This window comes from Danio rerio, chromosome 19 (assembly GCF_052040795.2).
Source record: "Danio rerio strain M-AB ecotype USA chromosome 19, GRCz13ab, whole genome shotgun sequence".
NCBI lineage: Eukaryota > Metazoa > Chordata > Actinopteri > Cypriniformes > Danionidae > Danio > Danio rerio.
The window spans coordinates 17,171,475-17,315,653 of NC_141039.2; the positions used below are offsets into that span (position 1 = coordinate 17,171,475).

General features: G+C 35.8%; 4 protein-coding genes, 1 long non-coding RNA gene and 6 other non-coding genes across 19 annotated transcripts; 6 read left to right on the forward strand and 5 right to left on the reverse strand.

The window, feature by feature from the left end:
• Positions 1-8,575: 8,575 nt before the first annotated feature.
• On the forward strand, positions 8,576-19,615 carry ctps1a (CTP synthase 1a). The gene is given in 19 exon segments (NM_199211.2): positions 8,576-8,763; positions 10,388-10,568; positions 11,171-11,341; positions 11,491-11,591; positions 11,669-11,785; positions 11,928-12,011; positions 13,185-13,265; positions 13,647-13,798; positions 15,093-15,225; positions 15,324-15,412; positions 15,890-15,984; positions 16,069-16,131; positions 16,215-16,258; positions 16,349-16,445; positions 16,517-16,572; positions 18,168-18,264; positions 18,899-19,043; positions 19,221-19,317; positions 19,396-19,615. Coding segments are annotated over 17 exon segments (1,788 nt in total). The 5' UTR covers positions 8,576-8,763; positions 10,388-10,390; the 3' UTR covers positions 19,306-19,317; positions 19,396-19,615.
• A 137-nt stretch (positions 19,616-19,752) lies between these two features.
• On the reverse strand, positions 19,753-22,934 carry LOC100535315 (uncharacterized). Of its 5 annotated transcripts, none has more exons than XR_015945323.1 (7): positions 22,903-22,934; positions 22,420-22,494; positions 21,330-21,420; positions 20,764-20,852; positions 20,522-20,571; positions 20,041-20,084; positions 19,753-19,855 (listed from the first exon to the last, which is right to left on the reverse strand). It is a non-coding gene; the product is annotated as an uncharacterized LOC100535315 (long non-coding RNA). The 5 variants fall into 5 exon arrangements; XR_015516599.2 differs by having other exon boundaries at positions 20,045-20,084; positions 20,522-20,575; XR_015516597.2 differs by having other exon boundaries at positions 20,522-20,575.
• Positions 19,926-19,997, reverse strand: LOC137488583 (small nucleolar RNA SNORD99). The gene has a single exon (XR_015517381.1). It is a non-coding gene; the product is annotated as a small nucleolar RNA SNORD99 (small nucleolar RNA).
• LOC137488566 (small nucleolar RNA SNORD103/SNORD85) lies at positions 20,661-20,736 on the reverse strand. The gene has a single exon (XR_015517367.1). It is a non-coding gene; the product is annotated as a small nucleolar RNA SNORD103/SNORD85 (small nucleolar RNA).
• On the reverse strand, positions 20,940-21,074 carry LOC137488567 (small nucleolar RNA SNORA16B/SNORA16A family). Its single transcript, XR_015517364.1, has one exon. It is a non-coding gene; the product is annotated as a small nucleolar RNA SNORA16B/SNORA16A family (small nucleolar RNA).
• LOC137488568 (small nucleolar RNA SNORA16B/SNORA16A family) lies at positions 21,489-21,624 on the reverse strand. The gene has a single exon (XR_015517365.2). It is a non-coding gene; the product is annotated as a small nucleolar RNA SNORA16B/SNORA16A family (small nucleolar RNA).
• A 1,753-nt stretch (positions 22,935-24,687) lies between the features above and the next one.
• On the forward strand, positions 24,688-28,387 carry rab42a (RAB42, member RAS oncogene family a). Its single transcript, NM_213042.1, has 2 exons — positions 24,688-24,923; positions 27,604-28,387. Exons 1-2 carry the CDS (start codon positions 24,709-24,711, stop codon positions 28,028-28,030), a joined length of 642 nt encoding a protein of 213 aa, NP_998207.1. The 5' UTR covers positions 24,688-24,708; the 3' UTR covers positions 28,031-28,387.
• Positions 28,388-45,706: 17,319 nt separating this feature from the next.
• On the forward strand, positions 45,707-45,842 carry snrnau11 (small nuclear RNA u11). Its single transcript, XR_015945528.1, has one exon. It is a non-coding gene; the product is annotated as a U11 spliceosomal RNA (small nuclear RNA).
• Positions 45,843-47,111: 1,269 nt separating this feature from the next.
• Positions 47,112-72,481, forward strand: gmeb1 (glucocorticoid modulatory element binding protein 1). Of its 5 annotated transcripts, none has more exon segments than NM_001201443.1 (11): positions 47,112-47,122; positions 48,305-48,329; positions 54,967-55,118; positions 55,226-55,275; positions 61,394-61,515; positions 61,594-61,697; positions 63,259-63,407; positions 67,070-67,192; positions 67,331-67,468; positions 68,679-68,801; positions 70,555-71,394. In NM_001201443.1, coding segments are annotated over 9 exon segments (1,755 nt in total). In that variant the 5' UTR covers positions 47,112-47,122; positions 48,305-48,329; positions 54,967-54,987; the 3' UTR covers positions 71,370-71,394.
• Positions 53,597-53,732, forward strand: LOC137488581 (U11 spliceosomal RNA). The gene has a single exon (XR_015517380.2). It is a non-coding gene; the product is annotated as a U11 spliceosomal RNA (small nuclear RNA).
• A 28,801-nt stretch (positions 72,482-101,282) lies between the features above and the next one.
• LOC148679772 (uncharacterized) lies at positions 101,283-109,838 on the forward strand. Its single transcript, XM_088651493.1, has 10 exons — positions 101,283-101,339; positions 102,702-102,788; positions 102,885-103,025; positions 104,890-105,023; positions 105,124-105,260; positions 105,345-105,438; positions 105,651-106,004; positions 106,106-106,280; positions 106,363-106,490; positions 106,566-109,838. The coding sequence occupies exons 2-10, from the start codon at positions 102,707-102,709 to the stop codon at positions 106,878-106,880; spliced, it is 1,560 nt and encodes a 519-aa protein (XP_088507619.1). The 5' UTR covers positions 101,283-101,339; positions 102,702-102,706; the 3' UTR covers positions 106,881-109,838.
• The last annotated feature ends 34,341 nt before the right edge of the window (positions 109,839-144,179 follow it).

Consider the following 144,179-nt stretch of genomic DNA (forward strand, 5'->3'; position numbering starts at 1 on the left):
TTAATGCCACAGGTACAAAAACAGCTACAGTATGCTTAGACACCAAAATGAGCAAATTGTGAAGGCTGTAATAAATAATCTGATGCGTATTTTGAGCTGAAACTTTTTGGAAACATTCTGACGATTCCAAAGGCTTAGCATAAATCTTGGTAAATGGATAAAATAGGTGCTCTTTAATGTTTGGAATTCATTCATTCATTCATTCATTTTCCTTCGGCTTAGTCCCTTATTTATCAGGGGTCACCACAGCAGAATAAAACGGGCAACTAATAAATTTTTCTTCGGCTTAGTCCTATTATTAATCAATGGTCGCCACAGCAGAATGAACCGCTAACGTATCCAGCATATGTTTTACACAGAGGACGCCCCTCTAGCCATAACCCAGTACTCGGATACACCCATACACACTCGCATTCACCCTCACATACACACACACACACACACACACACACACACTACAGCCAATTTTTATTCATTCAATTCACTTATAGCACATGTCATTGGACTGTGGGGGAAACCCGAGCACCCAGAGGAAAACCAAGCGAACATGGGAGAACATGCAAACACTACACAGAAATGCCAACTGTCTCAGCCAGGACTCAAACCAGTAATTTTCTTGCTGTGAAGTAATTTTGCTAACCACTGAGCCACCGTGTAACATTTGAGATGTTGATGATTTATTTAAATATATATATTATTTATCTATTTATTTAGTTTATTTTGCAAACTTTTAAAAACTTCAAACTAATATATGAGACACAATTCTGCTGTTGCTTACAAATTCCAGTTTTAATGTTGTACAACAAGGACATTCTCATGTCACACTCAGTGTCCCAATATGTAGTGAACCAAGCTCATCATAGTCCAGTTCCCCAATTTGTACACAACTGAAAATTCTAACATTTTCAGACGTTGAAATCTCAAATTAAACTTTAGTGGAGACAAATAAGAGAGCACCAGGAGAAATATCTGGGAACATTTTAGGATGTTGAGGAGATCTTTAATGAAACTTTAAAGGAGACAAATGTGAAATCAAACATAACTTTCTGTTGACAAAAACATTACTATGTCTTTCAAAACAGCATATTTCTCAAAAAATCCTTTTCCCCTTCTTGTGACAGAGGAAGTGAGGCAAGGACATTCACGGGTTGTCTAGTAGTCTTAATATAGCTACATTTATGCGCTGTATTACAACAACAAAAAATCATATTTTTAGAGTGATGACTTAAATATGATGACAGACACTCAAAGTCATAAGTAAATATGAATGAATGTAATAAAACGTCTTATATGAGAATGAACAGAATGACATAAAAATTCAATTTTACAATTATGGTAGTTCCAGTGTTAATATAGGAAGGAGACAAGTCTGCTGTTGCTTATAAATTCCAGTTTTAATGTTGTACAACAAGGACATTCTCATGTCACACTCAGTGGCCCAATATGTAGTGAACCAAGCTCATCACAGTCCTTACCAGTTCCCCAATGTGTACACAACTGATGCAGGACCCCGGGAGCTAGGGAGCTGAAGGAGACGCACCCTTTTGTCATACAAACGAAGTATAACTTTATATCTTTTAAAGTATACTTTATAACCTTAATATCACTCATCTATTGCAACCATTGTCACTGTAGATGTAGATGTTCCTTTTTATTTATTTGTTTTGTGAATTCGATTGACGTTAACAAGGCATGGTTCCCAACATGTCGGTAACCAGATTACTGCAAAAGGTAAAGTAAAAAAGAAATACACCTATGTGACCTGTATATACACTATTGACCTCTTTCTTAATGAGGGAGTGCAGCCATTGTAATCTTTTTGTCTTGAGACTCCTGGTCTCGTTCACTTCGATTGATTTTTAGACATTAAAAATGGCTTGTTACGCTGCTTGATGTTGCCGACTGATATTTTCTTATTGTGTTGTTCTACTTTTATGTATATCAATGAGCACACTTCCCTGTAGGCACAGGACATCATTATTGTTGTGGCAACATTGGGTTTTGTTTGGAAATGAAAATCGAGTTAACGTCAGAACCCAACGTCAGGCCAACATCAATGTACAACGTCCAACCTAAAATCAACCAAATATAAATGTCTAATCATGTTACACCTTGACGTTGTGTGGACGTTACCACTATGACATCTATCAGATACTGGATTTAGTCACTTTCCAACACAACCAAATATCAACATAATTTGACATCGTTATTGGACGTCAAAAAATTTTGTTCTTAGACGCCTGAAGTCACGACCTAAATCTAACCTAATATTAACGTCTTATGATGTTGTGTGCATGCTGGAATGTTTGTATAGTTTATTATTTATTTATTATTTATTAATACTAGTCATTTCTCTCATATAGGCAACTGAGATGGAAGTTCTAAAACAACTGCATGAATGATCACACTTTCACATTGCAGAATAAGGTCGATACGCATGTTTGCAAAAATCCAGTGGTGTGAGTAAAGAATAAGCATATTGTGATGATAAAATTAGCCTCATGCATACTGGACGCTGAACCTTTACTCATAAAAAGCTAAGCATACTTCAATCATAAGTAAAGTGCCTGTTTAAAAAGGTGTACAGCGATTCTTAAAATGCAGTCAAGGCAGGCATTGTAATAGTTTTTGGAGTGTTACGAATGTGTCCTTGACTGATGTAGTGTGACAGATCTGTCTGACTGTACCTTTCCAAATATGGTTCCTCTGGTTGAGTTTTAATTAGAGGAAATGGCTAGAGAGCTGCTAGTGGAGAGGCTTGAACCACAAGGGGGAGGGGAGGGAGTTAATTAAATCAGCCTTGTTGTCAGAGATGAACTAAAAGTGTCTTATCTCTTTCTGTGACTGTTCAGATCTGAGACGGTTTCCCACACCTACTGTTTAAGACCCCAGTGTTCATGTGTCAGTCTGAAATCAAGCGTTTATTTGAGCACATGAAATGTCTGTTCTCATTCTGGCCCTGTTTTTTCCCTACATTTGACTTCCGCCCTCCATTCGAGTGGCTCTCTACATTGCAAGCGGGAGATCAGAGGCTGTATAAATGAGTGAACCATCTGATGGGGGTTAAAAAGGACGATGTGTCCTCTGGGCTACTGAGAAAATAAGCTCTATAATAGTAGGCGTTCAGTAACACAGTTACATATGACAGAAGATGATACGTCTATCTCCTCCAGGGATCTCACTCCCTGCTGTGTTGGGTTCTTCAAGTTAAAGCACAAATAGGCTGAAGACGACATCATATCAAAGGTGGATATTTACTTTTTAATAATTAATCCTATTGTAAACAATGAAATCAAGTGGCACAGCCTGATCCTATTTAATTAGATATTTCAAGAATTATGTTACATTACGAAAGTAAACATTACTTATGTTTGAAAGTAAAGTTGCAAATGGAATTTTAAGTAGACTTTAAACCATTTTTATTACACCTTTAACAGACCAAACAGGCCCCAGCACTCCAGCCTCAGTATGCTTCAAAGAACCTTCAAAGTTCTTTCATAGTTTTGTTTTTAGCTTTATAAGAGGACATCTGTCTTTAAGTTTTTACGTTTATTGTATGCAGTATAAAAAAAGAACACAAAAGTGTTTTAGATGGACAAAAAGTTAACTTACATGAGTATGAGTAGGCCTACTGTGAAGATAACACGTTTCAAGGTCAGTGGTCTAGTTGTATAATAATGTGGGGAACACTGCCACCTGTCTATATACAGGGGAAAACAGGATTAATTTATCAGTTACATGAAAAGAACTCAACGGGCTAATTATTAAAACCAAATCATAGTTTATGTTGTTAGTTACAGCTAAAGAGAAATTTAGATCTTTTTTTTTTTTTATCATAAAACGCTATACTGAATTGAAATGATCTAAGTCTAACATAATGTTCCATAACGAGGCAAATGTTAGGTTAAGTCGGCCTCTGCTGGTAAAGCCTGAAATTACTGACGTTTAATAGATTTAAATAATGGATGTGGCTTGCATGTATAAACTATAAATAAATAACTGAATAAATAACTGAATAAATAACTGAATAAATAAATAAATAAATAAATAAATTAATTAATTAATTAATTAATTAATTAATTAATTAATTAATTAATTAATTAATTATATGCTATAGTTACTATATTTGTTGTCACATAAACTTAACTTGTTGTGTTTTGATTAAACAAAACAATACAAAACAATATATATATATATATATATATATATATATATATATATATATATATATATATATATATATATATATATATATATATATATATATATATATATATATATATATATATATATATATATATATATATATATATATATATATATATATATATTTATATATATATATATTTTTTTTTTTTTAACTCATGTAAATAACTTAATTAAAATAAAAAAAATAATAATTACAGATTAAAGGCTATCTGTTTTGGCCGAGTTATGTTGGGCAAGGGACATTTTATTGGGCTATCGAAATGTGTGGGAATTTTTTTTTTATTATTTATTTAGTCATATTTACAGATGCCACATGTAACGTTTTCTTATGATAATTATTCAATGTTCTTCAACCCACAACACAGTAAATGAAAAGCTCATGCAAAAAAGAAATAAAAAACTTCTAAATGCCATCTAAAATGTTCTCCTATGTAAAACCAAATAAGTTAGGGTAACAAACCATTTGAGGAAATCCAATTCAACAAACCATTTAAGTTCAAAAACTTTGAGTACTATAAACTTAATCTATTTGAGTAAACGAAGCAATTTGAGCACAGTATAAATGAAGAGAACTCAAACCAACTGTGTACTGTAAAACCCATTAAGTTAAGACAACTCAAACTGTTTGAGGAAACCGATTGCAACAAACCATTTGAGTAAAAAAAACTAATCTATTTGAGTACTGTGAACTTACTCCATCTGAGTTAAAGTAATGAGTTATTTAATTAACTCATTATCTTCAACACTGAGTTCAAAACTCTTTTCAACTGAGTAGAATTAACTGTCAGTACATTCTGAGTTAACACTCATTTCATTTGATAACGTTGACTGTTGGGTTTTACAGTATAGATTAAGCATTCTTCTCACCTTCCATGTTTATGTTCAGCTACACATTTAGGAAATAAGCAAGGAAAGTGGCTGCTCTCTCTAAGGGCCTCCAAATAAATAAGTATAAATTACACCTATAAATTAAATATGACATCATTTTCAATCATATTTTGTATGATGGGGATCTAAAACAAGTTTACTTTTTATTACTTCTGCGCAAATGTGTCCCCCACCCTCAATCATGAAGCAATCCAGCAGTCAAATTAGGTAAAGAATTTGTTTAAAACGTAATAAAAAAATTTAAAATATTTAATTAAAGGATAATTCTTCAACTACAAGCACGTTAAAGTCCTTTGATCATATATCCAAAAATATATAATTTTGTTCAAATTCCTTTTTCTTTGTCAAACTAATAATAAAACCTACTTTTAAAAAAATTACTAGCTTTCTATTATATTTTTTTCATATTATTTAACCTCCTTTCAGGTGTCAAAATCACTGTTTCACCTTGTCGCACACCCTGAGTTTTAAACTTCAACAATGAAAGTAACAATTTAAAATATTATTTATCTGGTAACTATTAATGTATTCTAATGAAACACTAGTGAAATAGGTTAAATATTTTATAGTTATTAATGTGAGATTATTATCAATATTAATATTTATGCAAAATATAGCTGTCGCACAGTATCAGTGTCATTTCCACCACAACACTGATATGTCGCTTTAAAAAGTTAGTGTGAAAGATTTATTTGGTGGTTTCTATGAAAATGAATGGTGACGTCTGAGCACATGTTCAAGATGGAGGAAATTTAAATTATCATCAACAACACACAAAGAAAAATCAAGAGAAATATTGCTTGATAAGGAAATATATTTATTCTGCGTCTTTTCCAAACATGCTGTACCTTCAAAGGTGTTTTTAAAAAACAAACAAAATTAAGGTAAATAAGAGTATTTTGGAAACATGAAATGCTAGTATCAATTAAAAGCTAATCAGTGAAGCAATCTTTATTTTTTTCACAATAAACTGTAAAAATGTCATTCCCACCCCTGTCGTTTCCATCACACTGTCCCTTGTGATGGAAATGACAGTATGTGGTGGAAATGACATTCACAGTTTCAAAACACAATTAATATAGATTGTGAAAGTTTAGGGGTTGGACAATGACACTAAAACACTGGCCAATTTAGTGTTGGAGGTTCCACCGTTACTGTCTTTCCCACATCCAGGAGAGTTACAGTGTGGAGAAGCCCCAAAAAAAGCCTATACCGCCCATACGTTGATACCCAGAGTCAAACATGGGGAAATCAATGATGGTTTGGGCTGCAATATCATTCCCTAGACCCAATAATGGTGCTAGATGGATATGTAACCACTGGTTCAAACATTGCATCCTGAAGGTGGTGGCGTGTATCAGGATAATAATGCGCCAATACACACATCAAGACTGGTGACAGAGTGGTTTGATGAACATGAAAGTGAAGTTGAACATCTCCCATGGCCAACACAGTCACCTGATCCAAATATTATTGATCATTTTGGGGTATTTTGTGGAAATTTCAAGAAATGTATTCCTCCAGCAGCATTTCATAGAGACCTAAACACTATTCAGCAAGAAGAATGGCTCAAAATGTCTCTGGCCACTGTGCAGGATTTGTATCTGTCATTCCCGAGATGAACTGTTTATATATTATCCGCAAAAGGAGGTCTGACACCATACTAATGAATTATTCTTTCATTCAATTTCTTTTTAGCTTAGTCCCTTTATTCATCAGGGGTTGCCACAGGGGAATGATCCGACAAATTATCCAGCTTATGTTTTACGCAGCGGATTCCATTCAAGCTGCAACCCATCACTAGGGAAACACCCATATACTCTCATTCACACACAAACACTAGGGCCAATTTAGTTCATCAATTCCCCTATAGCGCATGTGTTTGGACTGTGGGGGAAATCGAAGCACCCAGAGGAAACCCACGCCAACACGGGGAGAACATGCAAACTCCAAACAGAGACACAAACTGACCCAGCAGAGGGTCGAACCAGCGGCCTTCTTGTTGTGAGCCGACAATGTTAACCAATGAATGAGCCACCGTGCTGCTTCATTAATTAACTATTGTGCTTTAAAACCAGGCCGTTCAGTTTTAATGTCCAACTCCTGTAGATGTGTACTTTTATTTTTTATATTTATATATTGTAATAATAATAGGTTATTCACAGAATGTTCTGCTGCTGTTCATCTGTTAGACAAATCAGTTTTTTTTAGATCAATCTCAGCCTTACACATGCAAAAACATGTGTGGTCATGCTTAGTCATTTTGTAAATTGAGTTTAATAAGAGTGAGCTTAAGAGTTCAATAATTTTCTAATAAATATCCACTGTTTCTCTGCATTAACATTGATTCATTGTCATTTCCACCACCACCCTGTAATTTCCATTACGACACACATTTAAAACATTTTTTTAATTAATTAAAAAGTTCTGATCACACATTAAAAGCATATTTACAATGTTTGAGTTCATGCTCTGTTTAATATACAAATTCAGTTTATTTATTTTCTAAAAAGCTCTTAACCAAATTAAAAATTTAGAGTGTGACAGGTGAACAATTCGGCATTTGGTCCTAACGGACAAATTTATTTAATTGACAAATTTAGAATTATTGTATTCATTGTGGCAAAATTGGTTAAACTAGATTTAAAAAAAATGATCTTGGACAATGTTTGACTGCCATAATTTATTTCATTTTGAAATAAGCTGTATATTGAGATGTGGAGGAAATGACATATCTTCACGATGGGGAAAAAAAAAGTTAAATATGAACAATTTCTCTTCTTATAAGTTTGTCCTCTTACAGATCTTAAAACTAGACAAATTGTAAAAACTTATGAGGCTATGCTATGTTAATTTTGAACAAGTTTTTTTTACTCAACTTCACAAGGTTAAAAGTGCCCATAGTTAAAGAATTGCCCAAAAATGTAATTAAAACTAATAAAAGGTTATATATTATTTTAGTTGCAAATTCATTTTAAGAAACAAATAATGTAAAACGTTTTACAAGATGCTTTATATGTATTTTTTCTTGTTTTGCATCAAGAAAAAATATAGATAAGGAGATTGAGTGATGTAAGAAAAAATACAGCAAAATAAATTAATTAAGACTCAATTAAAGTACAAACTTTTGGGCCATGGCTAGAATTGCTTAGGGCCCCCAAATCACTAAATCTGCTCGTCAGTTATTTTATTTTAAAGGCAGTGATTGATAAGAACTTATTAATCACTAAACAGAAAGTGATCAATAATAAGTGAGAAAAAATGCAACTTTTAGAATAAAATATCAAACGGCATTTATAGGTTTTTGCATCTAAACTTAATATGCTTATCTCCAAGTAATTGTTTGGTTATAACATTTTAGTATGTCTGCTACTCATTGTGTAATATTTTAATGCATGTCCTAGCTAGACTTCCGTACGCAAGAACAGTAGCCCAACGAAATTTCGTTTTCTATTTTCAAAACGCGCATCCGGCTTGCCGTATTTGTTCCGCTACACCGGGTCTAGCGGCACGTGTTGTGGAACAGCAAGCAAGAGAAGCGCGAACACGTTTATTGTAACTTTACACCCACAGTTCTTGTGTTGTGGACATCGGCGTATACCTGTCGCTTCAAGCCAGTCAAATATATTTCAGTAAACATCCAAAAACATATCTTCAAAGCGTAAGGTAAGTAGCTCGTTTCTAAGCGTTGTTGTTGAAATCGTGTTCGTAGCGCATACCTATAGAGACAACACAACACTTGTTTACAGACTGTGTAATAAAATGTAAAAAGAGTTGTAGCCCTTATAACTCTTAGATGTTTAACAAACTCCCGTTCTTTTGTTAGCACATGGTACAAGTTCGATAGCATGAATTATAACGTTAACGTTATATGAACACATTACTCGTATATAGCCTAGCAGTGATGCATTTCAACTTTATTTACAATAGTATTTAGTTACTACCACATCTGTTTTAAGATGAATGAGTTTTTGTGTTAGATTGGTGTAAAAGCTGTCGATAAATAATAAAATAAATAATAAATCCATAACAAAAAAATAAAAAATGAAAGAAACAATTCAGCTTAAACAATTTAAACTTATCGACGTTAGATTTTGTCAGGGATCCACATTTTTTCATTGTCTACAACCTCATCAGTTGACTGTAAATGTGTTTTGCAATGTTCCATGCTAAGAAACTCTGTAAGATTTGTGTATCTGGAATGAACTATTCATCTCTGACTCTATACGATGTTTGATGCTTAATAAAACCTAAAACGTAACTTGTCACGGTTATTGCAGAACAAAGAAACACCGTAGATCATTAATTTTCTGTCTAGTTGAATGATTTCTCAGATCTGCTTGTTTCTTCAGATATTGCTGTTTCATCAGTTACTTTAAAGTGTTTGCTTATTAGATGGAGTTTGGCCATGTACGATTGGACTTAGTTATAGATTTTAGTTAAAAGATTATCAAAATTGCTTTTAAGAAGAAACCAAATAAATCAGTGTTGTGGTTATGCTTTGTGGTCTTACGCAAGAAACTGAACCAACCTTTACCAGTCGATATTTATCTGTCTGTCTATGTTTCTGTCTGTTTGCTGAAACCAATAGACCCTTTAGGTTTTCACATTTTTGAGTTTCTCAGCAGCAGAAGTCATTATAGTTGGGTAAAACTTAGAGTGCAGTGAATTGAAAAGTACAACAAACATTTTTTTACAATCCTATTTGCTAAAATAAAGGAAGAAAAGCTCATGATGGTGTTGTTATGCCTTTCAGAAAAGGGCAAAAATGTGAGGTATTTATAATAAAATATAATAAAAAAAACATCAAATTTACTGTTCTGTTCATAGACGCTGCATTGGAAAACCCTCTCACAACAAGCATTAATTAGTTTTTTTGTAATTTAATGCAAAGATGATACAATACATACATAAATATAAGTTTTTTTTATTTTAAATCTTAATATTTAAAGCCTTCAAGTATACAACGTGCCTATGACCGTTAAACACATCATAACAGTCTTGTGAAAAGGGTCCATTGAAGCACAGTTACATACCACTTTGATGAACATTTACAATTCATCCACTCCCCACTGTCAACAAACAGCATGTTTGTACCCATGTTTGCATCATGCACCAATACGTATACATACATTCTTTGAATATGCTTAGGACCAGTTGATTCTTGTGAAGAAAAAAAATCATTTGACCAGAGGATGGGTAAATTTGAGTTAATTATCACTTTCAATCACAAAGCTTCTGTCTTTTAAATTCTGTCATGCAAACACATTCTGCCTTTTCTCTTTTTCAGCATATGATCAGCAAAATGAAGTATATTCTGGTGACAGGTGGTGTGATCTCAGGTATTGGGAAAGGTATTATAGCCAGCAGCGTGGGCACGATTCTCAAATCCTGCGGCCTTCATGTCACAGCCATCAAGATTGACCCATATATCAACATAGACGCAGGCACCTTCTCGCCGTATGAGCATGGTAATCCCACATAACTCCCATCACCTATCACTTCTTCCGCCTCCAGAATATTTATTACAATAAAACGTTACATGCAAATTAGATTAGGTGAGGACCAATATTGCTGTGACTGTAACTTGCTATGAAATAGCACGTCGTGATATTTGTTGACAAATGGATAAAATGTAGTAGTTTAAAGTGCTGAACTACAAAGATTTGACATTGCTGTTAGTATTTTGGGGCTGAATTGTGATACTGAATAACTATGCTTTAATATGTAGTTAATGATTCTTGTTCTAAAAGTAGCTGAAAAGTTCATAAACCATTGTTAAACTGAAGGGAAGTTTTAGTAGAGGTCTTCTGTAATTCCTGGTCGGCAGCATAGCAACATTAAAAATGCCATTTTAATGTTAGCAGCAACTTAGCATTTGCCTATTTCACAATCATAGCGTAGCATCATGCTAAAAAAGTAAAAATCAAAAAAGCATCCACTTTTTCAGAAAATGTTTAAATATTTATAACTAATGGGTTAGCTATTATAAAGTAGTTTTCTTACTTGTTTGGTTGGACTTACGAGCTCGGTGGTGTGTTTGTAAAATAGATGTGTTTTGCTTTTTGTCCAGGTGAGGTGTTTGTTTTGGATGATGGGGGTGAAGTTGATTTGGATCTGGGAAACTATGAACGTTTTCTGGACATCAGGCTCACCAAAGACAATAACCTGACCACAGGAAAGATCTACCAGTCTGTCATTAACAAAGAGCGCAGGGGAGATTATTTGGGCAAAACCGTGCAGGGTAAGTAGATTGTCTTATGTTAATACTTTTAAAGGCTAAGTCCTTTCAAAACGATAACTTTAGTCCAAATTCATATCTTGTCCAATAGACTTAGACAAAATCTCTTGATGCAAGTAAGTTGGAAGAACTTGTTTATTCATTTGTTCCAGTGGTGCCACACATAACTGATGCTATCCAGGAGTGGGTGATGCGTCAAGCCAAAATTCCTGTAGATGATGATGATGTTGAGCCTCAGGTTTGCGTCATTGAGGTAGGAAAAGTGTGATGAAGTAAATAATTTACTTTTTAAAGGGCTTATGTCTGAATTTTATATATGCCTTTTTGCAGTTGGGTGGGACAGTTGGAGACATAGAGAGCATGCCTTTTGTTGAGGCCTTCAGACAGTTTCAATTTAAAGTCAAGAGAGAGAACTTTTGCAATATTCACGTCAGTCTAGTGCCACAGGTGAGTTCTGTTTATTCAAATTTTCTCACACAGAACATTGCATTATACATGTATGTCTGTATGTGTGTGTGTGTGTGTATATATATATATATATATCTCATCATATCACATGTGCACATTCTGTGTCATTGTTGATGTCCAGCCAAGTGCCACTGGAGAACAGAAGACCAAACCCACCCAGAACAGCGTAAGAGAGCTCAGAGGACTGGGATTGTCACCTGACCTGGTGAGTCAAGTTTTATAGGACATTTCTGTTTGTGGTATGTACAAAATTGTCAATGCAGCTACGCTTTGAGTTAATCTCACAGATGTAGCTTAGATTTGTTCATGGTGACCTGATTTTGATTCCAGCCTTGCAGTCCTTTGCCAATTACTCTCTCTTCTCTCTGCATCAGTTTTTAAATCATATCTCTGCTGTCCTATCTGAGACAAGAAAAGGTCCCATAAAAAGCTTCTGTGAGAGAGATTTGGTCTGTTGTAATAGCAAAATTTTTCAGGACTTGCTTCTATCTCTCATATTATTTTATTAATGTGTCGTGGACCTCTACTTATGTGACAGCTTTTCATATCTTGCTGAGACCCTGTTCTCTTATTTTATCACACTCTGCATCACTTTTTTTGGTAGCGCACCTAAGTATTATTGGCTAAATGAACTGCAAATAAATGAAAATGATGTGCATGGCAGTTATAGGGATATTCCACCCAAAAGTGATCATTTACTTAGTTTATTCTCCCTTATGTGGTCTCAAACCCTTTTTGAAATACTTTGTTCTGTTGAACAATAAGATAACCTGTAACCTTGTGTTCAACACAAAGAAGAAACTTAAAAAGGTTTCAAAAATAAATGTTGACAGAATTTTCCTTTTTTGTCCACTTATCTCTTCATGATTTTGTTCTTTTTTTGGGGACATCACAGTGAAAATGAATGCTTTGTTTTGGTGCGTTGTCTGATAACATGTCCCATAAAGATAACATGCTATGTCAGAATGTTGCTTGACCACATTCAAATCACTTTAGTCTGATCAAATGTGTTTTCTACCGGCCCTGAAAGTGGTTGACAGCTGACTACTCTAAGAATTTTAGATTTCATTTATAGCTGTTTTTAGTGTCCTTCATGAGTAGTGTGTTTGTTCAGATTGACAAATACAGTTGTAATAACAAGTGTAAACAGATCTTGAAACAAAATGTAAGTATGGAAACCAAACCTATTTGATGTTATGAATTCACAACATATTTAAAATGTATTTTTAAATGATTGTGTAGAGTAAACTAGGTTTATGCAATTTTTAAAAATTATTTTTACAGATATTGAGCCTATTAAATATCTGTCAGTTCCTTGTCAAATAGTTTAGCCCAGTCACTCAGAATTTTTAATGTTCATTTATTCTTATTATTTCAGATAATGTGCCGATGCTCTACTCCACTTGATAATTCAGTTAAAGAGAAGATATCCATGTTCTGTCATGTGGAACCTGAACAGGTAAGTCTGGGTAGGCTTGAATGCCACCAGCATAACTGTAATGTAAATTACCTACATAAGTTGGAAATTAAGTGTAAGAATTTTCAAAAATAAAAATATGTAAAGCCTGCCTCCTGCTCAAATTGATTTAGGATGCTGTTTTTTTTCCCTTTTTACTTTTAATAGCTTTAACAACTGCATGTATTTACATTTATATGGTCAGGAAAACTCCTGAAGTTTAAAAAAGTGAGTTTATCCAGAAGTTTAAGTTCTTTCTTATTACATTAGTTGAATTATGGGACTTGATAATTATTAATTGTTGTAATAATAATTTTCTTATGCTAGTCATGTATTCATAGTTTGTTTCCGAATCTCAGTGATGTGATTTGGTATTCTCTACAGGTGATCTGCGTCCATGATGTATCCTCTATCTACAGAGTGCCACTGCTCTTGGAAGACCAGGGTGTTGTGGGATATTTCTGTCGCAGACTGAACCTGCCTATTGAAAACAGACCCAGAAAGATGCTCGCAAAGTGGAAAGAGATGTCAGACAGGTAAAAATATGCATTTAAAATATGGAAACTCAGGATCAGTTCATACATCAATATTAAAAAGATATGCATCATCAAAAAAAACTTTTATCTCATAATACACATGTATTTTTACATGATTTGTTTAGTAATTTGATTTTCCAAACCCCTCCTTTTTGTGACATTAATCTACAGTGATTGGTCTGATGACCCAGTCTTTTGTGATAGGTCTACTTTGTTCTTTGCAATGCCCATAACAGCTAATTTGTATTGAAACAAGCAGGCAACCATGGTTCATTATATGTGTGAGCCCAATGTAGGAGTGAGTTGATAAATCACTACAGTTTATACACCAGCATATTGCTTTATTCTACATTATAACTCCAAGTAATAACAGCATCTAGTATTAATCAACATAGATGCAGAAGTTGGTCTGGTGTGAACTTTGACCACTGTGCATGCACAAGCTCATAAAAAGGACCTACTTTTTGGTGTAGCTCAAGGCATTAAAATGAAAATGAATTGGGGTTTTATATCTCATTGCTTTCTTTGTCTGGTGTGAAAGCTGCTTTAGCCATTTAACCAGAGCCCTACTAACTGCTTGGATCATTTTGCATGCCACAGAACAAGACGGCAGCCTTTTTAATCACACGTACAGATTGTGATTTAAAGGAAGAAGAAGCTGGTCCAAATAATCTGTGTACTGGCATAGTCACCTTCAAGGTGTGACAATGTTCCATGTGCATCTATAGCAGGGGTGTCAAACTCAATTCCTGGAGGGCCGAAGCCCTGGACAGTTTAGTTCCAACCCTGCTTCAACACACTTACCTGTAGGTTTCAAACAAGCCTGAAGGACTCAATTAGTTTTATCAGGTGTGTTAAATTAGGGTTGGAACTAAACTGTGCAAAGCTGCTGCCCTTTTGGAACTGAGTTTGAAACCTGTGATCTATAGTTTATGATAGGGGTGTCAAACTCAGTTCTCAGACATCCATAGCCCTGTAGAGCTTATTTCCAACTCTGCTTTAACACACTTACCTGCAGCTTTCAAACAACTTTAACCATTGATTCAACAGACTCTTCTTCAGAATTTAAAGAAAAAACACAGTGCAGAAGCATAGCACCTTTGTGTCGTAATGCATTTTGATCCCCACAGTTTGCTACAGTGATTGAGGGAGAGGGATTTAAGTGTGAACCTAGAGCTGTTTTTGAATTTTCTAAATTTCATAATAGGGCACTTTAAACGTGTTATGTATTACAAAAATGCTTCCTAGTTCCACCAAAAGTATATACATATTTTTTATATTGTTTGTATGGTAGATCAGACAGGCTGTTGGAGCAATGCTCCATTGCATTGGTGGGGAAGTACACCAAGTTCTCGGACTCGTACGCCTCAGTGATCAAAGCCCTGGAGCACTCTGCTCTCGCCATCAGCCACAAACTAGAGGTTAAGGTGGGTGAAACAGATGGCTCACTGCCTACATAAATTTAAGAAAATATCTCACTAAACACACATCAATAAAAGTTAACCCATTCTACTTTTTTTCCCAGTATGTTGACTCTGCAGATTTGGAGCCCAGCATGTTACAGGAAGAGCCAGTGAAGTACCATGAGGCATGGCAGAAGCTCTGCAGTTCAGAGTGAGCAATGCAGTAAAATGAGTCAAGCTCTTTTCAGTTAGGCCTACAATGGTTACATTTACATCCATGATTTTACGAATGTGAAATCTACTCTGCTTTTACAAGGTTATGTAAATACCATAATGGTGCTTTCGAATTCAGAAGGCCTAAATGTGCTTATTTATAATGATATGGATTTGGACACAATGAATAATATATGATTTGTGATTGTAGCTGCACAGCATATTGGCAAATTCTCATTACATAACAATAGTAGTATATGCAATATTCATATGGCAGAGGTACACTAAATTGCATTTGTGTGTTGAATAAATAAACCATTAATCTATATTTTACAAATCAGTTTAGGTCTTACAATGTTTATACTTGCCACTTCGTTTGGTACTATTATGCTATTTACTACACTACAAAATACTAAAGGGGTTGAGACAAAGTGTGTTGTTTTTTTTTTTGTTTTTTTTTTTTTTATGTCTTCAGTGGTATTTTAGTACCTGGAGGTTTTGGAGTACGAGGGACAGAGGGCAAGATTCAGGCCATCAACTGGGCCAGGAAACAGAAAAAGCCATTCCTAGGTAGGAAACGATTCAAAATTCAATTTATCCAAAATGTTATGCAGCAGCTGAAATTGTAACGCATCTAAACTATTTGTGTTTCAGGCGTGTGTTTGGGGATGCAGTTAGCCGTGTGTGAATTTGCTAGGAACATGTTAGATTGGACAGGTACTTCACAAACAGAAAAACTAGAAGTTGTAAGGATTGTTTTTACCAAGCAGATTTGAACTGTTTTTTTCTCTTTTACCCAGATGCTAACTCTACAGAATTTGACCCAGAAACAAAACATCCTGTGGTGAGTATTGGATTTAGTTTCAATTTGAGTTTTTTTGTCCAGTTTAGGTCAGAAACTAATAGAGCTGATGTTTAATTGTTCATCCCTCAGGTGATTGACATGCCAGAGCACAATCCAGGGCAGATGGGAGGAACGATGCGGCTGGGAAAAAGGCGAACTATTTTCAAAAATAAAAGCAGCATACTTAGTAAGTGCAGTTCACCAACCGTAACATCATGTATGCAATGAGTTCTTCAACGATTGTTTTATCTTTCACAGGAAAACTTTACGGAGATGTAGATTATGTTGAGGAAAGACACAGGCATCGTTTTGAGGTATGTTATTTATTTATAACATGTATGTAATGACAAACTATAACAGTAAAGTTAGGACTAGGGATAATGTACGCAAAAACATTTTTGATCATTTGAAAAAAAGTGTACATTTTGTCTTAATTTAGTCAACCTCAAGCTGTTTGTTATGATTTATGGGCGGTAGTCTTGCAAACAAGCAATAACCCATATTTTATGTCAGTCTTTTATTTTATCTAGGAATGCACCATATATCAGCAGCCATATCATCATCGGCTGATTAAATGCTATTTTTATGTTATCGTTATCAACCTGATATCAAAATTAGGCAGAAAAAGCCTTTATAGCAGCAGGGGAGAGGTCCGCTAGTGACTAAATCGAGCATAGGGGTTCTCAACTCTCTGCCACATTCTGTCTTTATATAATGCACTGTGTTTGTCATAAAGTTATCTGTGTTCAATGCTTGGGTGTTGTATAAAAATCTGATTTTCGAGGTCAAATCTGACACACCGCCTGCCGTTAGTTTCAAACTCACAGCAGTTTATCATAAACCTCTCATCGCATTTGACAGCAAGAATGACCAAAGAAGCTTTTTCTGATTGACAAGCTGCACCTACATGTTCAAAAGAATCTAAAATGCCAAATAGGATGAATTTATGCTGCATTTTCTGAAATAGATCATCCAACCTGTATTTAGCTTTTCGCTTGTACGGTGACTCTGAACTGTCAAAACGGCTCTCAAAACGCCTTTTCGGACATTATGTATTTTTACTCGTGTACATTACTGTAACTCCTTTTATTCAGGAACATTTGAGCTGGTTTCAGTTCTTAGTTCATTTTCATTTTAATTCAAATATATTTATTTAAACTTGTTTGTTACTTAAGTCCAATTTTGTTTTGTAACCTATTATTTTTATGCAACAGTCAAGTTGCTTGTTAATTTGCTATGCGAAAAAAAGATAAAAAATGATTTTTGGCATGTGGATTTATGTGAAATCATGAATCTGGGTCTATATAATTACCTTGCAATTTTGAAATGATTGCTTTTTCTGCTGAGTAGGCTATTCAGTTCATAAGATCAGTTCAAACTTTTATTAAGTTTTAAAAAGAAAATCAATTGACTGTATAAAAATATAACATTTTGAAATACTTATATTTGTCGGGTATAGTATATCGGCCTCCAAATCCTAAGAGTGATCTCTTATCGATATTGGCCATAAAATCCTTATTGGTGCATTCCTAATTTTGTCAGAATCAGTTTTTTTTTTTATCCAAATCATAACATCTAACAGGCAGGGCCTGTGACGCATCTGTTAACATAGACATACAAGAACAAGATTTGCCAAATATATGCTTAAAACATTAAAAGAAAAAAAAAACATTATTTTTGAAAATGTTGTGAGGACAAAAAGTTATTCTACTGGTAGCTATGGTTAGATTTCAAAGTGGCTTGTCGCTGATACTGAACATGCAGACAAAGCATATGCTCTGAATGTTTGTTTAAATGAATGGCACGTTAACAGTTGTCATTTGATTGCAGTTTTAAGGGTTTTTATGAACATATGTTTTTAAATTTGTGTAGCAGTATACATAAAACCAAAACCCTTCTTTCTGTTCAGGTGAACCCAGAACTGAAGCATCATTTTGAGGAGAAAGGCTTCCGATTTGTGGGTCAAGATGTGGAGGGTGAGAGAATGGAGGTTATAGAGATGGACGGTAAGTGAGAGGAAATCAGGTTAAATTAAAACTGTAAATAATTACCATATTTTCACGTCAACACCAATGTTTATCATAAACAGTCATTTTGGGTGTAGGGATCATAATTTGTTATTAAATACACTATGTAAAACGTCATTAATATTATTATTTTCACACTCTTCAAGCATTTAAGTCAAGTGCATTCTCAAGAGTGTACTTTTTAACAATCTATCATGCTATAATAAAATAAATCAAAAGCTTTGATTTTAAAATGACTGCATCTTAAAATTATGATAGAGCTATCAAATATAAAAGTGGGAGCACTTTGCAGCCATGCAAACAGTATTTATTTAAATATCAGAGGTAAACAATCTACTGTTCTCATAGTAGCCATTGAAGTCATGCAAAATGAGTCAAACTCAGACTTTTACTATTGCTCTAATTTTAACTTTTTAATGTTGTATATAAATATCAGCCTTTTTCCTTTCATTAAATGTTATGAAAATTTAGCTATTTAGTCAGAAAAATTGATAATTGGCAACCTTGGTTGTATATTTTGTTGACTTGTGTATTTTTCAGGTTTAAGGATTATAATGTCATAGTAATATATTACATGTACAATAAATAGCATGATTTTTTGTTGTTTTTGCAGATCACCCTTATTTCGTTGGTGTTCAGTATCACCCAGAATTCACATCAAGACCGATAAAGCCATCGCCACCATACTTGGGCCTGCTTTTGGCTGCTGCAGGGAGGCTTCAAAGTTACCTGCAGAAAGGGTGTCGATTGTCACCACGGTATGGACCCATGTTCCATAAGCAGTCAAAATTCGCTTACCCAATCTCATCTTCAAAAGATGGTTCATAATAAAAAAAGGGGAAATTAAGATCTCAATGTTTTGATTCATTGCAGTGCCATTAGTTTTGACAATTATTTTTATGTAGAATTAAATTAAAGCTGTTTTGTGTTCACAGAGATGCATACAGTGACCGAAGTGGCAGTAGTTCTCCTGATTTGGAGATTGCAGACCTGAAACTACGTTCAATTGCTCAGGAATAAAAGCAGTAAATGGTAAGGCAACACTTGTGTGGCAGTGTTAAATGTTATTTTATCTACAGCAAGAACATTTTTCTTTTCTCCTGTTTTCAGGGCCTGCTGTCTGAAAAGGATGTTGTTTTAAAAGTGGTCGCTTCAATGGTCATCAGAAGATTAGTAGCTTTATTTTATGAAATTTATCGTTTTTGTATGCAATGACAAAAAGGTTTGACATCCCATTGGGGGAAAGTTAATAGATTCTCTTCATTGTGATGGAGTTTGTTAAGTACCAGCTGTACACCTGTCTCCAGTAATAAAATGGTATGGAGTTACACTAAAGTTGTCATGTATCTTTATTTTACAGCATAAAATCAAACATGAAATACATATTGGTGGTAAAGAATAGATTGTTTTAAATTTATGGTCCAATATTACTTTAGTATCATTTGCAAACAAAACAGCAGTCTAGAATAGTTTTAAAATACTTTTATTTAAAAGGGTTTATTGGGGGGCAAAAAAAAAAGTTGCACATGTAAAACCAGTTAAAGTTGAGACAACCGCACCAGTCAAGTTCCTGTAGGAAGAAAAATAAACAGAACTGTGTTAGTCAAAACAAACAAAGCACGTTTAAAATGTTTAACAAAAACTGATCTCAGTCCCATATCCGCAAGTTTCATCCAGCAGTCACCATCAATATACTATCATCCTTGATCAGTCAAAAATAAAAAAAAAATAAAAATTAAGCTTACGGAATCATACCTACTTAAGCAGACTGTACCACCATTCCTACAGTTAACCAGCACCTAAGCACAAAAATATATTCAATTTATGCATTTGTAACATCGTGTTCCAGTCACAAAATTCAAAACAAGCTCACCCTCCACATGTCTGATAAAATAAAAATGGCAGAAAGTATTTTAACGGTTAAGTTATTCTAAAAAAAAAAAGCTTAAGTGAATTTTACAAGTTTAAGTAATGGGAGTGTAAATAACCTTAAAATGAGCTAAAGCTTCAATCTTGGGTACAAATTTAAACTATAGGGGTTAATCTTGGACCCAGATGGAGAGTCATCATGCGCAACCAGTTGGTTTATGTTGGACAGTAGAGTGACCGACACAGACACCAGCAGACAGGCGGTCAAAGGCTCCCCATTAATTTAGCACGTAGTTAGAGAATGAAGCGCAAATTAGGAGCACTGATTCTCGCATACGTGCAACACTAAAATTAATGTTTAACTTACCAGAACAATGGCTCACTGTGGCCACTTGAAAAGCACTGCACTGACTGCATCTGGCTAAATAGAAAAGGATTTTTTTTTTTTTAGTCAAGTACTAAAAGTACAATTAAAAAAAATAAAAACATAAAACCTTAGAGTTACAGTTGGCTCAGCAAAGTTTTTGATTGTCATAATAGAGCTGCTCTCTCAGAGAGGGCAAGTTTGTCATCACAGCCAACAAACACAAAAACCAATAGCAAACAAACCTTTCATGTTTGTTCATTCAGCTCATCCAGAAGCATCGTGACAGGAGGTCTCCATGTCGAAACATTCAGCTTGTTCTGCACAATTTAACCTGCATAAAAAAAGTAACAGTTAGCCAGAGCTACATACAAGTGATATTTAACACACAAAAAAAAAAAAAACTAATGGGGAAGCATTCAATTGTCCTTTTCCTAAATGTTGCTGAAACAGCTACAGGTAACTGCACAGCGACCGTCAGTAAAAGTGTTGCTATCGGCTCCTGTTTGATCTGCACCAGTTACAGACAAACTGGACAGCTTCAATCAGGGCCATGAAAAGCCAATTAAGCTTTAATATACCTTATGGTTCAATTAGAGGTGTAACGATAGACCAATGTCACTGTTGGTTGTCAATTCTGTATCCTTAAGTCGAACTCATCTGGCCATTACACATTTGTTTTAGTTCCATAAAACACTCTGAAGGATGCACCCCAGTATTCTTCTATGAATGTAGTTTTACTGCGAGGGCCCATATTACCCCCCCCCCCTCCTTTGGTTTAATCAAAGAAAAAAAACATTAATAAACAAACCTTCAAGGTTGGTCATTCAGCCCCCATCAAGGAAGATCATAATGGGGTTTCATTCAGGTGCACACATTCAGCTTGCTCTGCATCATCCAACCTGCATGAGAAAAGAAAAAGTTAGAAAAAGGCTACACGCAGTAGAACGTTTACCAAAAAAAATTAGTCAGTTGTCCTTTTCCTAAATGTTGCTGTGACAGCTACAAGCAAACTGTACAGCGACCGTCGGTAAAAGTGTTGCTATTGGCTCCTGTTTGACCAGTACCTGCTATAGATGAACAGGACAGCTTCGATCAGGGCCTTGAAAAATGACTTCAGTCTTACTAAGAGGGACAGTTTACCCATGAACAATTAACTCAACCTTCAAGTCAAGCAGGTCTCTTCTGTTAAGAGGACTTTAAAATTGGAGGCCTGTAATTGATTTACTTTCAAGCGAAAATCAATTGTCAGTTTCAGCTCTCTTCAAAATACTTTATTAAATAAACCTAAAAAGTTTTGGAACTACTATAGTAAATATCTTTAGGTGAGCTCGACACTGGGCGTATACTATACTCTTTAAAGGGTATAGCAAAAGAGTTTTCATTCAGCAAGACACGCTTGCAAAACCCACTTAAATCTTCAACAACTTGAATTGACAAACAGGAGTTTCACATTGTAATTAACATTTAAGTATCATGACTAGGCCTGCACGCAATCTTTTCAGATTTTTATCCCATCATTGATTCTGTTTATTTACTTGTGTGTGTAATTATTCAGATTTATTACAGTAATACAATTGATAAATATGAAAATAGTCATGATTTATTTACAATACAGTTTGTTAGATAAGGCTTACCGTTTACCAAAGTGGATCTAATTGAATTTGCATTAAAACATGAAGTAAAAAGGTATTACTTTTGATTGCATATATTAAGATTTAAAGTTATTATACTATCAAAATAATTTCTCAAATCCGAAGATTAACACAATTGTACGCATATGGCAAAAACAATGCCATAGTCATGACCGAACGTAATATTACGATTTGGCCTAAATGACTTCAATATGCTATACAGTTTAAAACGTTAAGCATCAATACAGTGTAAAGATCTTTTTTTACCTCTGGACAGAAAGTTGTGATTAGCGGTGGAACAACGTGGTTAAACGGAACTCCCATTTCAGGTAACGTTAACATCTGAAAGATACAAAAAAAAAAAAAAAAAAAAGAAAAGAAAAAGTTAGCCTAAAAACGCACAAAAGTTAGCAGCAAGTATTTAGGGCTAATCATGTGTGTAGAGTGTAATGGCGCCTCATCCAAAGTTACTTAGTTGAAACGACAAAAACACGGAATTTTTACTATCTGCAGTTCTTTTACAGTTATAAACGGTAGCTTTTTCCATAAAAATAGAATGCGTTTTGTTGAGAGTTCGCCTCCACCCAACACAATACATCTCAAAGACACAAAGAATTGAAACATCCTGCGACTCAAGCCAACAATACTCAAACTAAATATTGGAGAAACAATCAAACTGACAAAATCTACGACTTAAAAACTTCAAACTCATAAACAGCATTCGATGTTTAAAGATTGACTCGTACCCACCTTCACCCATTTAGAAAGCAGTTGAAAAGGAGGAAGCTGAGACTGTGACGTTATGTTTTATACGGCGGTAACTAACGCTGATTGGTGAACTGGCTCATCGCTGATTGGCTGAATGACATTGTTCAGTCACACAGCTCGATGGGATATGTAGTTTTGTGACTAAATGACGACTGGAATTTCTAATATAGTAATAAGATTATTATTTTTTTATAATGATTGGAATTTTTTATACATAAGAAATGCGTGGCTTCACTCCCTACTTTTCAACATTTTCTGCTGCTTCTGCTGAAATCTTTCCGTATGTGTAATAATAACAAATAATGTGTCCGATTGGTACTATGAAGAACGGTTGTCAATTGACTCTGATTTCAGTTAGATAGGTTTCCTTTAATTCTCTTAATTTATTTATTTTCATACGTTTTTATAAAATTGTAATTAACTTAACCCTTTCTTTGTTTTGTTAGTCTTTTTTTTTTTCTCTGCAGCTAATGTAGCTTGTATTTTTCCTCATTCGTATCTCTCTTATATTGATCTCCTGATTGTGGTTGTATATTTTTGTTCTTGAATAAAAAAAATTAAGAAAAAAAATGAAAGAAAAAAAGATGTTGTTTGAATCTCGCAACACTGTTTTATTTAGGCAACTTAAATAATTATCTTAAAATAAAATAGTAATACTCATATGCACAAAATAAACAAATAAACTATGTTTAAAAAATGGGACAACCGTTCTCAGCTGAAAATGGCCTTGCTCAAACAAATGAATAAATTAACAAACAAAGAAATGAACAAGATTATGGCAATCTATACAATTATGACATTTGGATTAGTAACATCTGGTTGGTTAGATAACAAGCGAATTAACGACTACTACTAATACTATTATTATTATTATTATTATTATTATTATTATTATTATTATTATTATTATATTATTATTATTATTATCATTAAAGTCTATCGGATTTACTGGACAGTACTTGTTTTGACCACACGCCCCCCAGCCGCACATTTATCATTCAGCACCATGGACAGAGTAAGCAGACTCCACTAGGATAGATCCAGGAACACAGGCCTTCAGTAACCACAAATACATAAATACAGAGGATAAATACAGATATTATCATGCCATACGATGCGGTCTTACATTTGGGTTAAGAAATCATGCTCCGGGTGCAGGGTTATAGCCGCGTTTGTGATGCCAAACGTGAGAAGAAACGACTAACGTTAGATTATTTGCTGCTGTCACTTACTGTAAGCAAAAAAAAAAAAAAAAAAACTCAAGTAAAACGCACTGGAGTAGAAAAAGATAAGTGAGAATATATTATCATTGTTAAATAGCCTAGGCCTACATTTTTTACATTTATTACATTTTATTGTACACTAAGGCTGTTAGAGTTTTCTTTTATCACTGATGTTGTAACAGCAATAAACATCGAGGGGCCCTTACACGAACTTTACCCCTGTTTTTATAGGTTAAAATAATCTCAATCCATCTTTGCTCATCGCATTTTAGTGAATCAAACACTTCATATGCTAAACAGATCATAATAATATAGCCTATGAAAATCTTATTTCGCAATACATGTATCGCTTCATCATATGCTTAAATGAAAGTAATTCGGTTACACATTAGTTAAGAAATGAGATGTGAACATTAGCGCATCACATGACTGCAGCACATTCACCTCTCCTCTCGCCCGCCCCCACCTCTTCTCTCCTCTCCGCTCCATACTGCCCAATGTAAACACCGTTAGCGCTCCTGCTTTGTCTTTGAGTCTGTGGCTGGAGCTTTTGACTCGCCATGCCATGGATACTTTATGGCAGTACCAGTTCAGGATCATTTTACTCGGGGACTCGACGGTGGGCAAATCATCTTTGCTCAAGAGGTTCACGGATGGCATATACAGCGATGTAGCGGATCCGACGGTCGGTGTGGATTTCTACGCCCGTTCAATAGACATCGAACCTGGGGTTAAAATCAAACTACAGTTATGGGATACAGCCGGACAGGAGAGATTCAGGTTAGTGGCCATAAAGTGCTCTGCCATCATCATTAGTAGTAGTGGTATTAGTATTATTATCATTATGCACTGACCATCTGCTGGCTATGTCTTCATGCACTGCATGGACTGAATGTGTGTGTGCATGACTTGGCTGTACGGTTTGTAAAATAGAATGACAGCAAGTATGCATGCATTTTGTGGTGTCATTGGTTGTGTAATATTGTGTGCAGAATTGTGTTTCTAGGTTAACCATTTACTGCAATGCTATATTCTAGAATTCTCTTCCTTTATGTCTGTATTATATCTTCTGGGCTGGGTGTAATAAGGATCAGGCCTAGCAGGCTGTTTATGAATGAATAAAAATGTCTCTTATCTCATTGTTTGTTCCAGTGTCATATGCCTCACCTGTTTAGATTCTGCAATGAGCATGTGTTTGGTTAAGTCCTGTCACTGGGCTTAGATCATGATGTCTCTGATCTGTTTGTCCTATATTTTAAAGCACCACTTGCCTTCAGGGAAGCACAAACATCAGCCTCAGAGCTTTAAAGAACCATTCATCAAAACAAAATCAACCGCCGCAAACATTTTTCTTGTTTATATTGTATTCTGAACAGTCGGGTATAAAAAATTGTATAGACTACTGTATGTATGCGTAAAATAGGCAAATCCTTTTAGTTATATGATTTAGTAGGATTAAATGTGTAATTACAGTTAATTTCAGTAAGGGCAGATAATGCCCCAGGTTATTGCCACCAGAGATCAAGAGTCCCTGAGTGTTTATTTAAAATAATATTTTGAAAGAAAAAAAGCTATTACATATAAAAAAAATACAATAATAAATTAAAAGCTTAGTTTGCTCATTTCTGCTTTTAAAGACTTTTACTTAAACTTATATATACAGTGCATACGGAAAGTATTCATAGCACTTCACTTTGTCCACATTTTTTATGTTACAGGCTACAGCCTTATTCCAAAATGGATTAAATAAATTTATTTCCCCAGAATTCTACACAAAATGCCCCAAATGTCCATGTGAAAAAAGAGTTTTTGATATTGTTGCAAATTTATTAAAAATAAAAAAAATAAAAACTGAAAAATCACATATACATAAGTATTCAAAGCCTTTGCTCAATACTTTGTTGATGCATCTTTGGCAGCAATTACAGCCTATTTGAATATGATGCCACAAGCTTACCAAACCTGTCTTTGGGAACTTTTGCCCATTCCTCTTTGCAGTACCTCTCAAGCTCTATCGGGTTGGAGGGGAAGTGACAGTCTAAAGCCATTTTCAGATCTCTCCAGAGATGTTCAATAGGATTTAGATCTGGACTCTGGCTGGGCCACTCAGGTACATACAACAAGTTCTTGTGAAGCCACTCCATTGATATTTCGGTGGTGTGCTTTGAGTCATTGTCCTGCTGGAAGATGAACCGCCACCCTAGTCTGAGGTCAAGAACACTCTGAAACAGGTTTTTATTCAGGATGTCCCTGTACGTTGCTGCATTCATCTTTCTCTCTATTCTGACTAGTCTTCCAGTTCCTGCTGCTCAAAAACATCCCCATAGCATGATGCTGCCACCACTATGCTTCACTGTAGGGATGGTATTATCCTGGTGATGAGTGGTGTTTAGTTTTCTTCAAAAGTAATGCCTAGCACATACTCCAAAGAGTTGAATCTTAGTCTCATCAGACCGGAGAATTTTATTTCTTATGAGTCTGAGAGTCCTTCCGATGCCTTATTGCAAATTCCTGGTGAGGAGTAGCTTTCGTCTGGCCACTCTACCATACAGGCCTGATTGGTGGATTTCTGCACAGATGATCATCCTTCTGTAAGGTTCTCGTCTCTCCGAAGAAGAACGGTGGAGCTCAGACAGAGTGACCTTCGGGTTATTGATCACCTCCTTGACCAAGACCCTTCTCCCCTTATCGCTCAGCTTAGATGGCCGGTCAGCTCTAGGAAGAGTCCTGGTGGTTCTAAACATCTTCACCTCATGGATGATGGTGGCCACTTTGCTCAATGGAACTTTCAGAGAAGCAAAAAAAAAAAAAACTAATTCTGTAACCTTCCCCTGCCTTGTGCCTCGAGTAAGTCCTGTCTTTGTCTACAGACAATTCCTTTGTCTTCATGCTTAGTTTGTGCTTTGACATGCACTGTCAACTCTGGGACCCTATATAGACAGGTGTATGCCTTTTCAAATCATGTCCAATCAACTAAATTTACCACAGGTGAACTCCAATTAAGCTGCTGAAACAACTTAAGAATGATCAGTGGAAACAGAATGTACCTGAGCTCAAGTTAGAGCTTTGTGGCAAAGACAGTGAATACGTATGCACGTGATTTTTCAGGTTTTTTATATTTAATAAATTTGCAACAATTTCAAAAAACCTTTTTTTCACATTGTCATCATGGGGTATTGTGTGTAAAATTTTGAAGAAATATATAAATCACAGTTCTTTAGTCTGCCTATTCTGTTCTGGTTGTTAGGTAGATTTCATGCATAATATGCATGCATATTACAATAGTCTTCAGTCTTTAAAAATAGATTTTTTGTAGTTTCAAGGGGATGTATAATGTCAAGTTCCCATTTCAAGTTTAATCTTATTACCAAAATGCATGAAAACATTCTTTAGCTGAAAACTTATGGACGCATGGATTTGGTTCTTGGAGTCTTAAAAATGTTTTTCTTCACCCCCTTAGGTCTATCACCACTTCCTACTATCGCAACTCTGTGGGCGGTCTCTTAGTTTTTGACCTGACGAACAGGAAGACCTTTGATCATGTGCGGGAATGGCACCGAGAAGTCAGCGAGCACATCCTGCCTCATCACATGGTCTACATCCTGATCGGCCACAAGAGCGACCTGAGCCGCGATCGCAAGGTGACACGAGATGAGGCCGAGCAGCTAGCGGCCGATCTTGGAATCCGCTATGTGGAAACATCAGCCAAATGCAACAGCAATGTGGAACGTGCTTTCGAGCTGCTCACACGGGACATTTATGAGCTGATGAAGATGGGTGAGATCTCCACTCGTGACGGCTGGGATGGGGTCAAGAGTGGCCTCACTGCCAAAGTTCTTTATCCAGCTGAGGAGGAAGCGGAGCGAGAAAAGAGCTGCAACTGCTGACTTCCACAATCCACCTGTAATTGCACCTGTGTTTCAGTTGGTCGTCGCTCACCTTGGCTTTCACCAGTGTGTCGCATCATGGTCACTGCCTCAGGGCCTGGACCGCTGCACGTACCTTCTTGTTGATGTTTGAGGTTGATGGTATAAGCCACTCAAAGGTGTAGTATATGTGGGCTTGAATGGACAGGTCCTCTTTATATTGTTGGAGATCACCCTATGTTTTCAAGTCTTGTGGATAACATGGATAAACATTGTTTAAGCTCTATCCCATTGTACTTCACATCCTCTGGAGTTTAGTCTTCTTTCTTTCCCTTTTAACATTATTACTGTGGTACAGTTAACGTTTAAAAAAAAAAATTACCCTTCCATTTACTTAGAGATTTAAAGATCCCATAAAATAACAAAACATTGGGATTTTTCCCCCTTTTTTGATGACATTTCTTATTGAAACAGGAAATTTAAGCTGGACATGTAGCATAATGTCTCTTAAAATCTAGAATTAAAACATTTTGTTAGTGCAGTGAACCTTGGTTTGCCACTATAAATTAAGTGAAAAGGGGAAATATATATTTTGGTTCCTTTCCCCAAAAGCAAATTACTGTAAAATGTATTTTAATGGTTTTTAATGGTTTTAATGGTTTAATGGAGTGCATATAACATCTATATGCCTTCAAACCTAAGAGACATGGACGTAAACCACAAATCTCTTGATTCTATGTCTCTTTTGGGAGATTAAGATCTGTTGTAGGTTGGTATGGATGTAATTTCTGCATAAAACTCCTTTCTAATTGATTGATCGGTCTTTGTATGTAATTTTGCACAATATACAATAATCCCTTACTGCTTTATGCAGGTTTTTTGTTACAGCCCAAGTTCTAGAGACATTGTTTGTATAGAGTTAGGAAAGAATAATGAATGCAGCCTATTGTAAAATGTCACCTTGCCCGTGGATATGTGAGTAATAACTACTAGTTATCTGTTCTCTAAAAGAATACACAGCATACATCACATTTCATATGCTCTGTTCTAAAACCCAGTGATCTGCTCACCTAGACAAGATTTTAGTGCTTCACAGATGGACACAATGCTGTTTTAAAATGCTAGTCAGCAACATTGTGCTGCTTTCTAAGACATTTTGGCAGCATCAGGTGTATCATCCTAGATTTCATGAAGTCAAAAGAAATGTTACCAATATAAGTATATCTAATCCAATACTTTAAAACAGCAATCTGATTAAACTGTTTTACTCAGCAGATGTGTGTACTATGTGTTTTTGTGCTTGGTAGTGCATCACATCATTAGCCTAGCTACATCCCAATGACCGTCTAACAAATTGCTTCCTATGAATAGTATGAGGGTTCTATTGTTTAGGATGTAACCTTAAATTTATAAACTTGCAGCATCTGCATATTGTCAGTCAAAATATGCTCTATTTGATATTATGCAGAAGACTAAAAAATAATGACAATGTATCTTCAATCTTTTCAATGTACAGTTGAAAAGTGAAGAAAAAATTGGCTGCTACCATCTTGCCATTCTTGCCACAATCATATCAACCTGCAGCCCAAGACTGGTTACTCACTAAGCAGGACTGAGCCTGGTCAGTACCTGGATGGGAGATCACATGGGAAAACTAGGTTGCTGTTGGAACTGGTGTTAGTGAGGCCAGCAGGGGGCACTCAACCTGCGGTCTGTGAAAGTCTTAATGCCCCTGTAAAGTGATTGGGACACTATACTGTCAGTGAGCGCTGTCGTTAAACCGAGGTCCTGACTCGTTGTGGTCAGTAAAATTCCCATGGCACTTCTCGTAATGAGTGTAACCCCGGTGTCTTGCCCAAATTCCCTCCATCGGTGATACCCATAATGGCCTCCCAATAATCCCCTTCGACTGAATTGGCTTTATCACTGTCTCTCCACTGCACCTATAGCCGGTGTGTGGTGAGCACACTGGGGGCCGTTGTCGCATCATCCAAGTGGATGCTGTACAGTGGTGGTTGTGTGGAGAGCCCCTCTCATGTTTGTGTAGCGCTTTGGGGGTATGGCCATAGAAATTTTCAATACATCTTGCGCTGAGGATGTCATTTGGAGCCCAAGTCTGCTCAGTAGCTACTGTGAAGTGAAATCAAGGTCCAGTCCTCACTTAAGTAATATCACATAATTAATAACAATAAAAAACTTAAGCTTTATTTCATTATCTAGCCAGCCAATAACAATTATTTAATTTGTTAAACAAACTGCAATGATATTTTATATCTTTTTTACTTTAAAAATGTGCCCACAACCACACCTTTGTGTTTGCTAAATGCATCCTAGAAGTGGAGACTGAACTATCAAAGTTTTCCATATTGTGTGTTGCAGCTTATAAGTAAACAACAACAACAACAAAAGCACACACTGTATGAATATGCTTATAACGCATAGTATACTTAGACCTTGACCTAAACACTGAGGTAGCTCACTAGGGTTTGGAACAGAGCTGTAAAGAACTAAATGTAGCTCAATACACAGAATACGCCATATATTGAATTATCAATAATTATCAAAACTCTAGATTTATGATCTTCACTAAGCGAAACTAAACAAACTAATCACAGCACCATCTTCTGTATGTGAATTACCAGCCTGAACTCACGTGAAAACACCACTGCATTATATTTTGTCAGTTTAGTGACTAGTTCATAGGAATTTATAAATGTTCAGTCATACGATTGTTAAAAAGTGGCCTAGCACCAAAGCCCACCCCAAAATCCAACTGTCAAATCGTACTAAATAGGGTATATGCACAACTAGTGTTTCTTCATACTTCCGGTAAACGATTAATGTGATTTTTTTTCAATTATATAAGGTTCCATTAACAGCGTTGATGTTGTAATGTAATTAAAATACTATCAGTTAAATAGACTTAGGCATTCATTTAGCAGTTCAATCGTAAAACGAGATGAAAAGCTGTTTACACACGCAGCCGTCACGATCAGCAAGCAAGCACAGAAAGTCCCTTGAATGCACTGAAGTAAAATAAATGTTCATATTATAAAGACATTGAGCTGGAAAATTTAATTTAATGCAGTGCTTCTTGTACAATTTGAGACCCTCTTTATATCGTATATCAATCAGGCAGTTGAGATCGTTGATTTTTTAAAGAATTCCCCCTTAACGTGCTGATTTTGTAACTGCATACAGTTAACCGGAAGTGCCTGACCTAGGTTACTACAAAATTAAAAGTCCTTCTGCATACTTCTGCATATACCCTTTTGTACTAAAGAGATCATGCAAATACATTAAAATTATCTACCAAATTAAAAAGTTTTGAATTGCTGTGAGATAGCGTCGATATTACAATTTCCAACAGCAGCAATTTAACAGGAAATATTACTGTAGGAGGGACCCAAGCATATCTATAAACCTTAATATCATAGAGACCCTTAAGTGGGCTTTTTTGACTTTTGCTAACCACTTAGTCATGCTTTCAAATAACTAAATATAGCAGCAATGCCCCTGCAGCCGCCCACAAGCGCTTTTCAAAATGTACTTTCTTTTATTTTCTGAACTCACCAACATTAAGATTTTGATACCGTCAGCATCGATCATGTTTCAGGCACTGAGTACATAAGAAGCCAAAAGTGTCTCTGAGTAGCCCAGACAATGCACTTCCGATCAGGACAGAGCCTGAACAGATATAAGACACTCCATTTCACCAGCATGTCAGCAAGACTTGAGTTATGCCGGCTGTAAAGAGATTTAGCATCCAGCATAGCTAAGCGTCTTAAGCTCTATCATGTGCTGTTGGCTTTAATGGGTGCGCGTGTCTGTATGCACAACAAAATGTATTGTAAATAGCAGGAGGGCACCATGTACTTAAATGTCAGGTGAGGCTTTGGTGGAAGCTAAAGGTTTATGTGGTTTAGCCTTATATAGTACACATACTTAGTGGGTAATTCAGAGCCATTGTGGGAATAGAATATGTGACCATGGACCACAAAAAGAGTTATTAGTCATAATAAAAAATCAGTTTTTAATGTTTCTATAACATCTGAAAGCTGAATATACAATTTTAAAATTGATGTATACATTTTAATATAGGACAATATTTGGGTGAGATACAACTATTTGCATCTGAAATATTTACATCTAAAGTCTTAAGGCAATCTGAAAAAGAAATTACTGGGAAAATTGCCTTTAAAGTTGTACAAATGAAGTTCTTAGGAATGCAACATTTGGGCTTTGGTATATTTACAGTAGAAAATTTATTAAATATCTTAATGGAAAATGATCTTAAGGTTCTAATAAGTTTTGGCTTGAAAGGAAAGTTGCTCGTTTTGACCCATACAATGTATTTTTAATTTATCAATGCAAAGTAAGACATTTTTTGTGGTCCATGGTCACATACAGGAAACTATTTTCTGTGCCAGCAGAACATTGTAACTGCACATCTTTTGATTTTAAAGATTTTCAGAAAATGCCAAATTAACTTCTATGTAACATATACAGTAGAGAGAGAGTCATACTTTAAGTGTTTAAATGCAAAAAAAAGGCTAAATGCAATCCGAAATGTTCTACTATTTCATTTTAAAGGTAACAAAAAGAACCCATTCATCACCATAAAAATTATATTACTGAACGTACACACAGGAACCTGTGGGAAAAAAAAAAAATCGGGTTTTTTTTTACATGATTTGATATGACATCTGAACTCTTCACCAAGTCCACAGACTTCCCCACAGAATGTGCAAAGAAAACTAAGAGTAAATTCTGTTGAGTTTGATCCAAGTGCTTTAGGACAATCAGGTTTCTGTGCTCTTTTGTTGTGCAGATGAAAAGCCATCAGAAAATTTGTGAATGAAGTTGCAGGAAACAAAAGGCTGTTTACAGTCAAATGACTAAATGACAGTTCATTTGAAGGGATAGTTCAACAAAAACTGAAAACTATTTGATCAATTACTCACCATTCATTTGTTTCAAACCTGTTTGACTTACCTTTTACCATTAAACACAAAAGAAGATATTTTGAAGAAAGCTGGAAACCAGAATTCACTGACTTCAGTATTTCTTGTACACTGTAAAAAAAACATTCTTTCATTTTCTTTTCGGCTTAGTCCCTTTATTAATCCGGGGTCGCCACAGCCGAATGAACAGCCAACTTATCCAGCATATGTTTTATGCAGGGGATGCCCTTCCAACTTCTTGCTTTCTTGCTGTTTGATTGTACTACCCACTGCGTGACCGTGATGCCACTGTAAAAACAAGTCCAATAAAAAAAAAAAAACACAGAAGAAACCAAGTAATTTTTTTGCCAGTATATTTTCTGTTAAGTTATTGCTTGATTTAAATGTTTTAATTTTGTAAATTTGCAGTATATACTGAGTACAATTTACCTCCTCTTAAGTCAATGTTTATACAGAAACATTTTACTGTTCATTCCATAAATTTGTAAAAAAAAATTTACCTAATAGATTTTGCTAAACTGCAATAAAGTATCATTAGCAGACCCATTGTGGTTTTTAAAACAGGGTATTAAAATGAAGCACAATGTACACAAAACAATATTTATTTATTTTTTTTTACATTTGAATTCAGTAACTTTTGTAGTACAATCGTAAACTAAAATCAACACAACTGAAATCGGTAAATTAGAAAATAATCAAAAAAATGTAACAATATGATAAAATATGATATATTATAAAGTAATGAAATTGATTAATGTTATACAAGATAATTAAATAAACAGGGCTGCAGCTTTTAAAGTATTTCAAGGAAGAGTTCACAAAAAAATTTGAATTACACTACTGGTCAATAGTTTGGGGTCAGTGGGATTTTAAAATGTTTTAAAATAAGCTTTTCCTGCTCACCAATTATTGCACTATAAAGTAATAAATAGATTATCATTTATTTTAATAATTTATTCCAGTGATTTTATTGATGAATTTTCAGCTTCTTGAACTCCAGTCTTCAAAGTTACATGATCCTTCAGAAATCACTTGTTTTATTATAATTATTATTATTATTACTATTATTATTATTATTATTAATATTATTAATGGTAATAGAAATACAAGCAGTAATGACTGGAATAATAATTTCATTTGAAAATACACACAATAAGTAATAAATACATGTTTAATAAATAAGTATTTAACCATTTTTGTTTTTACATTTAATAGATGCTGCCTTGATAAACAGGAGAGTTTTCTTTAAAAAGCACCAAATAAAACATATTTTTAAAAAAAAGACCCCAAACTTTCACCGGTGTGTATGTCATCATTTACTCAGTCAATAGATACTGGTCTCAGCTTTCTTCAAAATATCTTCATTTGTGATCAAAAGAATAAAACAGAACAATAAAGGTTAGGATTAGAATCACTTGTGGGTGCGTAAATAGAGTGTAAATGTAGAACTATCTCTTTATCAAATCTGCAACTGCAACTCATTCTCAGGCTTTTCTCCTCATCCGAAATAAACACTTCTAGAACAGGGTTTATTTGTGCAGATTTTTTATTTTATTTTTTTGTTTGTTTTCTATTACATGATGTTTGCTGTAACATAAATGCTTTGGCTGAGACTTGGCAATGACTCTTTGTTTACAATAATGCTTGTGGAAAATTGGGATCTGTAAATAGTTTACAAGGATGAGAAATAGAGGATGAATGCAATCGGATAAAAAAATGTTAATGCAAATCACTCATGTGAAAATAACCAAATGCAGTGTGAAAAGACTTGTGGAATCACATTCTGAACAAGATATTTACAATTATAATATGTTGAGGAAATGATCAAAATCATCAATTTTAAAAGGAGTTTGTTTAAATAGAGTATTGTTTAAAAATGGATTTAAAAAAAAGTGACTGCTTCTGTTGCGTTGTGGTCACTAAATGGTTTTGCACAATTTGACAGCTATAGTTTCTATGGCAACCGCATTCATTAAACACACATGCCATATTAACTGCACAATGTTCCTCGTGTACTAATTCCCAGATGAATTCATTGTGATTTAAAAATAAGAGATGTGTATTTCCCTAAAGCCTTTCAAAATGGTGGTGCCAAAAACATTTTACACTCCCCCTGGTGGTCAGGCCTATGATTTCAATTAATAATAAGAAGGGGCTCCAGGGAAATTTATCACAGTGATCTTAAATAAACAATGTAAATGAAACAAGATGATTATGGATTATAGATAATAGAACATTTCATTATAGCAGCAGGACGTTGATTAGTCATCCACACTCACTGTCCATATAAACACATCTGTACAGGCCTTTATAGGGGCTCACTGACGTGGATCAGCAGAGTAAAATGTATTGCACATTTTAGATGTTAATCAACTGTAATGAATGCTAAAGTCAATAGTAAAGATGTACATCAAGCTCTGGGCATTGTAAACTGTCAATATCTTTGCATTGTGGTTTGGTAAATGTCATATAAATTTCATTATGTTTAAATAAAATTAGGATTTAGATCAGTTTTCTTTTAATCTCTTCATTGAGTTGTGCTTTTATTTTGAGGACAAAGCATGTTATGTGAAATGATTTCCAATACTGTGTAAATTAATCCCCACACTATGTGCATTTCTCTTTTTTGGGATTTTTGTTTGTTTGTTTTTGCAAGTGGTATAAGCGCTGGTAGGTAAACTTGGTGTGTATCAGTTTTGAAGACTATACTGTAAAACCCAAAATGTCAAGGTAACACTAATTAATTGAGGAAAACGATTGCTACAAATCATTTAAGTTAAAAAACCAACTGAGTTAGTAAAACCCAATAAGTTAAGGCAACTTATAACGTTTGAGTTAAACAAATAACTATATGAGGACTGTGAACATTTAAGTTGAGGTATTGTGGTATTTAATAAACTCATTACCTTCAACACAGTTCAAAACTCTTTTCAAATAAATAAAATTAACTGTTTGTAAATTTAATAACCACACTCATTTCATTTAATACAGTTGATAGTTGGGTTTTACAGTTTAGTAATACGAAAATGTCTATATGATTTATAATTTGACAAATTTGTAATATTTTCTGTCTTTCTTTCTGATATATTATATGAGACTTGCTTTGTCCCTAATTAGCGGATCTAATTGGATTCGCATTGTAAACATTAAATAAAAGTTAAAATTTATTATTTTTTATTTAATTTCATATATTAGGTTTTTAGTTAGGAGAGCTCTTAAAATCATTCTGCATAAATACACAGATTTTTAAACAAAATTCTCAGCAGAAATAGCAAAAATGTCTGCAGACTCTGTCTGGCCCTATAGTTATAAGTTTAAGTTAAATTTTTTTGTTGTTGTTGTTGATGATGTTCTGCAGAATTGCTAAATACATTTTTTTTCTATATTTAAATTAAATTAAAATGCCATGTAATATGATAAATAGAATTTAAATATTGTTAAAAAAAACTTAAGGAAGGTTAATAAATATTATTTTGTGCACATCAAATTTTAAAAAATAATTTTAGTATTTTTTTGAATAAATTGTTACAGTAAAATAACTATTAAAATGTTATACCCTGCAATTAAAAAAAAGAGTTAAATTTACAGTAAAATGTATTCACTTTTTATTCTACCGGTGAAAATATGGTGTAAACAACTTATGGTAAACTATTGTATTTCATTAGTTCATGATGTTAATATACCAATGTTTTAAAGTACTAACATCTACACATTTTATCTTTGTTATGCAAACAAAGACCAATGTGGTGAAGTCACACGATGAATCCATTATAATAACAAAAAGCTTACTCAATAGCAGAGAAACATCCGGAAGGCAGGGTTATTAACACAACAACTACTCACCATGATACACATATAAAAACTAAAGTAAACATTATTCATCAATATTAGATATAAAATAAAATATGTACAAAACTTTTAAAAAGTAGAACCAAATTAATGTAAAAAATAAGAATAAGTAAAAAAAAAAAGTTAAATTTGATTTCATGCCAAAAAAAAACAAAAAAACAAAAAAAACAGGCCCATTCTTGAATCAAACTACTCCTGGGTGCTCTAGTTAGATTGACTAATTTTACTGTGATTGGCCATTGTGTTGAAAAACATTGTAAGAAACAGATGTGATTGGCTGTATTGTGCCATGTAAATAAAGAAGCATGCAATGTTCTCCATAGCAAAACAAATTTGCCCTGCATATTTACGAAATCCAAAATGCTACCAAAATCCTCTTATTGTTTTAACCTAATATGTTTTTTTATTTATTTATTTGAGGATGTTGATCTCACCCTCAAGCACACTCTGCACTATGTTGTGCTTTAATGAGTCTTGTAAGACTGGAAATGCAATCTTATAGCAATTTCTATCATTTTGATTTGAATGAAATGTATAATCTCAATCAAACAGTGAAATATGAACAGGCCTTCTTTTGAAGAAGTTAAAACTACGTATTTGTTTGGAATCTTTTTAAATGTCAAATTCCTCTCTAAAAAACATCCCTATTGTCTGTTCACTTTGAAGGACATGTTGCCTTGTATAGGAGTCTGAGGATGTAAAGGCACTCTTATGTCATTGTGAAACTACATTTGGTGAAAGGAGCAATAAAGCATTTCTTTTACAAGCATTGTTTTAGTGACACATTGTACAACAAAACAGTAGATCCTCATACAAAAAAAATTTAGACTCTGTATTTAATTGTCTTTTTTCTATACACTATTATGTCATCAAAATGTTGTATTAACGCAATATCACACTCTTAGAAATGTGTTATGGCTGTATATTGTCACTGGTGAGACACTACACACAACGCACACCTGCCACCAGTACTGATATACAGCCATATCGTACTGCTACTAGTGTAATATTGCGCATAAATATATATTATGTCACCTTGGATTTATAAGGTTCTATCTGCGTTCTGAATGTTATATATGATACACATATATATTCTTTTTTTGATAATTTAAAGTTTGCTCTATGTGAATTAATCACAGGTATGTTTTAAAGGACACTTTTCGAATTAATAATAAAAAAAAATTGGGGTTAAAGTCAGTGCAGTTTATGTTGTAGATAACAAATAAAAGGTACTGTCAGGTTTCCCACAAATCTGATTTATTAATTGAAAAATACATAATCTTGTTGCAGTGATTAACACTGTGGAGAGGGGATCAGGGATTCTCCAGCAGCTCCTGTGTCAGTTGCTTGAGGATCATTTGTTATGACTTTTCTGTTTTTTTGCCAGGCATTAATGCTCAATGTAAGCACGTGGAGATCTGGCATGGGTGGCAAACTACAGGCAGGCATTCCCAAAGCAAAAGCAACCTTTTTTACATGACGCATCAGATGATCATGGATGATAAGACTTCCTCTTAATCAAGACCCAGATGCAGATACCTTGGACATACCTTGGGATAAGGTAGAAGAATAGAAAAGGCAGAGATTCGGTGTGGAGCATTTATGAAAACCGGCTGAAATGCTGAAATGTTGGTAAAATATAAACCAAAGACGTAAACAATAGTCAATGCTAACAAACTGCATGTTGAAGATGATCTAATGAGTGGTTATTTAAGTAACTGTAGCTTTTCTATCAGCTTAAACTGATAGTCATTCTCCTCTGACCACTGACATTAAAAATATATTTTTGCACTCGGAACTGTCATCATTCAATAAATATTTCCTCTTTTTTGGTCCACTATATGTAAACTCAGATTGTCATGAGTGAACATTGCAGTGGATCAGTAGTTTCTGAAGTACTCAGATCTTCAAATATAGCCTTTCTCCCCTTTTTTGATAATCAGTTGGAATTTTAGTTGACTTGACCGTCTTGATTGTAAATAGATTGAGGCTCATGCACATCCTAACATGTTCTTGATAAAGTGGCATTATATTGATACTGGGATTCTAAAGTTTAAACCAATACAGAAAATATGTTCACACTTATAAGGTGGCTTTAATAATATGGCCACTATATAAAAATGGCCACTCATAGTAAATGCCTACACATATTTTAAAGAATTTCAGGCATGGTTAGGTTTAGGAATGAGGCTTATATGTTAGTGTTTTGGGGGAAAGTTCAGATAAAAAAAAAAAACTGATGGAAATGAATGATCTAATGGAAATTAACTTATTATGGAAAGTGCCATCAATTTTTTTCTTCTAAAATGAGCATTTTTAAGGCTCCTGTGTGTAGGTTCAATATTTTCGATTTTATGGCAAAGAATAGGTTCTTTTCATTACGTTTAAAGTGAAATAACTGAACAAAAACATATGAGCCTGATAAAAACATTCATTTAAAAAGAAAATGTCAGGCAACACAGAAGTTTTTGCATCTGATTTCTTCACATGATATGTATAGTAACCATTTAAAATGGTGTGAGACAATAAAAATAATTCTTCTTTTTGCAGTTTTCTAGTATAAAGCAGTTATTTATGTAAATTTGTTAGCATAACAGCTGAGCTGCTTATGTGTAAACTCAAGGATAATGTTGTCCAGTAAGATTTAATAAATATCCAAATAGCATCTTGCGCAGCAGGGGAAGCAAGAACATCTGATCAATGTTGCAAAGTCACAATCGGCCTAGATTTAAAATTTTAATCCTGGTGTGCTGTTGGGGACGTTTTTACCCACTCTGAGGTGATTTTGAGTCTTAATTTGGCCAGAACTTTCAGCAAATGGAATGATTTTTGGTGACAAATCTCATTTTGACATATATTTTAGGAAAATGCTTTGAAACTTAAAAAATATATATATTTATTTGCCATGGCAGGATATAATTATGCATCCTTGATTGTTTGTGATTTTCCCTGGGGGGAGGTAAAATTTGTAATTTTACTGCTGTACATCAGTTACAGCTTATATATGATGTGTGTGTGTGTGTGTGTGTGTGTGTGTGTGTGTGTGTGTGTGTGTGTGTGTGTGTGTGTGTGTGTGTGTGTGTGTGTGTGTGTGTGTGTGTGTGTGTGTGTGTGTGTGAGTGTGTGTGTGAGTGAGAGAGAGAGAGAGAGAGAGAGAGAGAGAGAGAGAGACCTTTGCACACTTACCTCAATCCTCAATATGTTAGAAAATCAAGCAGTTTCAGCTCTCAGAACATAGTAAACAGTGTACTATGTACGCACACTGTAGTTTGCTGTTTTACTCCATAGAACTTCACATAAAAGCCAGACACTTATTTGCCTAAAGTGCAAATGCTGCCAACTGTTGATCAACAGTAAAAATGACATATTTTACCTTTTCACAACAGGGAAAAGCACCAACAATCAACAATGTGTGATTACATAGTATAAAGGCTTTTAAAGCATAAAAAAATTGTCATTATAAAGGAGGTCAGTGAGCCAAAAAACATCCACAAACATAACGAAAGAGTTGTCAATTCGTTATTTATTTATTTTTTTTATTTGGTATATTGTAAACCCGATGGTTCATTCCACTGTGGCGACCCCTGATGAATAAAGGAACTAAGCTGAAGGAAAATGAATGAATGAATTAATGAATAATGTAAATCTAACACAATCTCACGGGAGTCACGGCAATTCATAACATTTTGCTTAAGTGGCTAATTTGTATGAAATCACATGATCTCATTTGTACAATTTAGTACGATTTGCTTATCCCCCAATGATGGTTGGGTTTAGAGGCAGGGTTTGGTGCCATGCCTCCTTTTTAAAATTGTACATTTTTGTATGACTGAACTCGAATTTCACGAATTCATCTGACTTAGCCACTAAACTGAAAAAAATACAAAACTAGTTAGGTTTTCTTGTAAGATCAGGCTAGTGAAATATCTAAGTGTGGTCTCAGATATTTGACCTGAATAAATACAAGGAAATAAAACAGTGCTGCATAGTAAACCATCAACCAGAAAAATGTGCACATACACATAATTGTTGTCAAAAATAAATAAATAAATAAATAAATAAAACTATAATATACATCACAACACGCAAAAACAACACATGATGTATGTTTATTTATAATATAATGACTTGCTTAGCAAAAGATTTATTCAGTAACTTGTTTTTGATATTCTAACAGTTCTTCCCACAAATTAAAAATCAAAAGATGTTATGACTTGATGTCCATTTAATCTAGTATCAACAATTAGGTGCTCTGCTCTTACATTAGGGAAAGTGAAGCAGCTGCAGCTGAAGTAAAGTTGATTCATCACTGATTTTATTCTTATTTTGATTGTGACAATTTAACAAATTGAGTGTGTTGTCACAGCAAATATGCAAAAATAGGGACAAGCTATCTAAGCACAGCTTGAAGGCAATTATCAACAGGCAGGTAGTAATGCAACATGAAACTTGAAAAAATTCTTGTTGAACCAAACATTAATAGCATGTGCTTAACTACAAAATTGTGTCAGTGTTTTAACGTGGCCTAATTTGAGTACTTCTTACAATGTAAGAAGTAAATGTGTGTGTACCAAGACTGAGTTTTTGTTTAGCGTAATTAGCTGAACTTGTCATTTGTAAACCCTCTAAAAGTAGGTATAGCATCTTTAGATGTAATTTCCCAGCCACTTATATTTTTGAAATAGTGAATTTGTTACATCGTTCACATAGTGAACATCCTCAAATAAATAATAAAAAAAAAACATATAAGGTTAAAACAATAAGAGGATTTTGGTAGAATTTTGGATTTCGTAAATATGCAGGGCAAATTTGTTTTGCTATGGAGAACATTGCATATAGTGAACTGCAGAATGAACCGACACTGGAAGCTCATTTCTTTTGAGAATTGTGTTATGTTTGAGGAAAATTCATCACATTTACAGTAATAAATTTGCAGATGGTCACAAAGCTATATTAAGTTTAAATATAATTAAACTACATTTTATCACAATTGATCACATCCATATTTAAAATTTTACTTGCATAACATGTATGGGTATGTCACTTTAAAGCTAGTAATATCTCGTAATATCTAAAGTAATGACAAAACAGGTGATTTTGCTGACATTTTAGGATTATATGGCAGAACGGTATGCAATGCCATCAGTCGACAGAGACATTTCCCAGTATTTTTTTGTTGCAATCATGATATTACAATAATTAACCCCAAAAAAGTGAAAGCAATGCAAACACTTTCCTATAAGGAAAAATTCTAAACACATGCGGACATTTTTTCTTTCTTTTTACTGAACTTTCTTTTTACTGGCTTATTATGTGGTCTCTGTTGCCATCTTGTGGATTGACAACGTCAGCCATTTTTGTTCTGCTTAATGACAGGTAATAGCTGCAGATGGTCTGTATCTCCCAAATATATATATATATATATATATATATATATATATATATATATATATATATATATATATATATATATATATATATATATATATATATATATATATATATATATATATATATTTAAAATAGGCTCTATCCTTATAAATAAACCCAGTAGTTGCAATCTAAACAACTATGTTCTTGCCTAAAAAAAGCCTTAAAGGTACACTATAGTGTCCAACAGCTGCATTATTTGCAGTGTTGTAAAGTAACTAATTACAAATAATCAAGTTACTGTAATTGAGTAGTTTTTCTCAGAAATTGTAATTTACTAAGTAGTTTTAAAAATATGTACTTTTACTTTTCCTTAAGTACATTTTTAGTGCAGTATCTGTACTTTTACTCTCACTACTTTCCTTCAACCTGCAGTCACTACTTTGTTTTTTCTTGTTTATGGGAATTAAAAAAAAATCAGTCCTGTAATTCCTGTCCAAATCACACATAGAAGGTAAATTGCATCATGAAGTACTTCAAGACATTTGCACTTTACATTGCAGCGAACTGTTTGGAAGCATTAAGTGTCCAGGAAGATGCTCATAATCTTTACACGCATTGACCCAGAGACTGTTTAGATCAGGGATGCCCAAACACAGGCTGTTTCTCAATTCCATGAACGCAGAGAAGACGTGGAGACGGGTCTTGCCAGGTGTCCACGGAAGAATGAACTCAGGAGACCACGAGGGCAGAGAATGCATCCTTCAAGAAATGAGATGCTGCATTCTTCCTGATGGTCACATGACCTTCACGCGTTTTAAATGTTAAATTATTTAAACATTACAGCATTCATACAGCCATTTATTGTTTCCCCCCTTTTCAAAATATATACTATGCATTAAAACATTATAAGCACCATTTAAACAAAACTGATTTTAATACGAATTTCAGCAAACAAACACTCTTAATGTGTTTATTCCTTTATTAAGATGTTCATGGTAATGTTTACTTTCACCGTTTCATTTAGGGAAACTCCTGAGGTAAATAAGTTAAATCTCTGAACTTTAATAATAAATATAGATAAAATGCTGTGCCAATGCTGTCGCAATGACTTCTGGGACTTCCAGAGTGAGTTTGATGAATCGTTGCTTAAGTCTGCATTGGTGCACCCTTGATATCAAGATCACATCCGGGAAGTTTCACGCATCCTCTGTTCTTGCAGTCTTGAGTATTGGAACTATACTTTGGCAGCTGATGATGACATTACACGAGAACACGAGGACGCAAGACCGCTGAAGAACACATATTGAGAAACAGCTACAGTCCTTGAGGGCCGATGTCCTGCAGATTTTAGCTCCAATTGGCCTCAACACACCTGCTCGGATGTTTCTAGAAAGCCTAGTATGAGATTGATTAGCTAGCCCAGGAGCGTCTAATTGGGATTGGAACTAAACTTTGAAGGACACCGACCCTCCAGGACCGAGTATGGGCACCCCTGGTTTAGATGCACGTCACTGAAGAGAAGATGATGGAAATTTACTGTATGATGACGGAAATGACCTTAAACACCCAGAAGACACAAGACGTCAACATGCCGTCAGATTGAAATTGTACCCTAACGTCGTGGAGACGCTGCATTATGTTTGGAAATGAAAATCGGGTGGACATCAGAGCTCGACATCAGCCCGATGTCAATGTCCAACGTCCAACCTAAAACCAACCAAATATCAACGTCTAAGGATGTTACAGCTTGACGTTGTGTTGACGTTACCACTATGACATCTATCAGACGTTGAGTTTTGGTTGCCATAACTGATGAATAAATGTCAGTACTTGACGTCAATAAGATGTTGGTTTAAGATGTTGGATTTTGGTCACTTTCTAACAACCTAAAATCAACCAAATATCAACGTCATTTGATGTCATTATTAGACATCAAAATAATGTTGTCCTTAGACACTGGTTTGACATTGAATTTTGGTCACCCGACATCACAACCTAAATCTAACCTAATGTTAACGTCTTATGACATTGTGTGCCTGCTGGGCAATAACTAAATGCACTACAGAATGTTACGTTCATACATCCACAAATTACATGTAAATGCATTAACTTTTAATAGGATAATACTCACTACTCATGAGTAGTTTTAAAATGGCTACTTTTTACTCCTACTTTGAGTATTGTTTACAACAGGTACTTTTACTCTACTCACACTAAATATTTAGGCAAGTAATGGTACTTTTACTTAAGTATGCTTTTTCAGTACTCTTTCCACCACTGATTATTTGTCAAACTGTAGTGATTTATTGATCCACTGTCACTCTATGTGGGCTTCTGATGTTGCAGAATATCACAGCTATCAGTCAATCAGATCCGAGAACCAAACAGAACAGTTATCTATATATAGAAATATATTCTCATTACTGTTCAAATGATCATGAAGGCTGTGATTTCGATTGTTACTAAATACTTTGTTGTCACTGAAAAAAATGGGTGGAATACAATCTAATGGGCTCACCCCTATGCCCTAATTTGTTCGGAGGGTCCCTCTGGAGAAATTAGGGATAAACCCTTCCAAACTGCACACTAAACAGCTTCCCAGCTCAAAAGATAATTTCCCCAATTGTCGATTAGTTTTATTTTTCAAACTTCTCCATTCCAAAGAGCCCTTAGAAGTGGCCAGTGTTGATCACTTCAGTTTATAACACTTGACTTCAATATGATACCCATGTTTTTTCACTCTGAAGTGCCCTTCGGAGAGCAATATATTTCGTTTGGAATACACCCATTGTGTCCAAGTCAAGCACTTAACCTACTACTTCTGTAAAGATTCTGAAGTGTGTAATGTACATACAAGAGACACTACTGCCCATGGGGCAATAGAACCTCTGTGGATAGCATCTGTAAAGTGGAGCAACTGAAAAACATTCAGACTTCTTTCTTTAAATTGTCTTTTAAAAATAATAAGTTGTGCTACACATACATTACATGCACAATGTTATAGGTTGACTTTGTTTGAAGCAATTATCTGTTGCAGACCAAAAAAAATCATTAAATTTTATAATTTAATTAGCTAATTGATATAACAGACAATATTTTACATTTTTTATCAACTAGTGTTTATAATTATGCGTGTAGTGGGAAATACATTCGTTTTTTTGTCATTCTAACGTTGTTTCTAGTTTGCTAACCAATCAGACGACACGATTGAAGCATCCGCGTATTATCATTGCACGAAATGCCTGTCACTCATTAACGTTACCGCCCCCTTCCCATGATGCTTCATTGTAAGTTATCTTTATACCTTTTTTACATGTGTGTTTTGGCCGGATTTAGCATATTATCATAAAATATATACATTTTAGATTTTCAAAATTAATTATACATTGAAGAATTAATGAAGAGCAAGAATTTATTGTTGTTTTTATTTACCCCAGCAATGCTCGAGGTTACCCTCTCTGTGACGCTCAAGTCTCTGAATATGGTCTTCAACTGTGCTTTCATTAAGTTTAAAAAGGGCATCTGCTGTGAGTAGCATAGCTGTGGAAGGGGATCTCTGACACAGTTACGGAATCGCTATCAAGAGATTTCGGATGCATAATTTTTAAGAAACGGGGCTGCTAATGATCGTAGGTCTTGGCGCCCCAAATCAACAACGTTAAAAAGAAAACATAAAGAGATAGAGTTGAATGAAATAAGCCCATCTAGCTTCTTTCAGTTCAGAGATTGGACGAGCTGTCTTTCATCAAACTGATAATATTCTCAAATATATAGATTATTAATATAGACATGCCTATTTATCCTAACCCGTTTAATTAACCTAATTAACCTAGTTAAGCCTTTAAATATCACTTTAAGCTGTACAGAAGTGTTTTGAAAAATATCTAGTAACATATTTTTAACTGTCATCATGGCAAAGATAAAATAAATCAGTTATTAGAAATGAGTTTTTAAAACTTTTATGTTTAGAAAATGTGTTGAAAAAAATCTCCGTTTAACAGAAATTGGAGAAAAAAATAAACAGGGGGGACTAATTCTGACCTCAACTGTATGTTCTCCAGTTAAATTATAATTATTTTATATTTCCCCCTATGTACTGTTTAACATATTGTTCTACACATTTCTAAACTTAATAGTTTTAATTTCTAATAACTGATTTCTTTAATCTTTGCCACGATGAGAGTACATAACATTTTTCAAGATACTATAATTAGGTTGACTAGGTTAGCAATGGTTTCTCTGTATAAACAATGGTTTGTTCTTTTTTTTTTTTTTTTTTGGTCAATGGTTTATGTTGAAAATAAAATAGTGCCCAAGGAGCTAATAATATTGACTGCTTTTATTAAAGTCATTCATTCATTCATTTTCTTGTCGGCTTAGTCCCTTTATTAATCTGGGGTCGCCACAGCCGAACGAACCGCCAATATATCCAGCAAGATTTTAAGCAGCAGATGCCCTTCCAGCCACAACCCATCTCTGGGAAATTATTAAAGTCAAAATAAAACAAATTAAACTCTCTAGAAAAAAAAAAACATACATATATAATCGAAGATACTGAGAAAATTCCCTTGTTCTATTGAAAATCACTTATCAATATTTTAAAGGAGGGCTAATTTTACCCTTAACTGTATATATAGCTAACTCTAACAGATTATATAAAATTTCATCTTTAGGAATTTATTACCGGCGACGCAGTGGCGCACTGCGTAGCCCGTTCGCCTTACAGCAAGAGCCTCGGCTGGGGCAGTTGGCATTTCTATGTGGAGTTTGCATGTTTTCCCCATGTTGGCGTGGGTTTTCTCCCGTTTCCCCCACAGGTATGTTATATATGACCGTAGTGTATGAGTGTGTGTATGGATGTTTAACAGTGATGGAATGTGGCTGAAAGGGCATCCGCTGTTTAAAACATATGTTAGATAAGTTGGCGGTTCATTTCGCTGTAGCGACCCCAAATTAATGAAGGGACTAAGCCGAAAAGAAAATGAATGAATTAATGATATTTATTATAGATTATTCAGGGCCGTAGCCAGGAGGGGTTGGGTGACTCGAAAGATCCACCCCCACTGACAAAGGTCCAGAATTTGTCTTATACAATTGAGCCAATACCATGGAATCATACTTGTGAAAATAATCAATTGCAGAAGGCGTTAAAAACTAGTTAAATACTCTGTTGGCTGTCGCTTTAATATGACTTTAGCTAATTAGTTTTGTCCAATGCAAACAATTATTTTTTAATATCCAATATCCAGCTGTGTAAAAAAACATACAACATACATGTTTTAACAGATTTCTAAAACAACACACAAACGCACGCACACACGCACACACACACACACACACACATATATATATATATATATATATATATATATATATATATATATATATATATATATATATATATATATATATATATATATATAATGTAACCAACTTGTTTTTTTTTTAAATAGAATATAAATATCCTTATTCTAAATCTTTAGGAAAAGTTTTTGTTACATAAAAAGTATGGTTATGATGACAATTTATCAAGCAAAAAAAAAAAGACTTTGTTAAAATGTCACTATAAACGCAGTATTTAAAACTCATAAAAAATGAGGCGAATAACTGCAAGAACAGTCTAAAAAACATCCCTTCCACCAGTCTGGCTACTGGCCTATTGAATAGATATTTATAACTTCTGTCAAGAGTTTAAACAGAGTTTGATTATTCACTTATTTGAACTCCAAAACGTACTCCTAAAACGTATAATTATTGTTTTTACGTCAATTGCTTACCTGGCTATGGAATTAATATATTAAAATGACCATATCTGTCATTAGTGTACTAAAAAATAGCCTAAATAAATACAAATCCAGTAGGACTTGTAGCCTACTCGACAAAATGCAAGGGGCATTTAACAGGTCAATTACGTTAAAGCTGAAACGTAAAGTTTTTTTTTTTTTTTAGATTGCACACATACGTAAGTGATTGTTGTTTATATTATAACGAAAAGTCCTGTGTGCACTGTAAACTCTCTCATGGCTTCAACTGGAACAGGGACGAGCTTGAGCAGGAAGTGTAGCTCAACAAACTGCGCATGTTCACTCAAAGCTTCTCGCTATGTAAGGATGACACCGACCGCGATCTAAACGGTAAGGCCAATCCAGCGCTTTTTAATCTATCAATTGTGATGGTTAAACACAACCACGCAGCGGAGAACTTCGTCCGTACGTCGACTAGAAGTGTTCGCGGCTCAGGTGGCAGCGGCAGCCCCCTCGAATGGCGGAGGAGCGTCTCGTCGTTTGTGTGTGTGCGTCCCGCCGCACGGGAGACGTCATGAGAACAGAACACCGCGGCGCGACGCCAGCGCGTCATTTAGATACAGTCCGCCCGTACGGCCGAGGAACGCATCGTGAATTAGCCGCGCTTGAGGTGTTTGTGAATGTGATGTTTGTTTGTAAACACACATTCAACCACAAACAAATAAACTTATATGAAGCGGAGGGTTAGCATAGCACGTTAGCATCACGAACAGCAGACGACTGAATGAAATGGCGCAACATGAAAAGCTAATATGCTAACTGAATTAGCAACCGAAGGGTACTTGTAAACACTTGTACAAAAGTGCAGTCGCTTAGAAACATTCACCATGGTAACCAGCATAGCTTCAGATTATTGAAACAGTTATTTGTACAGATGATCTATAAGAATAAAACGCATTAAATCTCTTTCAAACTGTTTAACAAAGTTACTTCATTCACAGTGTAATTTGACGAGACGGGTGGTTGACATTTCAGTTTCTGGCATTTTAGCGGAATCTGTTGTAATCGTGGTAAATTTGTTATTACCGTGGCAAATGTCATGGTGTGGTGATGTAATATAACGTTAGAAGTAACGGTACAAGGACACATCATGATGCTGTACTATTTTCATTAACGTGGTATTTACTTAAACGTATTCAAAACATGCAGTATTAACAGTGTTCACGATCACGAGTTCAAAGTCTGTCATTATACGTATTTTTTTTTCTTAACGTTTTGATCTGTGTAATGTAAAGCTGTGATTTAACCTGTGCATTAGCAAGGCAGTTGCTTTTACAATTTAACGTTAAATTAAAACTTACATAGATAAATATTTGATCATCTGACCATATGTTAAATGCCCCTGCTGAAACGGAACAGAAGTTCTACTTTTTTGTTTAATGGTTTCAATTGGAATGAATTTATATTTTTAATGGAAATATTATTTGTCCTTTGCGTCTCTGCTGTTTTGATTTCAATTGGTTGCATGTTAAAACCAATACATTATAATCAAAATTAGAATACATTTACTGGTTAAATGTTATGCTTTACTGGTATTTTTAATGGAAACCATTGGAATGTTTTAAAACCTTTTATTTTTTTATTGATTTTTTTTAACAGCAGCCAAAACCCTTTTGTATGAGGAACTACTTTTTTCCACCATTCATTCACATCTGCAGCTGACGTCAGAACAGCAGAAACCGTTGCTACTTCACCAGCATCACATTAGAGCTAGTGTTTGAATGATTCCCTAGTGTCTAACCTGGTCAGATTACACAATTTATTTTGTCTGTTACGAAAGTCACTATGTCAGATTATATGATTTTTTTTTTTGTTGATATAATAGTGACTTGTCGTGGTTAGCAAATGTGCCAGACTACACGTTCCTTCACGATCAGTCATCCTGTGACGTCTACGACAAGTGTTATTTCATAAAAGCAGTCACATTGCTAAAACAATATTTATTATCTCATTTTCAATCTGTTTGTTTTTTTAAATCTTATTTTAATCTTAATAAACACTGATGCTTGCAAACATCTAATAACTAGGCTACATTATTTAAGGGCGCTGATTAGGATAGGATCACACTTATAATTATTTTTTTACAGGGTCGTAGCCGGTGCCTAAAATAGATGCAGATATACATACATACTAGGGATGCTCATTTCGGTTAATTTTGCTAAGCGACAACCGCCGCTCATTAATCGGTTATTAACGGTTAACTGATCAGATTACTATTAATTTTATATTAAACAAATTGACGTGTCTATTTTGTGTCTGACACATTAAATATTGCATAAAATACTGATTTCTTTTTATATGCTAGCATATTAATAATAGAACAATACAACAGCATTTTCACGCACCTGCAGTGTTTAGCACAGAAGAACAGAATAAGCAAAATAAAATGAATAAAATAAATAGGACTGCCCTAAATTATTTTCCACTTAACTAATTAATTTATATTACAAATCGAAAACACTGACTGATTATTTTTAATAACCGGCATAGGCTGTTTTTTTCCAATCATATTTTTGTCTTCCGTCAAATAAAATAGCAGACTTCTTCAAATTGCTCGCTCCACGGAAAATATGCATTTATTTAATGCCCCGCTTGTATTATTATAATCACAAAACCTTTTTACATTTTTAATAGAAATCATTATTTTAAAGATTATGTCTTGACGTGGTTTCCTTTCTCTCCATCGCGGCTCAAGTGTGCATGCTGCGTGATGAAAAGACAACAACACGCGCGCATATGTTGACTTTTTGTCAACAGTTTTGTTGTTTAAATATGATATTGCATTAATGTGCATACATGCTTTATAAGCTGTAAAATAAAAGGTAAAGCCTATTTGTTGCGTTTATGATGCAGATTCAGGTCAACATTAGCGCTTTTTTTGGCATCAACACGTTTTTTAAACAGCAATATTCTTCTTCCATTTTGCTTCTTTAGCAAATGTGTCTGTAGGCACGGGTTATACGTTATCGTCCCGCAAGTTAAGTATGTCTTGCAGTTGAACAAGTGGCCGACCACAGCTAACGTGCTTTTTTCATTCCAAAAACGCGAGGCACACCTGCCTTTATATGTAGACAAGGAAAAAAGAAGAGAAGAAGCGCGCTCCTCTTATGAAACGACTGAATCAGCTGAGTATCGCTTGTGCAAAAGTGTTGCTGTATATGTTGATAAAATTGTAATATTTAATAATATTATGATATTCAAGATTTGTACATTCATACAGCTCTGAATAACTTAAAACAGCGATTAGACTTTCAGAGCGGCAATAATGCATCCTGAAGTAAAGTGAAACAGCTATAAACTCCAGCATGATAGAGTGATTATATGCAGAGTCATAGTTTATCTATAAATAAAGTATAACTATAGAAACTGTGTTCATCTTAACTGAAAGCTTCTGCGTGTTTGCTGACCTCACGCATCGCATCGCGCACCTGTCAGTCAGTCAGTCAGCACGTAACCCCAAAGAATTAAACAAAAATTCTTTTACAAAAAAGTTTGCGCTGTTATAATCCACTTACCTTTTAATACGTTTTGATGCGATTATAATCCGCTATTAAAAACAACAACAACAATAACTGAATGTTTTGAATGGGTATGTAGCCGTGGCGGGATGCATTTTGTTCCCCGCCATGGAAGAATGAATGTAGCAGAAACCAAGCTCTTTAAAAGTTCTCTGTAGTTGTCTTGACAACACAAACTGCTGCTCTGGGATGAGCCGCGTGCAAAAGATGCCCCTCTTAATGCAAAGGCGCATTCAATCGGCCCCTTATGCAGCCAAACTAAAAATATATAAAATAATAATTTTAATCGTTTAACTGATAGCATTAATCGGTCACAAACGCACCCTTTCGGTTAACGGTTAATCGATTATTTTGAGCATCCCTAATACATACATACATACATACACATATATACATACACATATATATATATATATATATATATATATATATATATATATATATAAATTCCACAAACTGGAATTTGTTCAGTAAAAGTGTTTCCATTGCAGTTTATGCGCATCTTTTGTTTTCGAATTTAAAGATCATCCTTCTCAGTTATGCACATTTTATCATGCATATTTTCAAAAGTTAGGTAAATCATGACGTTTCCATCAATCATTTTCATGCGCATATCCAAAATGAGCATTAAAATAGGTGGGTGGAAAAGCAAGGCTAAGGCGAGAAGTACTGCTTCGTCTTTAAAAAAGGGGAGGAGACCGACAGAAACTCAGAGTCAAGAGAATAAAACCTGCTCTTGACCAGGTTAGGTTCACAGAGCAAGTTACCATGGTAACTGACTCTGGGTCAAACTTACCTCTCATTCAGAAACAGGCTTGACTTAACCTGCTTTCTCGAGTTCGATAAACCTGCCATTTTGAAACGGAAAACCCAGAGTTTTCACTTAACCTCGTTTCTGAATTTGGCCCCATGTTGTCCAACAGCAGCAATATTTGTCAAACAGTAGAGTGTCCTCTGCTTGCCACTGTATGTGGGTGGAGTAATACACAAGAGTGAAGAGGCCCGGTGAGTGCTGTTATTTGCAGAATATCACACGGCTATCAGCCAATTAGATTCAAGAAACAGACAGAACTGTTGTATAAATATATATATATATATATATATATATATATATATATATATATATATATATATATATATATATATATATATATATATGTATATATATGTGTGTGTGTGTGTGTGTATATATATATATATATATATATATATATATATATATATATATATATATATATATATATATATATATAATGTATGTATATATATGTAGATATATATGTGTGTGTATATATATATATATATATATATATATATATATATATATATATATATATATATATATATATATATATATGTGTGTATGTATATATATATATATATATGTGTGTATGTATATATATATATATATATATATATATATATATATATATATATATATATATATATATATATATATATATATGTATATATATATATATATATGTATATATATATATATATATATATATATATATATGTATATATATATATATATATATATATATATGTATATATATATATATATATGTATATATATATATATATATATACATATATATATATATATATATATATATATATATGTATATATATATATATATATATATATATGTATATATATATATATATATATATATATATATATATATATATATATATATATATATATATGTATATATATATATATATATATATATATATATATATATATATATATATATATATATATATATATATATATATATATATATGTATGTGTATATATATATATATATATATATATATATATATATATATATATATATATATATATATATATATATATATTAGGGTATCCATATTAAAAATGCAATCAATGTGCATTTATTTAGTTTTGCAAACTTTTATGTGCTCCTGCAATTGTTCTGACACTGGCCTGATCAACCTGCTATAGTACTACTGTGTTGGATAATCTGTTGTCCATTGTTGTCATTGATATACCATTGTTGAGGTAACTTGACACATTAAGTGGGCCTTAGTTGTACAGTGTGAAAGGTTAAAAAGAGCATCTGCTGTGAATAGCGTAGCTGCGGAAGGGATTCTTTGACACAGTTGCGGAATCGCTATCAAGAGACTTTGGATGCACAATTTTTATAATCTGAGGCTACCAATGATCAGTTATCTTGGTGCCTCAATATATTACTGTTACTAAAGACATAGAATTTATATAAAATAAATGTCAATAACTGAAATGATCTGTTTGTGAAGCTTCAAAGGTATAATCACATTATACAGTTTATATGACTCATATTTTTTAAAAAATCTTCTATGTAGAAAATATTTGCAAAGATTTTATTTAAAATAAATTGTTATTTTAAGTAAATTTTATTGTTGATGTTTAACAAACATTTACATTCTTTTTTTCTTATTATTACTATTATTAAGCATTATTATTAAATTGTTTTAAAAGCGTGGGATAAATAATGTTTTTTTTTTACTGATGATTAATCTATTAAAGGAATAAATATTGTCAATAGGTAATTGTAATATTTCTAAAAAATGTTCATCATTACACAATGTATTCTAATTTGTAATAGACATATAATATATTCTATAATTTAAAATATAATTTAGCATTTATATTCATCATTGATGAAATACTTTGCTGCTTAATATTTGTTATGAAAAAACAGTATACAGTACATTATTACAATCAAGCAACTTGTTACAAGTATTTGTATTAAAAAAAAATAATCAAAGAATCCTCAAAAAAATGCAACAGTATGCAGAACGGTTTTCAATATTGACTTTAGTAAAATCATTATTAATAACTTATTAACAATAATAATCAAGCACCAAATCTAAATATTAGAATGATTTTTGCCAGCAGGTGTCATTGCAGACCAAAGTTATGGCTTTTGAAAAATCATATTTGTGATCACCAACCGAATATAATAGAATAAATCACAAACCTAATATAAAATTCATTTGTTCATTCATTTATTTTCTTTTTGGATTAGTCCTTTTATTAATTAGGGGTTGTCACAGCGGAATAACCCGCCAACTTATCCAGCATATGTTTTACACAGCAGATGTCCTTCCAGCCGCAACCCATCACTGGGGAACATAGATAAAATATGTAACAATATTTCACACTAGTGTATACAGTATATTAGTAAAACACAACATTACGTTTTGAGGTAGAATAAATGTATAATTGGTAAGCATAAGGGTCTTTTTTCAAATACATCATCTTTTTTTTTTGTTACTTTTCTCAGTGTTGGGTTGTGGCTGCGTAAAACCTATGCTGGAAAAGTTGATTGAAACGTTGAAAGATTTATAAAGAGACAAAGCTAAAAAGAAAGTGATTGAATGATATTTTTGTACTTGTGAATACGGCATATTGACCAGGAATGTCATGCATTCAGTGTTGAAGGGGAGTGCAGGCTATGGCTGAGGCAGAAGTCACTGTGACCGTGGAGGACATGGTGGTGATGAAGAGCCCTGAGGAAGAGGATGTGGAGCCTGACAACCAAAGCAAGACTCAAATGATCCTCCAGCTGCAGCCAATGACAGCAGGGTAAGTTTGAACAAAAATGATCCATCCGAAAAGGACTAAAACTGTAATGCCTTCAAAGTGTAATGGGTATAGTTTGATGCTAAAGATGGATCTTTCATTGTTTTTAGGCTTGGAGATGAAAGCAATGAGACGGATGCTGCAGTTGTGGCAGTGGAAGGTAAACTTTCATAGTTTAACTTTAAGACTTAATTACGATTAAGTTATTCTTGCTTTATGACAGCAGCATTGAAGAACTGTATGTTCTCCATAGAAACAACTCACTTTTTCACCAAACGTTTAGGACCATGCAGTGAGTTAATAATAATAATGATAATAATAAATAATAATAATAATAATAATAAGGAGAAGAACAAGAAGAAAAAGAAATAGCAATTGACCCTTTGCTAAGCCTCACCCTCCTTAGTTACTGTTGCTACGCCTCTCAAGCTTGGTGAGGTGAAATCTAAAAATAATGTAATAATAACAAATTAAACTGAAATTCCTCTTTTTTTTTTAACCAAAAAGCCTTATAGATTAATTGTTGTGCAATGAACTAGCGTTACTAACGATGAGGAAATACGCATGGACAGTGATTTTACATAATTCATTTATAGAAAGAACAGCTAGAAAGGTGAAACTGATGGATTTGTGCCAAATATTAGCATCATTGACCCATAACAATGTGCAGTAACTATAACTGACAGTATGCTTGTGTGCTCTTTATACAATTGCTATTCTAATTTGCAGTTAAGTGGAAGAAATAAATAAATAAATTGAAATGCAAATTAAAATATAACTAGCAGAAGTGAAAAAGTAGATTTTCCTTACCAGCAAATATTAATCAGACACCAAACTACTATGGCGAGGGCTTAAATGGAGCAGTGCTCATAATATCGAGTGAAAAAAAAAGACAGCTGGGAAACATAACCTGCTTTTAGGGCTGAACGATATGGGCAAAATATCATATCCCGGTATTTTAGGAGAAATGATGGTATACAATATATATCTGGTATTTTCCCTTAAATGGTTACCTGAGAATTAAAGCCTTCATTAAAACAGTATTAAACAGTTTTTGTGAGCAAAATATAATACAAACACAGAGGTTTCCCTCCCTGTTTACAAATAAGCAACTGCGAAAAAAAAAAAAGACAGCTGCACAAAATCTTTGATAAATAAAACAATACAGGTATAGGTTTTTCTCCTGCTTAAAACTGTTGTGTATAAAAATGAATTGAGCACAATAATAACCAGTGCTCATATCAAAGATATCTAAAGAGAAGTCTTATGCTCCATGTAAAAAATCATACGCTTTTCCTTTTGTTTTGACTAAACTTGTTTTTACTAAATATTAAATAAGGAGATGAAAACTAATAGACTATAGATATGAGAGATAACAAAATAGTTTCAGAGTACTGTGATGAAATGCTGGTTAAGCATATAAATGTAAACAGTCATTATAACAGAGCAGAACACAGAGCTAAATGTGTTATAAAGTAAATGTAAAGAAAAGACCGTCGTGTAATAAATACTGAACTTATAATCAGTCAATGTGAGATGTTTCACTTTCGAAATGTGGTATAAATGCGTTCCATTTGGCTATACATTTTTTTTTTACATATTCAGGTGCTGCTTGTCAGTTTGACAAGGATTCTATGTTTGTATTTGCTGTCAATTGCGGAAGAAATAATCAATAAAATATTTCTAATAAACTGTTGTGAAAGTTGCAGGCACTGTGTGACGTGCGTGCACACAAGGGGGAGTCAGATTTGTCTGAGGAGTCAGATAGATTTCTCACCACACTGGCAATGCATACTCCTCCATGTCGCGTCAGTGATGGGTCATTCATGAACGATTCCTTCATTTTAAACAAATCTTTTCTATGACTCAGGGAGTGAATTATTAATTTGCACATGTGCACATTTGTGCAAGTGGAGCTCGTGTGCTACCTTGGAGTTCCTGCAGAATGCGCACGTGTGGCCTCAGACCATATTGATATGAACGATATTGGATAATACCACATCGCGTTAGGGAATCATGTCAATATATCCCCAGAACTGGATATACCCTCCAGCCCTACCTGCTTTGTATTTTTGTAGGAAACACAGTTTAGATCTTTTTAGGGTAAGAGGTGTGTGAGTTATTGCGGTGTATGACTATGTCAGGAATATCAAAACCAACTCCGCTCCTTTAGCACCCCTCACAGAGCTTGATCTATGCTGGCATTTCTCCTGTTGGGTTTTTGGTTTTGAAAAGGGGAAAAATTCCACCACCCTGTCCAAACATTTAGGATACCAGGTGTCAAATTTGCACAATCCATATGCACAACGCTTTGGCCTGTTTCCTTTGCTTGAAAGCTTGACAGAGCTCCTGCGAGTAGCTACGGTTGCTAAGCTACGATTAGTGGGTGGCGGTTTTTGGGTGTGGCTTAGCGAAGGGTCAATTGAATTGATTAAATCAACACTTCAGTGTTCGTGTATTTAAAGGGCCATGAAACCCCCTCGTTTCAGCAGGGTGTTTTCACACCTATACTTTCGAAAAAGTCAGAAAAGTGGGCGTGTCCAGCTCTGTTTAGGGGGGAGTGTCGGAGGAAGAAAAGAGGCATGGTGTGGGAGTGTCTATTTGGGCGCTCTGAATTTCAGAGTCAAAACACACACCCAACAGGGGACAATGTGACTGTGTTTACATGGACATCTATAGTCGAATTATTTGCCAAATTATTAAATGGTGGACTTTAACTGCAGTTTGGCTCTTTCATTCAGGGAATTCATTCATGTCCCTCGTGACAAACGAGATATTTGATTCGAGGAACTGCTCTAAGCGTGTATTTTTTATGCAATGTTTGATACTGCACGGTGAATGAGAGAAAAAAAAAACTCAGCATTTCCCGGAAACTTAGATGCACTCGGCAGGTAGCGTCAGAAAGTGTGTTATTCTGGTCACAAAATGCGGTAAAAATCCTACACGAGGTTATATTTTGGTTGTAATGGTAAAATGTTTACACTCGGTGCAATAGTTTGTTGGATACGAACAAACTGAATAAACAAAGAGCACTGGTCGCTAACTTACCAAATCTGTAGAGACAGGACAATCCACAGCAACTAGAGCCGCATCTTTATTAAGAGGAGACTACAAGCGAATCCGGATCTTAGCGTTTGCAGATGAGAACAGCTCTCAGGTAAACAATGTACAATGTGCCTCCTTATTAGACACGTAAGTTATTGTTGTTGCGCGTCGCGTACACTGTTAATCCATACGTGACTCCAGCTGAGCTCTCACAGAGAGAAAATGAAAACAAAACTTAACTGCAGCAAACTATAAAAGCAACACTTCACGCTTGTTTTGCCAACACAACGTGGCGTCTCTGTCGTCTAAACACTGTGACAGTAATGAATATTAATGAAGTTGCACAATAGAGCGCACTGATTGGTTTGAACCAAGCTTTACTCATGCATTAATGCATCACACTGTAAGACGTAATAAGACACACTCTGGCACAGACGTCCAGTCTGCACGCTTGAATACAGGCTATTATGTCATGGCCGTGACGCAGCTTCAAAAATTTGTTTCAAACCGGAAGTACGAATTTGCTTAAAATAACGCAACAACAACCAATTTACACTTTTTAGTGAAATATAGGTGTCCTAATAGTGTTTTTAGCAGTGTGGGACACAAATACGACTATCAACAGCTCAAAAAATGTGTTTTGGTGTTTCATGACCCTTTTAGAGCCCCTATTAAGGGTTTTTAAAAATAACCTTTTATGCAGTGTGTAACACAGCTCTAAATTTAGTGAAATATCCAGCTAAGGCTTAAATCTAAAACAGTGCTGTTTAAAACTATTAATTCATCTATAAAAGAGTCAACTCAGAGTGGTTAAAATGAATTGTCTCGGTAACGAGTCTTTAGCCGTGTCGCCGTGACATTGATAGAGAACTCAAGCAGACCCAGGAAAATTGAAACCCCCAGACCTGCTGTGCTCTGAAGTTTGAGGGAAAGTTAGTGTTATTTTCCCAACGATTGGTCTGTGAAGAGTCAGTGGTTACAGTTTAATTTTGGCAAAATACCTCAGCATTATAGCCCCAGCCTTGTGCTGTGTTCCCATCATTGGTTTCTTAGGAATCTACATGCTTACGATGGAGCATTCGTTGGCTGTTTTTAAAGGAAGGATCAGAAAAGACTTTTGATGTATGGGACTTTGTCAGAGCTTGACAGGAACTTTATCAGTAGACAGTTCATGGATCAGTTTTTTCCTCCAGTTCACAAGTGTAAGTAAGTGCGATTTAAAAAATGTTTGCCTCCTTGTTTTTCTTTAACTTGCAAATTATGTATTTAATTGTTTTGTTGTGTTTTGTGCTCTACGCGGCTTGTACTGTATCTGGTTAATGGTTTATACTCTCATATTGTGTCCAAAACCACGTTGAAAATGTGACGCGTGCCGATTTGTTTACACATTTAAATGCGTTTGTGAGCTCGCGTTCCACTGCCGTTTGTCATTGGTATGACCACCATCAGCTTTTCCTACGCACATATTTCCTAGGTGAAATATTGTTAATACTGAATCTGTGTCATGGTTAGGAATAGAGCATATGCTGGTGTTAAACTTACTTCAATGCACTCCTGCATTGGGCTCACAAATACACTAGCATCGCGCTAAAGAGGGGTTTGGGAACAAAAAAAAAATCGCTGAACAAATCAAATGGGAGTCAGGATAATTAGAGTCTTTGAAATAATAATACCTTTTTAATGCATAATAGGGGCTCTTTAAACTCATACATCTATTTAATCTTTTTATGTGCTATATATTAAAGAATACATGCAACTTTTTAAATCATGACCTGATTTTTTAAACCACCACTAGTATAGAGCATGACAACTTTAACCTTAACATAAAGACTTTCCTTATCCATGCAGTGTTCTCACCTTTTTAACCTATTGTTTGCATCCCTGGTTCTAAAAAACATTGTCATTATTCTCATCATAATTAATAGACAGGGCTGCTCGATTTTGGGAAAAATCATAATCACGATTATTTTGGTCATTATTGTAATCACGATTATTCCAAACGATTTTAGTTAAAGTCAAAATTATTAGCAATCCTGAAATTTTTTTTAAATAAATGTTTCCCAAATGATGTTTAACAGAGCAAGGAATTTTAACAGTATTTGCTGTAATGTTTTTCTTCTGGTGAAAGGCTTATTTGTTTCGTTTTGGGTAGAATAAAAGCAAATTTAAATATTTTGAAACCTCTTTTAAGGTCAATATTATTAGCCCCTTTAGGCAATATATATTTTTGATTGTCTGCAAAAAAAACTACTGTTATATAATGACTTGCCTAATTACCCTAATTAAGCTTTTGAATCACACTTTGAATTTGAATGTTTGTATTTAAAAAAATATCTACTTAAATATTATGAGCTGTCATTATAGCAAAGATAAAATAAATCGGTTATTAGAAATGAATGATTAAAGCTATTATGTTTAGAAATCTTCTTTCCATTAAACAGAAATTGGGGGAAAAGGTTGCTAATATTCAGGAGGGCTAATAATTCTGACTTCAACTGCAGATATTATTTTCCTCCCTGCAAAGGAAAGAGAAATAAATACAATAGAATAAAAATATGAAACAAACTGTGCTTTTAGCATCTTCACCGTAAGAAAAACACTTTAGCTACAAAAGTCTTCAGTCAAGAGCAAAGAGGGATTTTCTCGTTGTTTTATTAATCATGATAAAACAGGCGAAAGCTGTGCTCTGTCACTTTAATGGTTTCGCTTTCACGTGTCTTTTGATCCTCAACTCGATTGTTTATTACAAAATGAGGGTTAATATAAATAATCACTAAACACCTCGTTTTGACACCTATTTGAACATTAAAGCGCTCATGTTAATGACTTTAGATGTGTGTGCTCTCTGCTCGTCACAATGTGCGAATGAGACCAAGTGCAGACCTTATGCTTCTGACTGTCTGCGTGCCGCACACACATAAGCATGCGGTCTTTCGCACTTTTAAGAGCAACAAGTGAGGACAACTGGACAGGGGGCGGTAAATAATGAAATAATCGTTTATCTCGATTAATGGTTTTTCATAATCGTTAGAAGCCATAATCGAAATTGGATTTTCGATTAATTGCACAGCCCTAATAAACAGTAATTTTCCTGTAGTTTCCCTGCAAATACACCTGAGCTGTGCAAACGCTCTGTCTGCCTGATGAAATGTATCAGCTCTCTCCATGCAGCGGATTACACTTCAGTATTTCCACAATAAACTCTTGTTGACATGCGTGTGTGTTATGTTCAGATGAGGTTTCTGCTGAAGGAGAGGATTTGGAGCTTGGTTATCCCATTACATGCGGCGAGAGTAAAGCCATCCTTCTGTTCAAGAAGTTTGTCTGCCCAGGAATCAATGTCAGATGTGTGAAGGTTGGTGTCGTGCAGACTTTAATACCAGAGTTAACTGCTGGCAATGTGTTTAATCTGACATTCTCTGTTTTTCTACAGTATGAGGATCAGCTGATAAGTCCAAAGCAGTTTGTGCACATGTCTGGTAAAGCCACCTTGAAAGACTGGAAGCGAGCGATCCGGATGGGTGGAGTGATGCTCAGGTGCGCTTAGCTATTTTATGCCATATTGTACATTTTGTGTTATTTTTTTCTTCCTCAGAAATTCGTGTTTTTTTTTTTTGGTTTGAAATGTAATTTTGATGACCATATCCATGAAAATAGCAGAGTTGGAGATTTGCTCTGTTGGTTTCAATATTCAATCCCATTATTTAATTTAAAAGAAAAAGAAAAGTCTTCGCAAAGTTACACTGTGAAACATAAAACAATTTGCTCAAAAATGTGCCAAGAAAATGCTTCAAATCAAATTGAAAAGCCCATGTTAAATTAAACTTTAGTCCAATCTCCCCTAGCCTGAGCCTTAGGCCCTGTCCACACAAAAAAGGGTTTTTCGTTCATTCATTTCTTTTTCTTCAGCTTAGTCCCTTATTTATGAGGGGTTGCCACAGCGGAGTGAAGCACCAACTGTTCCAGCATATGTTTAACCAGCGGATGCCCTTTCAGCTGCAACCCATCACTGGGAAACACCCATACACTCTCACATTCACAGACGCACTTACACACTAAAGCTAAGTTCACATGGGGCTTTAGCGTCAACGCTTGACAGAGGGTGTGTCTGCAGTTTGGGATCACGCGATCTTCATAGCAGCCTCAGGCAATGAAATTAGTCAGCAATCGACTACTGTCTGAGCTGGTGTATTTGCATATAGCGATCTGATTTGCTGACGCTTTCATCAGCGATTAAAAAGTTGAGAAAGTCCCAACTTCTGCGGCGAGAAATGTCATTGAAACTGCGCTGATGAACCCACAATGCAGTTCGGCAACGCGTGACGTCACCAATTCAAAGTGAATGGGAAGCCTTGAAGCTGAATGGATTGAATTTTAGCAGCTGATGACGCGATGCCCTAAAATAAACATTTTAAGCACAGCACTTTGATTGTAGGCTTTACCGGTGTTATCATATGCATCAAATGATAAAAATTGTATTCATTTTTTTCTTTCATTACTCATCGATTCCTCCGTGTACCACTGGATGTAAGCCCCCTTACCACTAGTGGTACACGTAATACAGTTTGAGAACCACTGCTCTAGGTAGTAAACAAACAGTGCATCAGCTTATGTGTGATTTCGCAGCCGCAAATACGTCATTACATTTAGATAGATAAGACATTTTTGGGTGAATTATACCTTTAAATAGTGTGTGATGTTTAACACCATTTGGAGGTGTTCATGTTGCTGAACAACGTATATAAAACAATGTGAAGACTTGTGTGATTGCCTTTATGCTTCTGCCAAACTTGAAAATATAATTGGTTGATTCGTAGAGATGCTGGATTAAGATTGTGTGGGGGTTGAATTAAGATCCCAATCTCTTTTCGATTATTCGTGCAGCCCTACGCTTTACTGTTATTACAAATTCTCTTAACATCAGCCTGAATCTTTCATATTTTTGGGGTGAAGTTTTGAGTTCAAACTCGTTTGTTACAGTAGATCAAGGAACTCACTGCTTTGACCTTTTTGGGGGTTTTGAGTGGAAAGCAAATGTTTTAAAAATTTGCTGAGTATTGAGTCATAACCTCAAAAGCTGTATTTTTGTGTTATGTAGAAAGATGATGGACTCGGGTCAGCTAGATTTTTATCAGCACAGCACTCTCTGCACCAATACCTGCCGCAGCACCAAGTTTGACCTGCTGATCAACAACACACGCTTCCCACCGGACGGCAGCGGCCTCAACACACCCATTACAGCTGCAGGTTAGAACACAGGCACTAATGTTGGCTTTTCACTTCGTGTGGGAATTGTGTCATAGACATAAATGTTTGCAACAAGTATTTTCTAGGCCTAAACCCAACCGTCACAGAAAGCTTAAATTAAGAACAAAAACAAAAATCAATGTATCAATCAAACATAATTCATGAAAGATTATCCAGGGCACTTTTTAGAAATAGGTCAAATACATTTTGCTTTCTGCATCTAATTAAATGTACAAAAGTGATTTGTATACATAGAAAGCACATACACACAAGTAAAGTGCCTTTAATGTTTATAATAACGTCTGGTAACTAAATAAAATTCAATGTCCATTCAGTTTAACAGATATGTTTTATCTAAAAATCTGTACCATGTTTATCTAAAAATCGAAAACTGTGCTTAAAACATTTAAATAGAGTGCGTAACAATTTATTTAGGAAGTATTTCAAGGGAAATGTTTAAAAGGTTGTTTCTGGAGGAGATTTAGAAAATTCATCATTGATAAAATTGAAACAGCTTTTATATATTTTTATCAGTGTTTTTGTGATTTGTGTGTATATATTTTTTGTACAATGAATGATGAAGAGACATGTATCATTATTGAAAAATATATATTGAATATTTAGTACAAGTGTTGCGATGAATATAGCCAATGCTGCTGAAATGGCATTAAAGCCAATAAGTGATCTAAGAACATTTTATAATCTTTTTAATGATTAATCATATATAAAAGCATCTTATGGACAGTTGGATAAAACCTATGTAAATAAGTATAAATATTCTAAATGACTTAATATTGTGGAGCTTTGTTGTAATGTTTAAATATAATATTTGTGTCTTCTAATGAATCCAGGGGTCCGTTCTTCATACGTGGATTGCTCAATTAGCTTGACTTGGTTTTTGACAACTTGACATGATCCAGGATAGTTTTGTTTATCAAAACTCATTCGAAAGTTGTTGTCATAGCAACAGTTCTGGTTGCTCAAACCTACTCGGGAGCAGGCTTGTAATTCTGACTTGACTTCAACTATATATATATATATATATATATATATATATATATATATATATATATATATATATATATATATATATATATATATATATTAGTGCTGTCAATCGATTAAAAAAATTTACTAATTAATCGCACCTTTTTAAAAAAATTATCATGATTAATCGCGATAAATCACATTTAAAATACTGAAACTTGTAATTTTGGCTATTTAAATGTAAAATTCATGTAAATGCAAGACAAAAATATTTAAATTCAAAATATTATTGTTTAACAAAATTTTTCACAGATTTCTTCATGTAAACAACACACCCACAATAAACCATCAAGATCCTGGCTTGACAGCCATATTTATTACAGAAATTAAAACACAGGCATGTTAATGACATTTAAATTTCAAAACAATCAATGCCAATAAAGAAAACATTGATTTCCATGTTGGATTCTAAGTGGACTGCAAAAAAATTTCAAAATACAGGAATTGCAGATATGGAAAATGAAAAATTATAATAATAAACTATAGAATACAAACTGTTGCACTCATTGTAAAGTTTTATTGCTGTGAGTTGAGAACATTAATTATAGAGTAGAAACAATTTTGCTTAATCCTCCTTTACATTCATCCAGTTGCTAGGAGTATCCCGCAAGTGCACAGAGACTCCCAAATGCCCGCAAATGAATGGAAGTTTCTTGCAAACCGGTCGTTAAATATATTGCCCACCCCTATCGCCCCTACTCAAATACATCGCTCACTCCATCCCTGACACCCCTCAACAGGCCTGACACAGTCACACACACAGACAGACACACACAATGCGCTGCAGACGTTTTGGCCCCAACGGCCTTCCATACTGGAGCGACTCCCCTCAGATTCAACACGCATGATCACGTTCATCAAATTTGCTTAAACTATCACTGCAAATTTGCCTAAAGTATTACTGTATTTCACAAGGATTCTGACACAACAATGCGAAGCATACGCTTTCGTTGCGTTTAATGAGGAAACACGCTAAACTTGGAGGGCGCATGCTGAAAGGCAGAGTAATGCCCTGACTTTGACAGCTCGCGACTTCACCAGACGTTCTGAGTACATTTACATAAGACACCAATACTCCGATTTTAATATGATTGAGATAATACTCTTATTAAAATTCTACCGTGTAGCCTTAAAAGGAACCTTAACTTAAAGGAACACCGAGTCACGAAATGCGGAGGATTTTCTTTCTGTTCGCCATGCGGTATCAACTTACAACAGAAGTCGAAAGTTAAAAATGAAACACCCGAGATTGCATGAAACTCTGGATAACCTGTGATGCAACTAATTGTTTTATACTGGAACTTGCCTTCAAAAAGTGCTTCCTTGGTCTTATCCACATTTATTGCATGCTGAACACATGTCCACCACAACAGAAATTGAAAAAAAACCTGAACTGCGTTAATTGCGTTATTTTTTTTAACGCATTAATTATTTGAAATTAATCGCATGCGTTAACGCGTTAATTTTGACAGCGGTAATATATATATATATATATATATATATATATATATATATATATATATATATATATATATATATATATATATATATATATATATATATATATATATATATATATATATATATATATATATATATATATATATATATATATATATATATATATAAGGTATGCAATCTGCACTCCAAAATAAAAGTACAAAGACTGTCACGAGGTTCTTCTTAAGAGGTTCAAAGAGAAAAATATTAATATGCATCTTTTAGACACAAACGCATATTTTTCATGGTACCAGCTTTAGTACCACCTGTGTATAATACTGGACATGCAAAACATTTTACTGTTTTTTTTAAAGGAATAATAATTTATCCAGTCATGCACATTTTGACAGCTAATATGACAGTGATTTGATGCTTCGCAAAAGTTGCAGACACCATTACCAATATCAAAATGCTTTTTTGGATGCAAAATTTATTTAAACTGCCAGTTATTTCTTACACTGATTAAGAAACTTTAATAGGCCTAGGCAATAATATAGAAAATCCACTCTAAATGTAAAACTAAATAAATCGCTAAATACTCCTGACACATGAAAGTGTAAAGCCTGCAGCCCACAACAAAGGTGGAAAGTTATTGTGTATCATATTTAACAACTTAATTATTACGAATTTTATGTAATTCTGCTCACATGGGTAATTGAATATTTATCAGATGGTGTCATTACGCTGCTGCACTGTCAGCCAATCGTTACATTGTGGATCGTGATTTCGAAGATCGATAGATTTGTCCTTCACAACACACGCAGTGATCTCTGATCAGTTCATCCAGACATTTTAATCTGATTTGCAAACTTGTTTAAAGAACCAAATTAGCCAGAGATCAGTTATCAAGATTAAAAGATCCAAGATCGGTCAAATCATCTTGGCTCATTAGAGCAAGGTACGAAGAATGGATCCCTGTTCTGAATAACCTTGACAACATTTTTTTTTGTTACATAAAGTATTATTACTATGGACATTTTATTGGTTGTCTTCCATCAAACATGGTAAAATGTACAATATTTGTTGTTTTGAAAACAAAATCTAATTAAGCAAAATAAATTCCAAATCTTACATCATTTTAATCCACCAATGCACAGAGTATGTGTTTCCTGCAGGCCATGTCACTGTGGGTAATGGTGGTCAAGCGGCCACAGTAGAGGAAAAGAAAGAAGACGTGATCGGTGCAGTGGAGTGGAGCCCAGATACCTCAGACAAAAGAGACACATCTGAAATCTCAGGTAAATGCAGCAAATAAAATATTCAGAAAGTTCTGTGGTCAGTTCTGTCCATCTAATCTCACTCATGGCTGCCATACATTAATGATGACAGGATTTGTAGATGTGATAAATATAGTACTGTATGTGTGACCCCTATAGAGGAGACGCTGAGTTTCTGGAGGGGTATCGCTGAGGTGGGGCTGATGGGGGAGGTGGTGTCTAATATTCGCTCAGAGCTGTTGGGTCTGCTGAGAGGAGTTCAGCTACGCACAGATCAGAGCTCTCTACAGGATGCAGGTCAGTATGTTAAAGTATGATCCATGCCATGCTGAACTTGACAAATGCTGTGTTCAAATCCTCCTGTAAAGGTCATAGTTGGTAAGTTGTAATAATGATATTGATGAAATTAAATTCACGATTAACTGGTCAATAAACAATGTGCATCAGTACGTTTTTGTTTCTGTTTTTATTCAGTTTGTAATTTATGTTCTGCATTCAGAATAATTTTTTAAATATTTGCTTAAAAATACAATGAAGAAAAAAAATATAACTTTTATATATATAATTATTTGTATTTTTTACAAATTTATATTTTCCGCAATTATTTGTAGTATTGTTTATTTTTATCTTAAAGGGATTGTTCTTCCAAATAATCATGAAATCAAAACTAACCATATGATTTTGTTTGCTCACATTGCTAGTTTTGTGGTAAACAATTCATCTGTGCATGTCATACAGATAAAAAGTGTTTGCCCTTCTTATCTTTAATTGAAATCTGAAAAATCTGACAACAGAAATGGTGTGAAGGTGTCTGTTAGGTTGGCTCTCCCCAAACCCTTTACCTGATCTTTCTGAATGAAAGGCCCACTTTACTAAATTCGTTCAGCTCGCAGTAGAAAAAAAACAATCCATGCTCACTGCATTTAATATTCTTGAACTGATTTTCAAATTTTAAGTAGATAAAATATATTTTGAAGAAAGTGGGAACTGTTGACTTCTGTAGTATTTGTTTTTGAAAGGATGTGTGTTTTACTATAGATGTCAGTGGTTACAGGTTTTCCTCTTTCTTCAAAACATATATTTGAAGTGAAAGGTGAGGAAATAAAGACATTTGTGAACGTTTCCTTTAATAGTATAACCAAAAATTAAAATTCAGTGTTCTGTGGGTTTAAGATAAGGATTAGTGAAAAACAAGTGTAATGTATTATTAAACCAAATTCCTGACCTTGGATGCTTTTTTGCTGTGCATAATTGAGTGTTCATGAAACTATTAACACTGCACTCAAAAAAAGCACGTTATACTATGCATTTAATTCTGTGACAGCAGAGCTAAAAGAATAAAAAAAATGCCATCTAAAAGTTATTGTTGGTGGTCAGTTTATGCGTAAATATATCCTATGAACCTATTTTTCCACATTTCACATGAAGTGGCTGGTCCAAATCCTCTATCCAACTGTATGGGAAGACTCAACTAATGGCAATATATATATATGTGGTCTGTTTTCAGAGATTGCAGTACTGAGCAACTTGGCACAGGTTTTTAACCTGTTGGACTCCATCAAGCAAATTCTAAATGTTCGACGACAAATGACGGACCCAGAGCAGACGCAAGTCCTCAGAACACTGACAAGTGAGTGAAGAGACCAAAGAAAAATATCAGACATTAATCAGGACTTTTGTTGCAGCATGCTAAATTAGCGGACATAAGCTTTGTCCTAAATGGCACACTATACACTATGCACTCGTGCACTATGTACTTATGCACTTACACACTCAACAGCATAGTATATGTATGTAGTTTCATCCCAAATGGAACACAAATGTTCTTTTACCAAGTGGAAATTCAACCTGTTTCCCTGATGACATGTGACGGTTGCCAAATTAGTGAAATAAATGAACAAAGTACCAATAAATATTACCGCATTCTTCACTGGGAGGCGGTATAATCACTCTCATAGGAGATTTTCGCTTTAACAGTCCAAAATAGATAAAGTTATCCATTTGTGCGTGCAATACCCTTCCGCTACGTGAGCAAAACTGCGGTTGTTGAGTGCATGAAGTGTCCATCATTCCACACTTCATTTTACCGGCTGAATGAGTGCATCATCAGGGTAATTAAACTGTACTTTATTATTTTTAGAGTTTTCAGTGTAAACGCACTACTTACACGCTCATACTTTATATTAAGTGGCCTTAACTAATATGTACTTACACAAGAATTAATGTACTTAATTACATTAATGTACTTAATTAATGTAAGGAATTACTGTGTACTTGTGCTTGATTAAATACATGTATGTAATTACATCTGTAATTACCTTTTGTAATTACATTTGTAATACACTGTTGACCATCCCTTACACCTTAACCTACCCTTAAACCTACCCATGCCACCAAACCTGTCCATAACCCAACCTCTAAGTTATTCCAACTCAAAAGCACCACAAGTGTTCTCAAATACATTATAAACACAGTAAGTACATTGTATTTATTTTTTTGATATAAGTACATAGTAGTTAGGGACACTTAATAAAAAGTGTGACCACTTACACTATTTAAACTACAAAATGGCATAGAATAGTGCGTAGGTATGCGATTTAAAACACACCAAATTTGAGGTGAACCATTAATCTGTGATTGGAATAAAAAAATGTCTTCATTACATTTCATCAAAATCTGAAAATGTTTTGCGCTTGAATGACATTCCATTTGTAGCAAGTGATAATGAGGAGTGCTAAAATAAAACTTCAGCCTCTATTCAATATTCAATTACCACTGAAATTGTCGTCGGTAGAAAATTCTGGTTCAGACAGACTTTAATAATAAAAAAAAAAACTTTTTGCAAAAAACATTTTTGATTCCCAGACCCATTAGAAAAACCTGCCTATGGTGACATTTCTACAAAGGATACTATATTAATTCTTGTCCCATTTGAAATGACTAGTAAGTGTAAAGCATGTTCATATATATTCAAACAAGATAAAAATACTCCTACCTGAGCACGCCACATAGCAAGTTCAGTGCAGTACCAGTATAGCCACAGAGTAAATTTACCAAGTCCAAAAATTCATATATGTCAGCACTTGGGCTGCTCGATTATGGGAATTTTTCGATTATTTTGGTCTTAATTATAATAACGATTATTCAATTGTTTTGAGAAGGACGCGAGGAATTTTGTCCACAAACAGAGGAAACCGGTGCATTCGCTCGCTCGTGCACAGCCCTAGACAGCACTGATATTGACAAAAGCCATTGTATATAAAAGTCATATAGTCATTGTGCCTAAAGGAGCACTAGTTAAGTCACTTATACATACTGTCCCTCAGAATGTATTGTTTTTTAATTTTTTAATAACAACAGTGTATGTTGTGTTTTATTTTTAGCATTGGAACAGCAGTTAGAAGAACAAAAGATGCAGCAGTCCCTCAGCTGGTCATCTCAGTCACAGGCCCTCAGCAGTCTGGTTCTCCCCTCCACCCCTCCAGCCAAGCGTGCTCCCAAACGCCCCCGTCTCCAGCGTCCCGCCTCCACCACAGTACTCAGCACATCCATAGCTCAGCCTCTCACCCTCCAGCCACAGCAATTCACTGTATTCTCTCCCATCACCCTTTCTTCCATCGGCCAGTCGTTCGCAGTGGCCAACCTCAGTCCGCCATCCAACACTGTAACCCTACACGCTCTACCCGCAGGCTCTCAGCTCTTCACACGAATCGCCGGAGGCTCTGATGGAAAAACTGAAGCAATCACACTCCATCCCGCGTCTGGGCTTACGCTGCTGGGAGCCACAGCCATGCAGGACCCCTCACAACTCGGGACAGTCGTAAGTCCGGTTGAGCTCGTCCAATTGACGCAGAAAGCGACTAATGCTGGTGTAACCCAAGACGGTCAGGTGGTCACAGGTACGGTAGTCATGCAAGAGGGCGTCGTCAGGGTTGTGCAAGAAGACGAAAATCAGGAAAACGCCACCCTGATCGAGATCGACCCAGCAACCGCTGACCAAAGTGTGAGTGTAATGGAACTGCAGCTTGAGGGCGATGAAGCGGCGGGTGCTGCGACCGTTGTGGAAGGAGGCGAGGAAGTGGTGCAGGGAGAAATGGAGGAGACAGGGGAGATACAGCTGGATGCCAATGGCCAGTTTCACAATTTGCCCATTGTAGTGGTGGAGGAAGATGAACAGGACGTTGGTAAAGCCAAATGAGACGACGGCACGCTCACACAAACCGTCCTCAGAGACTGACAGACCAAATCAGATAGGGACGGCCATTGTGTTGCCCCAGGTGGAGTTTGTGTGTGTGTGTCTCATTTTTTTCATTACTCATTTCCTGCACAGCTACGCTCAGCTCTTCAAGCCTGATGTGTCTCGTATTTGTAAGCGCAAGTTCAGTATTCCTTTTTTAACAAGCGAAAGCAACAATTAGTGATGTTTTGTTGGAACACATTCAGTATTTGCTTTTGTTTTCGAGTGTGGAAGAATAGGCACTTATTTTTTTAATTATCCCTTTGTTTTGGTGCCAAACAGTCACACTGTAGCTATGGCCAAATTTACAGTTCGTGAATGCGTGATCAGAAACCCTCAGAGTTAGACTGATGCTTCAAACACTCCCATAATGTTCTCTATGTATTTTCTGACATCAGGGCACTAATGTTGATGATATTTTTAGCACTGTGGTTTTCAAGTCTGGTTCTGTGGACTCACAGCACCACTTTAACTGACAGACCATGTTCAAATCATGTCGTTTTCTGCTAATGATATGATGATAAAAACGCAGTGTGAGCCCCCAGAATCAGAGTTGAGAATTGAGCTGTTATCACACATAATGAAATGTGTGTTTAGAATATTTGTGAGTGGATCCTTGCGTGTCCTTCACTAAAAATAACACAGATCTTCCTTTCCCTTGGTAGAACGCGGGATTTGTGCATTTCAACGTCTGTTACAGTTTTGTTTTGAACAATTGCAAGAAAACACTTGATTTGGAGGTATATAAATACAATGTTGTTAATTTTAAAAAAGAAGTTAATTTATTACAAGTAGTTATTTTTGATTGTTTACTCAACCTCATGTCATTCTGAACTCACAGAGCTTCTGTGGACCACAAATGGAGATGTTTAGCAGAATTTTCACACTTATGCAGTTTGCTGAAGAAATTATTTTGCTGCTTGTTTGAATTAATTAAAATGAATTAATGCCACAATTCTTGAATATTTTCCACAACTTTAATTTATTATCTTCTTTCAATTTAAACGGCAGGTTATTTTATTGATTTGTATTGTGTAACTTTTAATTAAAATCTAGTTTTAGATAAGATTCGACGAGGGACGATTAAGTGTTGTTTGTTTGTTGTTTGAGATGAGCGTTAGTGTTTTATGTGTTGTTATGTGAAAATGTAGATGACGACATTCCCACCAGTCAGGACCACTGTTGGGTTTAGTTACAGAGTAACTAGTTACTGTAATTCAATTAGTTTCTGCAGAAAAAAAGTTAAGTAAGGGATTATGTTCTTGTTATGATTATGATCATGTTATGTAAATTAATTACTTGCCTTAAATACTGTACATAAATTTGAGAGTTCTGTATAAATCAATTCAGAAAAGAAAATTGTTTTTTTTATGTATATAAATGTTTTGTTATTCAGATATTTATAGCTCCTATAGAAAATATTATTTTAAAAGAGTTTAATCTATATTTCCAACATCAAGTCACATAATTAAATAACTTTCATAATTAAGTAATTCTATTACTTTTCAGACATACACTGCAAAAAATAATATGATCAATTAGCCCCAACCGCAAATGTTTTTAGGCCATTATAACTTATTAAACTAAGTTAATCTTGTTCTAACTTAATTTTATAAGTCAGTTTAGCATAAAAGTTTAATGGACTCATAGGATAAATTGGATTCAGCTTAAAAATTTAAGGCAACCAGGATTTTTTTTAAAGTGTAGTAATTGAGTCATCTTTACACAGCCGATTTAAGTTGGCCCTAAAGCAACATGTGTCTGCTCAGAATTCAGTGTAAGACGCTATATAATTCTGTGGTTTTATGCCATTTAGGGTTGGTTTATGTGCCTCTTTTGTGGTGTAAAGCCTTTAGAAAGGTAATTAAATTAGTAATTTGTAATTATTTATTTTTTAAAGAAACTTACTCAACACTGGTTAAGACTCAGAGTTATACATGACCTTTTAAAAGTTTGGGTCCAGTCAAAAGTGTGACTGTATTGTGTTTTTGTTTATTTTATTACATATCACTATTTTTATTCAGATATAATTTATAAAATGGATCAAGAATCACAATGTTAAAAATGACTTTCAAATATTGGTTCATGATATCTACAAAAATACTGAGCAAAAAAAAGTTTTTAACATTGGTTATAGTTTTTTTATTTTTAATCATAAAAAAATTTGAATTTCTGATGGAACCTGAAAAATTCTTTGTCATTATTGCACATTATGTGTAATTTACAAAGTTATTTCACAATTTAATACTCCATTACTGTTGTTGCTGTCTTTTTCATTAAATGAATGCAGCCTTGGTAATAAAAATAAAATAATTATTTTAAAAACATTATTAAATCCATTTTTGAATAAGATGACTTATTCAGCTGTGATACCTCAAGCATTGCATGTCACCCTTATTTATTTAGCACACTACTGACAAATGTGACCTTTTACCACAAAGCTTGTTATGTTGCTCATATATGTACGTACATATATGTATGTGTTGCTCATATATGTATGTACATATATGTATGTTTGTATGTGTATATAATAATTCTATGGGGCTAATAATTCTGACTTCAACTGTATATATATATATATATATATATATATATATATATATATATATATATATATATATATATATATATATATATATATATATATATTGTAGGGTCCAGCCAGTTGGTCCAATGACGGTATCCAATGGTGGATGAAGGTTTACTGCATGTTCGGTCTTTCCAGTGCACAATGTTGATTTATATTAAACTTAGCTCATATCTGACTCCATTTTTAGTATGAGATGGTTTAGAATATTAATATGTTTATCCTCGTTTTATCTGACTCCAATTATAAAACATTGAGAAGATTATTTTGTTTCCTTTCATTTTATTTTAGATTATGATTGAATATTCTTTTGATTTGTTATTATACCTTATTCTCACTTACTCAGATTCCTATAGCATCTCGAGTCTTGCACCGGCCGGGTATACAATCTCTTAATACAAGCTTGTCAGTCTTGGTCATTAAACAGAGGCGATTAACCACTCTCCTAAAAAGGCAGAACCCTACTTACTCAATTTAGGAGATTTTTATGTGGTCCCCATAGATCTGTTATCTACTTAATCAAGACAAAGTATTTTAATAATAATCACACAGGATTATAAGTTTGTAGATGAAGGCCTAAATATCCACATTAAAAGTAATTTCAACAATATTTTGTTGTTCTAAATTGTTGGCCTTTTACAGTCCAAGTATACTTGAAATAAATGCCAATTTGTTAGTCGGATCTCTAACAACATTGTATAGCGTGCCACACTGCTCCGTCTAACATGTTTTAGTCCGTTACTAACCTGTACAGTGGCTTGTAGTGCTATGGACAACAACATTTATCAGTGATAATAACACGAGGTTTGAATAATTCAAAACATTACAATTTATTAGTCAGGTAAATGTATTATGCCAATTCAATCAGTCAATTCATAAACGATGAATACAAAACATCAAATTATCAAAGATAAATCCAAGATGAAAAGATGCATACCTGACCTTTTACATAACGTGTAAATTTTACATAACGTGGAGCCTAGGCTCCATGTTATGGGCTGATCTGGGTAGGCAGAATCGCGCTGAGACTTTCTCAGACCTTACCTTAAATAATCCAAGAATTCCCTCAAGGAAGGGGGTGTGAATAACAAAGAAGTCACACCCTTCACAGTGGTTCAAAAGATGCCTGAAGTTATTTCAAATGATATCAAAGACATTTCAAATGATATCAAACATGATAGTTAAAGTCAGTTTGGTTAATCTAGAACATTCAAACATTGAAATGACCATATGTGAGATGAGGTGGATGAAGCCGGGTTTCAGCAGACTCAGATGCAAATGCAGCAGGAACTAGTTTTTCCCGCATTCCCACCTGCTGGGTTGCTAAGTCACCAGTCTCTGTTTTCAGCTCATGTTTTGAATTGTCAAAGATATAAAAATATTTGTAATATTTCAACTCTTACAATATATATATATATATATATATATATATATATATATATATATATATATATATATATATATATATATATATATATAAACAGTTGAAGTCAGAATTATTAGCCCCCCTGAATTATTTGCGCCCCTGTTTATTTTTTGCCCCAATTTCTGTTTAATGGAGGGAAGATTGTTTCAGCACATTTCTAAGCATAATAGTTTTTAAAAAGTATTTTTAATAACTAATTTATTTTATCTTTGCCATGATGACAGTAAATAATATTTTACTTGATATTTTTCAAAACACTTCTATACAGCTTAAAGTGACATTTAAAAGCTTAACTAGGTTAATTAGGTGAACTACGCAGGTTAGGGTAATTAGGCTAGCTATTGTAAGAAGATGGTTTGTTCTGTAGACTATCGAAAAAAAAAAAAATTAGCTTAAAAGGGCTAATTTATTCCAGCCGAAGTTAAACAAATAAGACTTTTTCCAGAAGAAAAAAAATTTCTTGCTCTGTTAAAAATCATTTGGGAAATATTTAAAAAAGAAGAAAAAAATCTAAATGGGGCTAATAATTCTGACTTCAACTGTATATATATATATATATATATATATATATATATATATATATATATATATTAGCCCCTTTAAGCTATTTTTTTTTTTCAATAGTCTGCAGAACAAGCTATCGTTATACAATGACATGCCTAATCACCCAAACCTTCTTCCAAAAGCCGAAACTACATTCTGGCTAAAAGATTTGTGATTTATAGTGAATTTGTGATTTATATAATGTAAGGCTTATTTAATATAAAATAATAATAATAATAATAATAGATTAAATCAATTAAATAATTTTTTGTAGTCCCGGGTCAAAAACATTCATGTGTCCATGTTTGATTATCAAACATCCAGTGCTTCATCAGTCTCACAGTTAACTTGTAGAATATGTCTTGTTACTAAGACAACCAGTGTGGACGTGCTAGTGAAAGTGACATGACTACAAATAGACCTGACTACATGTAACTGTCAGTCAGAGGCTCAGAGCAGTTGATTTGAGAAATTATATTTCCTCTGTAGTATAAAAACAACAGTATCTAACGTTTAAAGTAACCAATAAGCGTTTTTTTTTTCTCCATCAAATTTTTATATTTTTTTATTTTAAATATATGTAAGCACAAAAACATGACGAAGACGATCAGCATATAACAGTGAGCATTACAAAAATACATGTAATAAACAAAATACAGGAGGTTGTTAAATAATAAGATTATTAATAATGATGCCAACTTCAACAATAATAGTGAAAATAAAAAGCATAAACTAAAGAATAATTGACAGAGATCTTCTAACAAATGAGAAGTTGGTGTCTGTTAGTTTGTAAAAAAAAAAAAAAAAAAAATCCTAAAAAACACTTTTCCCAATCTTTCTGATTGAAATGCCTACTTTGTGAAGTTCATATATAAACTAATTTCGAGAGCATCACATGCTTATGATTGACCACATCCGGTCCCACATTAGCTAATCATGATCCTCCAATCAGGTTACTATAAATAATCAGTCTTCATTCCACAACCATCTTTGGCAGGAAAAAACCCTCCTTCCTACACTTCTCCTTCCCTCTTTACCTTGATTGGGTGTCACGACGGCCCAGCTGTTAGCACTGCTGCCCCAAAGCAAACTGGCTCTGATTCTCGCTGGGTCCGTCGTTTCTGTGCAGAATTTGCATGTTCTTTCTGTGTCCATGTGGGTTTTCCCCCAGGTTCCCCGGTTTCCTCTCACCATCCAAATCATGTGTCATTCGTAAAACCAACTAAGCCAAATGGACACCATAATCCCAGCATCAGTATTTTTCCTTCTTAAAGCAGTTCACCTTTAGCCACATCAGCGGGAGATTTTTTGAGATCTACCTGAGCTCAGTCTCCCCTCTCGCCCTGCAAATGGGAGAGAGCCCTGGGCTCGAGAGTCCCTTAAGCTCAACACTTTCTCCTAGGACAGCATGCCAAGCTTATTATAAATCATCAGCTAAGTGAACTCTTGAAATTACATTCATTCAGCTCACAGTAGAAAAAACAAGCCACACTCAATGTTTGCTCATTTAATATTCCCTAGGAACTGTCACAATATGAAAAAATAAAAAAATGGTTACAGCTTCCGGTTCATGTGGACTTTATGTAAGGGTAATATTAACCCAACTCAAACTAAATAAAAGATTAATAAGTTACCAATAAGTTAAACCTTGAAGGAAGTGTTTATAACACTGGCATGGAACAATTATAATCATGGCAATGACATGTAATGAAAATGGATATTTTATGCATGCTTATAACAACTGTCATTCACTTAGTTAGGCTATTTAAAATGCAAATATGTCATTGTCTGAGATGACTTGTTATGGCAGCTTGACAATCCATTACATCACACTCTTTGTCATTACAACAAAGACAACATGACTTGTCATAAAATGTCAAATGATTTTTTTTTATCATTTATGTCAAGTTGTCAACATCTCAGATTGTAATATTTGTATTTTAAATGACTTATCTAATGACACTAAAGTTATAATATGTGTCATGTATTGATTGTATGTGTCATGATAGTCTCATGAACACCTCCCTTAAGTAAAGCGTTACCAAATATTAGGTTCATTTGGCAAAAAGTTGGCTCAGATTGGTTTGTTTTAACATAAACGTGGAAATTAGCTAATTATTGGTTCAAATTCTTACCTTCATTGTGTGATAAAAAATTATATATATATATATATATATATATATATATATATATATATATATATATATATATATATATATATATATATATATATATATACAAAGAATGAAATTAAAATCCAGCCCCAGAGTGATTTTATTAGTTTATGATAGTTTCTATATTCTGTATTATCGCTGCATAATTCTCGATCTCCATCTTTGATTTGTGGCGCCTCCAGGAAAATCTGCACCAGGTGGAGGCCAGAAAGTCTACAGACAGCTCAAGGGGTTTACAACTTGCTGCAATTTTCATGAGTCTATGTTCTAGCAATAAACTTCTTTACTTGGCAGTGTTTCACTGACTGCAAACAGTCAACATGGACATATAATTTAACAAATTACAGCTTTCAAAGCTCTATATTTTAAACATGTTAACCAGAAAGATTCAAAATCAACACCAATTCTGCCATGACATGTGTATTTTAAAACTGTCAGAGGATAGGAAAGTGCTCAGGGAATTATTTAAATGACGTTCTGTTCTTCACACAAGGCTGTAATCACATCACATCTGCAAACAAAACTTCTTTTGCTAGTTTTAGTAACTATATTGCTTGTTTTAGTTTTTTTTAGTTTTTTTTCAACATTTGTTGGTTTATCTGTTTTTGAATATTACAGTCTAGTGCTCAGTCTCTTAGACTGACCTCCTCCTGAAACTGAACTTCATAGCATAAGTATGTGTGTCTAAGATTTTTTTCTTATTCATTCATTAATTTTCTTTTCAGCTTAGTCCCTTTATTAATCCTGGGTCGTCACAGCGGAATGAACCGCCAACTTATCCAGCACATGTTTACTCATACACTGCGGACAATTATAGCCAACCCAATTCACCTGTACTGCACAGTCTTTGGACTGTGGGGTAACCTGAGCACCCGGAGAAAACCCACACGAAAGCAGAGAGAACATGCAAACTCCACACAAAAACTTCAACTGACCCAGCTATGGCTTGAACCAGCAACCTTTTTGCTGTGAGGCGACAGCTCTACCTGCTGTGCCACTGCATCACACTTATTATTATTTTTTTTTGCTGTAGGACAATTCTATATATTTTTCTTATTAAAAAAGTTTTAGTTGTCTAAATGATAAATCATAAAGAGACACATAAAGACTGAACAGTATTTTTTGCTCAATATGAATATGTATCTGCTAAAATATGCATGTGTTCACTCAAATGTACAATACTATTCTTTTTCTTTTATTTCTCTCACATTTTATTTTTGTCCTTTTTCTCATGATAGCATTTGCTTTAAAATAAAACTGAAAGCATTTGCTTTTATACACACCACAGTTTATAGTATATTTTGTTTGTTTTTGAAATAAACATTTTATGCCCATGTTTTCTAATAAAGTGTCATTTACCCATGTAGTGAATTATCAGCCTTGACAATCCTATGCTGACTTACTGCTTAAAATATATATATTTATTTATTGTTATCAATGCTGAAATGTCAGTTCGGAACTGTTTAGAAGTCTGCCTGTTTCAGGTTATGGAATTTCTGCAGAAAAATTGTTTTGATTGGAGAGACATACAAAATTTGTTTCTTTAGTCTAGGAACTGGGCTGAGAAACAATGCAAAATCATTGGGCATGTGCTTGCTTATATATATATATATATATATATATATATATATATATATATATATATATATATATATATATATATATATATATATATATATATAAATAATCAAATATTATTTACGGTCATTATGGCATAGATTAAATAAATCAGTTATTAGAAATGAGTTATTAAAATTATTATGTTTAGAAATGTGTTGGAAAAAATCCTCTCTGGTAAACAGAAATTGGGGGAAAAATAAACAGAGCAGCTAATAATTCGGGTGGCCAACAATTCTGACTTCAACTGTAAATATGGACAGTTAATGCTTCAAAACAATTTATATCTCGCAGTTGCAGTGTTTGCTCATAGTAGCACTGAATAAAACACAGTAACGTCTTATAATTTTTAAAAATGTGCTGAAAATGAATTAAATTTAGAAAGCAGCAACATTACAAAAAAGCTATAACAAAAAACATTAACAGCAATATCAAAACTACGTTGTAAAAATGCAATATATTAACGTCCCAACAAATATCAATAAAGTTAATTTAACACATTTAAGTGGACTGAACATAAAACAGTTAAGTTACATTGATTTTACTCCTGGCACTTTTGACAATACTGCACAGAAACCATAGGTTCAGAAAAAATACAACCAAAGCTCATTTGTGCAAAATGAGGCTTGTGTGTTGTTGGTTAAAAAAGAAATATATATCTAGTTTGTCTTACTCCATTACCTTGTTCATTGTTTGGTCAAAACCAAAAAGTGTTACTTTGTGCCCTGCTCTCCTCAATGTTATTTGGCTACTTTTTTGTCTGCTTAATGATTAGCATAACATACTTCTTAAGTCACTTTTTTTTTTCATATACAATATAGTGGGAAAATATGCCAATTCTGATACAGTCAAGATCAAAACAAACAGGAGAAAAAAAAGTCATAAACCTCCATTACTAACAAGATGATGTTTTCAATCAAATGAACACATTGGTCACTAGGGGGCACTTGAGTTCCACTGGGACCACTGAAAAAGGCATTCAGCAAATATGTAGTAATCCGCTGTGTAAGTGGGTATCATCTTCATAGTGAGAGTGATTATGAAAGTCTGAACTATGTGTGGGTGTATCTGCTTTAATAAAGAGCAGAAATAAGTCGAGTAGACTGCAGTAATCGGCATGTCGTCGTCTCTCTCTCAGTGAAACGGCGGCTGCTAAATCAGGCCTGTCAGCTCCAGTATCTCTGATGGGCGGCTGCTGTTTCTGGTGCTGACGGCCTGTTTGAGCCACCCATCATTACCAAGCGCAAAAATCGGAACGCTCTGAGACAGCTGAAGTTGCACTCGGAGGACGCTCAGGACTTGTCAGTCCTCTGGGTGAAATCTTTCTGCTCTTAAATCGTAGTTCTTTGTGAGGCGATTAAGCTAAGTTGGGACAGATTGATGGTATTTATGAGATGAATGCCACCAAAAAGCCATAATTACTGGAGGGAAGCTCTGGACATTTTCTTCAAAGACTTTTCTTTGGTCATAAGTGATAAAAGACAGACAAAGCATTGATTACTCATCTAATGCATATCTTTTGCTTTTCATGTTTGTAGCTTTAAAAGGCTTCCTTTCTTTATTAAGTACTGAATGATAAATCTGAAATTGGTCATGGCGTCCACTTCATTCAGACTAAAAGCACATCACACAATTACACTCATAAGCAGATATGCTTCCCATGGACTTCAAGGCTGTGTTACCTGCTCGGCATAGTAATTGTTATATACCTTTTTCTTTTTTATTTAATGTGGTCATGGCAACCCAACCAGCCGCTATTGTAAATGAAAAATAAACAAGATGTTTTCTGAATATAGAATGTGCCCTTTGGCCTTTTGTTTCAAATGACTAGACATGATGTCATCATATGCCTGTGGCCAAAACAACAGCTGACATTAGTTTTCTTCTCAATACCCGTTTGAATGAGTCGAGTGAGGCTGCAATTCTTCACAACAACACACCTCTATACATAATTATGCTGATTTAAGGATTGAGATTAATAACCTTTCTATAGACTTCTCGAATTAACCCCATTTGATTTCAGAATAATACGAGTTTATGCAGTGATGGTGCTAAAAACAAACACTTACAGCTGCTGATTAAGTCACACAGGTGGGTGAATGTGACTTTTTACTGAGATATTGTGCAGTGGTAATCTGAAGAAATTCATCAAAAATGGATAATGTGCTAGCAGAAAATTACCACTTCATTTTCATTCAAAAAAAGAATGTTGATTAACAGCTAGTCCTATTTAGCAGATGGTGTTCATTGATTGCGTGATTGACTGAAAGTACAAAAATAAAAAAGACATTTTCAAAGCTGCAATCCTGTGAGTTTTATGTATATGCTAATTTTCTGCCACTACATTTTCCTTTTTTTTTAATAATACATTTTTAGACTTTGCTTTAGGGTGAAATATAGCTGTTTATGCAAACAAACCACCAACAACACTTCAAAATGCAAAAGTCATAGTGCAGAAAACAGATTGCACCATTACCATCATTCTGGGATTTATTTATGTCACCATGTTACACATTTGCATACTACCTCCTTACTGTCTGTTTTGGCCCACCCAAAACAGCTGGTTATTTTGCTCTATTAAAGAGACACTCTTTTTAATGTAATTTGTTTAATCACTACAATGGTGTTGTGTGGACAATCAATACCAACAGTATGAAGCTAATTAACCATAGATTTCACCGGCATGGACCACGCCACACTTTGAGCTGGAATTTATTGTAGGGATGTAGGGGTTGGTAAGAGAACAATGCAGGGGAAGGGAAGGGAAGAGAAAAAAATAGTGAACGGGTAGATAGGTTGATTGGGCATCCTACGATGATGCTCAGAGACCTAGAGAGGGAATACCGCCTTTGTAATATGTTGGTAGAGTAATTGGACCCCCTATTCAACCTAGGAGGGAAGAGAGGGTTATAGGATTGTGAATAGGAAGAGAGGAGATACAGGAAAAAAGGGTGGGTTTGAAAGAATGAGAATAACAGTGCTAGAGGGCTGGTCTGCCCTAAATAAGTTGCAGGGAGTAGGTGACAGGTTAAAGTGAGGCTTGGTTCCACCAACAAACCTTTATTAACAAGTTGACTCCATTTAATTGTTACAAAAGTTACAAGAGTGAACCTCCAGTCATTATAAGGAGAATTGCATTTAGTTATGACAAACTTTAAGTAGCTGACCATAAAGTAGCAGACTGGACAAATTGAAGCATCCACAACCCCCCGAATTCCCCACCACCACTCACCACTCAAGGAGCCATGGAACTACAAAGAAATGTTTTGGGTAAAAAAATACAGTATGTATGAACGTTAATGAAATACATTTATTCGTTTTCTTTTCGGCTTATTTCCTTTATTAATCAGGGGTCACCACAGTGGAATGACCTGCCAACTTATCCAGCAAATGTTTTATGCAGCGAATGGCCTTCCAGCTGCAACCCATCACTGGAAAACACCCACACACTCATTTACCCTTATGGACAATTTAGCTTACCTAGTTTACCTATAGCGCACATTTGGACTGTGAGAGAAACCAGAGCACCCGGAGAAAACCCACAAGAACTTGGGGAGAACATGCAAACACACAGAAATGCTAATTGACCCAGCCGAGTCTCAAACCAGCGACCAACTTGCTGTGAGGCCACTGCGGCACCCAACTTTAATTTTATTCATTCATTTTATTTTCGGATTAGTCCCTTTATTAAAATGGGGTCTCCACAACGGTATGAGCCATCAATTTATCCAGCACATGGTTTTTACGTAGCGGATTGCCTTCCAGCTGCAACCCATCACTGGAAAACACCCACACACTCTCATTCACTACGGACAATTTTAGCTTACCCAATTCACCTATACCACGTCTTTGGACTTGTAGGGGAAACCGGAGCACCCGGAGGAAACCCACGCAAACTCGGGTAGAACATGCAAACTCCTCAGAGAAATGCCAACTGACCCAGCCAAGGCTCAAAACAGTAACCTTCTTGCTGTGAGGTGACAGCATCACCCACTGCACCACTGCGGAAACCAACTTTGATGATATCCTAATCTTAATTTGTAGGGCATCGTATCAAGTTGGCCCATCCTTCGCAACTATTACATCTTCAACTCTTCTGGGAAGCTGTCCAGACAGTTTATGTCTTTTTGACCATTCTTCTAGAAGAATGAGCTTTAATCCATCCCAAAGCTTCAATAAGGTAGAGGTCTGGACTCTGTGCAGGCCAGTACAGTTTCCCCACAACAAACTAACTTATGCATGCCTTTATGGACCTTGCTTTGTGCATTGGTCCAGAGTCATGTTGGAACAAGAAGGGGTCATCCCCAACCTGTCCCCACAAGGTTGGGAGCATGAAATTGCAAAAATAAATAAATAAATAAATAAAAGTAAATAGTACAACAATTAATTGATTATTCAATTAATTAATTGTATTTGTATGCTGAAGCATTAGGATTTATTTTCAGCGGAAATAAGAGCCAACCCCAAACCCTGAAAATCAACTCCACACCATTATGCTCCTTCATAGAACTTTATACTTGGCAAAATCAGTCAAACATGTATAGTTTGCATGGCACCCACCAAACTCACAGTTGTCCATCATATGCCAAAAAAGAAGAGCGATTTACCTGGCACTTTGCACTGTACTTGACAATGTTAGGCTTGACTACATCTGCTCGCCCATGGAAACCCATAATATAAAGCTCTATGCACTCTGTTCTTAAGCTAATCTGAAGGTCACAAAGTTTGGGAGTTTTGCTGGATATTTTTCAAGACATTTCTATAAAGTTTAAAGTGACATTTAAAGGCTTAACTCTGTTATTTAGGTTAACTAGGCAGATTAGGGTAATTAGTCAAGTTATTGTATAACAATGGTTTGTTTTGTAGACTATTGAAAAAAATAGATAGCTTAAAGGGGCTAATAATTTTGTCTTTAAAATGGTGTTTAAAAAATTAATAACTGCTTTTATTCTAGCCGAAATAAAACAAATAAGACTTTTTCCAGAAGAAAAAATATTATCAGACATACTGTAAAAAATTCCTTGCCCTGTTAAGCATCATTTGAGAAATATTAAAAACATTTAAAATATATAAAAAAAATTCTGTATATTTTTTTTATTACTTTACGGGGGCAACGCAGTGGCACAGTAGGTAGTGCTGCCGCCTCACAGCAAGAAGGATGCTGGTTCGAGCCTCGGCTGGGTCAATTGGCGTTTCAGTGCGAAGTTTGATTGTTCTCCCTGAGTTTGCATGGGTTTCCTCCACAGTCCCAAGACATAACTTCAAGTGAATTGGGATGGCTAAATTGTCCAAAGTGTATTAGTGTGTGTGTGAATTGGTGTGTGTGGATGTGTGTGGATAGGTTGGCGGTTCATTCCGCTGGTGCAACCCCGAATTAATAAAGGGGCTATGAAAATGAATTAATGAATTACTTTACGGTGTAGGGTTAGGGTTGGGGTTAATGACAATAAATATACACAACAGGTTACTGTAAGAGGTAGGTTTAGGGTTGGGGTTAGGGTTAGTTGTAGTTGTAGATGTTAGGTCATGTTATGATATATTGTACTAATAAAAAATGCATATTAGTAAAAAAAATAAATAATTGAAAAAAATGTGTATTGTAATAAATAATGTACATATATAAATCATGTCAGCGTTGTTGGGGTAGCTTATTTTTAAATTTACATCCAGTACAGTAGGTGGCGAAGGACTCCTATGGAGTTAGTGGGCATTAGAAGCTCTGTCATTAACAATTAATGGTTCATCCTGACCTAGATCTTGAGACCAGGGCTGCATTCGAAACCACATAATGAGTTGGTACTTAATTTCCACATCCAGTGAATCCAGTGAATTCCACATCAGCACAAACACATCACTCACTCGGGTGTCTATTTATTGTTGTTATTGCTGATTTGCAACACTTCTCATATATTAATGTCAGACATTTAATATTCATCTTTTGTATATGTAAATTCACGTTTGACAAGTAGCATTATGTGCTTACTCAAAATCCCACATAATTATGTTTTAGTGCAAAATAAAACAAGCATAACATTACTATAAAGCGTAATAAAGCGTTCAACAACTCTACAGTATACTGTACACTAATGTTAACGTTGGCTCAACACATGCGATTTAACTCAGGGAAGCGTCTCTTTGCTTTTTAATGACTTACATGTCAAAACGTCCCTGTCCCGTTTTTCCTCAATATTATGACTTATCCTGTTTTCCTACTTCTTTCTTTTCCATGCCGATGGCTTTCCCATGGCTTCCTGGGATAGATAAGTAAGAATCTGAGTATACCCGGAATCCGGGCTGAAGCAGTAGGGCATCCAGGGATTTCTCGCCTACCCTTTTATGATTACTGAAGTTTCAAAGGAACTTATTTCTTCACATACTGTTTTCTACTAGTATGTTCTAGGAGAGTATGCACATATCTAGGCATATAGAGTATACGTATGGCCGAATCTCGCGAGGATTGAAGTAATTCTCGCCTACTCTTTTTTTTGAACATTGGGAATTCAAACATACTCAATCGCTCGCCTACTGCTTTTTCCATACCAAATAGTAGGAAAGTATGCTGTTTTGAACGCAGCCCAGGTTTGTGTGTCGTGAAATGTTGGTAACTTTTGAACACTATGTGCCTTAGCATGTACTGAATGTGAATCTGGGATTTTACATGGCCACTTTGTGGCTGACTTGCTGTTATCCAAACTTCCTTTAACATTGTTTTAACACTACTAACAATTGACCATGAAATATTTAGTAATGATAAATTTATATATTTTATATAATTTAGTTTTTTATAGTTAAATTATAAATTAAGTCAAATTTGTCATGTGTGGACTGTTTGTTTTCAGAACCTGGTGTACTTTCTTTGTTCAGTTTGTTTAGCCAAATACTGTGTATGAACATAATGATACACAAACAAAAATATTAGATTATTCACATTGAAATCAAACTCTGAAGTGGTTCAGTTGAGATGAGAAAGCGAACAACCTATAAACCAAGAGGTATCATAACTCAAAGCAGCAAAAATGTTACATGAAAAGCAGCAGTGTCTGATTCTGTGAGTGAGCACATTAGTCTTCACAGATGAAAACCAATGAGCGCCTCTTCATCTTAAATTATTGAGTAATTGCTATTCACTGTGCATTGCAAGAATACATCCTGACAAAATGTTGATTCCTGCTCTGTTATGAATTAGAATCTATAATTAAAATATTTATTCACTTATAAGTTATGCATATACAACTGACACACAGGGGGTATAGTTAAATAAAAATGTGAATAAAACATTTTATTGTGCTTTGATAATTTGTCCTGCACAAACTGAATAAAAAAAAAAAAAAAACATTTTAAAAAAGTTCCTAATTCAAAACAAAGCTGTATTTGCAAAATTGGCATGCATAAATATCCCAACTTCAGTATCTCATGAATTTAGTATATTGCTTAATACCAATACAAAAAGAATTTTTAGAAATCTTTGACAACTGAAATGTACGAACATGAGAAGTTATAGCATGCACAGCACTCAATACTTAGTTGGGGCTCTTTCTGCCTGAATTACTGCAGCAATTCGTCGTGGCGAGTAGATCGATCTCTGGCACTGCTCAGGTGTTATAAGAGCCCAGCTTGTTGTGAGATAGATGTGACAGCTGATAGGCAGGCAACAACTGATAGGAATGCAACAGCTGAAACCCATGTCTTGCATCTGGCTGTGTGTATTGTTTTTTTGAAGCTCTGACTCCAGCTGCAGTCCACTCTTTAAATCTTCCCCACAATTTTAAATGGGTTGGGTCTACAATTCTTTCCAGGGTGTGGCTTTGAAAAAATAACATTTTTTCTTCCCTTTGCTTCTTCATTAATGTGGTTTGACAGAGCTTTGTGAACAGCCAGCCAATGCAATGACCTTTTGTGTCTTGTCCTTCTTGTACAAGGTGTCAATTGTTGTCTTTTGAGCAACTGTCAAATGAAGACGTGTCTTTCGACATTAATGGGAGATCGCTAGATAACCAATCACCCTGAAGAGTAAGAAAACCGGCTCCCAATTAGGTAGCATGGCACAGCAAGCGTTTTTGACAACAAGCTTAGTTTCCTCCTGATTGATCAGGTTTACCTAGCAATCAGGAGAAAACTGGTTTCACTCAAAGATTCTAAAATCTTTTAAATGTGTTAAGTGTCGCCCAGCCCACAGCTTTACAGATATCTGTGACAGAGGTATCGCGTTATAATGCCCAAGAGGAGGTGACAGTGAAGTGCTGTACAGTGAAGTGCTGGAGGACACGGCTCGCCCTGTCACGGATAGGTAAGGACGATGGCATCAACTATCCAGTGGGCCAACCTCTGTTTTGATATGGCATTTCCCTTCTGACAACCACCATAAAGAGCTGCTCAGAATAACTTAGATTTTGTGTACAGTTCATGGAAAGACACAGAGTGATAATGGGACAAAGCAGTGAAAGGGCTAGGTCTACCTCCCTCGTAGGCAGTGGTTGCAGGTTCACCACCTGATCTCTAAATAGGGTAATAGGAAACTTGAGCACATAGCCATAGGCCGGCCCGAATTCTAGGCGTGATTCATTGACCAAAAATGCCTCCAGATGCCCGACCTTCCTGATCTATGCCAATGCGACCAGCAACGCTGTCTTCATGGACAGAATTTTTAAGGATACTGAGTCAAGTGCTTTGTTATCGCCTCGCTATGCACTCCAGCTTTTCCTGAAGAAAGGAAGCACAATGCTAATCTGGCAAGTTTTAGGGCCTTCTCTGCAAATAGACTCCACTTCAGGGCATAAGCATGCCTCATAAAGGGTGCTCTAGCCTGAGTGATGGTGTTAACCACTGACTCTGGTAGGTCACCTAAGTCTTCCAGCCTCTGTCTATGGACCACACGTGGAGGTTCCATAGATCTGGGCATTGGTGTCAGTGTGTGCTCCGCTCAAAGAGAGGAGGTCCTCTTTCAGAGAAATACGCCAGGTAGGGGTCGGCACGAGGAGTTCGAGTTCAGAAACACTGGACACGTTGGGCAAAAAAGGTGCAACTAACAATACACAGGTGCAACTGCTCATCATCCTCACTGACCTAGCACAGGGTCTGTGCGAGTAGGTTTATTGAGGGAAACGCATATTTGTGCATGCCAGGGGGCCAGCTGTGAGCCAGCACAAACAGGCCAAGGGGGGCTTCAATCAGAAAACAAAACAACTGGAAATAGGCATTTTTGGGAGAAGCTTTCTTTGGTCGACCTGGGCTTTCCCAAAGCACTCCAATACCATCTGGACCATGCTGGGGTAAAGTCTCCATTGTCCTTGGGATGCTTGAACTCATCCAGCATGTGAATGGCATGCAGCATTTTCAAGCATGTGTGACATCAGAGGGGCCGACGGCGAGCAAGCTGAGACATGCGATGGAAGCATATATCCCCCATACGATTGATATATGTCACCATTACCATGCTGTTCGTCCTGACCAGCACGTGTTTCTGCTCTAGAACCGGTAAAAATTGGCAGAGTGGGAAACACTGCCAACAGCTCTAGGCAATTGATAAGCCATTGCAGCTACGGTCCAGTCCATGAACCTGCAGCTGCATGCTCATTGCACAAAGACCCCAAGCCCGGGCTGGAGGCATTCGCAATGTAATGTAATGTAATGTAATGTGTATTTATATAGCGCATTTATCATGTATGGCCATACACCCAAAGCGCTTCACAATCATGAGAGGGGGGCTCTCTCGACTCCACCACCAGTGTGCAGCATCCACTTGGATGATGCGATGGCAGCCACAAGACAATGGCATCAGTGCGCTCACCACACACCAGCTATAAGGGGAGTGGAGAGACAGTGATAGAGCCAATTCAGTGGAAGGGGATGATTGGGAGGCCATGATTGTAAGGGCCGATAGAGGGACTGCTCTTTCATGAGAAGTGCCTTGGGATTTTTAATGACCAAAGAGAGTCAGTACCTCGGTTTAACGTCTCATCCAAAATGTCTCGATACTTGTTCTAAGGTCACCCCAGCCTGAAGAAAGGCAAAATCTGTCACAGAACTGAGGGTGCGGTGACACAGTGGAATGATGGTTACCCTGTGCGCCATGCCCGGTTGGAATATTTTCAGTGGGACCACTGTGTTTCTGTCAAGGATAGCACCAGCCTGGCACACTCTTCTGTGAATAGGACAGTAGCATGGAACAATGGAGACATAAAAGTTTGTGCTTCTGCATGAGCATCCTGAATGGCATTTTATAAAGATCTAGGATTGGTCTTAACCTATCACTCTTTTTGGCCACGATGAAGTACATGTTGTAAAACCCACTCTTCATCTTGGTTGGAGGGACTGGCTCAATTGCATCCTTTACCAGGAGAACAACTATCTCCACTTGCAAGACAAAGGCGGACACGGGACTGACCTTTGTGAAATATTTGATTGTGAACTTAGGAGGCTGTGAGGTGAACTAAATCACATAATTGAGTCTGATCATCCGCATGAGCCACCGCAACGGGATGGACAGTGCTAACTGGGCTGGCAGAGCTCGTGCTAATGGCATCATCAGAAAGATCGCTGACATGCCAGCGGAGGAGCAGCTTGGGAAGGGAGTGTTCATTCCGAAAGCGGAGCATCCCAGGGAAAGTGCTGAAGATAACAAAATGTCTCTTATCCTCCTCCCTGGATCCCATGATGAGGTTGAAGGCGTAAGAGACATGAGACCATTCTTTTGCACCCTCAGAGCCTGTTGTGATATAAACCGGTGCTGCGAGCTGGAAGGTGGAGTGTGCCAGACTGGCAAGGCTCAGGTTTGCACACCACAAGAGAGAGGAAACTATTTTCAAAATTTGGTTACCACCACTCTGGAGACCAGCAGTAGTTTTTTTAAAGTAAATTTTGTTGACTGTAGTGCTCAGGCCTTCAATGAGAAAAGAGCAGGTCCCCTCTTCTCCAGGTGGCCTATCTCAGGGTCGCTTCATGGTCCTGTTACTAGATTTAATGGCACCCTGAGACGAGGCATCTCCATTCTGTGGGGGGCTTGGCAGTGCCGCTTGGCTGGTATAGCAGGTATAGCAGAGGTCGAGCAGATCTTGTGACCGAGGTGGATGGCTCAGATGGGAGAGAGTTTTCCTGATGTTAAATGAATGATGATTTCCTGCTCTTTGACTGCAGAAACCTCCTGGGTAAAGTCCTCAATGGTTTTGCAGTATAGGCTGGCCTGGGATGTGAAATCATGCATATCGCACAGGTTCAACCATGGGTAGTGCTTCTGGACCACTATTGTGGTCACCGTCTTTTGCAGGGCACGGGCAGTTGACTTGCTGGTCGTGAAAACATAGCTGGTTGCCGTGTGGAGGCCCCTATATTACGCCTGGGGAAGAACCGCCCTTGTGCAGCTCAGCCAATTTCTGCACCTGGTAGCGCTGATAGGTGGCCATAACATCAAGGTGGAGACAGCTTAGCCTGTGGCAGTATAGGCTACGACCACGAGGGACTCAGACAACCTACACACCTTGGCCAGCAGTCAAGGAGGACTCCTCTCGGTGGGGATAGTGTGCTCCACCTGGGGAATCGCATCCTACCCCCTGGCTGCTCCATCAGCAAGGATGGTGATGATGGGAGTTCATGAAGACCGGGCAAAAAAGGGTGCCCTCCATGCCTGCGTGAGCTCTGTGCACGACTGGAGGAGACGGGGGATGGGGAGCTTGAAAGATTAGACCTTCTTCTTGGCCCCGACATAGCACCCATCGAATCAATCTGGAGGTCAAGCTGAGGGACAAGCCATCTCCAGCCCCACCTCAAAAGCAGCCCAGGTTAGCATAGCTAACATGTCCGATTCCAAGTCCAAGATCTCACTGGCAACCCCGGAGGGCAACAGAGGGTCCGAACTGTCATCAAAACATGTTAGCCCACCCTCCAATGCAGCGATGAAAATCTGGTCCATGAAGTCATTTAATGAGAGAGCAGCCATCCTGGGGGATGCACCGCCACACTCACTTGAAACATGAATGTAGCGCACTATGGAGGAGTGAGGGGTCTGAAGGCGACAGATAAGCCTCCACTGTTTAACCCTTAGGCTTGCCCATGTGCTTACCAATTTGTGGGGAGCAGCAGGGGTGACGCACCCTAAAGCCAGAGCGGGCCCCAACCTCAATTGTGCAGCAGTCATGCCCTTGCAGTGAAAGCACGAATAATCTGCGAACACTTCCTCAAAAAGCTGAACCCCAAGACATGTGATGCAGTACTCGTGGTCATCCGGGGAGAGAAAACCACCACATTTAGAAGTGCATGGTTGAAACAACATCTTTAAAAAAGATGCGTTGTTTGACTGTGTTGCTCTCTTAGGGGGTTCTGCTTTTTTAGTAGAAACTACCCAGGGGACAAGAAAAGAACTCAGTTTGACCGCCACGGAATATGTTGTTGCCTGCACTGGTGGAATTACTGTTTTGTACAGCTCAGTAGAAGATCTTTTCAGGTATGTGTGAGAGGCTCTGAAGCGAAAGTGTTACCACTCGCACTTTTTATTTACTCTACTAATGATTAATCACTAGCACCTGTCGACCTGAGGTTTGCCAACTCATTGGCATTCATTATCCCATTTTCTTACTCTTCAGTGTGATTCAATCTCCCATTAGTGTCGGAAGACACAGGCCAGAGTTCCCACTGAAAAGCAACTAGACTAAGAGAACATTTAAAGGCCTTTGCAGGTGTTTTGAGTTTATTAGCTGATTAGAGTAACACCAGGTGTCTTCAATACTGCACCTTTTCACACTATTCAAATTTTCTGAGATACTAAATTTGGGGTTTTCATTATTTATGAAAATCATTAAAACAACAACAACAAAAAAAATTATAATAATAAACACAAACTATATCAGTCTGGGCGAAGCGGTGAGGTAGTGCTGTCGCCTCACAGCAAGAAGGTCGCTGGTTCGAGCCTCGGCTGGGTCAGTTGGCATTTCTGTGTGGAGGCTCTCCCCATGTTCTCGTGGGTTTCCTCCGGGTGCTGCGGTTTCCCTCACATTCCAAAGACATGCGTTACAGGTGAATTGGGTAGGCTAAATTGTCCGTAGTGTATGAGTGTAAATGAGTGTGTATGGTTGTGTTACGGTTTATTCTACAGTTAGCCTTCTATATTATTATTTTTATATTTATTATTATTATTATTATTATCTTCGTGATTGTGTTGTGGTGGAGTTTGTTTTATTAATTGCTGTTCTCTTTTCTTTGAGGCTGGCTCCGCCTTGCATCTGCAGCTAATTCGGCTTGTCGCCTTTATAAGCCGAAGATGAGCGTGTGTCAGGGTGGCTCTTGTTTTCCAGTGCGTCTGCCTGATCTTCCCGATCTTGTCTCTCTTTTGAGTTCATGACCCGTACTTGTTGAGAATCTCTCTGTACCTTGTCCTGATGAAGGTCCGAGACTTCTGTGCGCGTCTTGTGCAGCCGCTGCTGAGAAGCCATGCTGTTGTTGTGCCGTTTCTTTGATCTATGATTATTTATACTTTCTCTATATTTTCTTTATGGGTTATGTTTTGTGTTTTTTGTTTAAGTAATTGTTTTGATAGAGATATTGTTTAATTTATGATTTTTATTTTTGTTGCTATTTTAATTTCCTTAATTTGATCGGACACTTATATTCTGGTCTCTAAATAAATAGAGAATTGTATTTCTGGTTTCCGTGTCCTTTTATGTTGCTAACCCCTTCCCTAGACGAGCCTTAAAAAACTGGGGTTCGTAGCAGGTTGTTTCCCAGGGATGGGTTGCGACTGGAATGGCATCCGCTGCATAAAAACATGCTAGATAAGTTGGCGGTTCATTCCGCTGTGGCAACCCCGGATTACTAAAGGGACTAGGCCGAAAAGAAATTGAATGAATGAATATATCAGTCTGTGTGGAATAAATGTATACATTATACAAGTTTCAATTCTTTAATGGAAGTGAAATGAATACATTTTTTGAAGATGTTCTAATTATATGTCCAGCACGTGTGTGTGTGTGTTTGTGTGTGTCCGCAACACTGTTACTTATCCTCCAAAGCATCTTATTTTTGACTTTTTTATGTAATATATGGGCAGTGGTGCAGTAGGTAGTGCTGTCGCCTTACAGCAAGAAGGTCGCTGGGTCGCTGGTTTGAACCTTGGCTCAGTTGGCGTTTCTGTGTGGAGTTTGTATGTTCTCCCTGCCTTTGCGTGGGTTTCTTCCAGGTGCTCCAGTTTCCCCCACAGTCCAAAGACATGCCGAACAGGTGAATTGGGTAGGTTAAATTGTCTGTAGTGTATGAGTGTGTGTGTGAATGTGTGTGTGAATGTTTCCCAGAGATGGGTTGCGGCTAGAAGGGCATTCGTTGCGTAAAAAAATTGCCAGATAAGTTGGCGGTTCATTCAGCTGTGGCGACCCCGGATTAATAAAGGGACTAAGCCGACAAGAAAATGAATGAATGAATAAGTAATATATTGGTTGCTCTTGTCCACACAATCAGAATGAACTATAGTTCCAACTTATTTTTTTAGGATTTGACATATCACACAATATGACTTATGTGCCATATTTCAGATCATTAGATATGTGAGAAACAGAATGAACATTTACTTGATCTTGTTTGTAGACGTGTGTACCTTGTATTTTACTTTGTGGGGACCAAATGTTGAAATGTTGTATAAAAATACCAGAAAACGTTGAACTTGAGATTAGTCCTCTTAAAAATATCTGCATAAGTGGGTTGCTGTGTGCGTTTTGTGGATTTTGCTTCTTATCCTTAGTTCCCATTTATTTTTATTATCGGTGAAAAGGTTTAGAACAACATATGAGGCATGTTTTAGTTCTTTTAAGTATTAAGATTAAGACCAAGGACACATTAATGGCATCTCTGAAATTTGTTTAGAGGCCAGAGATCAATAAAATACATCCTAACTCAAACATCAAAGACTAATTGTATATTATGTCCCACCATGTACGTTTGAAGAAAACTGATTAGTGCTGTTTATATGGGAAAAAAGTAATATAGCAAGTAAATTTTATATGAGTTTGTTGCCACTTCATATCATTCCTAACATGAATCATTTCAAACCTGTCTGCGACTTGTGAAGCATGAAATGCCTTGTATGGGCTAAAGTTAACCAACTGTGAAAGTAAAACCATTATCAGACATCACCATTATGTTGTAACAGACTGTGCATCATTTGTGAACCAACAATTTTATATAATTATGATGATTTGCAATAGCTGAGATTGGAAAACCTGCAAGTTTGTTAGTTGTTAGTTTACATGACTGCCGTTTTGCTACTTGAATGGGGAGAAATTAAAAAAATAAACACAGTTGTCGTGCTTTTTAAATAGCAAGGTTAAATTCTCAATAAATCCACAATGCGTCTTAAGCTTAAATCATGATAAAATTATATTAGCTTGGCGAAGCTAATGGGCAGTGATTAACTAGATAATTACAGCCATTATGTCCCTTTTCTATACCACCTGAAAAATCAACCAGAACATCATTAGGGTCAGGTTTCATTCTCTGAAAACAACCAGCAGGATGTACATTTAATAAAACTGTATTTCCATGTTAATTAATGTATGTAAATAATATTAATCCACATTTATAATGTTACAACAATTGCTATCTTAAATAAATTCTGTTTAGTTCATTAAAAAATCCTGGGGAGGGAAAATTACCATACAATGAACTAGAAGAGTTTTACTTTCTCTTTTGGGTGAGAATATAGTTGTTTATGTTTATTTATAAGGATAGTAAGGATATAAGGATATTTGAAAATGTATTTTGACAGCACTTCAGCAGCTGTTCATCACTCCCTTATCATGCCGAGAGACTCTGCTGTATGTCTCTATAATGGTTAAAAATGAAATATTCCTTTAGCAGTGTGTGTCTAATGGTCATATTTGGTCTCAACCATCTATCATTTGCTCCAGAGCAAATGGATTTGACTGAGGACAAAGTATTACAGCCTTGGATATATTAAATGCTTTGTCAAATTAAAGCGCACGTTACATTGTACTACTATCAGATAGAGGAAAGAGACTGTCTTATGAATAAGTCCTAAAGACTCCTAAAAGCAGTGTTGTCAGGAACGGCCCTGGCCAAATTGCTGCCATAGGCAAGATTTTATATGGTGTTCCTTGCCTCGCTGCCCCTTCCAGCAATAATCATTTTGTTTACACAAAAACAACACAGATTTGTCTTGATTCTATTTTACGACACATCCATTCCTTACACCCCCCACCCCCCTACACACACACATGCATGCATGCATGCATACAAGATTATTGCAGTAGAAAACCATTTATATAATAAGGTATTTTGCTGGGCACAATACTAAATATAATATTGAACCCTTTTGTATGACCTCCACAGTTTATTACCTGTAAGTAAACTGCTGAGGATTTTTTGTATTGAAATGTAAAAATTGCTTTTGAAACTCTTCCTATTTCGTCATTTACTCTCTGAACTGAAGAGAACTTGCATTCAAGATTTGAGATTTTCCTCATCTGAACGTCTGAATGAATGTTATGACATGCAGTTTAGTCTTCTGAACGGTAAACTCAATAATTTTGGAGTATTCAATCGGTTATCTTCGATCGTAAACATTTGAGAAATGACTTGTTATTTGTACCTTTCTCAGTGTTCTGCATCAGATAACATCTTATTCATGCTGTCTGTGTTTTTTAATATTGAGCAAACAACAGTCGAGTAAGTCAAGATGGCAATTTGTGTGTAAATTGATGTTTTTAACTCTTGTTGCTATGCTGCTGAGGAGATTCTATTGTAGTAAGCAAATAAATCTGTTGTTATCATACAAGCTCTGTTTTGTTGTACATGATTAAATTGTTTAAACTGTCTGATATTGGTTTTGCAATATTTCTTTGTGCACTAACAAAGCATCCAGAAAGGGTGTGTCACTTTTCTGAGCAGACATTCAAGTCATTTATTAGGATAGAAATAGTTTTGTGAGTTTTTAATTAGTTGGATTTAATAAGAAGAATAAACAGATGAAGGAATCCCGTTCTCTCATCATTTAACTAATATTTAAACCCAATATCACACTTATGTGATAGCATATTTGAAGGGGAGAAAATAAACCTCACTCACTTACTTTCCTTTGCCTCATTCCCTGACCATATCAGGGGTTGCCACAGTGGAATGAACTGCCAATTATTCTGGCATATGTTTTATGCAGTGAAAAAAATGTTATTTTTTTGCTCTCTGTGTTTTTAATAATAATTGAATAAATTTTTGTATTATTTTGCTTGAAGAGTTTTTGTTCTTTTGTTTTTTATTTGACAGTGTCTTTTTAGTGCTTTAAACATAAAATACTGAACCATACTGAAGCCTTGACCTAAAGCTGAAAACCAAACCGAACCATGAGAAGTCTGTGTTGTTTCACCCTTATCACCTTTACTGCATGTCTTTTGACCATGGGGGAAACTGGAGCACCAGGAAAAACATGCAAACCCCACACATAAACACCTTCTGTCTACCCCAGGACCTAGCAACCTTCTTGCTGTGAGGCGACCGTGCTTTTTAATAGCAATTGAGAATATTAGCAATTTTTTTTAATTAGAAGAATTTTAATACATTTTCAGTCCTGCTTATAATGGTTTGGTTACACTTCACACTTCTCAAATTTGATCTTGCTGAAAGCCTCACAGCAGTTTAAACAGTGAATTTATTATATGTCTGATGCTGTTGTGAAACGGGTAATGGCAAGACAGGAGCAAGAGCCTTTGTTATGAAGGTCTCTGGAAGGTCTTTGGCAGAGTAGAGATGAAGGCTTGAAAAAAGACTGTTGGATCAGAACTTGCAAATACATGAGTCGGAGCCAGAGTCAGCGTGACATTACAGCTGATACGCTGTCACAACGGCAACCGCATCAATGCGCTCGCTGCACAGCCAGCCATTGTGGGCAGCTTTCAATGGGCCCTGACAGCAGGTGTGACTTCACATTCGCTGCTTTAGGAGGATGAAAAGAGAAAACGAGCAAAATGGAAAAAGATGGACAAAGGTGTGAACCCCGTCACTCAGGTGGGATGATAGGAGTTCACTTGTTTATAGAACCCAAGTGACATGTTGGAACAGGAAGAAAAAGCAGAAGACGAATGTAAGAGTAGAAAAAAATGCATTGGTGAGACACATTTTCTCACATTAAATTAATTTACATAATGCTGCTATTTCAATGCAATATCACTCTTATATCAATATATCAAATGGAAAGAAATTCTGATTACACCTTTAAAATGTAATTAAAGTATGCAATTGATAATAATTATAGGCCAGATGTCCCCAACAGGACAAATTTGATGTCATGGTCACCAGCCATCCAGCCTGTGCACAAATCTGCCACTTTAATGAACTACAAGTGCCATCATGCATGTTATTTAACCCAAGCTCATTCTGAAAACGTAGTCCCGCGGACGTTTCTGGAGACAACGGAATACATTCCGGCGGGTACGTACGGCCACGTTTATTTTTTTTAAGCAAACGCTAAGGGGTGGTGTGACGCTGTTCCCTATCACGATTGCCTGCCGGCCGACCACTTACCTCCTTGTGGAGGGCTTCCCCGCTGCATCCCGTTTGTCCACTCAGCTCACCGTGTACGTCGGCAGGCTTGAGATGCGGAGAGGAGTCGACCACGGCGATTGGTTTTGAGTCCGGGGAAGAGCGGTTCCAACAATCAGGTAAGACAAAAACAGAATCCCAAAAATTAAGTGAACGAGTTTCATGACAGGGTGAGAACGCGGCGAAATCCAAAAAACGCGGTAGAAAAAAATAATCGGGGCTTTTATGTTTTTGGACGGCTTTTTGTAAACTGTCGCTCGGGTTTAGGGAAGCGAGCGGGCGGGCGGGTCGATCTGTAAAATTGGTTGGGTTCAGGGAAGGATGGTGGGTTGGCCGATTGGCTGGTCGCGCAGTCAATCATCCGGTCAGTCGGACAGCGGCCTCCGGCGGGTTCACGCGAGTACAGCGCGGGCGTGAACCGCACTCGCGAAGGGCGTCTGAGATGCGAAAAAGCGCGCAACAGCGGCCTCTCGCGGATTCGCAAAAACAAAAACTGCAGCCATACGTACCCGTCGGGACGTATTCCTCGGCCTCCAGAAACGTCCGCGAGATTACGTTTTCACAATGAGCCCGGGTTGATGTTACTCATACACCTGGTCCAGATTCCCTTTAATTGCAAACACATAGCTCAAACAGATCAGGACAAATCAGTTCAACAATAAACACAGCACACACATCTGTGCTGAGTCTTGTTTCTGTTTTAGAACATCACATTACTTTTTTTCTTGCCTTGTCTAGCTGTACTTTGATCCTTGTCTTGTTTTACCATTTATATTGATTATTAGCCACCTGGACTAACCTTTTGCCTGTTTTGACTATGATCTTGTATGACCTTTATGTTCCTGTTTGTTACCTGTTTGACTGTTACTTGTTCTTTTTAAACTGCATGTGGATCCTAACCTCTGTTGTCCCAGACCCTTACGTGACAACCGATAGGTGTGACAACGCAGGGAACGCAGGGTCACGCGTCAAATTTCGCAGATTGCTGCGTTGCAAAGTTCAAGCTTGGTGAACTCTTACCTGCAAAATCGCATTACTTGACTGCGTAAGACCAGTCGAGGATCAAAACATGACTTCTCTGGACAGAAATTTAAAACATGAAGCAAACGCTCTCTTTTTAAAATGTCTAATAAGCTTGTTTATTACCGCCCCTTTTAGCGCCACACGACAGAATATCGCATGCTCAAACTCTAATGTGACCGCAGCTTAAGAACAGCACAATTTAGTTGCAAATAAGTAGTTTTAATGCTCATAAGGTGCATGTGATCTACTATGTCCAAGCACAACACAATTTTTGTTGCATGTTTCAGATGTTCAATTCTCAAGTTAGTTACATACTATACATTTTGTTATATGTTTCAGAAACACATCCTCCTTGTACGTGTCTCATTTGTAAGTCGCTTTGGATAAAAGTGTCTGCTAAATGTAAATGTAAATGGCTAAATGTCTATGAGAAGGTGGGGCTTGTCATACAAATCACCAAGCAGACATTTAACCTGAACCCCGCTGTCAAACTCTTTGTTTTTAAAAAATTTACCTTGCCTATAGCTAACCCTAATTAAACACCTAATCAGTCCTTCATGCTTGCTTGAAACCTACAGCTAAAACTGTGGTCACACTAGAGTTTGTGCAGGTGAAAATCTGTAGTGCGACGCTGCAAAAAGGGGCAAAATTAAACAAGATGATTAAATTTTAAAGAAAGCAAGCAATTGCTCCATGTTTTAAATTTCTGTCCAGAGAGGTCATGTTTTGATTTTCGATTGGTCTCATGCAATCATGTGATGCAAGTTCACCAAGTTTGAACTTTTCAACGCATGCATATGAATGTGAGTCTATAGGGAGAAAAGGGTAGTATGATCGCAGCTTTAGTGAGTTGAGCAGGGTTGAAACTAAACTCTGAGTTTGACATGATTGACCTATATTTTCCTAAACCACAAATGTAGAAAAGTGCCAAGTGACCACCTAGTTTTACCTTGACTTTACATTGCTTTCATCTGCCTTGTGGAAATCTGCCTCATCGGACTTAAAGCTGTTTTCTTCATCCCTACACAGCAAAAATTCCAGTGTTAAATATACAGTGTGATTTTTTTTGGTGTTGTTCAGTGTTAAAACTGGAGTACATTTTAATCCACGAGTGTGAAAACGCGTATATTTAAGAGTTTTTTTTTCAGTGTTAAACTTTTAACCCAATATGCAGTGTATTTCTCATTAGTGATGGGAAGTCCATTTTTTTTTACTTGAACCGGTTCTTTAGGACAAACAGTGATCAAACCAGTATGTTTTACGAGTCTTGATGATATAATCAATTATATGATATAATAAATTAATTCTCATCAGAAGCAGTGAACTATATGCACATGCATATTCTATTAATATTAAATTGTTATTAAATGATCTTATTTTAATAAATCAATGTTTCATAAGATGATAATAGCATTAGCACAAAATAGTCCAAAGAATTAGTTTGGTTCAGACAACGGTCATGAGCTTGAATGTGTTCGGCCGCTTCAGGAGTCACAGCACTTCACGCATGCGCACAGTTTTAGCTCTTAGGTTCTTAAATCGGACGGGTCCGAAAGAAACCGCATTTCGTTCACGTAGCTCTCGGTTCAGTGTACTTGTGATCCAAAACAGCTGCAACCGGTTCTTAACTCGAGAACGAGGTTCGAGAACCGTTGCAGCTGTTTTAGAACCATCAGTACACTGAACGAGAACCTGTTTCTTTAGGATTTTTTAAGCCGATGAAGTGAAGCACGTTCATACGCTGTTCGAGTAACTAAATAATTTAACTGATTTATTTTTTAATCAGAGAAAGTGCCAGGCACGGTTAAAAAGCAAGGATTTTGAAGTAATTTGTGATTAGTGATTAATGGAGACTGTGAACAGTTTCAAACGATTCAGTTGGACTTGGTGAACTGATTCACTAGGACGATCCAGGTAAATTGATTGATTCGTTCGCGAATCGGACATCACTATTTCCCACGAGGCTCAGCTCCGCGGCTGTCTTTTCAGTTGGAGATCCCACGGAGGTTGGCTTGGAGGCTCCGAGTTCAGTGGTAAGTTTTAGCCGTTTTTTCTAAAGAAATGTTTGATACAACGATAATAAATACTCTAACGTTATAATTACATTTAGCAAATAGTTTAAATATTTGTAAATGTTTGTGAGAAGTGTCGCACGGCGTCGAAGCTAACGTTAATTCATTTGAGCATGTTGTAAGGCCATTGGCTTATTTCACACGTGGACCCTAAACATATCGAAAAGATAAGTTAAATGGCTATGATTTCAGATTAATACAGTTTTAATCCTCTCGCGACGAAATATTTAACGTTATGTGTTTTAAAAATTAGTTTGTGACTATCACTGCGGGGTTTCCCGCCGTTGACTGCCCCTGAGGCAGCTGCATTTTGTAAATGCGCGTCCTTTAATGTTACACTTTGGTCGCACTTCGTTTTAAACGGCGAATTACAGATTTTTTCCTTTTCTCTAACGATCCGTTTAACTAAATAACCCCTATAACGTTAAGTTAGTGATGTCCGGCGTTGTGATGAAATATGTGACTCGTCGAAAATTGACCAGGTCGCGCTCTTCAGTAACATTTTCACTCGGGAACGTGCTTGTCTCATGCACGTGACTGTGAACGCGCAGACGTCTAAACCAAGCAAATAGCATCGAGCTGTGCTGTAAAGGATATTTTAAATTCTGGGATTCAGAAAACGGGTTTATGGAAAAACTTTAATGTGATATTTTGTTGTTGTCTGCTGGTAGACTGCTATAACTAAACATGAGTCGAAAAAATCCTATAGTTCATTACAAATGCCAATTACTGAGTTCAAATTACATGTGATACAGGTAGGATTAAGATAGAAGTGTTTTCCCTGTATAAACTTACTATAATGTTTAATAAATTGACATTTTGTGTCAAATTTATTTGTTTTCTAAAACATTGATGACCAGATATCTTTATACAGTTGGATGTCAATTGATTAGAATGTCATTAAAAAGGTGATTAATTTTAATAATACAAAATGTGACACTCAGTAATTAGCTTTTGTAATGAACTGTTTTTTTTTTCAACTCAATCTCACAACTAAATGTTTAGTTTTAGCAGTCTACCTGCAGACAACAACAAAATATCACGACTACATTAAAATTCTTCCATGAACCTGTTTTCTGAATCCCAGGATTTGAAACATTCTTTACAGCACCGCTCGACGCTATTTGCTTGATTTTTGTGTCTGCGCTTTCAGTCACATGCATGAACGTCATGCACTTTGCCGAGTGAAAATTTTACTAAACGTCACACACGGGTCACAGTTTTCAACAAGTCACAGATTTCGGCACAACACCGGTTTATCAATGTGTTCTTTTGAATCACACTGTAAGCCTAATCAAACGAAAACTTTTTTTTTTTCTTTAGCTACAATGCTCTTCAAAGTCATTTATGGAGGCAAAAAGAAGTTGATTAAGGTAGATGAAATTGATTACAGCAGTCTAATAAAAGAAGGTAAGTTCTTAAATTATTGACTCCATTTTTGTTTTGACTGTTGCTGCAGGTGGAATGTCTTTTTTCAATTAATGTTATTTCTTTTAATACGTCAAGTCAAGAAGAAATTTTCCATCGAGCAAAAGGATCTGGTTTTGCAAGATGACACCGGTGTGGAGGTAGATGAAGATGTTTTCACTGACGTGCTGGAGGAGAGATCGCGTGATATACTTTGGAGAGTCATTGACCAAGATTCAGGCAAGTTTCTGTATGCAGGGCTTTCTGGTCCCATGCATTCAATGTTTAATAAACCACATCTGTTTGCCTTTTTTTCTAACTTTATAACAGGGCTCGAAATTAACCTTTTTGCTTGGTAGCACCGGTGCTCCTAATTTAGGCGCATCAGCCAAAATTTAGTCGCACCCACCAATTATGAGCACCGTTACTACAAGTTTTATACAAACATATTTATTGCATTTGAAATCAACACTAATCAAACTAACAAGCAAAAAAAAAATTAATAGATATGCAAGCGTAAGGAAAATATGTCTCAACGAAATCCAGTTATCACAAGAAAATACATTTTTATAACATAACTGAGTGACCAAAAGCATACACGGAGCGATCACTGGCCCTGCACGCACTGCTTGAATGAATCTGTTAATGGTATAACTGTGCTGTTCTCACAAGTGCTGTCTGATATTGCACTGATGCTTTTGACACTTACTGTACCTTATTATATGCATACGTCATGTTAATAGCAATACTGGTCTTTTTAGGAGTAGCGATGTTAGTTTACTCAGTGCAAGCCCGTTTGCGATGTTGTACGTGGTGATAAATTTGACATATAGCTGCCCCTTGCATGGCGGACAGCATCTGGCGATTTATATGAAGGATTAAACAGAAGCTGTCGTGCTATATGTGGCAAACAGTTACCTGAAAACTCCATCCCACAGACTTTTCATAGCGGACTTGAAGCCAATGGAAGTCTTCTACTCTTGGAAAATTGTAGATGGTGGATTAACATTCAGCACATAGTCACTAGTAAGATGTGTCATTTATAACTTTAGATGCCATGGTTTCTAAAACAAAATCTGCCAGTGTTATCTTCATTCTCATCTTCAGTGCTTTACAGTTTTTCACGGTAGTAGCTCTCTCATCCGATGCCAGAAGGCAAGGCGCTGACTGAGTGATTGACAGCTGATATTAACCAATCATTCGCATTCAGTGCTAGAGCAGTGGTGGGCCAATAAGAAGAGCGTAAAGGTGGGGCAAGCATTACGGACTTGGCTTTGTTTACTGCAGCAAGTTGACATGACAATTGTTTTAAACCATTTCTGTGTGCTGCGTTTCAAGTGCAGACAAAGAGCTTAGAGATGCATTCTGCGTGAATGTCTCCCGAATCCGTGCATGTGGTGAACATTTTGCAGTAAAAACTGGTCGCACACAACAATTTTAAGCACTCGCAGAATTCCTCCCAAATATATTTTAAGGTTGCATAGATAAAATTTAGGCCGCATATGCGACCAAAATGGTCGCAATTTCGAGCCCTGTTATAATTATTTAAACTGGCCTCATATGTGGCGACAAGCTACAGTTCCATTAAAACGATATGTCAGATAACTTGTGCTTAAATTGTGAAATTGTTTTATCTAAAAATGTGTAAATGCTTAGTTATTCAATCATTCATGACTGAAATGTACTACTAAATTTAATATTTAAAAGTAAATCCTATTACTAAAATCAAATTAATGTATCTTTTTCATATTAATCTTCTGGGTTTTTCCTACATTGTGAAGCCTTATTTCATCAGTTTTGTAAGTGAACTGGCGACTGCACTTGTGACTGAGGGAGCGAGCAGCATCTTAAATACTGTTTTTGCTCTCTCTTGAGTCAAAAACAACTGATAGCCTACTATATTCGCAAGTTTGAAAGACCAATTCCATGTTTTATGTGATGCAAAGTTGTATGCTGAAAATCTCTGACATACCTTTTGGTTTTGTGATGTTAAACATTAAGAAGTTTGGCTTAGGGCAAATCTAATTTTAAAATTGCTTGGCACATCACTAGAATGCAGTACATATAACATGCTTTTTAATATTATTATTACTATTACTTTCAGAATGCACAGTCCTCGATTCTTGTAGCTCCCACTCAGACACACTAGTTCTCACCCCAAACCACACTGAAACTGATGACCGTGCTGGGCCAAGCATGAAGAGACCTCGTTTTGATGAAGCTTTTGAGGCTAAGCAGGTAATTTTTAAATTTCATGATGTACTAGTTGAAGTGTTTGGTAGTTTTTTTTCACATTTTTTTATTATGCGGACATTTTATTACTTTGTTTTTATTGTAGTTTGTCAGTGAAATTTTGAAAGAAAAGGCAGGTGGACTTGCCGTTTTGGCCGAATATAATAAACATGGAAAACTCACAGATTCAACCCGGCGACAGTTAGTCAACATCGTTGTTGCATACATAACTGAAAAAGAAGGGTAGGTTTCAATCTAAAAATCATTGATACAATTTTTGTAATCAAACTGTTTTAGTGTTTTAACTTATTTTTCTTGTTCTTATAGTCGTGTCCCTTCCAAAGAAACAAAAACACGCTGTGCCTTGGGAATTGTAACTCTTTGCCCATCACTGAAGGATCCATACTCAAGAACTGGATATGTAAGAATTTAAAACTTATTATTATTCTACTGTACCTTATAGAAACATATTTTAGATTTTGTGGAACCATGTTACATTTCTAGTTCCCCTAATTGAATTAAATAAATTTTGTTGTATTCATCAGTATTTTTTTAGTCTAGTGTAGTGACATGATCAGAAATTTTAAATGTTTGCATTTGATCTTATCAGCAGTCATTTTGTTTTTATTTAAGGAACATTTCTATGACCCCAAGAGCAATCAAGGATACATATCATGGCGTCTGAAAACAGTTTCACGCCGAAGCAAAAGCCAGAGCACAAGAAATGCCAGGTCAAGTGCAGCATCGGATGATGAAGGCAACGGAGGACCAACAGCTAACAGAGCCAACTGGAACTATTTGGAAAAGCAGCTCGATGGCGACCAATGCAAAGAAGCCATATCATTTATGAGTCATTGTGCTGACAAGGACCAGATTTTTGAGAAGATGAAATTAACATTCAAGCACAGACAGCAGCTTATTCATGATGCAGAGAAGTCCAGCACAGCTCTTTCAGTTTTTCCAAGATTTCTCGACACAAAGGGATTGGTAAGAGAAAGAGACAGATAATAGTATTTGGTTGAGCTAAAATTAGGTAATATGCAAAAAGCATGGTGTGAATTTTTGTTATGTTTGTAATTGTTTTACAGGTTCTTCAAGACTTTGACATCAAATTTGGAACTGAAACCGCTTCCAGACTACTAGAACAATGGGACACTTTAAAGCCAAAGATCATCGCAGAGGCGAAAACGCTAAATTCAAACTTGTACCTAAACAGCCTGCTTGCAGCTGGCACTGGACAGAACCTGGAATGTGAATGGCAAGGTATTAAATGGTTTGTTATTTGTAAGTTTTTGGTTATTGTATTTGTTGTTGATCTACATGCTCTCTTTGTTCTTGCTTGCAGGATGGGACAGTGACATGTCCTGTCTTTTACTACTGGCTTTCCTTTTGCCACCTTCAGCAGGTGGTAGAAACAATTCAACAAAGATCAGCATTAAGGAGGCAATGGATCATGTTGTGCAGTTTCACAAGGTTTGCATGGAAACATTAGTGAGCTGTATTGTAGGTTACTTGTTTGTAAGAAAATCTGTTTTTCACCTGTTTCAGGCTTGTTGCAGTCTAACTGAATATGTTGAGAAGACTGAAGGCATGCAACCACATCTCCTTGCAGTTGGCTCTGCAAAGAATGCCATTCATGAGTTCTACATTGTTCTGGATGGAAAACTTCTACCATGTCAGGCAAAGTCATCCCTTTCTGCTTTTGACGAACTGTTTAAAGCGTATTTTGTTTTTAGTGTGTCATACCCCCACTCCTTAAATGCAATGTTTACATTTGTTCAGACAACAATCTACAAGATTGGTTGTGGCACAGTTCGTGAAACCCTAAGGGTAAAGGACCTACGAGCCAAACTTCTGAATTAGCTCTCTTGACTGACTGAAAATGTTCCGCTGTTTTGCTTGTAAAGCGGTACATTTAACAATTAATGACCTCATTCGTCATCTAAAACTCATTCATGCTTATTATCCTGGGAAAAAATTGAACTTGAAATGTGCACAGAACAATTGCAAGCATAGCTTCATGACTTATGCCGGATTTCGAAAACACTTGAGTAGTGTTCATAGACATGAATTTCTAGACCAAGCAGAGACTGAAAATCAGACTGAAGATACTGAACCGTCACATTTAAATAATCATAATGAACAACAACCTGAGACACCACTTGGTGATAAAAGGAGGGTGATTGACACTCAAGAAATGTGTGCATCTATTGTTGCTAGATTGCAAAATAGTGGAGTAGCAACCAGTGTTGTAACTTCTGTAATATCGGACATGGAGGAACTGGTCCATGAAATACATTCTGATATTAAAAGTAAAGTAATGAATTTACTTCCAGCAAAGGATTTTGCAACACCATCTCAGGTAGATGACTGTTTTAGTAGTCTGAATAATTCATTCACAAATCTAAACACAGAACACAAATGGAAAAAATATTTCAAAGACAACTGGGCTGTTGTCGATCCTACTGAGATAAAGCTAGGTGTACGATTTGACAGTAGATTGAATCGAGTGACGAGGACTTATGATCAAGTTCCTGTAATCGACAAGTTCATTTACATTCCCCTTTTGAACACATTGCAGTTTATATTTAGGAATTCGGATATATGTAAACATATGACAAGTCCAAGTGCGAGTACATCTGTCTATAAAGATTTTTGTGATGGGGGTTATTTTAAAAACCACCCACTTTACAGTAAACATAAAAATGCACTTCAGATACAGTTATACTATGATGATTTTGAATCTGCTAATCCGCTGGGCTCGAAGCAAGGCATTCATAAAATTGGAGTAATTTACTTTATTCTCAGGAACTTTCCACCCAAAATGAATTCAAGCTTAATGAACATACATTTATTGTCATTATTCTATGCACAGGATATTAAAAACTATGGATTTGATGCAATTTTGCGGCCCCTTGTTGAAGATTTAAAAGTCCTTGAAAGTTCTGGCATTCCAGTTCCTTTCTCCAAAGATCCCTTGTTTGGCACTATTGCACAGGTTACTGGCGACAACTTGGGAATGCACACAATTCTTGGTTTTATGGAATCTTTTAGTGCCCTTTACTTTTGTCGGTTCTGTTTAGTAGACAAAAAAACATCTCAGTCTGTTTTCAGTGAAGACGACACTAATATTACATTAAGAAACAAAGCGTTACAAGAACAGCACTATGCAGATTTGGTAGCTGACCCTAGCATTACTTCATCTTTTGGGGTTAAGCGTACATGTCTATTTAATGACTTAAAATACTTTCATATTTGTGACAACTACTCCCCTGATATAATGCACGACATCCTCGAGGGTGTTGGTCAGTATGAAATGAAGTTGTTACTTGAATATCTTTCTGGCATTATACCAAGACAAGACGTATGTAACAGAATCTATTCTTTCAATTATGGCTTTCTTGAAAGAAAAAACCGACCCACTAGATTAAATCTAGAGCAGACAGCTAATTCTATAGGTCTAAATGCCATTCAGACATTCTGTTTAATACGGAACATTCCTCTGATATTTGGAGACCTCATTGAAGAGGAAAATAATTACTGGCGTTTATTACTATTGTTGTTACCGATCGTCAACATAGTGTTTTCTCCTGTGATAACAGAAGGCATGACCTACTATCTGAAACATCTAATTTTAGAACATCTTAGTCTTTTTAAAGAGCTATATCCACAAAAGTCTTTGATTCCCAAGCATCATTTTATGCTACATTATCCACATTGTATACGCAAAATTGGTCCATTAGTACATGTATGGTCGATGCGTTGTGAAGCGAAACACAAGTTTTTTAAAAACAGCATAAAAAATTTTAAAAACCTCACCAAGTCTTTTGCTATAAAACACCAATATGCAATTGCGTATCATTGGGAAAGTTTACCCGTTAAAAATGTTGAATATGGACCTTTAAAAACTCTAGACCTTGATGATTTGCCATATCGTGACATTATTCTTAAAATGTATCCACATTTTTTGGACCGTGAGATCACAGTAACTTCATGGCTGAAATATTCAGGAACGGAATATCGTCATGATCTACTGGTGTTCAGTAAAATGGAGAAGGACTTACCAATTTTCAGTAAAATATGTGAAATTATTTTCATAGAGGACCAAAACCTTTTGGTAACTAAAGACTTTGAAACACTTGGATTTGTTGAGCATCTTCATGCATACCATGTAATAGAAAATAACACTTTTGGTTTGTCAAGAGTTGAGGATCTTCCTTTTTTCAGACCATTTGACTTACAGGCATCATATGGATTTGAAGAACCATATTTGTATATTGTTCCAGTGCATTGTTTTGTGCACGAAAATATTTAATTAGCTTGCACTAATTTCTGATTGTTTAGCACATAAGCTGAATGTATTTACAGATTTTATATTGAAGTCAGAATTGTGAGTTTTTAGCTTGTTCCTTTTTTTGTGGCAGAAATGAGCTTAGTTGCTTCTATGGGCACTTTCATGTTTGCACTTTATGAAATAAGTATATGTTGTTTCAGGTAACCTCAGGTTTATGAGTTTTCTACGAGTTACAAAACAACAAGTTATATGATTTCTATGAGTTACAAAAAACGAGTTATGATATTTCTATGAGTTACAAAATGAGTTATATGATATTTCTATGACTTGCAAAACAAGGAGTTTTTAAACAATGGTCTTTTTTATTGCGCATGTGTTAATTCTATTTTCTTGCACTTGTGGAAACAGATTTTCTAAAGTTTGTTAAAAAAAATTGAAATATGTCGTTGCATTTTTAAATGCAGAGTTGAATGTATTGAAAATATTTCTAAAGTTTAATGAACATTTAATAAACAATTTTCAACATATTTGATCACTGTTATCTGTCACACCCACCAATTGATAATTAGGAAATAAAGGTAATATATTGACACTTTGAAGGGTACCACGCACTCCAGTTTGATGTTAAAATAAACTCTTACAGTGTTAAAATGAACACTGAGTAATGTACACATTTTATATATTAACACTTTGAAGGGTAGCAAACACTCTAGTTTGATGTTAGAATAAACTCTTACGGTGTTAAAATGAACACTGAGTAATGTACAAATTTTATACATTAACACTTAGGAGGGTAACAACCACTCCTGTTTGATGTTAAAATAAACTCTTACAGTGTTAAAATGAACACTGAGTAATGTACAAATTTAGTATATTAACACTTTAAAGGGTAACAAACACTAGTTTGATGTAAGAATAAACTCTTACGGTGTTAAAATGAACAATGAGTAATGTACAAATTTTATATATTAACACTTTGGAGGGTAACAACCACTCCGGTTTGATGTTAGAATAAACTCTTATGGTGTTAAAATAAACTCTTTGAGTAATGTACAAATTTTACACTTTAGAAAGTGTTATTTTAACTCCAAAATGGAGGGAGTCATATGTACACCCAAGGAGTGTTAAATTAAACTCAAATTGAGTTAAATGTACACTCATTTTTTTGCTGTGTAACACAACAGCATACAAAGTGAGATACTAAGAAATCTGGCTTCAACAAAAAGTTCTTCATTAGGTGAGGGAGGCAACTTAGCATGTTTGTTGCAAGCTTTAGCAACTTTTCATACTGTCCTAGCATACTATCCTAATTTTCAAAAAGCACCTAGCAACAAATTTAGCAATTTTTTACTTTCATTTGGTTACTTTAACCTCAGGAGTAACCTCTTCTACACCGCACATGCTGAGCATTAGAGCATAAGGAGTTCGTATTTTTTTTCTGACACTCATGTAAATAGATTAGAGGTTTCATCCCACATGCAAAAATACCGCAGCAGCAGTGCTGCAATCATTTCAGCACCGGGTCTATTTTTACAGCGCTGCTCATGCTCAATTAATGCGACAATGTATTGATAATGAGCAAAAACACATTGGGTAACTGTAAAGTAGCAATTTTGCCCAATAAGTGCATTAACAATATCCACTGATTTTTAAATAGTCAATCAAATGAACGTAAGTTTATAAAAACACACTCTTTGAACCCTAAATTACAAAAACAACCTTCACATAATGACAACAGTGTCGTTTAGCAACTTTTAACAATAAATCGTTCCACCTTTAGCAAATTCCTCTGAAAATTTGTTGCAAAAACAGTGAGCAAATGTAGTCCATTACAGTACAATCAACAGACAGAGTTAAAGTGTTTTGTGGGATTTATTTTCTGTTATGAAAGTAATTGCATGAATAAATCTTTTTTTTTTTTTTTTTTTTTTTTTTGACGAATAGTCCTTTTAAATATCATTAGTGTGAAACGAAACAACATTTTTGCTATCATATTACCCTATAGAATTCATAATATCTAAACTGCAATCAAACGTATCTTCACACACATATGCAGTTTCAGGCTAAAGCATATATTTCATATGAGACAGTGCTGCCAAAAGAATTTTAATAAAGTGTCAGTCCTGTAATATGGTTTGACTAGTTGAAGTTAACTCCATACTTTTTGTCAAATTTGATGTTGCTGAATACCTCATAGGAGTTTAAACAATGAATTCATTATATATGAGAGCATAGATGCTGTACTGAGATGGGTGATGGCAAGAGAGTAAAGTAAAAACAACAAAAGATGGACAAAGTTGTGAATTCATCACTCAGGTGGGATGGTATGAGTTTACTTGTTTATAGAACCAAAGCAAGATGGCAGAACAGAAAGAACAACCAGAGGGAGGTTGCCAGAGTAGAAAGAAAAAAAAGGGGAAAAATAAATAAATAAAGGCAGATCATCACCTTGTCAGTGACAAGCCTTATCTTGCCCACTCATGACAGGACATGCTGTGTGAGCACGCTCAGAACTGTCATCATAATCACCATTTCATACTTCATTAATCTCCATTTCTTGCTCAAGTTTTCTTGGCATAATCCTCAAATATATGACATAAGGTGGGAGTGTTTAGATACATTCCCAATAGTCATTTTTAGAAGCGCCTCTATCAAGCTTCAACCACCTCCATAAAACAGGCGTAATCCACCCAGAATTACCGGCAGCGTCTGCAAACATCAGACAGCTTAAGGCACCAACTAATTAATGAATCAAAAGAGTGTATTTTAAACTTTCTAAAAGAAGAACAGACAAATTCTTGTTGTGACATTTGGGCTTACATGCACATGACAACTTATTATACATGCAAATCTCATGCAGTTTATGAATAACAGAATTATGCAGTCATGTATTTTGCATATTCTTTGTTTTACTGTTGTCTCTTATATGGCTAACACACTGACTTGAATGTTAAATGCTGTAAAATACAAGAATATTACAAGAAAAACTATGTGAACCCTTTGGGATTGCTTGGATTTCTGCAAAAAAATTGACAGAAACAACAAAAAGTCACAATTATAGGAAAACATATTAGCACAAAAAAATAGTACCACAGAAATATTCTATATTTTTTCGTTTTTATCAAATACAACATGTAAACATTCACAGTGCAGGGTGGAAAAAGCATGTGAACCTTTGGGTTTAATAACTAATTGCCCCTTCTTTGGCAGCAATAAAGTGGAGGAACTATGACGTCAATTTGTATGCAAAAACCTGGAAGGGAGTTAGCAATTTTAGATTTCCAGTTCCCTCGTTGAGTTTTTAAATGGTATTACGGTTAAATCACTTACTGTAAATAAGGTTTGTGGCTGACACAAACTCAAGATACTTTCACGTTTTATTCTATGACATAAAACACATAAGTTACATCATGCTTGATTTTTTAAATCAGTTATGCTTCTTTAAAAGACGGTTGCTATCAAGTTGCTTAATGGGACTGCAGGCGGTATCGGAGACATTATACATCATCGAGCTGAACTGGTCTGAAATGCAATGCGCTTGCGTTGGGCATTTGGATTTGCCTGTTGTTTATGTATTTTCATGAATAGTATTTTATAGTTTGTAGTTTTCTAATTGGGAATTGATTTCAAGACAGATTAATTTGTTGATTCTTTATATTAATTAAATCATATTATGTAGATCCTGCTTACCAGTGCAGCCTGTCTATTTTGTGCTCTCAGTAATGCAAACGTAAGAATAAATGTGTAAAAAAAATACATACATATTAACGAGATCAATTGATTTTTCATTGTTTTTTTTGTTTTTTTTTCATCTGAACCTATTTAACTCTGTCGTAAGTGCAATATTTACACTCCTTATTAAGCTTTATATCATATGTGACTGTATGGGCTGCTTTTCGCTGTACTTCATGACAAAAAAAGAATATTGAATGTTGTTCTGTGTTCATGATGGAACATGCAGGTATAGACTTTTCCCTCACGCCTCATTTCTGTCTTCTGCTACTAAGGTAAGCGAAATGTGTGCACACGAGCTATACATTTATTTAATTATGCCTTATGATAATACTATGTAGGGACATTTGTACATACAGTTATAAAACTTTTATAACAATCGTAAAGCAAAACAATTTTTATTTCACATGTAAAAAACTAACCAAAAGGCACATACGTCTATGTGTTTTTGCAAATTTATAGCATGGATTATAATATAATAAACTGAGAGGGTAAATCTTTGTTATGGACCATAAGTTTGAAAAGTTGTCGTTAGCAAGGGTTGCTGACGTCACAGGCGAGCACCCTGAAGGCACTGTAGTCCGTTAATAGCCTAATGTTAGCTTTTCAATTCTTGCATTTGCATTTAAGATGCGAAAGTGCTAAGTTGTATTTTCGTATGAGGATTATCCGGTTGGACAAAACATGTAAGTGTAATGAACAGTGTTTGAACACAGAGCTTATCATTAGCAATCGTCAAAAAGCCTATGGGGAAATCCTACATTGATTTTATTGAGGGAACCAGTTTTATTCTAGCAGCCGATTAGCCACAAGGTGACATCATAGTTCATCCACTCTATAACATCTGCAGTTAGATCAGACCTTCACAGTCAGAAAGGTTTTTGGACCATTCCTCCTTACAAAACAGTTTCAGTACAGCAATATTCTTGGGATATCTGTTGTAAATCACTCTCTTGAGGTCATCCACAGTATCTCAATCGGGTTGAGTTCCGGTGTCAGACTGGGCCACTCAGTTGTTGATTTACTTTAATGCTTTGGGTTGTCCTGTTTGCATTTACCATCCTCTGTTGAGCTTTAGTTGGCAGACAGATGGTCTTAAGTTTTCATGCAATATGTTTTGATAAACTTTGGAAAATATTTTTCCATTGTTAACAGCAATCTGTCTAGGCCCTGGCACAGCAAAGCAACCCTAAACAATGATGGCCCCTCCATCTTATTTTAAAGTTGGGATGAGGTTCTGAAGTTGGTGTGCTTTATCTTTTTTTCTCCACAATAAACGTGTGTGTTCCTTTCAGACAACTCAATTTTGGTTTCATCTGTCCACTAAATATTTAGCCAATAGTGCTGTCCAGGTGCTCTTTTGCAAACTTCAAAAGTGCTGCAATTTATTATTATATTTTTTGGGGATTTCCTCTGTAGTGTCCTCCCATAAATTCTATTCTTGTTAAATGTTTCACTTATTCTGCGTCTGTCAACATTTTTTTTTTTTTTTTTTTTACAATTGCCAGATATTTCTGTAAGTATTTAGCAGACACTCAAGGATAATTCTCCACCTCATTGAACATTCGATGCTCTGCTCTTGCAGTCATTTTTAAAGGACAACCATGCCTAGAGTAGCAACTATGCTGAACTTTCTCCATTTGTAGACAGTCTGTATTACAGTGGACACATGAACATCAGGGCTCTTAGAAATTATTTTGTAACTATTTCCAGCTCCAAGCAAGTGAACAATTCTTGATCGTAGGTCTTCTGAGAGCTTTTTCTGTGTAAGGCATGGTTCACATCAATGCTTCTTAAGAACAGTAAAGTCAAAACTGGTGTGTGTTTTTAGAGTGCAGGCAGGGCAGCTTTAACCAACACATCTAATCTCGTCACATTGATTGGACTTCAGGTTGGGTGACTCCTGGCTCCAATTAGCTCTTGCAAAAGTCATTAGCCTAGGGGTTCACATACTTTTTTCCACACTGCACTGTAAATATTTACAAGCTGTGTTCGATAAAAGCATGAAAACATAACATTCCATTTTTGTTACTTGGATGAAGATCAAAACACATTTTCTGTTCCATTTATTATTCTGCTATGTATTAATCCAAGCAATCCCAATAAGTTCACATGCTTTTTTTCTTGCATTTGTAAGTAATTTATTATGATTGCAAAGACCAATTTCATTATTATAATTTGAACATACACCTGGGAGGTTTATTGAGTATGATGTGAGAGAGCATCGGAAAAGTATTATAAAGTGCATAATCCAATTTGTCCTCAACATGTCATACACACTTTATATTAAGAGCTTTAAAATAGCTAAACTAAAAGATAGTTACCACGGTTATTTTAAAGTGAGTTTCCCTAGATGCTAAGGCAGACACGTGCTGCTGACAGATGTGTTTGAGATGTGATGTTTTCCTCAGTGCATCACATACACTTCACAGGTATATTTTCACACCAAACTATTTTATTTAATAGACATCTAAATATAAACGGCTTTGCTGAAGCAAGACTAAATTTGGGATGTCAGTGAATAGATGTCTAAGAATAGCTTAAAACTGGAGTCAGTAAATAAATAACAGATAAGACAGACTCCATGTGTAAATCATTTGTGTGCATTTGATGATTAGTCTAGATTTGGGATATTCTTAGATGTCTATGAGATTTTCACTGTCACCCCAAATTTAGTCTTGTTGCAGCCAAGCCGTCTATGTTTAAATGTCTATTAGACTTATTTTAAACACACACAAAGCAGGGCCTCCATCTGTAAATTCTAGTAAGCTATGCAAATATTTAGATTTTGATGGCAGGGATGCATGAGCCATCTGCATACACTAAGGAATATTGAGTGAGTGCCATCACACACATGCGGACAATAAAACAATCACAAATGTGGTGTCAATCAAGACATTCATTCCACATTAAATTTCCAAATTTCATTTATTAAACTTTTTTTTCTTTAAATTAATTTATTTTATTTTGTTATTTAGCTTGTTTATATTTATTGCTGCCAATATTTTAGTGTATTTGAAATTTGCTTTAAGCACATTTGAGTTTTTAGACCATAATGTTAACATTAAACATACAGTTTAAATGGGTATATTAATGTTTTTCATATTTTTATCAAAAGGCAGAATTTCTAAAGAAATACATACAATTTTTGTCCATTTATAGTTAATATATTGGTGACACTTTAGATTAGGTCACAATTCCCAGTATTAACAAACTATTAATTAAAACTACTAGCTTAATAAACTACTAATTAGCAGTTAATCAATAGGGTAAGATGGGTTTAGGTTTTAGGGAGGATTATGAATGTAGAAAAACATAATAATTTATAACTACTAATAAACAGTTAATATCCCCTTTCACACAGTGATTCAGGTATTCATTCATTCATTTTCTTGTCGGCTTAGTCCCTTTTATTAATCCAGCGTCACCAAAGCTGAATGAACCGCCAACTTATTCAGCATGTTTTTACGCAGCGGATGCCCTTTCAGCTGCAACCCATCTCTGGGAAACATCCACACACACATTCACACACACACCCATACACTACAGACAATTTAGCCTACCCAATTCACCTGTACCGCATGTCTTTGGACTGTGGGGGAAACCGGAGCACCCGGAGGAAACCCATGCGAATGCAGGGAGAACATGCAAACTCCACACAGAAATGCCAACTGAGCCGAGGCTCGAACCAGCAACCCAGCAACCTTCTTGCTGTGATGCGACAGCACTACCTACTGCGCCACTGCTTCGCCAGTGATTCAGGTAAATATCCGGAAAATTTCTGGAACGACTTTACCGGTAAATAATTAAAAAAAAAATGCTTTTCAGACAGGCAAGGACTTTTTTTTTTTTTTTTTTTATGAAAAAGACCATTCACACATCCATTCCAAAATATTGGTAAATTCTGTCGTCATTAACCATAAATAAGCTCTAAACAGCTGCGTTTATATTTGTAAACATTTGTCTACATTACAAACTCTATGGATGGAGAAATATTGTGAACAACATCGACAAAAACATATGGAGGAACCCTTTTGCATGTTGAGATGGCACTCACCAGCTTCTTCACATGCACACGCTTCAAGTAACTAAAGCAGAGCTTAAAGGTAAACAAATAGTGGTTTATCATAAGCATTTTATTGATAATTATTTACACAGTTAGCATTAATAATGAGCATAGAAATGTTATCTGACTAGTATCTAGCAGCTAAATGTGTTTGGAAAAATATTGAGAGGCTTTTTATTTTTAGAAACAGCGCGGATGTGAATGCGTCTGAATGTTCAGACATGTCTCAGCGAGTTCTAAATATGAACATGCTCTTTCCGGCAATTCCTTCTGTGTTCACACAGTGCAGCATTCTGGAAAATTACCTGTAATATTACAACTTTTGTATCTGGAAAATTGCCGGACATTTTCCAGAAAAGTCTGTATGTGTGAAAGCGGCTAATGTCTTAATAATTGGCAGGTAATAAGCCAGTACTTAATAAAATGAGTTGTGACTTCAACTAAATACATAAATCAAGTATGAACAATCTTGTAAAGCAATTATCATGCTAATGTATAATTAAAGTCCAGATTTGTGTTTGGTAACATTAGTTGATGCACTAGTGAATTGTACTTACAATGACTGGCTTTATTTTCATTAATTCATGTTAACAAAAATGAATAAACACCATAATAAATGTATTGTTTCATTGTTTGGTCCTGTTAGTTACTACATTAACTTACTGCCAGGAATCCTTCCGGACCTTCAGATTAATTCATTGCACCTGCACCGCCCCTATCGCCAGAATTCTAATCACCTTCACCTGTCTCTCATCACCCCGCTCACCCTACATGAAGCTGCCGTCACACTGAACTTTTCTGGCTATAGAATTCCATACATAAGCACGCGTCAGACTGGAAATGCAAGTTTGTGTGATAAGTTTCGCTGTTCACTGCATTGGAAAGTTCAAGCTTGGTGACCCGCATCATATGATTGCATAAGACTAGTATAAGATAAAAAAAAGACCTTTCTGGACCGATTTTTAAAACATGGACCATTCATTCATTTTCTTGTCGGCTTAGTCCCTTTATCAATCCGGGGTTGCCACAGCGGAATAAACCGCCAACCTATACAGCAAGTTTTTACGCAGCGGATGCCCCTCCAGCCACAACCCATCCCTGGGAAACTTTCACACACACACACATTCACACACACACTCAAACACTATGGACAATTTAGCCTACTCAATTCACCTGTAGCGCTTGTCTTTGGACTGTGGGGTAAACAGGAGTACCCGGAGGAAACCCACGCGAACTCAAGGAGAACATGCAAACTTCACACAGAAATGCCAACTGAGTCGAGGCTCGAACCAGCGACCCAGCGAACTTCTTGCTGTGAGGTGACAGCACTACCTACTGCACCACTGCTTCGCCAAAACATAGACCAATCGCTTGCTTTTTTAAATGACTGATCATCTTGTTTAATCCTGCCCCTTTTCAAATCGCTGTTCAACAAAATTTCGCAAGCACAAATTCTAGTGTGACCGCAGAATAGGTCTGGAACATTCATTCATTCACTGTCTGATCTACTTGTTAGAACCCGCACTCATTTCTCTCCAGCTCGATATCCCCTACCAGTTGTCGTATGCTGTTTGCCTGTTATCCTGATTGTGATCTCATCCTTTGATTCCTGAACTGTGTAAATCCAAAATCGCCATCATCTTGTTTCAGTTACCAACCGAAGTTAAGTCCTGTTTGTTTGTTTTTCTTCTGTTAAGTTGGTATTGATGACATTTCTGTTCTGAACAACCTCCTTTACATTGTTTAAGTTAGCATTACATACCCATTCTTTCTGGTTATCTGCCTTTGTCTTCCCACTGATCCGTTACACTAACATCAACTAATGGCCAATTTTTAAAATATCCAAACTTAAAAACTTTTTATGTAACATTTCATTACCCCTATATTGACCATGGTTGAACTTCACCCTATGAGCCAAATTTCCTAAACAGACAAATTACTGTTAAAAAAACATTCTTTAAAATCACTGATGGGAGTTTTGTAAGTGATTTGCTGACAATGCTTAAATTAAAGAACACAGGCTCAGCAGTTCATTTTCATAATGTCCAACAAACCACACAAACCAGTGCAAATTAGGACACAAACAACAACAAGCAGTACCAGAGATAATAAAGTATGTGTTATCTTCTAGCAACACGGCACAGTTACAAAATGGGTTAAGACATGGTATTTTATATTCTACCACAAACATTTAATCACAACGTGTAATTAATTTAGAGCATCATGAAAGAGAGTAAGGTAAAAAACATCAATACAATAGGGTGGCTACATTTAAACAGTTTTATTTCACTTATAAAAGTGCATTGATGTGTTTTGTCCAGAGAAGCGCTGAGGGGACAGAATGTCAAAACCAGAAACTGCTGGTGAATGCACCTTTTCACCACTGAGAAATTTCACAGGAATTCAGGATTTGCAGAGAAATGTGATGCTATTAAGAGAACAACTGATGTGAATTCATGAGTGGTCATTTCATTTCTTTTTCATGCAGTCAAAGTGATTGGTCTTTTAACGGAAACCCATCGGTTTGTTTAGGCATAGCTCAACCAGGGCTGGTATATGATGACGGTATATGATATATATATATGTATATGTTTTTTCCCCCATAAATGGTTACATGTGAGTTAAAGCCTTTATTAAAACTTTAGTATTATTTTTTTGAGCAAAATATAATTAAAACACAGGAGCTTCCCTCCCTGGTTACAAATAAACAGCTGCACAAAAAATAACAGCTGCACAAAATAGTTGATAAATAAAACACAATACATAGTTTTGTCCTGCTTAAAACTATTGGACAACATTTTAAATGATATTAAAAAATCGTTGATAAATAATTACAGTACAGGTTTTTTTCCTGCTTAACACTATACACAGCACTACTGTGCTTTTGTGCAAATAACAAAGTAAACAGAACCATAGAAAACAAAGCTACATTGTCAGAGCAAATAAGAAACACACTTACATAGTAATACAAAAAAAAAAAAAAAGTATTGTAGGATAGAAAAGAACCACAATAAATGTAAATATGAAACACACACAGTTTTTTATGTCACAATTACAGTGTTATAAGTAATCCTGTTTACCACAGTTGTGTAATTTACAAACAAGAATTAAATCAGCTGTATAATTTTTTTAGTTATACATTTACATGTACAGTTGAAGTCCGAATTTTTTGCCCCCTGAATTATTACCCCCTCTGTTTTTCCCCAATTTCTGTTTAATGGAGGGAAGATTGTTTGAACAAATTTCTAAACATAAACGTTTTAATAACTAATTTCTAATAACTGATACATTTTATCTTTGCCATGATGACAGCCTGCGGGGCAAGTTGTAACAGACAGTGGCTTAGTTGTAACACATGCTTTAAAAACATTTTTACACAATTAATTTAATTTCTGTTTACTTTAAATGGTTGCTATATTTCCTCAGTAGTTGGCTCATTTCTTTTTTATTCTGCATAGCACAGTGTTTATGTATTCATTTGTTTATTGGATAAACATCTTTGAATCTATTTGCATTATTAACCATTATTTTGTATCATTATACAATGCATTTATTTGCATTATTTGCAAAAAAAAAAAAAAAAATATATATATAAAAAAAAAAAAAAAATATATATATATATATATATATATATATATATATATATATATATATATATATATATATATATATATATATATAAACAGCATTTTCTATAAAAACCTTTTTATTTAAAAACTTCCCAACATTACACTTAAAATTCAAAAAAACTTTTTTTTGTTTGTTTAATTGGTGTTCAACAGTGTGTGGCTTAATTGTAACACCCTGTTAAAACTAACCCTGCTGTGTCATGTTTTCCTCTAAACTGGCTTGTAGTCACTGTGTGTTTTTTACATCTTTCAAATTGGTTTCATCTTGTAGCCTAGAAGATGGTGATAACAACAATATAAGATTTTACGTTCATACTTTCACAGATCTTTTTTAAATAAAAAAAATATGGAGTATAATAAAAATACTTTTACACCACAAACATTTTTTTTTCCTGTGTTTCTCATTCAAATTTCACCAGAATTTTTCAATAATTGGCAGGAAGACGTCTACTGACACTGTGGTGAAAACCTCGGAAGTCAATTGCGGAAAAATGATTGATAATGATGTGACGTGCGTGCAAGCGAGGGGGAGTCAGATTTGTCCAGGGAGTTAGATACAACACAGGCACTGCATGTTCCTCCATGTCAAGTCAGTGAAGGGTTGTTCTTGAATGAATCATTCATTTTGAACAAATCTTTTGTATCACTCAGGGAGTGAATTGTTCATTTGCGCGTGCGCTCATTTGTGCAAGTGGAACTTGTGTGCTACCTTGGAGTGCTCTGTTTCATGCAGAATGTGCACGTGTGGCCTCGGACCATATCGATAAGAACGATATTGAATAATACTGCATCGGGCTGGGGAATCATATCAATATATCCCCAGAACTCTATATACTGCCCAGCCCTAGGCTCAACATATAACTTACAGGGAATTTGCAACACAATGCAAACACCTCTGTTAAAATTGAGGAAAATGTCATTTATTGTTTCACAAACACTCAACAAACTTTCATATTTTTGCGTCTGAAATGGAAGCTCAAACAAATGCTTATGCAATGAGGTCTGCTGTAAAAAATAACTATGGCAACTGCGTTTTCCATGTTTTATCATGGTGTATGTCTTTAGTAAATCTTGACAGTTTTTTTTTTTTTATGCCAAAGTGAGTTTGTTGACACAAGCTGTAAGCAAACATGACCTTAAGAATAAACCGTTTTCAGTGTGTTTGGGTTTTTTAAAAAATAAATGCTACTTTAAATCATGACACTTGTCAAGAAATGTGTGCTACAGTTACATAGAAGAACCTTCAGGTTGATGGCAGACAAACTGACATCTAAAGTAAGCAATCACAGCTTTATTTGTATGCTTAGGGGCATGAAAAATATAACTACAAAGCAGACTAGTCTACCATCAATAAATCATTCATTCAAGAATATTCTGTTCAGTTGAAATGGGTGTATGGCATGAACTTCACATGCTTTTAAAAATCCAATGTTTGGTTCACCCTGAGAAGATTGTGACAGTTCTGCCATGAGGAAAACTGCTTTTATTATGTTTTTTTTTCCTCTATCGTATTTAGTTTGGAGGAAATCTCTCAAAAGGACTCGGGACCCTTGAATTCACTGAGCTCCTGAGAGTGACCCATTCTTGCAGTCTAGGATATTGACGTTATACATCTGTCACTATGTAAGGTATTGGAATATCTGAATTCAATGTTTTGGAGGGGTGTGCCAAAACATTTGCTAATATAATGGATCTACATGAGATTTTTAGCTTTGCAAAAATAATAATAATAATAATAATAAAGTCCTGTATTGCAATCATTACAACAAAACACACAGGCATTACTAACCATTTCATGATACAAGCATAACAGTGTATAGTGATATGTAAAATGTTATTTGAATGAGCATGCACGAGAGAAAAATTACTTTTCTTGCACACGTCCATATAGCCCACACTTAATGCAATCAAATGGCAAAGGTGATTATGGAAAAGTACTATACAATCAATAACGAAAAGCATGTTGTACAATCCAAGCCAAAGAATGAACAGAGCTGTAAAGAGTGCTGTATCGATCGTATATGTTAGATGTGTTGTAGAGCTTTGTATGTTCAGAACAAAGAGAGTAAAGTGGGACGTATATTGATCCATATGTTGTATGACTTGTTATCAAAGATGTTTCTTGAAACTACAAGCACTCAGACAGTTTTCACTCTGACTTGGTGTGAAAGAACTTAAATGGTTATAAAATTTTAATGGGTAACTCCAACTCTACAACCATTTCACCAAGTTTGGATTATGTGAGAATATTTTTTTCTTATTATTAATGTATTTTTTAATAATCAGTTTAGTTTCTTATTCTTCTTCATCTTCCACTACTTCTTTTCAAATTTACCTTGTATATTTCAATGCAAAGAATATGAACTGAAAATATTTAATGTTTTGTCTAGTCAACTTAATTTCATTGGTAAATATTCATCCTTTCCTGTCATTCAGACCTGCAACACATAAAAGAATTGGGTCTAGATAGCTCTAGTTCTAGCTCTAGGAGCAAAGATGGGCCCAGGATCGCCAGTTTGCCAACAAATATGTGAGAAAATGATTGAAATGATTAAAAACAATTTTCCTAAAAGAAAGAGAGAAAGACATTTGGATATTCCACCTTAAACAGTGCATAACATAATTACAAGATTCAAGGAACTTGGAGGGATTTCAGTGTGTAAAGGACAAGGTCACAATCCTATGCTTTACAGCCATGATCACTCAGGCAGCACTGAATGAAGAATTATCATTCATCTATAAACGATTTCACCACATGAGCTCAGGACTACTTTGGAATACCTGTCAGTGAAAAAACAGTACTGTGACCAAATGAAGCCCTATGCTAACAGTGTCCAGAAGCAATATTGACTTATCTGGGCTCGGAGGCATCTGGGATAGATCCTCACTCAGTGGAAATGTGTACTGTGGTCAGATGAATCAGTATTTCAGGTATCTTTTGGGAGAAATGGACACTGTGTGCTCCGGACCAAAGAAGGAAAGGATCATCCAGACTGTTACCAGCAACAAATCCAAAAGCCAGGGTCTGTCATGTATAGGAGTTGTGTCAGTGCCCTAGGAAAATATATCTAGCACTTGAGTGATGACACCATTAATCCTGAAAAGTACAAAAAGTTGTAGCACAATATTCTGCCTTCTTTACCAGCCCATGCATACTTCAACAAGACAATCCAAAACCACATTCTGCACACAATACAAAGTCCTGGTTGCAAAGACAGAGGATACAGGAACTTGACTAGCCTGCCCATAGGCCACACATTCTCTATTGGAGACTGTACACATTCCCAGCCTGTCTCCAATAGAGTATGTGTAGCATGTTTTAAAGTGCAAAATGTGGCAACGAAGATCCTGTTGTTATCCATCGTGAGACTTGTTTGCAGGAAGAATGGGACAAAATTACACCGGAAACACTTCATCACTTGGTGTTTTTTGAGTCTCTAAATGCCTTTTTAGAGTTGTGACATGGTATGGCAACATTACAAAGTGTTGAAAGCATTACTGTTGCAATTTTATCTAAAATGTGTTGCAAGAAGGGCGACACAGTGGCGAAGTAGGTAGTGCTGTCGCTTCACAGCAAGAAGGTCGCTGGTGCAAGCCTCTGCTGGGTCAGTTGGCGTATTTGTGTGGAGTATGCATGTTCTTCTCACATAATCATGGCATAAACTGGATAAAAACTAAACAATATTTGTTTAAAGTAGAATAAACATATATAAACTGCCATCCATCAGCACACATTAACTTGATCAAATGTGTCTGTAATGATGTCTAAATTGCAATTATGTGCTAAAACAGCTATTGGGATTAGAGAAAATACAGGTAAGTACACTTTGCAAAGCTACATAGCACTTTTCAGCTACTGATAATCTCAGATTGATTTAGCACAATATACCAGAATCAGATTGTTTCTGATGAATTTTGCAAATGCTCCACTCAAATTAACACAGAAAATAAAAAATAAAAATAAAAAACATTTTAGATTTTTCTCATCCTGAAAATATGTCTCTTTTATTATGATGTTAAGGTGAAGTCCTACATAATATCAGTCCTAGAAGCAAATGATTAGCACCCTGTGGTGGAGCACAGAGGACGCATGTGGTTAAGATGGGAAATGTAACTTCCTCAACAAAAAAATCAACAGTGGCACTCCACAGGGTTGCTGTTTCTGTTCTAGATTATAGTCACTACCCACCTATATACACACAACAACAGACAGCCATATAAGTAATAATGGCACATGCAGAAACAGAAAAGATCTGGTAGTTTTTGAGTTAGGACTGTTAAAACTGTCTATATTTTATTAATAATTGTTCACAGGGAAGGAAAAAAATATATTTTTATGTATACATAGCTTAAAAAACAATAATTTTTAATAGGCATCAAAGGAGACAGTATAGAAAAAACTCATAACTTGAGTAAGAACATGAGTATTATTATCAGTAATGATCAGTAACTTTGCATACACGTTGGCATTGTCAACTATTGGAATTGTGAGGAGTTGGGAGAAGGGGAGACTAATTTGAGACAAAGAAAATGGGACAAAATCTTTTAAAATTTCTTGTCCTGGTATATTTGTTTTCTACAGTCGTCATTGATTGTATCTGTTGTTGCATTTACTTTCTGTTTAGCTATGCCTTGTTGGATGCCCCATTGGTCATGTATATGTACAAAAATTTAGCTGCAATTATATCTTAAGCCTTGGTTTTGAGCTCTTTAACATATAATTTTATGACACACAATTGAAATGGTTAGAACTATCTACATCAATAACCACAGTACAGCCGCACAAAGGATCATTTTGATTTGAATCACATTCAGAGGCTAAAATATTAATTATGTCATACAAAACACTGCTCCTTATTAAACTCCTTATTAAAACAAACAAAATACATTTTGTCGAAATAATTTAGTAATGGAGTCACACATAAAATATATACACAGATGAGTGTATGAAGTAGTTCTGCTCAAGGGAACAGAGTAATAAATACATGTTGATAAGAGACTTGAGAGAAGTTGATGTTGAGGAAATGTCATCTACAGCACTTCATTTATTTGACATGTTTATAATTGCAGGGTCTGATTTTACATCAGTAATGATAACTTAAAATGTTTTAAGTTATTAAAAACTCTATGCACGTCACCAAGCAAAGCTGCATTAACAGGTAGGAAAACCAAGCAGTGATGTTGTGTTATTGGTAATGACATATTTCAATCAATAGTGAAAAGCCAATATAAATAGTTAATTTTCTGTATTTTCAAAAACACAGCAGATGTAGGAGCAGTTGTTAATCACTGGGGGTCAGGCCTGGTTCTTGCCAACCACAGAAGGGTGGGCAAAAATCTCAGGTGAGCAAATTTTGGGTTTAGGAGATGGAAAAGCAAAAACATTGATGTAAGGTTCTTGCTTTGAGTTGCATATTATCTTAAGTCAATGTAAGCACAAATATGGTTTCAATTAATTTATTTATAAATCCAGTCAACATTCAGAATAGATGATAACTAGACTAATAAGTCCACAAATTCAAGCATAATTCAAGCATAAGCATAAGAAAAAAAATGTTATGTTTTATAGAATTATCTGTTGCCTTTTAGACCCGACTTATGGAGAACTTTATTTAGTCTTACCTCCCTAACTCATCATGCCTCTTTTCTGCTTCATAGTGATGCTTAGTCGAAATAAGATCATCGTCATATTATTTCAACTTTAGTTTTGTCGTCTTGAAAAACTCTGTGCTGACACCTGTATGAAAGGCTGTTACGCCGGTTTCATAATGTATGAGTGCACCTGTGAGCAGCGCGTATTTGGGCATGCATGTTAACAATAGAAATTCACACGGGGAGCAGTACGTCAGCATCAAGCTGGAGCGGTGCGAGAGGTGGGCGTTATAGTTTTCTGCTTGTATATGTAAGTTTGTTTTTGATTAAACTTCATTGATTTCACCAGCGTTGATTCGATTGTATTTGGAGAATAACATTTATTCTGGGATTATCACTCTTAATGAATACACTGGCTTATAATGTAAATATTATCTCAGATATTTTACGTGTGCACTGTAAAAATTACTTTTTGGGGCATGTGCCCCAATATGGATATAGAGACGCTCCTGAGCCACATCATTATCACTGTTATTGGAACCTATAATAGGCTTTTTAAAGGCACAAAATATTCATGCATTGTACATGGAAGCAAAGAATTTATGAATTGCGCGACTCTATGTAACCTATAGTTGTAACAGACTAAAGCCAAGCAGCCTCGCCTCATGCATGCAGAGCAAGCAATTACTTACTGCCAATCAAACTGTTTGGTGTTTCGTTATGACTGACCAGAGCTTTCAATTCTGCTTTTTCAACACACAGTCCGCTTTACTGCTTTTATCAAATAATAAATCATAAAAAAGGTGTATTCTCACGCTGTATGCTCTGTATAACAGTTTTCTCTCAAGTGAAGCATTCAGTTTTTACTTACAAAGTAAAAAACCACTTACAAAGTCCGCCATGTGATTAGCAAATGCGCCATTCCGTGATGCAACTGACTATTAAAGGGAATGGGAGACTCTGATTGGTTTATTCCTAAAACACACCTATAACTCATTAAGAGAATAAGCTCAATCCTGAGCTGTGGCGCAAAGCGGATATTTCCGTCCTTAAAATAGCAAAAGTGGATTCTGACATGCTCATAATGCTTTTGCGCCCTGCGCTTTGAACTTTAGAGCCCATAGACTCTGAGGTTAAAATTGATTGGCAAAACCTCAGAAAATTAACATATTATGATATAATTTGCTCACATGTTACCACACATGTGAATGTTGTCAGGTTGTAGACCTGACACTTTAATGACAAACACACAAGGGCTCGTGACGCAGTCACCAATCTCTATCAACAAATTGCGTGAGTTGACATCCCATCAGTGCACCCTTCATCATCAAAGCAAATATTTACTTTCTTACACCAATCATTTCGCTTTACAAGGCCTCAGTGTGTCATCAAGAGCCATGGCTATTAAATTGGACTCATTTATATGTGCTTACTTTTAATTTCAAAAGGCTGCCATCATTGACTTACATTATAATAATAATCATCACCAAGGACCACATATTCGGTTAAAAATCTTCTTTAATGTTAAACTGAAGAAAGAAAGGAGTAAATTAATAGGGAATTTTTTAGATAACCCAAGACTCTGAATTTATTTATTTTTTTTTTCACACAAGAGTATTAAATCATTTTCAACATTTTCAACAGTAATCAACACAACAGTATACGTATATTAAAAACAGGTATTACTGAACTCCTGGTGCACTTAATAAATCTTTTGTACTTTGATGTTGTACAAAACAAAATATTTGAAATTATAAATTTTAACTTGTTTTGGTTATGATTAAGTAACTAACCAGCCATTCTTTCTTAACCTCATATAAGAACATTGTAACAACAATAAGATAAGCAATGACTTCTTGAGGCCAAAAAAAGAAATTCAAGAAATCCTTGGGAAGTTTTGTAAAAACAGTGGAACTGGCATGCTGGCCCATGCTGACTTGTTGTGGACACAGTGGGCTACAGCTTGCCCACACCAATTTTAAACAGGCCCAGTGATGGCTCAGGTATAGCCCACAGCTGTTGCCTCACTATGAGCTCACATTACATTAGTCAACACTAACTCACTAGACAGCCCATATTAATCCCATGAAAGTGTTGTCTGAGGCAGCCAGTTCAGGCCCAGAGCAGGCAGGGCCCTTGAGGGTTTGCTCAGTGGCAAAATATTTCCCCATTATGGTTGGCTTTGCATGGACAGCCCTCAGCTAGTCCCAAGGAGCCCTCACTAGGCACACAGTAGCCTGAACAGGCAGGCCACGGTTTGAACTTTGAACATTTGAAAACTATAAAGTTAAACTCTGATTTATAAGAAACACCTGTATACGAGACACACTGTCACTAGACAGACATTTGTTACCACACGGTCAAACCATTTTATTTCTGTTAACATTTGTGTGATAACACGTGTATGTCTTTATAAACAGTACAGTATGGAGGAAGACCAGTCACCTGACATGAAGCAGGTAACAATATACAGAGAACAGCATGGCAAACGCAAGAAGACTACTTACAGCATACAAGCATTTCTGCATTGCAGAGTTTGAACCTGTTTATTGTCACTGTTTTGTATTGTATATACACTGGTAGACTTATAACATTGGGACTTTTACAGCAAATCTTGTTTTTATTTTGGACTGCTTTTAGAGTATGGCACTTTTAATTTGATGTATTCTAGTATTATTGTGTTGTTGTGTTGTTAGTGAATACACCTAGATAGCTCAATTATTTTGGTGTCATTATTTTAACACCTACAAACCTCTTAACCAGCTAAAATCTGACTAATTTTAAACTTTGTTACAACTGGTCCTCACCATTAATAAAGCCACTGAGGTTGTAATGGCATTACGAAAATAAATAAATCCAGATGTATAATGGCTGAACTGAAAAATTATTTATACTGTAACAGATTTATTGCTGTATACTATGCAGTAGTACAGGGTCGATACATATGTAATGTGTGTGTATAAAATGCACAGATACACCCCTCTCCCCCTCCAGAAATTAAAGAGGTTAAATGACTGTATTTTGAATGCATTAACAATAATGTATTGTTGCTAATCCCACAACTGAAGAGTCTTGAGGACCAAGGAATGGCTCGTTTGCTAACCATTCATAATCTTGTTCATGAGTTGACCGCTACAGATCAAGGTTCTGCTTTCAACATTGATTAAAATGAACAGACTGTGGGACTGGTATTACCATCTGCATCAACAACTCTCAGGGGGGCATGTAGTACAAACTACAGGTCTGACATCACATGTACTAGCTGTACAAACTGTTCCACTATCTAGAGTATTTGACAAAAAAAGAAAAAAAAAACAGGTCTAATCAAATTTTCTGACGTTGCTTTTTGTTATGTAGAAAGTTCAAAGTTTTAACAGCATTTGTAGGCAAATAGATGGTAGTGTTGCAGAAAAATTTAGAGTCAGAAATAATTTGAAGTGTTTAAGGTAATCAGATCTTGTAGATTTAAACAGATGCTAATCACAAAATATAGCCTTAAGGTACCAGAGTAAAAATAGTTACTTAGATCTCATCTAAGGGACAAATGTAGCACTGAATTATTTTAGAAGCTAAATAATGGAAAACAACAGGAAAAAAAATCTCCCTAACAGTTTGTATATATGTTGACGGGGCTTAAGCAGAGGGCGTTGTTTGCTTCAGAGTTTCAATAAGATTGTAAATTAGTCCAATGTGTTTTCCTACACTCACTTTATCAGGGTCTAAATGAAAAATGCACATTTGTCCATGGGGACATTAGTAACACAACAGATGATCAGATTCTGGAACTGATTAAACAATCTATTAGTGAGGAAATAGAAAGGCAAAAATAAATAGGTTATACATATAAACCCAAAGATACAGTTACAAATGTCACAAAGCAGGCTGATGTAGAGGGTCAATTGGCATCCCTGAGTCATGCAGAAGTTAAAGCCAATCGTGAGGCCATCTAACTTTCTGCACAAGTACTGTATCTGCACTGACCAAGAGTCTAGAGAAAGTTATGTCCATGTTCCCTGCTGTAACAGCAAGCTGATCTAGCTGCAGCAAATTCACAAACACCCCTAAAATCAGAAAATGCAAGCAATGTATCTCTCAAAAACAGCACCCACTGTTTCTTGTGTGGTTTAGCAGAGCATTGAGCTGTGGTCTCATGAGAAGTTGATTGTCAAAAGAGAGGAGGTCACTGGGAGGAGACCACCGGTGACCAAAAAAAGACCTTGTGTCCCAATCTTTTTCCAGTGAGTTTCTTCTAGATGTGAAAAACATGTAACACTGAACACATCCACAAGAGCTATTGTAGGGAAATGTGTTGCCTTTACTACATTGTAACACCCAACAAATAATTTTATGAAATAGAAAATAGTGTAGTTAACTTGACTTTCAGTTAAATTGACTGAAAGTTAATTCTACTCATTTGAAAAGAGTTTTGAACTCAGTGTTGAATGTAATTAGCTCTATTTTTACAATCTAGGCATTAAGGGCGTATCCAAGTCCACCTTTGCTATTTTAAGGACAGAAAACTTTGGCTGTTTCTCAATATGCGTTCTTCAGCGGTCTTGCGTCCTCGTGTTCTCGTGAAACGTCATCATCAGCTGCCTAAGTTCAGTTCCAATACTCAAGACCGCAAGTACGGAGGACGTGTGAAACTTCCCGGATGTGATCTTGATATCGAGGATGCACCAATGCAGACTTGAGCACCGAACTCGCTCTGGAAGTCCCAGAAGTCATTGCGACTGGAGGTGGGAAGCGCAGCATTTTATCTAGATTTATCATTAAAGTTCAGAGATATCACTTATTTACCTCAAGAGTTTCCCTAAATGAAACAGTGAAAGTAAACATTAACATGAACATCTTAATAAAGGAATAAACACATTACGGGTGTTTGTTTGCTGAAATTCGTATTAAAATCTGTTTTAATTATATTGTGCAACATATATTTAGAATGTTTTTATGCAAAGTATATATTTTGAAAAGGGGAAAAACAATAAGTTGTTGTATGAAGGCTGTAATGTTTAAATAATTTACCATTTAAAACATGTGAAGGTCATGTGACCATCAGAAAGAACTCAGCATCTCAATTTTCAAAGGACGCGTTCTCTGCCCTCGCGGTCTCCTGAGTTCGTTCTTCCGAGGACACCTGGCAAGACCGGTCTCAACAAGAACATAAGTCCATTCTCTGCGTTCTTGGAATTGAGAAACAGCCTGCGACTTTGCATGGTCTAACAGGGATGCTTATCTTAATGAGTTACAGGTGTAGCTTGAGAATAAACCAATCAAAAGTCCCTTTCACACATACAGACCTTTCCAGAAAATTACCGGCAATTTTCCGGAAAGGTTGTATGTGTGAACAGCCTCTTTTTGAAAATACCGGTAAATTCGTTCTGGCTATTTTCCGGAAAGAGAAGTTGTAACATTACCGGTAATTTGCCGGAATGCTGCGCTGTGTGAATGCAGAAGGAAGATTGCTGGAAAGAGCGCATCCACGTCTAGAACGTGCTGACGTGAGACACCTGCTTTAGCCAATCAGAACACTCAGACGCATTCACGTGCGCGCGGTTTATGAGAATAAAAGCCTTTGAATATTTTACCAGACATATTTAGCTATTAGATGTTAGTCAGATAACGTTTCTATGTTCCTTCTTAATGCTAATTGTGTAAATAATTATCGATAAAATGTTTATGATAATCCGTTGTTTGTTTACCTTCAAGCTTTGCGTGTGCCCGTGAGCGCCCATAGCGCCAGCACACACACATATCATGAACATCTCGACATGCGAAAGTGTTCCTCTATATGTTTTCATTGGAGTTGTACTCAATACTGATCCATCCAAAGAGTTTGTAATGTAGTCAAATGTTTACAAACACATGCGCAGCCGTTTAGAGGTCATTTCTGGTTAACGATGTCAGAATTTACCGTCATTTTGCTATAGATGTGTGAATGCTCTTTTCCGGAAAAATTCCGTAACGTCCTCGCCTGTGTGAAAAGCACTTTTTTGAATTTACCGGTAAAGTCGTTCCGGAAATTTTCCGGATATTTACCGGTATCGTTGTGTGAAAGGGATGAATGTCTCATCTCCCATTCCCTTTAAGAGTTAATTGTGTTGAGCCATGGCACATTTGCTATTTACAAGGCGGACTTTGTAAATCAGTGGTGTCCAAACTCAGTCCTGGAGGGTCCTGCAGATTTTAGCTCCAACTTGCTTCAAAACACCTCAAGGATGTTTCTAGAAAGCCTAGTAAGAGCTTGATTAGGTAGCCCAGGTGTGTCTGATTGGGGTTGGAACTAAACTTTGCAGGACACCGGGCCTCCAGGGCTGAGCTTGGACATGCCTGTTGTAACTGGAAAAACTAGCGAGAAAACAGTTAAACAGACCATCTGCAGCGTGAGAATGAGCCTCCTCATTCTTTACTTTCACTTTCACTCTCTTTCGTAGATAAGGAAACATGTTGTATGCAGAGACATCCCTTATAATAGATTTTGTTTGTTAAGCGCAAAGACTTGTTTCAAAACTATTTCTAAATTTAGTTCCAATTTCCAGCAAATTAATAAATGAACAATAGTAAGAAAGTGTGGCCAAAAAAGGCCCATAGTTATAGCCAAATAAACATGCTGTGCCCCATATGGTCAAGTAAATACTGGGAAGCTTTGACTCACCAATCCTGCAGGTCAAATTCTAGAGGTGACGTGTCGAGTAAAAGCACAGCACAAGAGTGGAATCATGATGTTTGAACCGGCATCAGAGAGTTGCATCCCAGAAGGGTTGGACTTGTTTTTAGCTCTTGTAATTGTGTCCCTTATGCCTCAAAGTCAGCGAGAATTTCAGTTCAAAATTATACATATCATGACATTCACCTACCTCAGAGGCTAGGTGGCATAGAATCCATCAATGATATTAAACCAGTGTGCCCTTCCTCAAGCACTGAACTTTAAGATAAGCAGATCAGCAGCACACATTTGTGTTTATCCCAGATTCTTTCAGTAGATGATGTCTGTAGTAAAGGAGAACATCGTGATCGGAGAATGGATGAAATAGCACCCACCTGTTGATCATGGGCAGTTCAATTATCAGGAACAAGATATGGTAAGAAATATGGTGTTTAAGGAATCAGATGTGTTTGCTCTGGAAGAGGGAGATATTGGATGTATTCCTCATATGCAGTTGAAAATCCACCTAAGCGATAATACACCAGTTCAGAGATGTTATAAAGCCATCCCTAAACCCCTTTATAAAGAGGTCAAAGACTGTGTACAAAACCTTTTGAATAAAGCGTGAATCACAAAGTCGTCATCATCATACATATGTACGATATGCGTGTTGTCTTATGTATGAAGATGACATACATCATCTTCAAACATAAGACAACAGCTTGAGGTTGTGTGTCGATTTCGGAGACATTAACTGTAAGACAATGCGTGATTGACATCTTTTTCCCAGGATTTAAGATCTGTTAGATAGCTTAGGGGGAAATTCATGGTTTTCTATTTTGGATCACCGAGCGCCTACCATCAGGGATTTATGATAAGTACTCTCGACATGCCACTGCCTTTAACACCACATGGGGATTATATGAGTGGGTGCGCATTCCCTTTGGGCTAACGAATGCCCCAGCAAGATTTCAACAATTGCATGTAAGGAGTGTTGCAGGGTATTCAAGATTAATGTAGTGCTCCCTACTCAGATATTGTGCATTGTTTTTCAAAGTCCTTTAATGTCCACATTGATGATTTCACCAAATGTGATTCAACCAAATGAGAGAGCATATAATTACACTCTGTCCACAAAAATATGAGCTGTTTAAGAGAGAGGTGAAGATGCTTTGGCTGAACAATCATATCAACCATGGAGTACTGAAGCAAATGCACTTTGATCTACCTAGCAATACATACTACACAAAAATAAAACATTTTACTACCAGAGTATGCCCACTCATCCATGCTGTCATTGGTGTTATAATAGATACTGAGGTTAGAAAAAATAAGACAGATCAAAGCAATATAATAGGTAACGAGGTTATTTAGATGTATGGGACTAAAAAAGGGGAGAGTGAATGAGCAGCTCAAGTTTATTAAATACCCCCAGAGCTCACTGTACTTGTTACTTTGCTTCCTTGCAGAAATCAAGCTGTACATGTCACTTACCCGTTTGGGTCTTTTCAGTCTGAGGTGGGTAACACAGGCATTGTTTGAGCCTTGCAAGGGTTTTCTGGGGCTAGGTAAGGGCTGTCCATGCAGGGCCAACATTTTGGTATTGAGCAAACTCTCAATGCCCACACACCCACAGCCCAATTGGGACCCATATGCTTGCCCTAAATTGGCCCATTAAGGACCAACATCAGCTTGTTTACAAGTGTTGCTCCTCAAATATCTGCTGCCAAAAACAAAGGGGTAGAAAACTTGCACGATGGAAAACAAACAGAGCTTTCTGAGCATGCTAAGCTTACCCTCCAGTATCTATCCATACCTGTTACAAGTTCTCCCTCAGAAAGGATTTGCAGCTCAAGTGGCAACATTATCATTTGCCAGCATTCTTGTCTTAAGCACTAGTGGATAGATTCTGTCCTAAAAACCTTTAAGCTTGACTGGAAAATGTGATGATTTAACCACAGTTTAATCAGGTTAAATACTCATTGCAATACATTATGCAACAGAGAGAGAAATGTTATGATGTATGTGTCAGTCAATTACTAAATCAAGTTTTTTAAAAACTCATTTCATGACCTTCAATAAGGCTTGGGAAACAAAAGGTAAGTTCAGGTGTCAGCTTGCTTCTTTAGGAGCCTTTTTAACCACTTCAGACAAATGATTCCTCCAACCCTGCATATTCTTACAAGATTGTGTTTTCCAGGTTCAAAAGTTCCTCAGACTATTCAATCCACCTCCAGACTGTATCACTAAGTGACACCAAGAGGTAACAGATTGAACTTGCTTTGCTAGTTTTTACCTGCCTCAATTGTCCTTGACTTGCATACAAACAATTATGAACAGCTATTTTATGCCATGTGTGACTAACTTCTGAACGCTATTAAAAGCAGCTTTTACTTAAGATGCCTTTAATGGAGCTTCAACAATGAGCATAACCAATGACTATTACAGATCTTTCATTCCTATTAAATGGGCACCTATTTTACCCCTTTTTTAAGATTTAAGGTAATTTTTTGTGTCTCCAGAATGTGTCTGTAAAGTTGCATCTCAAAATACTCATCTGATTAATCATTATACCTTTGTGTACATTGGAAATTTAAGACGATTTGACTTTGTAGCTGTTTTTGTTGCCTGTGCCTTTAATGAAAATGAGCTGGTTCTCGTGTGCATGTCAGAGCCAAGAAATCAATCACTTTTGCTATGATGTGTGTAGCTTCTCCTGTCTCATCTCACGCATAAGCAGCACAGTGACAGACAAGAATGAAGCAGATCTCTCTTACTGCAGTAAGAACTTACCCAGCGGTTATTTAATGTATTTGTTGTGGAGTTAATTCAAGCCTCTCTGCAATGTGTCACACACAATGTCATCATAAAAGTTTGCACGCTGGCATGTGCTCACACACACGTTTAGCTTTACACTGTTTTTGCACAGCAATGTACACATTAATACACAGCTGTATAGATATCTGTTATGCTAATGTACAAAATAATACTATGATGAATATGATGAAAACATGATGATGGTTTATGCTATTTTCTTGTGAAATAATGTTATTGAAGGTAAAGGCATTTTTTCGTATGGTTGATCATCATGATATATCAAAATGAAAAAAGAGACTGTTGGCGAACAGAGTTGCCGCCTAGATGATCGACACAATATGAAAAAATGTATATTCGTTAATGTTTTGGCATCGAAATTTCATTATACTGATGTAAGAATACTATTTTCCTGTAAAATTATTTTTGAAGGTGAGGGTAAATGTTTCTTGTATGGTTAGTTATGTGGGTTGAGGTGAAGGTAAGATTTGTTTGTTTTTTAATCTTCGAGTAATTGTCAAATGTAAATTCTTTAATGTTAGCTGTCAGATTTTTATTGTATTGATGTACACTTGACAAATGATAATAGTTGATACACTGTTTCTCTGTGGAATGATGTTTGAAGTGTGAAGATAGTTATTGTGTGGTTAATGGATAATGAAATGAGAGTGGCGGTGAAGAATTGCGAAACAATTTTACTGTCTTTATTACAAACATGCACTGTTTTAGATACATTTTAAACTTGTAAAACTCATTTTTTTAGATGTTGCTGATCACAGAGAGCAGAAGAGAATTTTTAATCCTGGTTGCTTTGCACAAGTCTTGTAGATATGGTTATACGCATTACTATGGAGACATGTTAATACTGTCAATCAAATCGGTGGGTGGAGAAACTGCACTCCTACTTCACATTGTGGGTCTCAAAATGGAGGCAATTTGAATCCTATTTTCAACTTCAGAAAATTAAAAAAGAACCTTTTTGTCTTTATACTTCTCCAATATGATTGTGGACACTATATCTACACACAGTTTTGTCAAAACAGAAAGATAGTTTTCATCATAGGTACTTATTAGCATTTAAAAATGAATATATAATATATATGAGCAACGAGTAGCAGTGCGATATGGCTGTATATCGGCACTGGTGGGAGGCGTGCATTGGCACGAGACCAGCATTCGTACAGCCTCTTTACCGTTTGTGTATTACTCCGCCCACATACAGCCAGCAACTAGCGGACACTAAAGTTTGACAAATATTAGTGCTGTTATTAGTGCTGTTAGACAAACAAATATACTTTTGAGGCTTTTTTTAGTCGAGAATGTAGTTGTTTAGATTGAAACTATGCAGTTTATTTGTAAGAATAGTGCCTATTTTAAAATATTTACAATTTCTGAGAGCTCGGCGGCGGCCAAAGATGGTTGACGTTGTCTATTCACAAGATGGCACCAGAACAACTGACCAATCAACATGTGACTACATTATAAAACCCCCAAAGTCCACACACCAGTCTCTGAAGTTATCGGTATCTGCCTTTGGAATCTGTATATACCTTCTTGGTGAAAAAGACATGTTTTGCTATATAAACAATTGCATATGATAATTTTCATTCTTACACATTAAACAACATTTCTGGTAATTATTACATTTTTGTAAAAGTAAGATTAGTAGAGTGTGTATTTGCAAAATGTGCAATATATTGGAATTACAGCCAAACAAACATATAAACACAAACATATAAACTTATGTTTATGTCTCATAAACAAAACAAAACAAAAACTAAACAAAAAATCACAATGGTGTATATATTAATGGAGAAAACTGATGTTGAACACAAGTAACGGTAAAAATACACATTTATTTGATTTTTATTGACAGTTTTTGTCATTCTTTTTGGAAACTACAAGATCTGAAGTTTCATCAAAAACTTTCCCTTTGGATTTCACTACTGTTCAAGTTGTTCAAAAATGATGTCCGTGTGAGAGCAGCAGTACTCGTCTCTAAACTAGTGACAACTGACTGTTTTTGCATCTACTATTAGGTAAACTAGGAAACCTATTTCTAATTCAATTTCATATACACAACTCTGAAAACAAGCTTTAGCAGGTTCAGATCTTTGTTGGGAAGGAAATGACTAGCTTGACCTCAGAACTTTAAATTGAATGCCTCTTGAAGGAAGGATAATAAGGACATAAATACACGCTCTGTTAAGTGAGAGACTGAGTTAGACGTGCTAGAAAGGTGCGCTCTTATTAACATGCCTCAATCAGGTTATTGCACTTCCTTGGAGATGGTGTACACATTTTTAGAACGGATTAAGTGTTCAGTGCTCAGATTGATAGAGACAGCAATTTATGGAAAGAAAAGTGATAATGAGACTTTCATGTACTGTATGTCTGTTAATATAGACTAATTAGTCAGTTTTTTAATTAGAATAGTAAAAAAAGGCAATTAAAAGGCAAATTTATACATCATACAGTGGTGGTAATTTGGTTTTCTCATTATTTTCAATATTTCTGTTCAAAATAAAATTAAATAAATGCATTTTAAAATGAGTTCTTAATTGTGCTGATTTTAGAATAAAATTAAAAACAGCATGATTTAATTATAAAAATCCACTAATGTGTACTTAAAGATTTTTAAAAGAAACATTTTGTAATCAAAAAAGTAAATTACGCATTATTTTTTTCTTGTTATACCTTGCATGTCATGTTTTTAACTAAACTTATTTTGCTTACATCCTAGAGTACATACAGCACATTTAATTATAATTTTAATTACAATGTGCTATTTGATAATTACAATACAAAATAAATGTTTTCAATTTAGTAAATATTATCTAAAATGTGGATTCAAAAAGGACATGCACGTTTCAATTAAAATGTCAAATATGTATATTATAAAGTATAGCTTGCCATAAATGCAAGTACATTGTACCATTTTAACCATATTTCAAAAACAATATAATTATGCAGTTACAGCACATTTTAACACGTATTGCACTTTTTGTACTTTCTTCTTCTTAACAATAATGTTATTTGCCATGGTTCTAGAGAGGACCCAAATGCAGAATGACTTCAAGTGGGTTTATTGACAAATAGGGGAAACAGAGGTCTGGTAAACATTAACAGTCCAACAGGTTAATTTGGTAAGTATAGTGCTAAAGAGCCCCAGGTGGTCACTGACTCCAGCCACAATGATTGGACCAGTTATTGTTTAAATATAAGTTTTGGAAAGAGTATTGAAAATCATACCACATCAAGTAGAAATACCATTACTTGCCAAAAAATACATAGTGCAAGTATAATAAAAATATATGTACATACAACTCAAAGTATGAGTAAAAAGCCCTTCTAAAAGTACTTTATCCCCCTGCAAAATTAAAATGTGGCTTACATCATTGCTATTTTATTTTTAAGGAAATGCAAGTAAAATTAATTGCCATTGAAACTTTCAATGTGAGGTTAATTTAATGTCAAGCTCAAGGAACACTGATAGAATACATGCAAATTGTGCAATGTTCATGCATTTAAAATTGTAACATTCTGTAGTGCATTTAGTTTTTTTTTTTTTTTTTTTTTTTTTTTTTTTGTAATTTCAGTCATTATTCAGTAGACTTTGTAGGGATGATATACAGTTCAACCCAAAGAATGACCAGTCTGTCAGATGAAGAAGAGCCGGAGTCAGAGATTTAAATAAATAAATCAAGTTTACTGAAGATAGTTTCATCAGCATAAGCCAGCTTTAACACTCGCAATGATTTCCTAGGCCGCTCTGCTTACAATCCCAATTAATAACAATTATACTCTCGCATAATGTCATTAACTGCATCATACAAATAGGTGTTCTAACCTGATTGGTTAAAACACAGATAGACTAGAAAATTTTCCACTTGGGATTCGTGCGTATATTCTGAACAATATCTTAAGAATAAACTTCAGACATCCCTTAGACTTATTAGAGCTGACTCCAGACCTGTGAAACGGATCAACAATCAAATAGAACACACACACTTAAAGTATAATCTGTTTCTTATTCAACTGAGTTTACTCTCAGCCGTCTTTATCAAAACTGGTTAAAAACCGGTATAATCTACATTCAGGCTATTATATTCTTACTATACAAATTCTATCTTGAATAAAAGTAGAATCCCTTTAAAAGAATTAAGTGTAAAAATAGCAAAATCACTTTATACATTTTAGATAGTATTACCTACTAGAAATAACAATAGAAACAGTTGTTTCCAGTCCTAAGCCCTCAGGCCCCATTTACACTTCTGCGTTTTAGTTTTAAAACAGCGTTTTATAATGAAAACGATTCACGTCCACACTTGCGTTTTATTCAGCGTTTCTGAACTGCTCTCCGTCCACACCAAAATGCTGAAAACGCACATCACGTGACCACACACTCACTGTGGGGCAAGCGCTGCAGCCTATCTACCCAGATGAGAGCTCTGCTAGTCGGACTGCTCCTCAAGCATCTCCCGCGGGATCTAATCTCACTTTATTTAACGGGATATTTCATTCATCTTGTTATATTTATCTAACGACATATTCCCTGACGTTGGTCATTGTAATCTATTAATTGTTCTCAGGTAACGTGTTCTGGGTATGCGGAAAGATAAGTTAATGATTAATGTAACCACATAGCCTACATTCTTTATATTGACTAATCGCTTGCCTTTATTTCCTATAATGTATAAACTTATTGTATGTTATACTTTTATAACGGCCTTTATCAATTATTAAAACTGATTTTCAGCAAAAGAGAGGGTATGTTTCGTATTTTCAATGAAATTGAAAGGAGGCAGTTGTTATAGGCTCCATTTTGTTATAAATATCCACACAGTGAAGAAGATGCTCATATTATGCAGCACGGCGCCTCAACATTTCTGCTGTCTGTTAAGTTGCTAATATTAAAATGAAAATAGGCAGTTCCTTTTAACATGTTTACATTTTATTGTTGAGAAAGTGAAACAACAGAGCCAGGGTGATTTGAATGAAGTTATAAAGTACACTGTTCCCTTTGAAGATTTACCCGTGTCCTCGATAGTCTGTTTTCCATATCAAACTGAGAAGGGAGACTGCTGCCTTGATCAAACTTGCGAAGTCTGAACTTACAAGGAGAGGATGCAGGACTGAACTGTGTGTGTTAGGCTACTTAATATTGAGGGAATGCCCCAATAAAGTAGGCGAATCTCAGCAGCCCCGCCTCCGTTTTCAGATGTCTCCGTTTTTCCTCATCCACACTGAGACGGAGCAGCAGCGTTTTAGAATGAAAACGGCCTCTTCAGCGTTTCCAAAACGCTCCGTTTTCAGCGTTCGAAAACTTTGGCATAGTGTGGACGGATGGCGTAACCGTAGCAAAACTTTTGCGTTTTAAAACGAAAACGCATTAGTGTAAACGGGGCCCCTGTTCCCCTCAAGGTCTCCGTGACCCCTGACCTAGTTTGGTGGCTTCTGAAAATAGTTATAAAGAGACAGGCAAATGTACTGACATTCTTATATTAAGCAATGTGTTAACCTGATCAAATTGTCAAGTGATGATCAAATAATTATATTTAATAAAAAAATTATGAGAAACAGGATGATGAAAAGGATAAATGTTGGTCCATGATTAGACGGATTGGAAGCAGAAATCCGAATCCTTCAACTTCCTTTGTCTTTTTGGTAGTGACATGCTGTCTAAACAGTCGGTTTTGAGTCTTCTTGGACACTTTTAATGCTTCCGCATGTACATGTTTGTCAAAGTTAGAAAGCATTTGTGTCTTGAGATCGATCTGTCTGCTATAGTAAAATAGAAGTACCAATACAGCACTAAAAATGTAGTAAAAAGACACACTTTACTTTTACAAACTACTTAATTCCTGATAATAACTACTTAACTACAGGATTTAAATATTTGGGTTTGACGGGCTAATAATTTTGACTTCAACTGTATATATTTATCTCTATGATATTCCCACTCAGATTCTGATTGGTGTCGATATGGGGGCAAGATCAGTCCCAGAGAAACACAATAACAGAAGGCCATCTTGGAACTATACGGTTCTATCTGCTTACTGAATTATTTTCAGATATTGAGCTTCAAAGTTTTTGCATTTTATATAGCAAACAGTATGTGTGTATGTATGTGTGTACTTTTAAATAAAAAGACTTAAAATGTAAGCAACTTATAAAAATACATCCCATGATGTAAATAGACTGTCATTTAATATGTATATGTCAATAACTCAATTTTGACAAAAATGTCTGATAGAACCTTATAATTCTAAAGTGACGACAAGTACAACTCACCTGCCTGTAGCTTTCTAGACCTTTAGACCTCCATTAAATTATCTGAGTTTATTTGATTAGGGCTGGAGTGAAACTGCAGGACTGTGGTTTTCCAGGACTGAACTTGTGTTCTAGCTGAATGTAAGAGGATAAAATGAAAAGCAGAGGAGAAACATTGTATTCTCACCAGCAGTGCACTGAAATATTTGCTTAAAAAAGTATTTATCCATCTCTTCAGGCTCCATAGCATGAAATTAGCAAGTTCATTCCCAGCATAATATTTTTTTTCTGTACCCATGAGAGCAGGTTCAATTGTGGCACACTGATGAGAATGCAGTAACTTAAAATACCGTCTCCACGGCAATTACGATGACGTGACAGAGAAAGGGCAATTTCTGTTGCGGAACAAGGGTTGCTTGCCAAGTCTCTGCTTGTAGTGCATCTAACAAGTGACTAAAGTTGCAGAGGCTTTTTTAGTAGTTTATTAAAAGTAGAGGGAGGTTATTTATACATAAATCCATCCGTACACATATACATAGATATGCTTATCCATTAATTATTAAAGATTTATACATTTTAGAACATATCAACCGCTTAAACCTGATAACCACAGGTCTTTTGTCACCAAATCAATGCAAGAATATATTGCAACAAGCATTAGACTTTTGCTTCAGCATTGAATGTTAAGAGCTTTTTTCAGGGCACATACAATATTAGTATTATGTGGACATAAGGCTGAAACAATGCTATACCTTTGCAGACTGACCTATATGTTGTTGCATGACTGCATGGACAGGGCCTTAAAGGGAACCAAGGTTACCACTTTTTTCCAGATTTAAGTCTTTTTTGTCCCCAGAATGAGCCTGTTAAGTTTCAGCTCAAAATAACCCTCAGATTATTTATTATAGCTTTTAGTAGGTGGTATTTTATAGCTCTAAACAGCTTATTGCTGTTTTTGTGTACTGTGTCTTTAATGCTAGTCCTCCCCACCCATCGTTTCCACGTCCCCGTCAGAGTGTGCCTCAATCTTTGCCCTTGGCTGCCTAAAGCCTGGTTTATACTTCTGCGTCAAGTGATCGGCGTGACCCAGTAGCTGTGTGTAGTATAGTTCGTTGTTGTGTGGGAAGAAGAAGACAGGGTCGGCGATATCAGGTAAGCAATATATTTTATTTTGCTTTTGCACACCACTTGCAAACTGTGTCTGTGTGTGTGTGTGTGTGTGTGTGCTCTCTCCTCTCCCGACTGCTCCTCCCGTTCTCCTTAAGAAGGGAGTCTCTCCGGCCCAATCACTAGAAAGACAGGTGTTATTTATCATTTCTGATTGACCCGCTGATTAGCCGCCGGGCTCCTAGCATGCTCTCCCCCCTTATTGGGTGTTCGATCACGCTTACCTCTCCACATACCCCCACCGCCTGCCTCAGGCCGGGGAGCCGTCCATTTGTACACCCGGCCTGTGGATCACCTTGAACTTAAAAGGCTGTAATGCTAGATACCAACGGGTGATCCACGCATTGGTATCCTTCATGCGGTGAAGCCACTGGAGAGGAGCGTGATCTGAACAGAGGGTGAATTCCCTACCCAGGAGGTAATAGCGGAGAGTGAGAACAGCCCACCTGATCGCCAGGCACTCCTTCTTTATGGTGCTGTACTTAGCCTCACTCTTGCTGAGTTTGCGGCTAATGTACAGCACCGGCCGTTCCACTCCCGCCACCTCCTGCGAGAGAACCACCCCCAGTCCCCGATCGGATGCGTCCGTCTGTAAAACAAAGGGGAGAGCAAAGTTAGTAGCGTGCAATAGCGGCCCCCCGCAAAGTATAGATTTTACCTTTGAGAAGGCCTGTTGGCACTGCTCCGACCATTGGACGGTATCCAGTCCCTCCTTTTTAGTGAGATCGGTCAATGAGCTGACAAGGGCCGAATAATTAGGGACAAAACGCCTATAATATCCTGCCAGCCCCAAAAACTGTCTCACCTGCTTTTTGGTCTTAGGTCTCGGACAGGTTGCAATAGCTGCAGTCTTATCAATTTGGGGCTGCACCTGCCCGTGACCTAAGTGGAAGCCCAGATACCTTACCTCCACTCGCCCAATTGTGCACTTCCGTGGGTTGGCCATGAG

Bases quoted from the DNA above. Each gene is read 5' to 3' on its own strand.
- rab42a (NM_213042.1), top strand. From the start codon at position 24,709: ATGGATACTTTATGGCAGTACCAGTTCAGGATCATTTTACTCGGGGAC. The intron at 24,924-27,603 runs GTTAGTGGCCAT...TCACCCCCTTAG, and splicing joins GCCGGACAGGAGAGATTCAG to GTCTATCACCACTTCCTACT.
- gmeb1 (XM_087294794.2), top strand. From the start codon at position 54,988: ATGGCTGAGGCAGAAGTCACTGTGACCGTGGAGGACATGGTGGTGATG. The intron at 55,276-61,393 runs GTAAACTTTCAT...TGTTATGTTCAG, and splicing joins TGCAGTTGTGGCAGTGGAAG to ATGAGGTTTCTGCTGAAGGA. The intron at 67,193-67,330 runs GTAAATGCAGCA...TGACCCCTATAG, and splicing joins AGACACATCTGAAATCTCAG to AGGAGACGCTGAGTTTCTGG.
- LOC148679772 (XM_088651493.1), top strand. From the start codon at position 102,707: ATGCTCTTCAAAGTCATTTATGGAGGCAAAAAGAAGTTGATTAAGGTA. The intron at 103,026-104,889 runs GCAAGTTTCTGT...TATTACTTTCAG, and splicing joins AGTCATTGACCAAGATTCAG to AATGCACAGTCCTCGATTCT. The intron at 106,491-106,565 runs GTTTGCATGGAA...CACCTGTTTCAG, and splicing joins ATGTTGTGCAGTTTCACAAG to GCTTGTTGCAGTCTAACTGA.